This window comes from Anguilla rostrata, chromosome 11 (genome assembly GCF_018555375.3).
Source record: "Anguilla rostrata isolate EN2019 chromosome 11, ASM1855537v3, whole genome shotgun sequence".
NCBI classification, from domain to species: Eukaryota; Metazoa; Chordata; class Actinopteri; order Anguilliformes; family Anguillidae; genus Anguilla; species Anguilla rostrata.
In genome coordinates, this window is record NC_057943.1 from 4,863,538 (window position 1) to 5,007,716 (window position 144,179).

General features: G+C 44.1%; 3 protein-coding genes and 2 long non-coding RNA genes across 5 annotated transcripts in view; 3 read left to right on the top strand and 2 right to left on the bottom strand.

Moving 5' to 3' along the window:
- The first annotated feature begins 14,337 nt into the window (after positions 1 to 14,337).
- On the top strand, positions 14,338 to 94,198 carry kcnd1 (potassium voltage-gated channel, Shal-related subfamily, member 1). The gene is made up of 6 exons (XM_064300621.1): positions 14,338 to 15,635; positions 77,344 to 77,506; positions 78,498 to 78,581; positions 87,834 to 87,929; positions 88,503 to 88,741; positions 89,330 to 94,198. Exons 1-6 carry the CDS (start codon positions 14,521 to 14,523, stop codon positions 89,532 to 89,534), a joined length of 1,902 nt encoding a protein of 633 aa, XP_064156691.1. The 5' UTR covers positions 14,338 to 14,520; the 3' UTR covers positions 89,535 to 94,198.
- An 8,801-nt stretch (positions 94,199 to 102,999) lies between these two features.
- Positions 103,000 to 104,653, bottom strand: LOC135233926 (uncharacterized). The gene is made up of 2 exons (XR_010323991.1): positions 104,479 to 104,653; positions 103,000 to 103,081 (listed from the first exon to the last, which is right to left on the bottom strand). It is a non-coding gene; the product is annotated as an uncharacterized LOC135233926 (long non-coding RNA).
- Positions 104,654 to 115,576: 10,923 nt separating this feature from the next.
- LOC135235045 (antigen WC1.1) lies at positions 115,577 to 132,841 on the top strand. The gene is given in 16 exon segments (XM_064300244.1): positions 115,577 to 115,670; positions 120,321 to 120,635; positions 121,087 to 121,179; positions 122,099 to 122,302; positions 123,248 to 123,460; positions 124,534 to 124,851; positions 125,869 to 126,189; positions 126,566 to 126,868; positions 127,359 to 127,655; positions 127,934 to 128,230; positions 128,687 to 128,992; positions 129,626 to 129,910; positions 130,508 to 130,798; positions 131,258 to 131,362; positions 131,913 to 132,014; positions 132,819 to 132,841. Coding segments are annotated over 16 exon segments (3,567 nt in total).
- A 413-nt stretch (positions 132,842 to 133,254) lies between these two features.
- On the top strand, positions 133,255 to 135,391 carry LOC135235103 (uncharacterized). The gene is made up of 3 exons (XR_010324274.1): positions 133,255 to 133,453; positions 134,387 to 134,543; positions 134,720 to 135,391. It is a non-coding gene; the product is annotated as an uncharacterized LOC135235103 (long non-coding RNA).
- A 7,357-nt stretch (positions 135,392 to 142,748) lies between these two features.
- si:dkey-8e10.3 (serine/threonine-protein kinase SBK2) overlaps positions 142,749 to 144,179 on the bottom strand; it is a 9,956-nt gene continuing 8,525 nt past the window's right edge. Inside the window, 1 exon segment of the mRNA XM_064300622.1 lies at positions 142,749 to 144,179. This exon segment is cut by the window's right edge and continues 569 nt beyond it. Coding sequence (XP_064156692.1) covers positions 144,059 to 144,179 — 121 coding nt within the window. The 3' untranslated portion in view covers positions 142,749 to 144,058.

The following is a 144,179-nucleotide window of genomic DNA, read 5'->3' on the forward strand; positions in this document are numbered from 1 at the left end:
ACACACGCAGACACACACACGCACACGCACACCCACACACTCTCACACACCACACACACACACGCACACCCACACACTCTCACACACACACGCACACTCACACACACACACACACAGACACAGTGACCTGAATCCTGTAGGACCTTTAGCATCCTTCACGCTGTGCTGCCGCTCAGGGGGAAAGGCAGCCATTTTGAATAGATATTGACGTGACGAACGCAGACGCCGCCGTCCGCGGGATCCTCCCGCGGGTCCTGTGTGCGCGCAGGAGCGCTGAGTCTGCAGGGAGGGCCGCGCCGTCGTGGCGCCGCTTGACCTCGGGACCTCGGACGGAGTGTAGCACAGTGGGTAAGGAACTGCGCTTGTAACCGAAAGGTCGCAGGTTCGATTCCCGGGCAAGGACACTGCCGTTGCACCCTTGAGCAAGGTACTTAACCGGAATTGCTTCAGTATATATCCAGCTGTATAAATGGATACAATGTAAAATGCTGTGTAAAAGTTGTGTAAGTCGCTCTGGATAAGAGCGTCTGCCAAATGCCTGTAATGTAATGTAATGTAATGAATGTGATCAAAATAAGAAAGCAGCGGTTTTTTTTATTTATCATCGTCTGGTCTGCTCTCCGTGCCAGCCGTGGACAGATCCGTTGGCGCTGGACGATTACCGGTTTTCTAAGAAAAAAGTGATTTTTTTTTTTTCACTCCGCCCCCCCATTTTGAGTCACCAACTGACCCTTTGAAGTCAGTGCCGTGGTGGCTTGCATCTCCACAAAGCCCTGCAGCTGTGATGGAAAACTTCCACAAGCTGTGGGTTATTTTCACATTGCGGGCTACTGCGTACCGCAGAACTAGTGCTCATAAAAAAGAGGTGTGTTTCTCACTGATGTCAAAAGGCAGCGAACATAAACCAGACGTGTTGCTGCGAGAATCCAACACAGAGGTAACAGGGTTAGTTTCAGGTTAGTTTTTTATTTAAAAAAAAACAAAAAAAAAAACACCACTATATTGTATGAATTATGAACTGGCAGTAATTTCTAAAAAACTTTAGCGTTAGAGGCTACTTGCTTGTTAGCTAGCAACAAAGCTAATATTTAGCTGTGCTTCCTGTCTACCTACTGTAGCTGATGGGTCTATCTCAAGATTTTTTTTTTTTTAACCTTTTCTGATCCAGGGATCCTCACATCCAGGCTCAAAGGCATTCAGGGGACCCCACCCTAAGTTAAAAGGGGTTATATTTAAAGACAGGGTTTAATATTTTTAAATATTTCCCTATATATACACAGTATATATATGTAGCATAACAAGTCTTGATTAGGGATGCCTACAGTACCTTTACGGACCCCCAGGTGTCCACAGCCCCCCTGTTGTACTGCTATTCTTAAAAAATATTTGCTTGAGGTAAAAGTTTGAGTTTTTAAAAAAAAAAAGAGTACTCTCCATTGCGCGACTTTATCAGTGTCTTGATTGAACGTGTGATGAAAGGATAGAGTGTGTGTAATCTTTTGCAGACGCTGTTTAAAACGAGCCACTTCTTTTTTTGCCAGTGTCCCTCCCGGAGGACAGGCCGTGTTTGGGCAGTTGTGCGCTGAATGCCAAGTGTGTTGTCAGAGGCAGTTTAAAGCCGTTCTTTCCCATCCATATTAAAGGCTTTCTACTCGTGTTTGTTGATTAATTTCAAGAGCCTCACCTAGACCTTTTTATTATATCTATTTTAAATGCAGTTTTTTTTATTTCAAATATTGTCGAGCTTATATGCTGCGATAAATATTTCAGACTATCACTCAAAGGTAGGGAAGAAACAGGCCAGACAATTTTCGGTTTTCCTGTCAACAGACAACAAACGACAAACCCTGTTTCTGAAAGTATCATTTTTTTGTGAGGCAGTACTCACAGGACTATCATACATATGTTGTGCAAATTTGCATTTTTATGTGATTTATAGTAATGCAGGTGGCCAGTTGCACTGTGGAATCAATCATGCCGTTTTACTCTGACCTTAAGGTTTAACCTCATATGAGTGCTGAGAAATTTGGTATTATAATTCGGCCAAGTAAATGTGCGTTTTCCAGCTTGCGTTATTCATGCGATGCTGTTTGCTGTAGCAGAGAAATCCTGAAATCGATCAAGTGGCGACCTACAGAACAAAACATCTTGGCTTGGAGAGTACGTTTATGCGTTCACTGAAAAACCTCACTTTAACTTGAGCATGATCACCTTGCACTCTTTTATTCGTTTTTCAGCGTGGAATAAATATGCTAAACCGGTGCGAGGTTTGCACAGAGTATTTTCTGTTGAATCTTCTGAGAAATTTTAACGTCACGTGTTTGATGTTTGATTAGCCAGTGATTGAAATGCCTGTGAGAGAGCGGAATGCAAAGTATCCGATGTTTTCCACCAAAAACAGCACCGCCCTGATACACAGTAAAAGGTCCAGTGTTAATTCAACTCTAACAGATAACATTTGGTCCCATGATGCCTGTAAGAGTCAAATTAACGCTTGACATTTTACCCTGTACCCTGTGTACTGTGAAACATTACAGCGTAATGAATACGATAAAATCAAAGCCTGCCTGTTCATTCATTCATTCATTCATTCATTTATTATTTATATCTCGGAGATTCATTGAGGGAGAGAGAGCTTCATTTACAATGCCTGCCGAACAACATCAGCAGCAGAGCAACAGTCAGATAAAACAAGTACAAACAGGATGCATTTAAACTTAATATCAAGTTCTGGAAAATTGTTTTAGCTACGGCGACGAGTCCATCTTTTAGAGTACGTATTCATTGAGAATTGATGTCGTGTTGTTGTTGCGCTCTTATTGTGGTGCGGTCCCCTTCTTCATCAGAGAAGAAGGGCGACATAGCTCAGGAGACCAATTGTCTGGCAGTCGGAGGGTTGCCAGTTCAAACCCCAGCCCTGGGCGTGTCGAAGTGTCCTTGAGCAAGACACCTAACCCCTAACTGCTCTGGCGAATGAGAGGCGTCAGTTGTAAAGCGCTTTGGATAAAAGCGCTATATAAATGCAGCCCATTTACCATTTACCAGAAAACACGCAGGAGGTTCGTCAGGTTTCCTCGTAAAGGAAATGATGCACCGATCAGCGCGGTGGAACTACGGTTAACCATAATAATGCGCGCCAGCTGTTCTGGGGCTCGCCTGCGGTCTCCCGCTTTAAGGTTCGCTCTCGCCCCTCCGTCCCCGTTGGCAGGCTCCTCTTGAACGCTGCAGACCGACCTCCGTATCACTCCGCGCGTATCTACGGGTTTCGGCAATGATTTTATGTCCGTGATGCCCCCCAGTCTCAAGTCGTCGGAATGAGGAGCCCTGGAGCCAAAATAGTAAATGGTAAATGGACTGCATTTATATAGCCCTTTTATCCAAAGCGCTTTACAATTGATGCCTCTCGTTCACCCATACACACACACACTCACACACACCCTAACGGTGAAAGGCTGCCATGCAAGGTACCAATCAGCTCGTTGTGAGCAATTAGGGGTTAGGTGTCTTGCTCAGGGTACACTCCGACACGCCCAGGGCGGGGGGATCGAACCGGCAACCCTCCGACTGACTGCCAGACAGCCGCTCTTGCCTCCTGAGCTATGTCGCCCCGCCCAAAAAAAACACTGCGGTGTAATTTATTTATTTATTTTTTTACACACACTGCGGGCGGCGTAAATCATTCATGGAAAAGACGCAAATAAATGAAATATGTAACCCCAGACCCTCCTCCTTCGGGGGGCTGCCGGGGGCGAACACGTGAGCCGCTCGGGTTCGAGAGGCGGGCTGGAGTAAGCAAACCCGCGCTCACGACGAGAGGGGTGTGTTACTGGCGATGGGTAGGGTTACGAGGGGGGAGGACATCGCTGAGGAACGCGGCGGTAAAAAAAAAACAGCGTGTGCCGCGTGAGCTGCTCCGCGTGACCTTCGTTCATTCATAAATAATTTCAAAAGGCGCATGCCGTATTGTGGCCGGTCAGCTGAGGTTAGGAAGGAGATGGCCGTGGCTGGGGCTTCTGTGAGTAAATGTGTGTGTGCCTTACCGGGTGGACCGAGGCACAGCATGAGCAGCACCAGTTTTAAGTATAACATTCTGTAAATGGTAAATGGGCTGCATTTATGTAGCACTTTTATCCGAAGCACTTGACAATTGATGCCTCTCATTCACCTGAGCAGTTAGGGGTTTGGTGTCTTGCTCAGGGACACTTCGACACGCCCAGGGCAGGGGATCGAACCGGCAACCCTCCGACTGCCAGACAACCGCTCTTACCTCCTGAGCTACGTCGCCCCTGTAGATGTGGTAAAAATATACCACTGACTGCAGAATTATTCTGTGATCATTGTCATGACAATGAGAGCACTAGCTAGCATGGCTAATGGGTAAGACTACATGGAAAGTCATTGTGCAAAAATAGGACAGATTATATAGGGCCCTGCCATCGCTGTTGAATGGGGTGTGGCTTTGTTAGGGTCGTAATGAAAACCTACAGGACAGACCTGGGCTAAATACGTATTTGTTTTGGATTCAAATACTTTTCTGTGCTCTGCTGATCTTGCCTGGTGTAATTGAGCCTACCAATATGACCAGAAGGCGGGGTTTGCATTTTTTTTGAGAGTATTTCATTGGTTCCATTACACCAGACAAGATCAGTTAAAGCGTAGAAAAGTATTTGAATCGAAAACAAATACATGTTTGACCCAGGTCTGCTACAGGATGGTGGACCTCCAGGAACGGGGTTGTTCACCACTGGATTAGTGAGTAGTGGCAGACCGGTAGCACCAGTCTCCTGAGTCGCTTGTTTTTGGGGTCTTGCTTTCCGTCCTGTACACCCTAACTCTCTGCAGCAATGCAGATACGTAGACGTACGGTTGGAATGAACGTTCCCCTGGGAAAAGCAACCTATCAACATATCCTGGGATGACTTCATTACCTCGCTGTTCTCAGGCGGCCTCCAACCTGGCTCCTCGCAAACCTGCACAAGCCAATTATTTTATACCGCACAATATAAACGTGTCACGACAAATTAGATTGGCAGGAGTGGCGTGTGCCATTCAAGGCCGGTGTGCGAGATTGTCATCTGTTCTACAGTACTGAGAGACCCAGAGCTCCAGTCGCATACTGTAGTGCCATCTGTTCTCATTTAACATTTAAATACGGACTTCTTGGACACGGACTGGAACGTCTTTATTCTCTTCATCTCGTGTTGGTGTTTCTTGCCAATTACATCATTGCGAATCCTCCAGAACCTTTTAAGAGTAAATCCCCACTGGCCTTTCTTGTCCAGATATTTGGTCATAATTTGCTGGCCACAATGCAGGCAGGTGGGCCTTGTGCACGGATATATCTGTAATGAGAATTCATATGTGCAATGCAATCTGCGCCAGTAGAAAAAAAAAAAAAAAAAAGACAATGAGATGGCTGCCAGACTCTTGTCTGCATGAACGCTAGCTGGCTTGCTAATAATAACAAAAATAATATCATTTCATACATTTAATTTTATCTTTGGGTAACAATTCAACTCTTCTAAAGTAAACATCCTATCATTTCCCATTAAAAAACCCGGTATATAGTTGCATATTGATAACTGCCATCACTAAAAAAATGTAGACTGTTATGCCCCTGGTCTAATCTGGGCATTTCTGCAGACAGTGGGTCCACCTGGCATCTTGCATCCCAGCGGTACAGAAAAAAAAAAAGAGAAAAAAAAGCATCCTGGCCTCACTGCTGTTGACGCGGTACTCAGACTGATATCTAGGTTGGGCGCTGATCCTGTACAGGTATAAATGACCGTGTGAGTGTGAGGACAGAGAAGCGAAGCAAGAGCTGCTTCTTTCATGGTAAGCACTATCAAACTCGAGCCATTTATCTCGCGCGCAGAATCTCTTTATGACAAGTTTAGGGTATAGCCTATTATTAGAGGCAGCAATGCATATTTATTCAGTCTATTTTCAGCCAGCGTTTCGCTGTTTCCAAGCTTCTATTTCCATACCCTTGCTGTTTATTTTACCTGCTGCTGGTACAGTATGACCATTCATCTGTCCTGATCCTCCTAGACCTTTCTGCTGCCTTTGACACCGTCAACCACCCCATCCTCCTGTCCTCCCTGGCAGCTATGGGGATCTGTGGCACAGCACTAGACTGGATTGAGTCCTACCTCTCCGGTCGCTCCTTCCAAGTCGCCTGGGCTGGTGCAGTATCAGCACCTCGCCCCCTTGCCACAGGAGTTCCCCAGGGCTCTGTCCTTGGTCCCCTCCTATTCTCCCTGTACACCCAATCTCTTGGTCCTGTAATCTCTGCCCATGGGTTGTCCTATCATTGTTATGCCGATGACACCCAACTCTTTCTCTCCTTCCCGTCCTCTGACACTCAGGTCTCTGCTCGCATCTCTGCTTGCCTGAGGGACATCCAGAGCTGGATGGATAACCACCATCTTAAGCTGAACCCAGGCAAGATGGAGATGATCTTCATCCCTGCCCCATCCTCTAACCTTCTCGACTTTTCCATTTCCCTGGGGGACACTGTGGTGTCATCATCACCCACCGCAAAAAACCTTGGAGTGGTGATGGACAACAGACTGTCCCTCTTCCAGAACATCACGGCGGTGAGTCGAACGTGCAGGTTCTTCCTGTACAACATCCGGAGAATCCGCCCCTTCCTCACCACCTACGCAACCCAGCTCCTGGTTCAAGCGATGGTCCTGTCCCGCTTGGACTACTGCAACTCGCTACTGGCTGGTCTGCCAGCATCCGCCATCAGACCCCTGCAGCTCATCCAGAATGCTGCAGTGCGTCTGGTCTACAACCTCCCCAGACATTCCCATGTCAACCCCCTGCTCACTGACCTCCACTGGCTGCCTGTTATGGCTCGCATCAAATTTAAGACCTTGGTGCTTGCATACCAGGCAGCTAAGGGGTCAGCACCAGGATACATCCAGAGGATCATCAGACCCTACACACCAGCCAGACCTCTCCGTTCTGCCACCTCTGGACGCTTGGCACCTCCCCCTCTTCGCGTCTGCACTTCCCGCTCCCGTCTGCTGTCTGTCCTGGCCCCTCGCTGGTGGAATGACCTCCCCGTGACGGTCAGAACAGCAGAGAATCTCACCACTTTCAAACGCAGACTGAAGACTCATCTCTTCAGGCTGCACCTCTCCCCACCCCTCCCTAGCCTATAGTTCAGCTCGCTGTACCTAGCTAGGATAATTTGATTATGTTAGTGTATCTGGCAGGATTGTTTTTGTATGATTAGGTGTGATTCCAGTGCTAATTTGTACTTGGTAGGATTCTTGCTTGCTGAACAAGCTTACTCTACAGGGTTGGAGTCCTGATCGATGTGGTCACTTCTGGCACTACGATCCTTACTTCACTCTAGTGTTTCTTTTGCGCCTCTACATCATGAAACCTATGCACTTGTTGTACGTCGCTCTGGATAAGAGCGTCTGCTAAATGCCTATAATATAATGTAATGTAAAATGACCGCATTTTAAATAATGCTTTTGTGTAAATTTGAGAGAGCTGAACGAGGGTCGGACACACGTGCAGCAAATGGCCCGTGGTTTCTTAGCAAAGCGCAATCCCCCGATGATAACACTCATGTCTGAGTAGTAGCTTGGTCAGGCTCATGGTACTGTAAATCATGACCCCGACTTTTGAGGCTAACCCCCACCCAAGAGTAGCTTGCATTTATTTCCTGTAACTTGGCTTAGCTTGTGACCCGTTCGGTTTTTGTATGTGTGGTCGCTTCAACTTGATTTCACTTTGAGTCCCGATTCCCTAGTTTGAGTGCAGACAGACTTTCGAAAACGTTTATTTACAGATGCGTCAATAATATTTGTATTTGTGAACAATTCAGCTCTCAGATCTATATTCTGCAAACAGTTATGAAATTAGAATGAACTCCAAGACTTAAAGCCCCTAGTGTACCTGAAGTAAATAAAGTTTTAAGAGTTTTAAAAACACTTCTACTCTTCATAATTTTGGAAAATATCAAGTTATGGAAAGTCACATGATCAGACAAAGAGGAAATCGCTGAGTTTTAATATTGTGACATAAAAACCCAGCAAACCTGGCAGATTTAGGTTTGTCCAAAATGAATGAAGTACAATTTGAGCTTTTGAACAGTTTGCTTTTGAATAAAGTGTTCAGAGCAAAAAAACATCCAGTTATAGCATCTTAATCCCCCAACTCTTTACCACCATTTCTCCCCATTTTGGAATGTGCAGTCAGGGTTCCTTGCCTGTGTATTACATTACAGACATTTAGCAGACGCTCTTATCCAGAGCCACTTACACAACATTTCAGCATTTATACAGCAGGGTATATATTGAACCAATTCGGGTTGAGTACCTCGCTCAGGGGGGGCCCCTTCCCCTTATTTTATTTTTGGTGAACTTCCCCTTTAGTGGACATATGCCCAATTGGCCAGTGGGTGTTGCTAGTGCCGTCAGTGGGATTTTTATATACCATTTATATACCAGGAGTCCATACGATCCCTATTGATGAAAGACAAATAGTTTTTATTGTTGCGTAAGGCTATTTGTTGAGTCCCTGTGAAGTCAGGGGGTCACCAGTGGCTAATCAATGGAAATAAAACAGGACTGAAAAGAGTTTGGGGAACCCACACCGTTCGGTGTGCAAGCCAAGAGCCACCACCCTGGCAAAAGGGCGGCCATTTGCAAAACCAACACCAATGCGGAAAACGGCAGCACAATGGAGAGAGAGAGAGAGAGAGTCAGGCGGAATCTAGCCGCATTACCACTCCTTTTTTTCCCCCCCTCTCTCTCTCTCTCTTTCTTTTCACTCCACCGCCGCATTTTTCCATTCCGTTGCTTTCTGTCGGTGGAGGATCTTTTTAAAATCCGTAAATTATTGATAAACGCCGTGCGCACGGCGCAAAGGCAGGCTTTAAAATGCGCCTCACTCCACCGTTCTGCTCTGTTCTGTTCTTTTGTGAGCGGGCCGTCCTCCATTGTGTCCTGTGCACATGCTTTCTGTTCAAGGAGAATGGCTCGCCATATACTGTAATCAGAGCACCGCTAGTCACACGGTCGCTATGTGAATTATGTTGTAAAATTGATACGGTCCGGCCATGATATTTTGACCTGTAAAATTAATCTGATTTATTCAGCTGGTCTGTTGCGTAGTCATCGTTATACTGCACAGGCTAATTCTGTTGCCGCAAAAATGAAATAATTACAAATAATAATTATAATTACTGATAACTGATTTAGGGTAGTGGATCATATACATGCATGTTCTATGCTCCTTTTCTGTTATAAGTTTGATTTAGGTAGGCCGCAGTAACAATCTGCTTGACATGCATTTTTTAGAGTTACTCAGTTACAGACAGCGATTACGCAGAATTATCGATAAACCCGTGTGATTAGTTGGCAACGATAGGAAATAAGTTCAATAATCAAATATGAAATTGATGTTGTTGTTGTGTACCTTAGTTTTTCCAGCATTTCAATAATTTTTTTTTGAAATGGAAAACCTATTAACAGTGGTATTTTAATGTGACTTAAACTACGAATGTGTACATTATTAAGAAAGAGTCTATTGCAGTCAAGAAAATGAGCTTTTGATAATGAGCTGCAGATGCTTACACTGTGCGTTTACACAGCTGGATGGATGTATACTTAAGCAATGCAGGTTAAGCACATTGCTCAAGAGTGTACAGCATCACTGTTCTAGCTGGGAATCGAACCTGCATCCCTTGAGCCCAAGTCCAGCTTCCTTACCATTACACTACAATGGCGGCCATGTTTCACTGCTGAACGCCCCATTGAAATCAATGTTCGAGCATTAGTCCATTGATCTCACTCATCCATTTGAAATGCTTACCGTGTCAATAAAAGTCATGCTGCAGCAGATTTATCAATCAATGCCAAAAACGAATCAGCTTAAAAGTGATAATATTGCATATGGATTCCAAAATTGCTGGGTATCCACCTAAGGTAAATATAGCCTCCAAGAATTTTTTTTCTCTCAGCAGTGCCCCCCCCCCCCCCCACAACAGTATAAGGTCGATCATCGCAGGAGTGCAGAAATCAATTCAGCTGCCCTCCTCCCCCAGCCAACCTCCCCCCCCACTTGCCATCCCCCCTCCCTCCCACCCCACCCCACCCCCAACCCCGCCCCCCAAAACGCCGCCTTGGCATCTAACACTTACTCAACCTCCTCAGAGCTGGGATGAGTCTCAGCCGGCCCATGAAGGATCAATACTCGCTCCGGAGAGACAATCCACTGTGTTATTGTTGCGCCATTTCTCTTATCGCCAACAGTTTCCCGGACGGCCTGGGAAGGAATTTTTTGCTCATTTTGATGCAGCCAGATGCTATGCAACAGAGAGCAACACAGCACACTCAATGCAGAACTGCTTATGTGAGCACTTCAATAAAGTAGGAATTAAATGACACACACACACACACACATAAACATGGATCTACATATAAATGCAAATGTTATGGTGCGGAAACTCTGTCTGTCGAAGAGGCTTGTGTTGCAGGAAAATAAATCAATTTGAGATCCGACTGACAATCTGGCTGTTTCTATTTCAGGAGCATCGTTTTTTACGACACCAAGCGAAGTATTTTTGCAAACTGGAAATTCAAAGCCCAGGATATCAAAGGGTATCTTTTTTTTTTTTTTTTTTGTCTGTCTACACAGGTTCTTTTGATGATGGTGTCTGCGTTTTGTACTTTGGAACAGAGGAGACTGTAGCGGACTGGCAGACCAGACCGGCTCTGGGCTGGTTTCTGAGGTGCACAATCGTCTTGTCTCAGACGCCGAGCGGAAGTCCATCTGGGTATTCCTGCTGTCTCTGGCTACAGTTACACGTTTCCAGGGAGGGAGTAAGTGTCAGGCTCCTGAACGCCAGTTTTAGCCCGTATGAATAATTCAAACAGAGCGATAAATATCTCATCTGTTTTTGTCTTGTTTGTTTAGTTTTTTTTTTTTTTTTTTTTTACATCATAGACTTTTTCATTTTTCAAAAACAAAAACAGTTCAACTAATTAAGGTGTCATAATTCTGAAGGTGGGTTCCTGCTGCAACGCCTAGCCCTTTTTCTTTTGTGCTCTCAAACGATTGTGCAAATTTGACACCACTAGCCCAAAGTGCTCGGGGAATAGCAGGCCTGTTTTTTTTTTTTTTTTTTTTTTGTCTTCCGTGCCGGGTAATTAAAGCTTAAACACTCCTTAAAATACCGCCGCCCACTGCGATTCCTCTCCCACTCGCGATCCTTCCAGTTTCTCTCTCCTCATCAATAGCGTGCACCTACGGCTTTGGAGCTCTCGTGTGCATGTGCGTTTCTACAGAGCGCATCGCCAAAACTTGGAACTCGGCATTCCCTCTTTTACGCGGAATCAGTTTGCCTAACTGCCCCTGGATCTTTGGAAGTTTCCCCGAAAATCTGCTGTATCCCAGCGCTTCTCCGATCGTGTGGTGGGGTGGGGGGGGAGGATGCTGCCTCGCGCCGCGAAACTGTTTCAGCATTAAGAACGGAGTGAGAGCGAGAGAGCCGAGAGAGCCAAGAGATAGGGAGGAGGAGGGTGAGGGAGAGAGCGAGAGAGTAGAGTGCAGGAGGAGGGAGAGAGAGAGATGGAGGAAGAGAGGGAGGAGAGAGAGAGTGGAGGAGAGGGAGGGGGAGAGAGAGAGAGAGAGAGAGAGAGAGAGGAGGAGGAGGGAGGGAGGAGAGGAGAGAGGAGAGGGAGGGGAGAGAGAGAGAGAGAGAGGGAGAGAGTGAGGAGAGGGAGAGAGGGAGGGAGGGAGGGAGAGAGAGAGAGAGAGCAGAGAGAAGCTGGAGCACATCGTTAGAATCACTTGGGCACTTTCTATGTAGGATATGGTGGGACTGCAGCAGAGGGGCTGGTACTTGGCTGCTAAATTTATCCTTCCTTTTTTTTTTCTTTTTTTCACAAAACGGACCCTTTCAACAGCCTTCATCCTCAGCTTTAACTGAAGGTAGCTATGAATTTGCATTAGTCACAATACAACATGATGCATGAAACACACACACGCGGACACACACACACACACACATACACACCCACCCATGCACACACACACACACACACACATTTGTATTATATACACATACATTTTATGAATCCAAGACAGTATATATATGCTCATTCAGAAAAATGCTTATGGAGCAACACACACGCAAACACATGCTGGAGCGTGCATGGGGAATATATTCATCCGGGTTTGACAGCAAGTTAAAGCATGCTTTACAATGGATGGCACTGAATACGCTAGCAACAGCGCTAGTTTTTTTATTGGTAGTAATATTTTCACTGACTGTAGTAAGAGTTCCTTCTGTTGGGTATACACTACGGCCGGCTGTGGGGCTAAGAGGCTGGGGTGCATTTTTTTAAAGTACTCTAGCGCTTTTTTGAAAGCAAGTGGAAAAAGAAAAAGGGGGGTTGTGGGGGTGGGGGGTGGGGGGGTGGGGGGTGGAAATGTTGCTTCACTTGTAAAGCCGGCGTTTGAATCACAGTGATGCTGAGGGGGCCAGCTTGCCGCTTTCAATGCGCTCGGAAATCAAACCGAATCGCGCGGTTCGTCCGTGCGTTTCGCTGAAGTGGGAGTTGAGTTCACCGGTCGTGATTGTTTTGCGCGTTTTTCTTCTTTTTTTTTTCGCCGTTGAATTGCCGGACGCTGACAGGAACTCGACCACGCCGTGTGTCACCTGTAAAGGCTGAAAAGGACTATTTATGATGACGATATTTACTCTGCGCGTGCACATATGGGCGTGGATGTGGAGTGCATCTTATTGTTGCTGCTCGTCTGTGGTTTGACAATTTAGCTGCAGTGCTGTACGTTTTGTTTTTGAAGAAGCAACAGGAAGTGCTTGAAGGTTTCATTAAAATAACTCCACTAATTAAAAAAAAAAAAAAAAAAAAAAGACCACGTGTTTTGTTTGTTTTTATTATTTATATACTTTTTTTAAACAATGAATTGTTAACAGGACTGAAAGTTTTTTTTTTTTCTTACTTTGCATTTTTTTATTGCAAGGTAAGCTCTTTTAAACATTTTATTGTCTTTCCAAACATGTACCTATCCTGAAGCCCAATGAAAGTGATTAGCATAGTTAAGGTAGGTAAGGATATTAGGCAGTGTTTATTTTAGCAGGTTGTTCATTTCTTAATGTCTTTTGAGGCTGAATTATTATTGTCTTAAATTTTGCTTTTTTAAAAAATGATTTGTTTTGATTATTGTTTTGGAGTAGAAATCCTGTTCATTCTTTAAATAATAGAAGAAAAAAAAAAGTATATTAGCTGCACTGTATGTGCTGGTAAAGTACTGAATATGGATAATGTTTGTGGCTTGTTCGCTGGTGTATTCATTTAAACATTTAGCTTATATCTTCATCAGGGTATTGAATAATGCCTCACTTTAGCCCTTTATGATGCTTTCAAAGCATTTATTTTTAATCGACTCAATAGTTGATACATTTTAAACCTCGTTGAAAATGAACAGCGAACCGTGAGTTGAACCGAGTTAAGGAAGTCGATGAGGTCGGCTGTTTTAGATGTGAAAGAGGACCGTGTGTTTGTACAGGGCGGCCTGCCTTTTTAAACAGTCCTTAACAAGAACACAAAGACCAGCTCGCCCAGCTGGCACTGCACAGTATCTGAGTCGCATGCGTTGTGTGTCTTGACAGGTATATAGAAGGACAGCCATACAAGGATTAGGAACGCCAAAACAAGGCCCCTTTCAAACGGCGGATACTCTCACCGTGTTAAAAATACACCCCTTTGCTGGGTGGAAAGTTGAAGAGAGACACCCATATAATCAAAGCTGGAGAGCTATCCAGAGAGAGAGAGAGAGAGCGAGAGAGAGAGAGAGCAACAGAGGAAAAACTGTCTATCTTGCAACTTCGGAAGCCATCGTCACAGTTTAATGTGAATCTGAAACGCAGGGTTACTGCATCGGGTCCTTCTTCAGATGGGAGAGGCAGCGAGCGAAGCCCAGAGACCTTAACCATTCGCTTCCTGGAAAACCTTCACTGCACAATCTTACAAGCCATGTATTGTCAATAAAGAAGCACAGTTTTAATTTTTATTTTTTTTTGTGTTACGGAAAAAGACCTTCTTTTTTAAAAGTTCCTTCGCACCTTGTGCCCGATTTTCATCCAATAATTTCAATGGCCTGACTTTTTTTTGTTTGTTTGTTTAGTCCCCCCGGTTGACGTGCCGTTGCACCTTTTCTCAATCCCGGAACGATGAAGAAAGCACAAACCCCCAGCTGAGCTTTAAATTCTCCTCTCTTTGAGAAACAAACCTCCCCCACCCCCCACCCAGCCCCCCCCCCCCAGCCCCAGAAAAAAAAGCGGAAACCTCATCAGGCTGCAGTACCTCACAGTTCGAATGATCAGATTGCAGAGACCGGCCCTGTTCCTCTTGATTCGAAAAGGCCCCCTCCCGCGATAGCCGTTGCGCCCCCGCTGCCTCTCCCCTCCGCCTGCCGGCTGCCCCGTCTGATCCAGTAGCCGGAGCCGCGGCCGCCAGAGCCAAAATGGCCGCCGGAGTCGCTACGTGGCTGCCCTTTGCCCGGGCGGCGGCGGTGGGCTGGCTCCCGCTGGCCAAGAAGACCATGCCCAAGCCGCCGGTGGACAAGAAGAGCCGCAGCGACGAGATCCTCTTCGTCAACGTCAGCGGCCTGCGCTTCCAGACCTGGAAGAACACCCTGGACCGCTACCCGGACACCCTGCTGGGCAGCTCGGAGAAGGAGTTCTTCTACAACGAGGACACCCAGGAGTACTTCTTCGACCGGGACCCGGAGATGTTCCGGCACGTCCTCAACTTCTACCGGACGGGCAAGCTGCACTACCCGCGGCACGAGTGCATCCAGGCCTTCGACGAGGAGCTGGCCTTCTACGGCATCGTGCCGGAGATCATCGGCGACTGCTGCATGGAGGAGTACCGCGACCGCAAGAAGGAGAACCAGGAGCGGCTGGCGGAGGACACGGAGGCCGAGATGGCCACCGACACGCCGCTGCCGCCGGACAGCACCACGCGCGAGCGCCTGTGGCGCGCCTTCGAGAACCCGCACACCAGCACCATGGCGCTGGTCTTCTACTACGTCACCGGCTTCTTCATCGCCGTCTCCGTCATCGCCAACGTGGTGGAGACGGTGCCGTGCCGGCCCATCAAGGGCACGACGAAGGACCTGCCGTGCGGCGAGAAGTACTCGCTGGCCTTCTTCTGCATGGACACGGCCTGCGTGCTCATCTTCACCTTCGAGTACCTGATGCGGCTGTTCGCCGCGCCCAGCCGCTGCAAGTTCATGCGCTCGGTGATGAGCGTGATCGACGTGGTGGCCATCATGCCCTACTACATCGGCCTGGTCATGCCGGAGAACGAGGACGTGAGCGGCGCCTTCGTCACCCTGCGCGTCTTCCGCGTCTTCCGCATCTTCAAGTTCTCCCGCCACTCGCAGGGCCTGCGGATCCTGGGCTACACGCTGAAGAGCTGCGCCTCGGAGCTGGGCTTCCTGCTCTTCTCCCTCACCATGGCCATCATCATCTTCGCCACCGTCATGTTCTACGCCGAGAAGGGCACCAAGGGAACGAACTTCACCAGCATCCCCGCTTCCTTCTGGTACACCATCGTCACCATGACGACGCTGGGGTAAGTCTTCGTGCCCTCCCTCGCTGCTGGTGTTTTTTTTTTTTTTTTTTTTTAGAGCAACACCGCCCCGTGATTGATACTTCAGATCAAGCGAATGGCTTTGCAAACCCAAGCAATGTGAAACGCACCCTTGTTTTTCTCCGTTTGTCTTTGGCTGGTTGGTTTGGGTGTGAAAGAGAGGAAGGGAGAACTGATGACGTGCTTTCCAAACCACTTTTTTTTTTTTTCACTTCAATCGGATGTCCATAAACCGTGGATGGTTGGTTGGTGTGAGAGGAGGAGATGATGACGGCTACAACATTTTTTTTTTTGATTCAACGAGTGTTTGAGCCACGATGACCCAGGTGATTGGTTCACTGACCGGGTGATTCGCTCGGTTCCACTTCCACTCAGTTCAATGTAGCGTACGCTGTTCTAACTCTTTCCGGCACATTCCGTGACTGGAGTCGAGTGCGGTGAATATAAGCGTAGACTCTCGGAGGCCTATGATAAACAATGTAACGTGCGGATAACGACGTGTCATAACAGAAATGCATTTGTTTTTTTTTGTATGGGATAGAATGTATTCATAGCATAAAGCATATTGCTTCAGTACAAAAATACTCTGAGTAGTTCAGTTGTACCTCAGCTGGAAGTTGTACTAATGCTTTGTGGTATGTTCACAGCTTGCAGTGAGTACATTGACGATGATACTTGTTTTGTAAGTGATCGAATGTATTTAATAGCACACATGTTCATACTAAAGTATACATGTTCATACTAAGACACTTTGAATGAATAGTTCAATTCAACTTCAGCTCAAGTACTGCACACATGCTTTTCACGATGTTCAGAACACGTAGCCCCTCAGAGTCTGATAAACAAAGATTAACATGTTTGTAACAAGAAACAGTAGCGTATTTAAAATGTTGTCAATTAAAATATAAGCTGTCAATCAGCAATGATTCTGTTTAAATTTTCAAGATAGAAAGTTAGGCCTGTGTCTGATTGTTAGGGCATGGATGGGCCTGCGGAGCAGTGCTTCCCAACCCTGTTCCTGGAGATCTACTGCCCTGTAGGTTTTCACTCCAACCCTAACAAAGTGCTCCTCATTCAACCGCTAGAGCAGGGCTGCCCAACCCTGTTCCTGGAGATCTACCGTCCTGTACGTTTTCATTTCAACCCTAATTTGGCACACCTGATTCTACTAATTCACATCGCTGTTGAGCGAGGTGCTATTTGTTAGGGTTGGGCTGAAAACCTGCAGGATGCTAGATCTTCAGGAACAGGGCTGGGACCCACTGCTGTAAGGAGTGTCTAATGTCTACAGTAGGCATAGTTCACAATTCATCTGACTTGTTCTTTATACTGTGTACTGATTATGAGAAAAATTCTTCTGTTCATTTGACTATTGCATCACAGTTCACTATAGAGATATAGCGTGTCATCTCTATGTGCAGTGACTGTATTAGCATATTAGATTCTAATCAGTTGAATAATGGGAAGACAGCCTGCTTATTTTGGCCGTCTTTTTTTGTAGGTAGCATATGTTTTGCCAAGCAAGCAATTTGGAGTCTTGCACTGTCTACCCAGTAGCTCAAGGGAACAAGTAATTTAGGATCAGTGATTCAGTACATCTAGTTCTCTTGAAAGATGTGTTGAAAGACGGAGGATTTTGCCTCAGTCCTGGAGAAATACCTCATTCTGTTCAAGTGAGTCATTCAACAGCTACAGCCTTCTGTCTTACAGTGCTCTGAAGGCTAATGCTAACACCAGCTGCTCTGAAAGCTAAAGCTAACATACCGCACATACCTACACTGCTCTGAATGGTGATGCTAGCACATCTTCACTGCCCTGAAGGCTAATGCTAACACACCTACTCTGCTCTGATCGCTAACACACTTAAACTACTCTGAAGACTAATGATAGCACACCTAAACTGCTCTAAAGGCTAATGCTAACACACACCACACACACCTACACTGCTCTGAAGGCTAAGTAACACACTTAAACTGATGTAGTTGGGTCATTGTCACAGTTGGGTCATTGTTGCAGTTGTTGTTGTTGTTGGATCATTGTTGCAGTTGGGTCATTGTAGTAGTTTTTGTTTCTGGATCTTTGTTGTCGTTGGGTCATTGTTGTAGTTGGGTCATTGTTGCAGTTGGGTCATTGTTGTAGTTTTTGTTTCTGGATCTTTGTTGTCGTTGGGTCATTGTTGTAGTTTTTGTTTCTGGATCTTTGTTGTCGTTGGGTCATTGTTGTAGTTGGGTCATTGAGCGTACAAGCTATTGTAGAGCACAATACACGTTGCCATGTATTTTTTTACTAAAGTAGTCTGAGGATTTGGGCGTTAGTAACTGACAAGTTGAAGGCCATGGAACACGGGCAACCCCTCCATTTCTCAAGTCTCGTTCTCATTATAACTTTCGGAGTCATCTTTGTTTTTTTTGTTCTTTTTTAGGGGTGGCAATTCCACAGTCCATTAAACACAAATCAGTATGTGTCTGTACATTTAATGGGTTCAGGAATACGAGAATGTTTTTCATGCCAGTCCATATCCTTACAGTTAAGAGTTGGGTGGACCGAACGGTTTTCAACTTTGCACCAAAAGGAAAATGAACATTTAAGAGTGGGAGAGATATGTAGCACGAAGTCATTAAAAAAAATAAAAAACCTTTTAAATGTGCACGCTTCCCTTTGCATAATCTTGGATTGGTCTGGTGTGGTTCAGTTTTAGCATGTTACTGCTAATTCAAGTCCATGTAGGGTTTGACCACAGTAACTGCACTCCACAATATTTCATTGTAGGAAAATGGAAAGAAAATGCATATGTAGATATGTATTAAAACTGTGTGCGAGGTCCTAGGACAGTGACACATGGGGTCTGTTTAAATCAGTCAGGGTTTGCTTCTGCCGCCTCCCTCTGAATTGCACATTATCAAACGTGGGCTAGTTAGCACTTCAATAAATTTACAGTGTCTTCTAACTTGTGTCTATGGAGGTACGTGTATTGAAACCGGCTTCCATAGAATGAAAAATGGTGGTGTCAGATGGTCCCAGTTTTCTGTGCAGTACTTACACAGCATAATCTCCTCTTTTGATTGATGACAGCAGGGTGCGTTTCTGTGTCAGAGAGTGTACGGAAGACGGAAGAGCAGGTAGGAAAGGAAAGGGAATTAGCTTAGCAAGTTTTTTTTTTTTTTTTTTTTTGTAAACGATTTGTCACATTTAGGCGCGATGTCAGACGGCTTTATTCGGACCTTCCGGGACTTCCGTTTTGTCCGATCTGGAAGAGCCGCCGCTCGGGTGATGGATGTAGCGTCTGTCTTTAGCGAATCAATCGCCAGCGCTTTTTTTTTAAAAAAAAACAGCGCGGCGGATCAATTAGCGCTACTGCTCCGGTAGCGTAGCGAGCTCGCGCCAGGAATTTTTTTGAATTTCGCAGATCCGTGAACGTACTCGGTGCTCAAACAGTTTCGTGGAGCTGGAGAACTGTTGCCGGATTTTTCGCGTAGCCCTGACAGATGAGCGGAGGGCGCTAAGACGTCACGCTGTATGGTTTGAAGAGGGGCGTCTGCAGCAGAGCCTGCAGCCACTCGCTGGTTTACATACCTGTCAGCGCTGAAGGACTTTTCCCCCGGGGAGGTCCGCTCTAAAAATCACGAGCCTGACGCAAGACCTCCTCTCCACTCACCGGCACAACGTAAACCAAATTATACATCCTCCAACATTGTTTATTGTTGCTTAGTAACAGAGCATCGCCGTTTTATTTTTACACATAAATTCGAAATTCAGTTTAACTAATATATATTATTGTTCTGTTAAAAGCACGTACTCTGTTAAACTCAAACATTATGGCACTGTGCTGATCAGTAACCATGGATTAAAAGTGAAGGACAGTTTTGATTATTATAACATTATATGATTATATGTCAAGATCACAAAATAATTTGTGATCACAAGAAAGCAATTTGTGATATCGAGATAACAGGAGCAAAAAATAAAATAAATGCATGGTCTCTACAGTCTTTCATAGACATGCATTTTAAATGTATTTTTTTTACTAAAAAAATATTTTAAAATGTTAAAAATGACATCTGGAAAACTAATTTCAATTGCAAATGTGAGGACTCAAACTAAATACGTTCTTTTATCTAAAACACTGTTTTAGATAATAATTCACTTTTGAATTATTATCTCAGTATGCATTTTGACAATGCTACATTTGCATTCATACTTCATTCATCCATTGCTTCTGAGCAGTGATTTTATTCATTGATGCCGCCACACTCACACGCTGAAATGTGCATTTCGCAGTGATAAACCTCAGTTTTTTTTTCTTCTGGTCCCTCCTCTCTTCAGAAAACAGTTCATTAGTCACCCTCGATCTAAAGGCACCCAGCAGGGATACAGAGTAGATGCTTTCCAAAGTGTGCAACAGAAAAACAAAACGCAAATGTACAATCGCGCAGATTCATTACATTACATTACAGTCATTTGGCAGACGCTCTTATCCAGAGCGACTTACAACAAAGTGTAGTATATAAAGGCATAAAACAGAACACAGGCCGTACAGAGCAGGTGTGTTCTTCGGGAAAACTGTGACACACCCTCAGCACTGGGAATTATCCTTGCAGAAGTATAAATAGAGGGCATTGTTGGGCTGAATGTGGCCTGTTCTCATCATTATGTTATGTTACCACATTGAGTTCTCACCAATTTTTCTCCCTTTAGATATATGGCTTTTTGAGCAAATCTTGTATTTCAGTTTCTTCATATGAAACACTGTTTTCCCAAATTGTATTATTTAGAAGTAGTTGGATTTTCTTCAACAAAGCAAAAAAGGACTTTAGCAAGGTTTAGACTAATACTTGCCTTTTTGCATCGTAGCTTGATATTTATATGGTGTATTTATAGATGCGTATGCTATTTTGGGTTTCGTACTGTTTTCGATTGACAGTTGGTCCTTCAAAAAGTAGCTGATCTGATAGATCATGGATACTGAATTCTGGACCTGAATTCGAATCCAGCCCTGGTTTTCTTTTTCCCCAGGTAATTAACTGAACAATTAGTGCTACTGATTGGCCAGACTGTATTCACACCTGACTCCCAGGTAAAGGCAGGGTGGAAAACCAGCAGTTTTTGGACCTCAAGGGCTGTGATTTGAGCAACAGGGTTATAGATCAGACTGAAATCAACCCCCAACCCCTAACACTCACAGGTCACTTATTGTAACTACCAACTTTTGCAACTTTGCCTTAGATTTGCTACTGTCTCTGGTCACAGAAGCACTGAAAAAGATTGGACTTGCCTGTCATTCACCACCATCATGAATCAGCACAATTACACCATGACTGTAAAAACATGGCCCTTGATTTCACACTCACTTTAAGAGCATGTGACAATACACTGTTAGCCCATCAGCAGTGTACCAGGAGCTTCAGACTCAGATTAAAGCACTTAATTAAGCAGCAGGCATCATGTATAATATAGTGCCCTTCACACAAACACAAACACAAAAAAATTATTTCTGGCACCCAGGTTTAATATGATAAACTTTCTTTTTTTATTTACTTAAGCTGGACTCATGCTGGATGCTGCATTATAGCTGACATGTTTGGCTGAAAGGGGTTAGCAGTGCACTTAGCATCTCATCATTAGCTTGTGAATGGTTCCTGACCTTTTGGGCCGGTTGTGACAGATGTCACAGTCGCCGGTCGTAGGCAAGGTTACAGTGATATACCCGAGAGGGGGGGAGGGGGGGCGGAGGATGGACACCCTCCTTCGATTCAGAGTGTCCCAGGCTACAAATAGCACAAACAGAAGGATAAATGCGGGGAACGATAGAGGTCAACCTTCACAATTGTATGAATCGGATGGCTTTGGATCCCGGCCCAAAAACCCAAAAAACTCCCCCCTCCCCGGGGTTCTTCTCCGGCGGGTTTTACGTTACGTGACGCCCGGCAGGGCGGCGGTCCGCGGGACGCTCGTCTGCTCGTCTCTGGCGGGGTTTGAGCGCTAGGCCGTCAGGCCGCGGAGATTATACGGGGGGGGGGGGGGTACCTCCGCGTTAAGCCGGCCTCGGCGTGCGTAGCGTTTCGCCGATGATCGCTTTTCTCGGGCTTCGTTCGCTACGTGTGCGATTAGAATGTTAACTGAACATTCTAACACTGACGTAACAATCACTGCTGGAAAACTGAGAACAATGGGGTTCTAGAACACTGGCTTAGAATTTAGAAAAAAAAAAAAAAGCTAGCTCGTCAAAGGGTTAACGGCGGTGGTGTGCGGAGATGGTGTGGTGATCCGAGAGAGGTGGGGGGTGAGGCGGGCTCTTCTGAGACACCGCTCACTGACTGCAGGTTTCTATTTGCAATCACTTGACCCCGTCTCTGGCGGCAGCTGACTTGATTTCTCATTAATGGAACTTAATCTCCCTTTTTTTTTCCCTTCTTCCTCCGGTGACCTTGGGCCTATTTCCAGACCCGGGCCAATGCTTTTTGTTTTTTTTTCTCTCTCTCGCAGGGAAGCCATTCAAGTTAGCGCAGAACTGTGACACATTAAAGTGAGTCATCCAATGTGCACGTGCACATGTAACTTCCAGGAGCTGAGTCAAAAAAGATAATCAATGTGGTGTAAAAATAGCTAGCGCACTGTGGGTGCTCCAAATTCTTTTATTATGTACTTATTCCATACTACTGAGTACAACGTTTTGAGCCCTTGCAGGCTCATTGTTAGGTTTACAAAAGGACGTCATTTTTATGCATTGAAGTGAGTAATATGCGATTTCAATGTTCTTAACTGAATGTTCTAATGCTACACTTACAACACCTGATAACTGTAATCAATGGAGTTCTAGAACACATACTAGAACTCCATTGATTACATAGAACATTCCAAAAAACCTTCTCTTCAAGGGGTTAAAGGATCAGGGGTATTAACCTGCTTTCGACCCCGCCCTGCGTATGCTGCACATACTCATTTCAAATCATCTTACCATAAGAAACCTAAAATTAGACAAATGGGCATGTCTTAGCACTATTGCAAAGGATACAGTTTGGAAAAAATGAAGTGTTTGAATTGAATAATTGAGTTGCAGTGGAATACGAGAAGCACTCAAAAAAGCTGCATGTCTTAACACTATCGCTAAAGGAAACAGTATGGAAAAGGGAAGTGACTGAATTAAGGAATTGAGTTAAAGTGCAATACAAGATGCACTCAAAATAGCCATAGCAGTATTCAAAAAATGAAAAACACTCCATCATTGCAAAAAAAACTATTTATTAGCAGAACCCACCTAGAGTAGACATGCTCAAATGTCTGCAACAGAAGCAAACACAGAAATAAATAATTACCCAGATGCTTATCAACAGATAAAACAAAGTAGAGAAAATGCATTTTGCCTTTTGGGTCTTTTGCAATTGGAGTTTCTGGCTAGGAGGATGGGTTGTCTGAGGAAAACTTGTAAAGGTAAAATTAAAGCAGTAAAAATGGATTTCCTCTATTCTATTCTGCTTTATGTATTTATTATATACATCTCTGCTTTATTTGTGCTTTTTGTTTACAAACATCTGTGCATGCCACCAGGTAGACTGTGCATCTAACTAGGTAGACTAGCTTAAAATGAGCACTACTAATGAAGTCTGTGCTACTTCCTGATGTAAAGAAAACCCTGAATAAAATCAGTCAGCTAGCAAAGTAAACCACAGATAGCTAGCCACTGAAAAGGAATATGTGCAGGAAATATATTGTAGAAACATTTATTATTACAGTTTTGATTATTTGTTCATTTAAGCAAATGACTGTTTACTACAAAAAAATCAGTTACCAATTTAAAAATAAGGTAACAATAACGTAAGTGACAATTACATTTGTTGCAGTAGTTAGCATGCATGTAGTTAGCATGCATGTGTTGCAGTAGTTAACATGCATGTAGTTAGCATGCATGTGTTGCAGTAGTTAGCATGCATGTAGTTAGCATGCATGTGTTGCAGTAGTTAGTACGCTGGACTGAGTAACGAGAGGTTGTGCCTGTAAGTGCCAGGATGCTTCTGGTGTACACTCTCAGAAGAAAGGGTGTGTCTCTGTGTTTCAGGCACTTCTATAGCAGAACCCTATAGTAGAACCCTATCTAAGTCATGGGTTCTTTGCTGGGCAAAATGGTTCAATCTGGGATCATTCACACTGTTCACACCCACTATACATGGGTCCATACAGAACTCAAAAAGGGGTTCTACTGTGAAGGCAAGTCAAAAAAAAAGTGTAGCTTTGATCAAGGCCCGTTATCACCTGCTACTCCTGTGGAAAATTCAGCCGGGAGAGCTGGTTAGCCGAAATCTGTAAGAGGCTCGCTGGATGAGGAACGTCTGATAAGCAAGTGATTAATGATTTTACCGCATCAAGCATTCTTCTTCTTTTTTTGGGTTATTTTGTAAGTGAACGCTGATATATGAGTGCAGTGAAGAAATGTAATTTGTCCCGTTCTGAAGCCTGCTGAGAGAGAGAGAGAGAGAGAGAGCGCAGGGAGAGAGAGTGAGAGAGAGCAGGGAGATCAGGGAGAGCAGGAGCGAAGGACACACAAGGAGGAGAGCAGGGCTGGACTCATACTTTCCTTTCTTCGGCGAAGAGGGAGAGAGATGTGGAGAGGGAGAGAGACAGAGCGAGAGAGGGATACAGAGATGTGGAGAGTGAGAGAGAGAGAGCAAGAGAGAGGTAGAGAGACATGGAGAGAGAGAGATATGGAGAGGAAGAAAGAAAGATGTGGAGAGAGAGAGCAAGAGAGAGGCAGAGAGAGATATGGAGAGAGCGAGAGATGTGGAGAGGGAGAGAGAGAGATGTGGAGAGAAAGAGAGAGAGAGAGAGAGAGAGAGAGAGGTAGAGAGAAATATGGAGAGAGAGAGAGAGAGTTCCCCCGCTCTCTCATTCTCTCCTCTCAGGCACATCCTCTGATCTCTGAGTCTCATCCGCAGACAAAAAGCCCTTTTAAAAGGGCCCTCATTAAAACCCAGGTCATGTGACGCTGAAGCCGCCCAGACCCCCTGGCTTCAGCTCTGAGGCAGGGCGGCGGGATTGAATTGAATTCGCCCCGGGCAACGGATAAACTGATATGATTGTGTGTCTGTGTGTCTGTATATCTGTGTGTGTGTGTGTGTGGGGTGTGTAAGTGTGTGTGTGTGTGTGTGTGAGAGCATGTGTGTGTGTGCGTTTGGTGTCTGTGTACATGCATGAGTGTGGGACTAACCTGTAATATGTACATTTGCCAACGGCCTTAAAATTTATGACAGTTACAAAAGAAAAGTTAAACCAGTTTCCAGTGATTGTGGTCTCACCGGACCATAGTACCCAGTTCCATTCAAAGTTTAACATTGGAATTTCTCATTGGTTATGGTTTATGAGTCCAGAATTGAGCTTATTGGACGCCAGTGGTGAGTTTGGCTTCGGAAGGACGCTCGCATTAAAAAGGATATAAAATATGGCAGTGGATTTGTGATGCCCGGGTCTCTGGATTTGGCCAATAGAATCATGAACTCCAGCAAGCGTGGCGGCATTTTGCCCAAAAAACCTGGTCCCTCACCCCCGAATCTCAAACTTGGCTGCAGAGCCTTCCTCAAAATCAATCATGAAGCGCTTACTGTACGGGGAAGAAAGATGAAGGCTTTGTAATGGCTCTCACTGTCCCCAGACTTCACCTCAAACATGCAGTCCCGCGCAAGAACGCCTGAACATTTCTGAGCTGGGCGAGTTTCGCGAAGAATAATGGGGAGGTAAAAAAAAAATTCAGAAGCAAGAATAGAAAGACTTTGTTGGCGACAGGAGATGTTTGGAGGCTGTTATAGATCTGCTTAAGGAGGTGTTACTAATTACTAACTGACAGGGTGCCCGAAACCATGTGCCATTTTCTCTTCATCGAGTTATTTAGAATCTATGAATAAATGCATATAAAAAGCAGTCGTGCGTTAAGGAGGAATTTGCAGGAGGAGATCAGGCAAGCCTCCATTCACTGTAATGAGCACCGGGCTTCCTAGACGAACGCAGACTTTATATGTTGCTTCTGCAGTCTTTGGTTTAGGGAGTCCCTCTTCTTAGCCCCCCCCCTCCCGCCATCCCCCATCTGCCATCCCCCCGCCCATGTCGTCTTGAAGATTTAGTACATTCAACTTTTTTACCGTTTGTACAGGGTTGGCAGCATGATTTGAGTTGGTTTTTTTTAACTTTGAATGGTTTAAATTGTGCATGGACTGGTGCATAGTTTTTTTTTTAAGGTGCTAGAACTGTCAGGGGGTATTGGGAATAATATGAAGGAAAAATTAATTGTTATCAGGACTGCAGGAATTTATATGCTGTCAACTTGTACGAGCTAATTCGTAGATTTCAGATTTTTTTGGTTTGTTGTTGGCTGTGAGCGGTACGGATTTTCTTGCATGCCGCACATCAGACATAAGCACGTTTACCGAAGCTTTGCCATCAATCATGTGTGCGGCTTGGCGGGAATTCCAGCCTGCGGAACGGGTGGAGTGGTGTTTTCCGAGTATTCCGATCCCAGCCGGGCGGGTTGAAGGCAGCGATCAGCTCCTTCCCCCCCGGACCTTACGATCCGTACACACACGCGCGCAGCAAAACGCCCGCTGGCTCCAGCCCCCTGCTCAGACCGTTCCTGTGGGGGATTCTGGGTAATGCAACAGCAGCCCCCCGAATTTAGTCATACACGACCCTTTATCCCCCCGTCCTTCTGTCTCTGAGCCTCCCGCTCCTCATATTCCCCTGGGTGTGGAAGCGAAGCAGATGGGGGGGTAGTGTGGAGGGGGGTTGTTGATCTATGCGATTTCTATATTTCACATTTTGGCGCTGGGCGACACTTTCGACAGGCGCATTTTTGGCCTCGTTTCTCAGGAGCGGTGTTTTGAAGGCCTTGGGGTTGTATACGGCTGCTGTTTATTTATGCTCCCGCGCAGTCACTGTGACAGCGACTACAGCAGCTGGGCTGGGAGAGGCCGCGTAATCTTTCTGAATAGACGCGGACAAGTGGATTTGCCACAGAAAAGTGGATTTGTGTACCCGTACGGGTCTGTAAAAGAGAGCCTCTGCGTTGAGTGGATTAGCGTCACGTAGCAACCAGACATCCCTGTTCTGACCCCTAACATTCATTTTAGCATTATTATTAGCAGTAGTAGAATTACAAACCTGGTCATTTTAAAAAGCACTGCTTTGTGAGAATAGTGAGAGTGTAAAAGAGATCATGGAGTACTTACTTACAGCCTTTTACTTTTAAGATGAAATAACCAATAATATCCAAAGCCTGTAAAGGAGCAAGAAATTGTGACACACCTTTACAAATAGACATGGATCAAGCACACTACGTCAACTGGCAAACAAGCCAGAGTACTTGAAATGCAGTTTAAAGACTAGTCGATATGAACTGTTTTAAAGAACTGATAGAGTACGGAGCAGCAGTGGGACATTTTTATGCTAGCTACACGATGACCAGCTGAGATGACCTGGCGATTACTTGTGTATGCTTTTTATTTATTTATTCCCCCCCCCCCTAATTCCATGATAACAGAGACACAAATGGTCATGGGTTCAGAATGAGCAAATTATGGTCTGATTTAACCTTTCCTTTTAAAAAAGAAAGAATAGCTTAGGGAGTACAGCAAGAAAGATGTGTGTGTGGAGAGGGGATGCAAGGATATAGCAGTAAGCTTCATGGTAGGCAAAAAAAAAAGAGCCACTCACTTTATTATAGAGACCACAGGCTAGAAGAGGTTTATATTCGTCTTACTGAGCTCATGAGAAGGGGAAACATCTAAACTTCACCAGAATAGAAATGATAAAAGAATAGGAGTTGGCCCCAAACCTGGCCCCAGGGGAACACCTATTCTCCTTATATGCGTCATGCCACAGAGACTCAATAATCCCTTTGCAGACAGCTTCTGAGGAGTGCTATATATCTTGCAGTCTTCACAGAAATGTACAAAAATATTAGTTTCTATAGCCTACGGTCCGCTTTTAATCCTTCAATAATCACTTTATTTTAAAAATCTTCCTCTTGTGTTTTAACTCTTTCTGGATCGAAATAAGAATGAATGAACATTTAACATGGTAAATTAATTGCGTATTCAACCTCATTAAGGTTCTCTCTAAATCCTGTAAATTAATCTCTATATTATCTGCTCTATATTTTCTAGCTGTTGTGATTTATAGAAGCTAATGTTAATGTAAAGATTTTTGTTCCTTGTGCTGTGTACATAATTGTACAGAAATGAATTCATGTAGTACCTCTTAATGAAATGCATTGCTATAAGAATTGAGCCAAAAATCCAAAGATACTGACTCAGCCAGAATGTACTCACTGTTTTTGAGATTGCGGTGAATTGTTAAATACTAAAACAACTCTAACAGCGCTTATACAAGTTCAATAGAGACAATCAGAGTACTCTATCAGAGTTAAAATTAGTATTATATCATAGTTGATTTCACACAAAGCATGTGCAGATTTTGTGCTATCCATGCATAATTATGTTCCATGTACAGGAGTATAGGTTCCGAGCTATCCGTACATAATTATGTTCCATGTACAGGAGTATAGGTTCCGAGCTATCCATACATAATTATGTTCCATGCACAGGAGTAGAGGTTCCCTGCTATCCATACATAATTATGTTCCATGTACAGGAGTATAGGTTCTGTGCTATCCATACATAATTATGTTCCATGTACAGGAGTAGAGGTTCCGTGCTATCCATACATAATTATGTTCCATGTACAGGAGTAGAGGTTCCGTGCTATCCATACATAATTATGTTCCATGTACAGGAGTATAGGTTCCGTGCTATCCATACATAATTATGTTCCATGTACAGGAGTATAGGTTCCGTGCTATCCATACATAATTATGTTCCATGTACAGGAGTAGAGGTTCCGTGCTATCCATACATAATTATGTTCCATGTACAGGAGTAGAGGTTCTGTGCTATCCATACATAATTATGTTCCATGTACAGGAGTATAGGTTCCGTGCTATCCATACATAATTATGTTCCATGTACAGGAGTATAGGTTCCGAGCTATCCATACATAATTATGTTCCATGTACAGGAGTAGAGGTTCCGTGCTATGCATACATAATTATGTTCCATGTACAGGAGTATAGGTTCCGTGCTATCCATACATAATTATGTTCCATGTACAGGAGAGGCTTAAGTACATCAGTGGGCCACAATTTAAAGAAACAAAATAAGGCATTAAAAACCGTTCGTACGGACTCTGCTTCTAAATGTTCATTGACATTGCTTTATTCGATTAAATCAGCCCACAGACGTTTCTGAGGACCGGATAAGCGTTTCAGGAATAAAACCACTTCCTCTTTATCGCTCAGCGATCTCAGCAACGTCTGAGCAGCGTATTTATTTCCGCTAAAAATAATTGGGCCGCTCTCTCGGTCGGGCGGCCGCTTGCCGGGGCCCTTCTGTGTTCTCGAGCTGACCCATTTACTGCCTGCGTAGAAATGTGAGCGAGCTGATGCTCGTTGTCCTCGCAAGTTAAGGTCTGCCTCTGTTGTGTCCACAACTTGCCCCACGGGGGTTCCTGGGTAGAGTTCCTGCAGCTGCCCCCCGTGTGCACTGCGTGTGTGTGTTTCCGTGTAGAAATCGCACCCCAACTGGCCCCAAGAAACAATCATTTGAAAGCAAGGCGTGTGTAAAATCTTTAGTGCTGTTCCACACTTCCCGTTTGAGCAGAACATAAATTATATACTGTTCCGTTCGCTTTTAAAGTCCAAGCGAGTGGTTCCTACCAGCCCAGCAACTACTTCGATTCTGGTGTTTGGTATAAATTATTTAACATTTCATTGACATTATTTATGTATTGGCTAGTTAATACTTAGGATCATTTAGGTCTGTGGTTCTTTATGGACTGGTGTGCAAACTTCTGTCAGGGGAGAAAACAGACATATGCATCGGATTTTAAAATCCTCTATAGGGGCCACACCCCTGGCCTTTATAAGGGCTGCGGCCCAAATCTCTATAGGGGCCGCAGCCCAGTCCTTTATTAGGGCTGCGGCCCAAATCTCTATAGGGGCCACAGCCCAATACTGATTCCGCCTAGAGAAGGGTTCACTGAAGGATGGGGTTGTAGGAATCTATAGGAACTAAAAGTTATTTCCACATTACCCCCATCAACATACCCAATCGAGTGTAGTCTAACAGTAATCAAGAGCTGATTGTTTTCTCCATTTGAACAAAACAGTCATTTCATTTAAAAAAATGGCAGGTCAGTTTTACAAGATATTCTTTTTTTTTCTCTAGCCATGCACAGCTGTTTAATATACAGTTTCTTAATTGCTGCTATCAAATCCTTCATTTTGAAATCTCTCATCATCGTATTAACTTTCAATCAGTCTAGACATGTTTGGGTGTTGCCTAAATGACCTTTTTGTTGAGTCAATGAGGAGATCTTGCTTTGATTTACAAACAATGAGACAATTAGTGATTATGCAGGGTCAGAGACAGGAATTTGCTTGTTCTACAAAAAGGTTCAATCAATTAATGACACCCTCTGAGGACAGGCAGTGCTGTTAATTCTCATTCTGTAGTCAGGGAGGATAATAACCCGGAATTATGCAAGTCCTGGAGGTATGCTCACGAGGTACCCAGATTTATTCTTATAAAACAAACAATGAGAAGGCGCTCGGCTCGATATTTGAAAGTCTGGTTGTGAAGTGACTCTCCGTGCTGCAGCTCTGGAGGTATTTATAATTAGTTGCTCCGTGGAGAATATGAGCGAGGTTTCTCATTGTAATTATCTCTAAGGTATGCTAGCCGGTTTTTAATAAGCACAGTCAGACCCTATTATCACAGCGCTTGATACGAGCAATAATATTATTACCAAAGCACTTTTTTTAAGTACGTTTTTTTATGTATTATAATTGTTATAAGATAAGATGACCTTTATTGCCCCCCATGTGGAAATTTGCTTTGGACATACATAGAAAGCAGCTGTTTACAATAACTACAAGGCTACTGGGGGAATATAGTACACAACGAAACAAACAAATGCGCAATGAATGGTAAAAGATGGTTGAAGTGATTCAGATTGCACCTGGGGAATCTGTAGCATCTTCCTGATTTCATTCATTGGAATTTGGAATAGAGTGCATGAGTATGATCAGGGGTATCATGTAGTGCTTATCTCATCATGGTTTGTGCATTCTGCATTGCTTCACTGTATATCCAGCTGTATAAACGGATGCAGTGTATATGCGATGTAGAGTCTTGAGTAAGTCGCTCTGTATAACAGCTTCTGCTAAATGCCTGTAATGTAATCTGTGTAAATCCTCAAGTACTTAAACCATAACTATTTCCGCGGCCTCAGCGTGGATTATCGTGTGGTGTCTTGATTTCGAGAACGCCATCTCCTGATAGAGTTTTTCTCAGACTCTGAGCTGCAGGTAGCCCTCCCCGCACCACTGAAATGTCTGAATCTCTGAAACGCAGGCTGTGATATTCGAGGCCTTGTCACTGAGGAGGCCTGTGATCGCTGTGCCTTCTGAGATTTCTGTGATGTGACAGTTGGGGGGGGGGGGAGACTGCAGTTGTACTCATTAGTGTAGAGTGTGAGAAGGACAGGTGAGCTTACGCAGCCTGGGGGGGGTACGCCAGCACTGAGAGCTCAGAGAGTCTGTGATTGGCTCTCACAAACCGGACTCTCGGATAGATGGGGAACGACTAGCGCCGCTTGATAACGAACGGGTTTTTATTTTACGCTGAGCTGATGATTTCGCTTGCCTGACAGGACATGCGGTGGGATCGTGTCGAATGCCGAACTAAAATCCTCAGATAACATACGAACATGTGCCCTCAGGCTCTCAAGGTGTTTCATGGTTAAGTGGACCCAGGTGGCAACGGCGGCGTCCGTACCGGGGCCATCGTCTGGACACAAACCGGTATAGAAATCAAGGGAATCTTTGACCTCCTCGCATAATCTACTGATGATGATTTTTTTTCCAGACCATTCATTAGAACTCATGTTTGTGCCACCAGATGGTAATTGTTGTCGACGTTAGGTCAGGGTATTGGTACCTGGATGATTATGGCTTTTTTCCACAGGAAGAGTATGGTGTGGCTAGCAGTTAATTTCTGGAAAAGTGGGCACAGGACAGTGGTGACACTTCTACTTTGAAGGTTTTTAAGAGGAATGTGGCTACACTTCTGAAAGAATACCGTTTCTCTGTTCAGTTAATTTGCAGATATTAGGACGACAGCGAAGCCTATGAACTATCACATATGTGATAGTTCATAGACATATGTTACCTGATAGTGTAATTACAATATACTGTAAAGTACTACTGTAACTATACTAGCGACACTAGTTAGATTAATTTGGCAAATAGAATGACTTTATTCAGGTAATCCAAGGAAAGGAGATGCTAAGAGATACTAAGCCACATAATTCATCCTGTTACTTTGTGAGGGATTCAATGTGATTCCATGTATTTCCGGACCGTACTTCTTAATTCCTCCTGACATAGTCTTTCAGGTACTCCTAAAACCCGCGACGCTGTAAAATAACGTGGTGCTCAAACCTCGCTGCCACCGTCTCCCCTCTTTGGCGAAGATCTGAGGAGGGCCGCGATAAGACAGCTGGCGCGCGACATCCCCGAACTCTCGACAGGGGCCTGTGGACGCGTGGCGTGTCCCTGCCCTGCGTCAGACACACACACAGCTCAGCCTACCCGGCATCCCTCCTTCTCCCTCAGTCAGCAAAGCCGCGGCGGCGGAGGTGTACACACAGTGGCCACCTGCTATCGAGCGCTGCTCTCCGGCCCGCGACGGGGGGGATCGATGGCGATTGATGTTTCCCTTCTGGGCACGGCGAGCTCAGGCTGACCGGGACTTAACTGCTTTTCATAATTGCCATTAGACAATCTGGAGTTTTTAAGTACTTGCGCTGTATTTACAGGCAGGGGCATAACTCAGCAATTTTTTTTTGCGTCCGAGTTGTGGAGAACCACGGCCTGCGCGGCCTGCTGAGTGTTTATCACTGCGTTTGGAAACGGCTCTGCCGTTTTCATGGAACGGATCTTCTAGGAATGCCTGCTTCTGTGTTTTCCGAAGTAAGAAATTTCCCTGATGGCACGGAATTCAATTCAAGTAATGTCCATGCGGTATTTGATGAGTTCAATTTTAATGGTCATTATGGTAAATGGACTGCATTTATATAGCGCTTTTATCCAAAGCGCTTTACAATTGATGCCTCGCATTCACCAGAGCAATTTGGGGTTAGGTGTCTTGCTCAGGGACATTTCGACACGCCCAGGGCGGGGATCGAACCGGCAACCCTCCGACTGCCAGACAACAGCTCTTACCTCCTGAGCTATGTCGCCCCATTAACAGCAGTCTGTTTTTTTTTTCTTGTTGCTGTCATCTGTATTCTTGTTTTATTCTTTATTGTTGAGATCTGTCATTGTAGCCGCTGCAGAACACTGATGAGAGTTATGAAGGATCATTTCACTTAGAGCAATGGTAATGCCATTTACATTGGCTGCAGCGTACCTGATGTTTATATGTAACACTAAATAGTATAATAAATATTTATGTTGGGATTGCTATAAATCAAGGAGGCATGAAGAAATGATTTACTGTGAATCTTGGCTGCTTTTGGATATGTACATTCATATTCAGGTCGATGCATATTGAGCAGGTAGCTAGCTCGAAAGTCATGTTTTTACAAGATAACTGCGAAGTAGAATCAAGATGCCATGGTCTGCATTTTGATATGAAGCTCAGTGCTGTAAATATTTATCCTTAAAACAAAAGTGTTTGTTTTTCCTTTACAAACACAGTCATGCAAGGTATTGTGAGAAAGAAGTGCTTACATTGAAAAAAACAAAACAAAACAAAACAAAAAAGAACCAAACAAACAAAAGATCAAAAGGCAGATGTTGAATCCAAGCCTTAATCTTTGTGTAAAGGGCAATTTAAAATGCTTTGTTACCTGGAAGTCATTCACAGGGCACAGAGGCTGTTTTACAGTTGAGAGATGTTTGGTATCCTTATGGAGCTAAGGGTGTAACAGGGAAAGCTTCCCCAGGCACTAGGAGGTCCAGGGCGGTCCCTACAGGTGGGGTGTGTACCTGTGTATATCTGTGTGGGGCGACATAGCTCAGGAGGTAAGAGCGGTTGTCTGACAGGCGGAGGGTTGCCGGTTCGATCCCCCGCCCTGGGCGTGTCGAAGTGTCCCTGAGCAAGACACCTAACCCCTAATTGCTCCCAACGAGCTGATTGGTACCTAGCATGGCAGCATTTCACTGTTGGTGTGTGTGTGAGTGTGTGTGTGAGTGTGTGTGTGAATGGGTGAATGAGAGGCATCAATTGTACAGCACTTTGGATAAAAGCGCCATATAAATGCAGTCCATTTACCATTTACCATGGGTGTGCTTGTGTGTGTGCGTAATTTTTTTCCCCTGCGCAAATAATTTCTAATTCCGACCCTACTCAGAGTACGGCATCGCTATCTCCACACACAAACTGCTGCTGGTGTTAATGAGTTTTCAGTCAGCGGGGGCCGCCGCGTTCAGGAGGAGTCCTCCAATGCTCTCTGAACGCAGGGGGACTCTGGTTATGTTCAGCATACGGGTCTGGAGGAGTGGAGGAGGCTCAGGCTGAGGGACTCACGCGCTCACGCACTGCCGCTAATGGAAATGCAATTTAAGATTTAAGTCCAATTTGCTTCCATGACCAGTGGGGCTAAAATGAAATGAGAGAGAATGGAAGCCCCCCCCCCTCCCCCCCTCCCCCCCTTTACCTGGGTAAGAAGTCCTCACGCAAACGCACTGGCGCTGAAGCCTTTGATGTGAACAAAAGGAACATGGGCGGGGCAGGATTACGTACAGAAGCAGCGATGAGATCGACCGACTCGCCGTCCTGTTGAGTGTTTCGGTCAGGTTCGTTCCTCTCCTGCCGTTTTTGGGAACGGTTTTTGCGAAGGTCGTCGTTTAACGTTACCCAAGTTCTCCCCCCGTGCCTCTCGTCCCTTTCTCTCTTTCCCTGGGGGGAACGCGAAGGGTTAACGGCGTACCGTTCCGCCTGAGAGGCGACGGCGGCTGACTCAGGCTCAGCGCTAACGGCACTCTCTCTCTCCCACACGCAGAGCCGCTGAAACGCATTAGCGGGAAAGCCGCCGCCGCCGCCGCCGCCGCCGCGGTGCTCTCAGAAGTGCTGCATGCTGGGGGAAAATGGATCGCCTCGCCGTTTCCTCCGCACGCACTCCGCCCCGCACGCCGCGCTTACACGCGCGCAGGAGCACGAAACGGGCATGCGCACACACACACACACACATGCGTATAGACTGCATAGACACACATTAACTTGCGTGTGCAGATACGTTACATTTTAAACTCAGGATCGTTTGAGAGTGTAGATGAGCGCATTGTTAGATGATGATAAAATGTGTACCCAAGTGTTTGACGTGATCGTTACCCTTTCATACATCACTTGTGAGGAGCGAATCCACTGACGGAGGTCATTTTTCGATATTTGTCATGTAATATTTCATATGATCCATCAACTGCATACAACATAAAGTCAATATACTATGACTAAAATGCTATTTAATTGGGTATCTATTTTACAAATTTTGTTAAATTATTTATTCAATAAAATGAGACAACCCAATTGCAATGAAAATGTGTGTGTGTGTGTGTTTATGTGTGCGTGTGTGTGTTTGTGTGTGTTTGTGTGTGTGAGCCTGCATATGCATGTTTGTGTATGTGTGCATGCTTGTGTGTGTGTGTTTGCATGTGCATTTGTGTGTGCGTCTCTGTGTGTGTGTGTGCATTTGTATGTATGTGCGCTTGTTTGAATGTGTGTGTACATGTGTGCATATATATGTGTGTTTGTGTGTATGTGTGCATATATATGTGTGTTTGTGTGTATCTGTGCATATTTCTCGAGTGTGTTTGTGTGTATGTGTGCATATTTCTCGAGTGTGTTTGTGTGTATGTGTGCATATTTCTCGAGTGTGTTCGTGTGTTTGTGTGTATGTGTGCGTGTTTGTGCGAGTGCGTTTATGTGTATGTGTGCGTGTTTGAGTGATGAATCTCTGCTAGCGGGGCATGCTAACAGCTCAGCGTATCTCCATGCAGCCTTTACTCTTCCGCTGTGTGATGTCACGCATTATCCCCACATCGCCAGCACGTGTCACAGTTCTACCGGTATCCGAGCTGTCCAGGAGCCGTCGCCATGGTGATTTATCGGCCCCGCCCGTCCTGCCGCCTCGCACGGCCCTTTCTCGGGTCCTCTCTCACTTTCGACTCCTGATCACCCCCACAACCGCACCCCCTCCATCTCCCTTTCGACTCCTGATCACCCCACAACCGCACCCCCCTCCATCTCCCTTTCGACTCCTGATCACCCCCACAACCGCACCCCTCCATTCTCACTTTCGACTCCTGATCACCCCCACAACCGCACCCCTCCATCTCCCTTTCGACTCCTGATCACCCCACACAACCGCACCCCCCTCCATCTGATTCACAGCCCCACACACACGTAAACTTTTCCCGCCGAAATACAGTCTCAGTGGCACTTCACGATAAGAGGATGAAAAAGAAACGCACAAATTATGTTTTCCATAATCGTTCAACGGCATGTTGCACTGCAATTATAAGTAAGGAAATAACCATAAGTGTGAAGTAAACTCTTATAGACTTCTTACCAGGGATTTGTGGGCTGTGCTCACTTTGATTAAAACTGATTTAAATGACAGGCTGGGTGTTATCACCTGTAAACTTCTTATCACTCAAAACTCACATAAACATTTGGTTGCAACGATAGTTAAACAGTTAAACAGTATTCGTGGATGGAGGCAAACTTCAGTAAATATGCAACTCATTTTGAAACAAGCCTGGATGAAAGAGAAATGTTCTTTTTTTAATTCAAAGTGTTGAAGAGGCCCATTTGCACACAGCGGGACTAATGTACTAAAAACAAAGCTGGACACGCGTTGTGGAAATGTACAAGCTGCAAAATTGGCCGTTGTGTTTCACTTATACTTTTTAATTAAGGAGCGCACTACCCTTGTTCAGAATACAGCGGCAGCATTAACTGCTGGGGTAAACAGTGGTCCCAGGCCATTAACACCTCTCTGTGCACTTAGCCACGGGAGATTGTTGGGATATATCAGCATAATTTCTCTCAATTATAAAATGAGAACCAGGGAGACTATAGTAGTGTATTCAGTACTAGCACAAATTTATGAACTCTGTTCATTAATGCAATGTCTCCATAATTTGTGCCAGTAATACTTATAATATATAGCAACCCCCCCCCTTTGGTAATAGGACTGTTTTAAAGAACTTGACCCCCCCCCCCCCCCAGCTTTGATTCTGCTTTTTATTCATTGACCTTTTGGTTTCTAATGGGTTTTTTTTACCCCTTCAATCCTCACCAAATACCCCCTCCCCCCTTCTCTCTCCCCCTGTTGTCTCTCTATCAGTATGGATTTGATGCTCATTTGTTGTAATTATTTCTTGTTTCATTTACAGAAGTCTGTGTATCATTAATGCAAGATTCAGGATAATTGCCTTCAGGCATGCGAATCTGTGATAAAATGATCAAGTACAGTAATATACAGCGATATTCTAAATGGAAATCAAATAGGTCATTTTAATGCTCTTATAAAATGCTCAGTAATTTGGTTTGTGTGCGTATGTGTGTGTGTTTCTACATGTGCACGTGTGTGTTTGTGTGTGTATGTATGTGTACACGTGTGCGTGCATTTATTTGTGTGTGTGTGTGTGTGTGTGCGTGCACTTGTGTGTGTACGTTTGTGTGTATACATGTGCAAGTTTGTGTGTGTGTTTGTGTGTGCATATGTGTGTGCACATGTGTGCATGCATGTGTATGCATGTGCGTGTGTGTGTGTGTGTTTGCGTGTGTGTTCACGTGTGTGTGAATATGTGTGTGTGACAGTGCTGGCCCTAGCCTTGAGGGGCCCTTTGCAGGATTATCACATATATACTGTATACATAATATTCAGTATATATGTGACTCTGAAAAAGACGGCTTCTGCCACAAACGTGCTAGAAAAGAATACAAGGCCTGCACACTGCACCCCTGAGCTTTCCCACGAGCCGTAGAACCCGAGCACGTTCCTGGAGGAATAAAACTGCTGCTAGACCTTCTGTCGCTCTGCCCCATCCCGCTCACTGGACCTTTATTTGTTAAAAGCTTTCCGATCAATTTTTATCCCTCCGTGCAAAAAACTTGAGGAAGCGAGAGGTGTCAGCTCCTCTTCCTGTCACGTGACTGTGTGACCGCACTGCACTGCATGCTGGGAGAGGTGTCAGCTCTTCTTCCTGTCACGTGACTGTGTGACCGCTCTGCACTGCATGCTGGGAGAGGTGTCAGCTTTCCTGTACGTGACGGTGCCGCACTGCACTGCATGCTGGGAGAGGTGTCAGCTCTTCTTCCTGTCACGTGACTGTGTGACTGCACTGCACTGCATGCTGGGAGAGGCGTCAGCTCTTCTTCCTGTCACGTGACTGCGTGACCGCACTGCACTGCATGCTGTGAGAGGTGTTGTTAGGCGTTGGATAGCCAATTGTAAACAAACCCTGATAGTTGCTGATGCAGAAGCATCAAAATATTGTTTGCTTTGAGAATGCGGTGGCCAAGACCACTTTTTTTTTTAGCCTCCTTAAAGTTATTCTGTCAGGAGATACCGAAGCCCCACGGGTTGTAAATCTTAGGACATTAATTTTAGAGCCCATTTAACCCCATATTTCAAGTCCATATTTCCTGTTTCCTCCATGATCTACAATATTTATGGTTCATTTCATATAGTCTCTTATTAAAAAACCTTTGCACCACAATATAGGAGATGGAAAATCATTTACATCAAATGTAGTCTAATGCTATTCATGGGCTGGTACAAGCACGTACACTCACAGTATCTATTCTCTAAATATGTTCTGCAGTCGTTTAATCCTCCCTACAGAGGTGGATCCTTTTCTTTTTTTTTTACACAAAAATACAGCCCTCGCTCTCCGAAATTCAGTGAGCCAGTGTCTTTCGTGGCCCGGCCCTAAAAAAAAGGTGTGGGTTTGCCGGACCTGCAGTTCGCGGCGGTACGGGCGAGTTAGCTAGCGGCCTCCTCGTATCGTAGCGGTAACCTGCGCCGCGCTGAGGCCTGAGAGTCGGTTAGAACAGAGGAGCGATCGCAGAGCACCACAGCTGTGCACACAGCGCGCCGGAGGCCTCCTTTGTGTGCCGCTCCCTTTGTGTCCCTTTCCCCCTTTTATTTACCTGTTTATTTGGCGAGAGAGCGGGAGGCTAAGCCTAGGCGGGAGGAGGAGAGCAAACAAAACCGAGCGTCAGAGGCACCGCAGAGGAACACGGAAACCGTAGGCCGCTCCCTCCTGCAATTTTTATACGGTTTTCATCAATAAATAATTACAAAAAAAATTTTACGCTCCCCTTGATGGAATACATGAAGTGGAGAAGTAAGGGTAGGACTCCAGAAAGCCGGTCTATGAGGGACGTGAATCAAAAAAGAAAAGAAAAAAACAACGGCAAGTAGCTGCACTGTGATGTTGTAGTCAGTGCCAAAAAAACAATTTACAACTGTTATCAGAGCTTGCACATGTAGAAAGTCAATTAAAATTTTGTTCACAAAATTGCAAACTTGCAATTGCAGGGCCTGGTTTAGACCATTAGCACAAACCATCCGCCCATTATCTATACCCAATTCTTCCTGGTCAGGGTCATGGGGGGATGCTGGAACATATCCCAGCAATGCATGCTGGGATATGTTCGGCAATCAATCGCAGGGCACACACACCATTGGTGAGTTATTGCTTTTACATGTGCTGAAAGGTTTTGCACCTGCTAAAGGTCCTAGGAAATCAGGCCCTTTGTTTTGTTGATCACTAGGAACAGATTAAAATACTGAAAACGATGATTGTATTGTGGTATATTCTTAAGCTAGCATCGCTGATGCAGCAGAGAGTAGTGTATAGCTTAACGCAGCATTATTTTCTTGACATATTTACCAGTGGCTAAATAATGCTAAAGGCAATTATTGTTTGTGCCTAATCGTTTTCATCAGTTACCAATATCGGCACTGTATCTTGCTTTCAGGTAGACGCATCAACGAGAAAGTAAAACGTTCACCTCATTAATAAGATGAGAGACAATAAAGATGTATGGCTTGGCAGGCATTACATATATTCCGTACAGTGGTAAGCACTGGAGTATGCATAACTGATTAAGGACTATATGTCTGAGTACTGGTGCTGGATATTAAATGCATCTTATAGGCCCTTGGTTTTCAACAGGGGGTCCACAATTCCGTGGGGGCCCTTGAGGGTACTGTAGGGGGCCCTTGGTTAGATTTAATATGCAATGGCTTATGGAGTGGTGTACCCTGGATGCCTTTGAACCTGGGTTGGGGGGTCCCTGCATCAGAATATATATGTATGTATGTTTATATAATAGGTTGTATACAATATAATATGTAATCTTTGTAGGATAATTACTTATGACATAATAGTTACTGTATAATTTAATTTAGTAATATTTTTCCAATACAAATCATGTCGGATGCTGAGTTCCCATAACAAGTGTGTGGGCGATTCATTCATATCCCGTTGTTTGACACCACCAAGAAAACTCCCCCCCCCCCCAATTAATGGTGACCCTCCTGCTTTTCCGATCAATAACTTTCTGTAGCTCGGACGTGCCTATATTTAGACCGTTAAATGGGTTCCTGAGCAGGGAAACGAGAGCCCATCTGTGGCGGCCCGATGTGCATTCCTGCTCCACGACGTGTGTGTGTGTGTGTGTGTGTGTGTGTGTGTGTGTGTGAGGTGTGTGTGGGGTGGTGTGTGGGGATGTGTGTGTTGTGTTTTGTGTAGTGTGTGTGTGTGTGTGTGTGTGTGTGTGTGTGTGTGTGTTTGCAATGCACGTGTGCTTTGTCAAGGTCCACCGAGATTTCTTCCCCAGCTCATGCAGACTGCTGCAGCGGGACGGTCCGGATTGGGGGGGGGGGTTTGGTTCTCGGGCCCCCGAGACTGCGCTCGCTCACCCGTTTGTGTGTTCTGGGCTGTGGGAACGAGGCGCGTTGTCGCCGTTGTCTAGAGGTGCGAGACGCGCGTCGCTCACAGAGGGCGACGAGAGGCTGACGCAGAGGCCTCCCTTCAGGAGTAATCTCCTCTACGGGACGGTTGCTTTTTTTTTGAGAAGCGGCGTGAAAGAGTCTGAGAAGAGCGCCCGAAGAAACCCCCCGTCCGCGCACGCAATGAATCCGCCAAGCACCGGCCCCTCATTACGAACGCCATCTTTCTGGCTGCCGTACACTCACACTTGCAATAATCTGACTTCCATTTTGCATTCTTTGCAATGTAAATAGATTTAAACCAGGCTCTGGGCTGTGTGTTTCATTTTCAAGTCTACTGGCTATTCAGCAGCTTCTCTTACTGCTTGAGCCACATGCGGTACACTGAAGGTATTACCATGAAGCGGTAGCTAAAAAACATAGCTGGAGGTTAACCTTACATAATAAAGAAAAATCATCAAAACAGTCCCTCATATCAGTACACGAGACACACCGGTGGATAAGGAAACAGATAAAGGGTTTACCGTTTCCACAGTAACAATCTACGCACAAAGCATGTAAAAACTCCCCATTAGTTATACACAGGATTATACAAAACGATTTCATGTGGTATGTAAAATAATGTTGCACTTTTATAGTCACTCAAAGAGACCGATCTCATTGTTCTCTAAATAGTTTATGAACGTACCTACGGTAATTATGAGCACCGATAAGCTGCTTTTAATTGCCGGTAATATCATAACGACCTTGTTCTTACATCAACAGGGCACAGTGTGATGTCGAGGAGAGTGTCTGAAGACTCATTTTTATTCTCCTGCTCGAGCTTGAGCTCTTGTCTACGTGATGTTATTTAGCAAGGTTAAGTACATGATGTTATTTAGCGAGGTTAAGTACATGATGTTGTTTAGCGAGGTTTTGTACATACATTATGTTTTTTACAAAGTTAAGAACTTGGTAACCCTGAAAGGTGCCATATAAATACAGAATTTCCTATTGTGTATCTGTCAAAATGGTAACATATATGTGATACATTTCCATATTAGGTCATGCACATATCATTTGAATGTGTGAAGTTGACGTTTTAAGCATGTAAATAGTCAACTAAATAGAAAATGGCACTATTTTACACACCTCTCTTGTGGCAGCTTTTCTTACCAACCCCTGCACCATTACACAGATGATGCAGTGTACAGTAAAGCCCCTGCCTCTCTTCTTCATGTGACTATGACATTTCCCTCAGGATTCGACCAAAATAAATCTGAACAAAAAAAAGTGAATGATCATCTTTGAAAAGATTTAACAACTTATTTTTGTCACCTGGCATGGTTCATTGAGGCAGAGGTTGGCCTTTCATAACCTGGATAGAAAATGCGTACGTGCCTGTTCAGCGCTGCATAACCTTGTTATCTTCGCAAGACATACACACACACACACACATGCACACACACACACACACATGCACATGCACATACACACACATGCAGACGCACACACACGCACACACACACACACGCACGCATGCACACACACACACACACACACACACACACACACAAGCACATATCATGCCTTTGCTAACTACCTTTACCGCTCACCATAGACCAAGGTGAGCAGTAGAAGGTGATATAGAATAGAAAAGTCTTTATTCCTCGCGCTCTCTACTCTTCTGTTGCATCGATAGTCAGGAAAATAAGGAAAACCATAGAGCGTTGTGTGACAGCGGATGCTCTTCAATGGCATTCTGTTTTATTTTTATTTGTAAGCCACAGGATTCTACGTTTGATGATTTCCAGGAGACTTACAAAATCAAATCGTTGTGAGCGAAACAATGTATGAATGATTGAAATAACAACAAAACAGAACAGTAGCCCTTTGGAAAATGTGTGTGTGTGTCTGTGCGTGTGTGTGTGCCTGTGTAAGATTTAAGAAACAAAACAGAAACACAATTCAGTAATGCAGTTTTGAAACAGTGTTCTTTATTGTTACGTTATAAGCTGAATGTTGCAGTTAAATTCAATCTGGGCATTTACCATCCATCTCTTAAATAAATGATTAAGGCTACAGGTAGAGTTGGGCCAGTACCCAGAAATACCCTGGGGGTATATAAAATAGAGGATATTATTTTCAATACTGTCCAGGCTGCCATTTTTATAGTGTATGCATTTTTATGTATTCCTTTAAGCAGCATATTTTCACACAGTGCTTCCACTGTTTACAAAAGCATGCCATTGGTAGTGTTCTGCAGATTCTCAATTTACCACTTAGCCCATGCTGGAATTTTTCGTACATACAAATGCATGTCGGATATTATATTCCAATAATAATAATAATAGAGGATCTTTGTTTCCATGTTCAGTGACAATTTTGGTATTTCCCATGCACAATGTAGATGGAATCCATTTGGAGTAACGGTTTGCTAAATATTTTCTTATCAGTAAAGCACTGTTCAGCAGAGAAATAAGTCAGAAAAAAAGAAGAATATTTTACCCTTAACTGATGGACATTTCTCAGGGGGAGAAAATTACCATCACATAAATTCAGAATATATGCTTGTTTTAAACTTTTAGCCAATTTGGTGAATACATCCATCCATTCATTATCTATACCCGCTTATCCTGGGCAGGGTCGCGGGGGGGTGCTAGAGCTGCATTTATTTTTTAATATAAGTTGTTATTTTTAGGTTGTGTCAGGAATTTTTTTCACGTACACAATCATCTGTAAATGATCTATAGTAAAGTTGAATGTTCATGCACGCAAATGTGTGGGATTCCATGTGATTTCGCTTGGACGCCATCGCGCTTGTACTGCTCTGTTTCGCGCGTACTGTACTACACATACTGCCTTCTGAACACCGAGGTCCTCGGGTTCTGCCTGAGTGCGAGAAGAGCTCATTAATCTCTGATGCCTGTGGCCATCAGTCTCTAATCAGTCCAGCGGGCCTCACCCCTTTCCTCTCTTTCCCTTTACCTCTCTCACATGTCTGCACTTTCCCTTCCCTTTGTTCTGCCCTTGCCACCCCCTCCTTTTACTCCTTTTACTCCTGGTTAGCTGACAGTCCGGTTGGCACCTTGTAATCTAAACTCTCTCTCTCTCTCTCTCTCTCTCCCTTTATTTCTGTCCCTCCATTATGGGGGTATCCGTTTCTCTCCTTCAGTCCTTCAGACGTCTCTCTCCTCTCTTTCCCTCTTCTCTTTCTAGCCCTCCGGCTCCCTCTTTTTTCTTTGCCCTCTCTCTTTCTCCTTCTCTCCCGCTTCGTATCACTGTCTTCATTTTTCTCCCTCTAACTTCTCTCTCCCTCCTTTGCTTCTCTGCCTCTTTCTGTTCTGCTTTTCTCTTCCTGCTTTCTGTCTGGCTCTCTCTATCCCTTTCTCTCTCTCTCTCTCTCTTCTGCTCCCCTCCTCTCTGGGCGCAGCAGATGATGTGATGTTCCCCCGGCTCGATAGCACGCTCACTTAATGACTCCGGTCTCCATTCACATCCTGCTGTTTAGTCGTCTTCCATCAACAGGCTGAAGCCGGAGGGAGAGCAGCGGGACAGGGGAACCCGAGATGTCAGTCAGGCTGGGAGGCGGAGCCTGGAATCCAGGCAAGGGGACTGTCAGTCAGGCTGGGAGGCGGAGCCTGGAATCCAGGGAAGGGGACTGTCAGTCAGGCAGGAGGCGGAGCCTGGAATCCAGGCAAGGGGACTGTCAGTCAGACAGGGAGGTGGAGCCTGGAATCCAGGCAAGGGGACTGTCAGTCAGACAGGGAGGTGGAGCCTGGAATCCAGGGAAGGGGACTGTCAGTCAGGCAGGGATGCGGAGCCTGGGATACAAGGCAGGGGACTGTCAGCAGGCAGGGGGGCGGAGCCTGGAATCTAAGGCAGGGGAGCTGTCAATCAGACAGGGAGGCGGAGCCTGGGATACAAGGCAGGGGGCTGTCAGCAGGCAGGGGGGCGGAGCCTGGAATCCAAGGCAAAGGACTGTCAGTCAGTCAGGCAGGGAGGCGGAGCCTTGGATCCAAGGCAGGGGACTGTCAATGAGACAGGGAGGCGGGGCCTGGAATCCAAGGCAGGGGGGCTGTCAATCAGGCAGGGAGGCGGAGCCTGGGATCCAAGGCAGGGGACTGTCAATGAGACAGGGAGGCGGAGCCTGGAATCCAAGGCAGGGGGGCTGTCAATCAGGCAGGGAGGCGGAGCCTAGAATCCAAGACAGGGGACTGTCTTTAGGCAGGGCTGACAGGTAGGAGAGCAGAACTAACAGCACCAAAGTGCCAGGATTTGCTGAGAGTCTTGTCTTCCTTGATAACCAGGTGTGATGGTGAGATTTTTGCTTTTACCGGAAAAAAAATGCTGTGAGGTGAAAATCTCTCGGATGGCAGATCAGAGGGGTATTCTGTCATAGAAATGTGGCATAAACATGCTGCAGTCCTCAGTGTAGTTTTTCAGCATCTGGAGGCCTTTTCTATTTATAGGACCCACAACACAGCTAGAACCATTCTAGCTCACAAAATTAACACTGCTGTGATAAAGGAGAGGTTGTTATCCAACCTTACATTAACTGAATTTTATCTTGGTCGCACCACAGTTTATGAGCAAATCGCAAATTTTCCTCCCAGAAATTGGTGGCAACGCCTGTATTAATGGCTACAGGACCATGTCCAATGCCTTGGAAGTGCAGGAGGTGTTGACGTCACTGATACCTGTGGCTTCTGATAATAGCAGTTTGTGGAAATTGTCCTTCCATGACAGTACAGGCATTTAGCAGATGCTCTTATCCAAAGCAGCTTACACAACTTTTAATTTTTCTTAGACATACAATCCATTCATACAGCTAGAAACTAGCTGAAGCAGCATAAGTGAAGCACCTTGCTCAAGGGGTACGAACGGCAGTGTCCTACCTGGGAATCGAACCTGCAACCTTTAGGTCACAAGCCCAGTCACCCCCCCCCCCCCACACCCATTATACTCGTCTGCTTTTGGGCTCCAGCTGGTTGCTGGTCTGTCCCGATGAAGGGAAGGTCCTACCATTCTGCTGTGTCCCCCCCCCCCCCCCCCAGGCCTGCCGCCAAACAGGCACAGTCAGCGTCGATGCGCTTTCCCGATGCGGGGGGAGGGGGGGGGGGGTGAGGGGGTTCCTTGAAGGGCAAGGCTAAAAGCCGCTGAAATGTGGCGCTGCCTCCTGTATTATGCCTTGAATAATTTACGGCCCGAGCTCTCACGGTGAAAAAGGAGCTCTTAACGAGGCTGGTCCTCTCATTCAGGAGAACTTCTCAGGCAGATATCGAAGTTGACGTAGCGGGCTATTTGAAATTAATGCGCTGCGAATTCGCGTTCACGTGTGCTTTTTTTTTTTTGTTTATGGACCTGGCGGGTGTGTGAGCTGCAGAGGACGTAAAGCGGTAAGAGATAGGCCTGGCTATTTAAGGTTCGATTGATTCCCTTTTCCGATGTGTACCGTATCAATGAATTGCTGTGGGGGTGTTGCGGTGTGTGTGCTTGTTCCAGCCGATTGGTCAGGGAGCCCCTAGGAGTGTCAGGGCTGGTGCGCTATGCCTCTGGGGCGACGGGAGCAGAGGCAAGTGCAGTCAGTCTGCAGTCTCGCCGTGAAAACGGAAGGAAGTTGTCAGGGCTCCCAGGCGCCAGTGTCCCCCTAAAGTGAGCGTGTAACCTGGCAGCCCATAATGCTCCCAAGGCACATATTCCCCCAATAGGATCCCTATTGTATGACTCAGAAGCTGGTATTGATTAAAGCTATTTTAATTGTGAGCTACTGCAAAGCTTGAATGTGACAAAAGGCTCATACAAATGTGAAAGGGTGGTGCTCCGTGGACCGATGTACAATTATGCATGCTGTCAATCGCCAGTTTGCACAAAGCCTTTGCTCCATGCAGAAAAACGATTGGTTCATATCAGTGAGTCATATCATGTGGCTCCGCCCATTTATGGGGTCGCAATCTCTCTCCAGTCAATACCTGTAAATAAAACGGACAAAAAATGCCTGTTTTATATAAACATGATTTTTCTCCTCCTCTTGTCTATTTACCTATTTGTCTCAACATGATATGCATGCAGTCTAAATGTTTGGGACTGATAGATTCATGAGCTATTCAGGAGGGACACACGGCTATTTTAAATTCATCTGTATATATTTGTTATGTTATTGGCTTGATCTAGTGCCTAACAGGAACATGTGTGATAAAGGCTAAATTAACATGGAAATTTATGTTCAGAATCGACTTGAAATGCACAGCCAAAATGGTGTCTTTGGCACTAGACAGCACCTGAAATGAAAGGGCCAGCATTGTTTGCGTGTGCTTGTGAGTGTGTCATGTCAATATTGAATATTTTCTTTTTTGAAAAATCACCATGTGAAAGCAATACCATCTGCTGTGTTTGTCTCTGTGTTGTACAATCTTTCATAGAATATGTTGTAACAAATATAATACCCAATCTTGTTGGTGTGTGTGTGTGTTTGTTTGTTTATTTGTGTGTTTGTTTAAAAGTTTAGGCAAACATTCTTAACTGTAAACGACTTCCACATCTCTCAGTATTAACAAACCTTAAAGCTAAAATTTAATATGCATACAGTATCTAATAGGAACTTCAATTTTTCTGAAAAAAAAAGTGTTTGAACATGAACCCTAGAGAAAGTAATTTGTTGACTGTACTAATTACACGTAGAAAAGGCCCTTTCAAAGCATATTTACAAATGTTCAGCATATACAATATTATCTAAGGCAGTTCCTGGGTTTTATTATTATTATTATTTATTTTTACAAATCCCTATTTTCAGAAGACTACCTATTAGCAGTTTGTCTATAAAAAGCACCGAACAGATGTTTTTAACGCAACAAAAGTAAAAATGATAGACTACAGTTTTCCCCAAGGATATAATTATATTAATCTTAGGCTGTGCATATATTAAGAAACTTCATTCAGAGCTTTGAAATCTTGTTAAAAAAAAAAAACAGTTCAATGTTTTTTTGCCACTCAATGCACATCCTTTACAAATATGTGATATTTTTTTCTAGGCTTAAATTCAATAGTCTGAAAGCTGAAGTGTCCGTGGCACTTTGACCCAAATCCCAGCGGCCATTTTGCTCTTGTTGGCTTCCAGTTCAGTACAATGGAACTCTTCAGCACTAGGCCGAATGGGTGTTTTTCAAAATGGAGTCATGTTCAATTCTGATTTTAATTGACTGATAGAATAAAGGCAGCTGCAGGTGCAGGAGATTCTTTAAATCACTGCAGTCTCCTCACTGTAGTTAAGAAAATCATACTGTAGTGTAGTTCTTGTTGTACTGGAAGACACTGACCAAAAATGCCTGTGTATTGTTAGGTGTCATTATTATTATTCTTTTTGGACTAAATTCTGACTCCATGTACTACAAAGGTCTCATAATAACTCAATAGGTCTTTAAAGGTGTTATGGTGAATGAAAGAGGAACCGCTTTTACGTACAAAGATTTACATGACACCGACGATACCTATCTTTGCTATTAATGTATTCTGAAATAAGAAAAAGAAAATACATTAAATACTGTGCACAGCCAGTAAAGAGTAAAAAGAAGTCTATGTGATTAAAAGCTAGTGGTGCAGTAAGAGAGTCTGCTACTCGGACTAGATCAGTACGCTGAGGGACTATTAGGGGAGGGAAGGGGAGTTAGGGAGCGGGTGACATTGTCATGAGTATTTTCGGTAGAGGGTGACACTGCAGTCCGGCGAATTTGAGACGAGGGGTTCCGCTGTGCCCTTTGGGAATGGCGGGGCGGGGGGGCGGGGGGTGGGGGGGAGGTCACAACCGTCCGTTTGGTGGCATTAAATTCCGCCACTTCAGGTGAGACTGTGCAGCAGGGATCGGGGGTGCAGGTGAGGTCACTGCGGGTGGTGACATCACTCCCAGGAGTCAGGGGAAAGACACTTATTGGTTCTCTGTGCTGAGGATCTAGGCTTTTTAGCTCAGTACGCTATCACTGTCGCATGTGCTGTACTGTAAGTGTGCACAAGCATACAGCTTTGAGTCACTGTCCAGGCCACAGGAGGAATAGCTAACAGACAGGGTGGGTGGCGAGGCATGCACATAGATATTACAATCTGGCTACAGTCAGTTCACACCAGTATATTCACTACAGTGATATTGCGTGATGATAATCGAGTTTCGGACGTTGCAAAGTAGCCTCACCAGCAAAATGTTTGCTAACTTACCAAGGATCTCAGGGCACTGTTACCCTTTTTTTGGTACCCATAGTTACGCGTAATCCACACATCACATAGGATCATTTTGTGACTTTTGTATAAAGTAATCACCACTACACTAGGAGTTAAAAGGACCTGTTACAGTTCCTACAGTAGGGTGTATGTTGAGATTTAGCCTTTGTGAAGACTGTTGAAGCTGTCAGCAGTACCTCCTTTTTTATGCAGCATAATGTGCTCCATTTTAACAGCATTTGGTTTTTTTAAAAATGAGACACAGATTGAGTTGCAGAGGTTAACAGCTGAGGTTGTCAGGTGTCTTCGGTTTAAAGATTACAACATTTTTTTTTGGAGGTTTGTGGCCCCGTTTACTTCAATTTTATTTCCTCCGTTGTTCACCGAGTCCCCATGCAGGTTCAATAGCATCCAGGGGACCCTCCATCATGAGTATGAAAGCGTAATATTTTTTGAAAAAGGGTTTGTATCGATCGTGGCCCAGCGAAGTGGGGGTGGGGGTGGGGGTGAGGGGGTTGGGGGTTTATGTGTATCTGTACATGAGCCAGCTGGCCAGGGACTACCTCCGGTACCTTCAAAGACCCCCGCTTGTTGAAAACAAGCCCCTCTGGCAGTTCCTGATTCCTGGGTCAATCACTGTTATGGGGTAGGCCGGTTAGGAGAATCGCCAGGGTACAGGGCATCAGGTTTATGCATGAGTGGTCCCATGCTTGCTTTATACTGGGCCTAGTTGCGTAACGTTCTCCAAAGTAGCCACATTGCATTTGGATATGTGGCTTCGGGCTTTAGGGAGGAGATATGGGTGAACATAAGAATGTCTATTAAGCTTTATTTATACAGGGTAGGTTGACTGAGCATGCATGCTCTTTTACAGCAACACCCTGCTTAATGCCCCTCCAAGAAGCCTAGCCTAACCTTCCTGTTTTTGGCTGTGGGAGGAAGCCAACATACTCCACACAGAAAGGCCCCAGCCATGATTCAAACCCGAGACCTTCTTACTGTGAGGCCACAGTGCTGTCCAACGCTTGATAGTCTCGTCATTTTACCTAGACTCTCGACCAGAGTTAAACCAGAAAGGAAAATTGAATCTGTTATCAAGCGTTTTGATCAAACCACCATGTATTTATACTTGACAGTATATAACCCTTTATAGCTTATAAACCGCCTATAAACAGTTTATAACGGTAAATAACGGTTATAATTAAGCCGAAGGTGCGGACGCAGCACAGTGGACGACGGTTCGCTGTCCAACCGAAGGGGCAGGGAGCGTGAAAAGATCCTTAACAAAGGTAAAAGGGAGAGAGCTTAAGAGGAGAGGCTGGCTCATAGCGCATAGTTACATAAATTATGGCGCTGACGTTTCTCATCCCGGTCTAATGAAGAGGAGCGTGGAGCCGGCTCTTTCTGCGCCGGGTCACCGGGGGGGGGGGGGGGGGCTTCTGTTGGCACGGAAACGGTTTCGGCACTTCGGCCATCCCTCTCGAAATTTCCATTAGCGGCCCTTGTTTTTAAAAGATGGGCCTAAAGAGGCCCCGCTCCTGCTCCCGCTCCCACAGGGGAGCCTATCAGAGAAGAGCTTTTTTTTTTCTTCTTCTTCGCGAAGACGTTTTCGTCTCGTAGCGATGCTTCATATATCGTACGAAGCCGAAGCTCTAATTGAAAATTTGACTCTCGGAGCACTTACAACACGCCATTAAGAGTTTCGCTTTTTCCCACAAGTGATCGGTGATGGAGGTCCACTCTCGGTAATAAGTTAATGAGAAGAACGGGGCATCGGGGCGAGCGAAAGTAATGGGACGGCAAAGCTGCTTTCTGAAACTGATATCAAAAGCAGTTTGATAGTTTAGCGACGAAGAGGGTTCATTTCTGACATCGTTTTTTTTTTTTTTTCATGATTCATTGATTTAATCAATAATTAAAAAGGTAATTTTAGTTCTGCAAAGCAAACGAAATCCCAAGCGCAGGCATTAACCATTACGGTACGGTACGTTACGGTCGTCTGGAGTGCGGGACGAGATTAAGATTCCAACATGGCAAAGCTCGCACCGTATAAATTAGCGAGCCGTTATCTGTTTTCAGTGCGGCGGCTAAAATATACAGAGACCACAATTACGGCTTACGTTGTAAAATCAAATGAACGAACTGGGGGACCGCCATGTTGTTTTTTGATCGATTTTCTCGTTCGCTTCATTTTTATAAGCCTACAAAACAGAACCCTTTCTTTTCAGCCCTGGGCTATTTTGCGCTTGGATTAGGAGGGTATTTTTAGCCGATTTGTCAGTGACACGTCTCCTCCTTTTGTGGGGGCGGGAGCGCTATGTGAATGACCCCTGAGCAGAATGCTTTGTTGATCGAACGCTCTGTCCGGACACAGATAGGCTACAGTGATTTTCCTGTATATCGCATCAAAGCACGTGCTACGGTCACACTAGAGGTCTTAAGGTTATTTACCCACGGTTTATGGTGTCAGGCAGCCTGTACGTCTGTGCTGGGAGGAAAGGTAGCAGGTCATATCTTTTTCCTTGTTTTGCTATGAAGGTTGAATACTGTGGCGTTTGATGACTTAATACTTTTTTTTGTTTCTTAATTAGAACGTTTCGACAGACGGAGTCATCTGTATGTACAACACAATGCGATCGAAGTGAAGCGGAAACGCCGGAGGATTGCGAGTTCACGTCCGTCTCGCTGGTGATGCCTTTAGCTTCCGCTGTAAGGCTCTTTATTCGAACAAGATTCAGTGGATAAACTAATCCCCCCGCTCGTTCAGCTCATGAATATTTAAAGCCACATTCCCTCTTCTCGTAGATTCATCATCTGTCTCTGGCTGGGAGTCTTTTTGGTTTGACTCATCTCCTGCAAAGCGAAATGAGGATTTCGGTTTTCATCTGAGTCGGCACACAGGCACTTATTGCGCACACTTGGACGTCCCTCTTGTTTAATCGTCGTTCCTATAACTAGCAGCCGAGCATCCCTTCTCACCCCCTCCCCCCCTAACCCCCGCCCTCGGGCAGTTTGTCCTTTGCGCTCAGGTTTCTCAGCAGGCTCACTCCCCCCCCCCAACCCCACTGCCCCCCTCCCTTCCCCACCCCCCTCTTCCTGACCCATCGGCTTTCCGATTTCTCAGGTTTAAGTAATGCCCTCTGACTTTGGCTGTGGGTTTGGCGACTGGGTCGTTGCATTTGTGTGCATAGTCATTGCCGTTGTTTTATTTTTTATTTTTTTACGTTGTTGCTTTTGCTGCATCCCTGCTGGAGTTAACACCTCTGCTTTACCAGCGCTGCTCATATTTGTGTGAAATTCAGTTTTGTGGAAGAACTCATACCCTGAAATATATATATTTTTTAAAAACCTCACAGGGAGATGACATCGAAATAGTAAGAGCACATGATTGGTTGGATGATGTAATTTTTTTTTGCCATTTTTCTCCCATTTTCTCCCCAATTTAGTTATTATATCAATTCCCTGTGTATCACACAGTCCTGGTCGATGCGCTATCCTCTGTCGGTCTGGGGTGGGTGTAGACTACCACATGCCTCCTCCGATACATGTGTAGTCGCCAGCCGCTTCTTTTCACCTAACAGCGAGGAGTTTCACTGGGAGAGCGTAACGCGTGCGGAGGTTCACGCTATCTCCCCCTGATCCCCTCGCTGCTGAACAGGCGCCCCGACCAAACCAGTAGGAGTCTCTAATGCAACGATCAGGACTCATACCCTCACCGGCTTCTCACCCGCGAACACTGCCAACTGTGTCCGTAGGAACGTCTGACCGAGCCGGAAGTACCGCTGCCGGGGGGATGGTTGGGTTTTAATGCTGAAGATAAGCTGCAGTGGTGGTCAGTAGGAACTCTGCATCAGTGAGCTTTAACGCAGAGTGAGTGGTAATAAAATGCAGATGTGCAGACAGCCATTAACACCACCCCTGGCGAGCCACGGTATATTTTTATTTAAAAAAACCCCAAAAAAAATAAACATTGCGACCGCGTTTTTATTATCGCCTGAACAAAATCACAACCTTTACTGCAACATCGTCGCAGGCAGAACGCGAGAACGTTTAACGGGGAATACATTTGACTCGGGTAATTTAAAAAAATAATAAATTTCAGCGTTCTCTCCAGAGCCAAATAACCTTTGAGAAAAGAGAATAACAGGTTTTTCCCGAGTATTTAGCGGGTGGGCAGAAATGGCATGTGTTGTGATGATTGTAGATTCACACAGTTTACGGGATATTTAAATGCCAAACTGAGTAAATCAGTGCAGCAGTAGAATGGTAATAGTCCAGAGAGGCATCATTTCAGGCTCCAGGCTTGACTGTTGGGTAAATGTAGCTCTCGGTACAGCAATAATGACCTTTGACCCGGAACTCCTTGCACATCCTGCATCACAATATAATTCTACACCAGTGTGAGACTGAATGATGCCGGTGGCCATATGCACAAGGGAACACAAAATGTAAACCCGAGAAAGAGTGGGGGGGGGGGGGGGGGAAACAAACAAAGAAATCATAAATTATACTTTCTTTGGGCAATTTGTTTAAGTCACACATGATTGGTCCAACAAAGGGCTGGATTTTCTCCACTGAGGAAAAACACTGAGATTTAGACCGCAAAGCAATCATTCACTTTAAGGAACACTGACACAGTAAATTAATTATCATGTTTTCTACTGGAAATGTTGTAACACTTTTTTTTTAAAATTTCCCTTCAACAGCTGAGTTTTCATAACGTGGTGCAAGGACTACTGCAGAACCTGCAGGGCATTTATGTTTGTTTAGATAAGTGTGTGATTCTTTGTGTGTGTGTGTGTGTTTATGTGATGATTCATGTGTGTGCGTGATGGTTCATTGTGTGTGTGTGGGTGTGTGTGTGCCTCCACAGCCACATGAAGTGGCACCAGTGTCGCTGAACCCCCCCCCCCCCCTGTCTGAGTGTGTGATGGCTTGTGTGTGTATACCTGTGTGTGTGTATACCTTTGTGTTTGTGTGTATGTGTGTGTGATGGTTTGTGCATGTGTGTGTGATGGTTCATGTGTGTGTATGTACCTGTGTGTGTGTGATGGTTCATGTGTGTGTGTGCATGTGTATACCTGTTTGTGTGTGTGTGTGCATGTGTATACCTGTTTGTGTGTGTTTGTATATAGCTTTTTATTTTCAACATCAGCACTTCTCTTTTTCTTTTATAAATTTGGCACCCAGTGTAAGGCTGAGCGTGTCCAGTCCCCACCCTAATGTGGAATGGCCGACTCTGCAGCCGCAGACACGTGCATGCGCCAGCCCCGCTGCCGATTCGAGAGAGTGTAGAGAACCGCAGACAACCGCGGTTCTCCCCCGAAACACTCGGTATCACCAGTCTGCTTCCTTTCACGCCACAGACTACGGCTTGTATAGACTGGAGTCGGAGGAAGACCTTTCACACTCGGCTTTAGCGTGCGGTCCACGATGTGATCGACCAGCAGGGGTCGCTAGAAAACTGGATCCCTAACTGACTGAACTCTGTAATGCTCTGGGCAATGCAAACAGCAATTTGGGCATAGCCCCTATGGAGCTACCTATACAGTTGTCACTGGCATGGCCCAAATTCAGTCCAGGACTGTGAGGCTCATCCATACCCCACACCAGGGTGCCTTAACTGAACCACCCAGCAACCCCTCAAACTCTCAAACTTCTTCATAGCTCTCATTCTCTAGTTTCACTGGTTTCAATTATACAGTATTTTAGGAAAACAGGTAGTGTCGCATGAATCACCCAATTATGGGAGACGAGATAAAACGAACAGACCTGAACTTTTTCGAAAGCAGTTTTCTGTGTCCGCTGTGGCTGTAAACAAAAGTAAGCCAAAATAAAGCCAGCCTGTACGTGCTTTCAGCATAATGAACCCAGTGGAACTTTTGTAACTTTTTTTTTGGAATATACCGTAGGCTTTCAGGTGAAAACCTGGCTACGTTTGGTTGAAAAGTTACCATTTTCTAGCCGACTAGGAAATAGACAAGTGTAAATCCACGTTCAGAAAGTGGAAGTCCTCCCCGGTATTTGGTTGCAATCACCTGGATTTGCTAATTGGCACAATTCTTCAGCCAGGAGGATAGAACTAATTAGTGAAATCAGCTGGTTGAGTTGACGGGTGGATTGAAGAAACACATGGCAGAACTCTTACTTTCTGACCCCTGGACTTTCCACCTCTGTCCATGGCACCAGGCTCCTTGCTGCCAACTGCAGTGAAGGCATAACATTTCCATGAGCTGAGATACGAGATGGTTAAGTGGCCATAACGAAGACTAAAGCTGTAATTTATGCAGGATTTCTTCTTCCCTTCATTTTCTTTATGCTCGTGTGAGTCGTCACGGTGACAGTTATCTCAGAGGTAGGCCAGACATCAGGTGGGACAAGCAGTCTGCGTTTAATATCATGAGCGCTATGAAATGATACTAATTGGGAGGGAAATCGCACCACGGGATAACCTTTTCAAACGCAGAGACAGTGTGGTGCCATTTAGTCCAGAATTCTTTCCTCTCACTTAGAAAGTGTGATCACTGTACATTTGTCGCGAAAGAGCGCACACTAATGTTTAATTTAATTTAAATGTTGCCTTCATCCAAGCCTCTGCCAGTCGCATATTCCTAACATGTACATGTGGCATCTGCGACAAATTAAGAACGAAACGTACCGTGTTTCTCCACTGAAGTGCGGGAGAAGTCCGGGAGTGGGGGTGGGGGGGGGGGGGGTGAAGCAGTTTATTACTCGTTCCATCATAAGTATGGTGTGCGTGTGTGTGTGTGTGTGTGTGTGCGCATGTGCGTGTGTGCGTGTGTGTGTGTGTGTTTGATAGCGTTCCCTTGTGAGTTGGGCTGATGTCAGAATAACATGTGCTGATAATGCGGATGGCTGCGGGAAGGCGTAGCATCAGATACGGGAAGCCTTGTAGTGCCATATTCCTCGGTGGCTAAAACATATTCAGCGCAATCTCTCAAATATGTTTCTGTTCATGAAACTGCCTGTGTCCACAGCTGTTTACAAAAGTGTTTGATATGTCGTACCGCTGCTGTGTTTTGCAGTATGATGTCACTGTCACTGTATTATAGCAGTACATTCCCGGAATTAGAATGTGATGGAAGTTAAATCCGAACAAGTTTGGCAGTGTTTTCAGCAGGATGAACCTATTCTGGGCATTATTAAAAAAAATAAATAAATGAAAATTAGTCAGAGATACTTACGTGAGTCAATGAAGTCCGTTGGACTAAAATTATAGCATACAGTATGTAGAGAACAGAAATATTTTTAAAAGGAGCACATTGAAGATGCAGCATTATCTTGGTAAAGTTTATGGAAACATGGGAACTGGCCGTAGGCAGTATCGTTCTGTGTTACTTCAAATCGTCTCTTTCTTCGACAAATCTCTCTCTCTTTCTGACAGCCCTGTAACAAGATGACCTTAAGAAGTTATCAGAGCGAACAAAGACGCTGTGCAGTAAGATAACAGCCCTCCCATGACTGCGATGCATCTGTTTACCAGCCTTTGGCCGTTATGTGAATGCAGTTTGTCGTAAATTCACCCGGCGAATTCACCTTCTTCTCCGTCCCTCAGGACCCAACCGACACACACACACACACACACATCTGATCAAAAAAGACAACGATCGTCTTTCAAAACGATTTAACAACTCGCTTTTGTCACTTTTCTCTCGCCTGGCTTCATTCATCGCAAGGTCAGAGGTGGGCCTTTCATAACCAGAACAGGAAACGCGTATGTGCCTGTTTGACAGTGAGCACTAAATAACCTGGTTATCTTCAGAAGACACACACATGTGCACACACACACACACATGCACATGCGCGCACACACACACACACACAAATATGTCCTCTCAAACACACACACACACACACACGTGCACACACACACACACGTGCGCACAGACACTCTCTCTCTCACACACACACACACACACACACATATATGTCCTCTCAAACACACACACACACACACACACAGATATGTCCTCTCAAACACGCATCCCTCAGCAGTAAACTGTAATTTCTCCTCCAAGGCTGTGGCAGTACATATTGCTAACCTATTGATTGAATGCCACTGGAACAAGAATTATTCCCAGCCTTACATTGAATGCTCCGTGCCTACCATGGTTTTTTTCTCTTTTTTTCTTTTTCCGTTCACTTATTATTTTATTTAAATAATTATAAATAAATAAAAATTTGAAGAAAAAAAAAAGCAGATCCTTCCCTGATTGTAAAAAAATGAACAGCTACACCATCGGTTAGACTTTGACTCTGGCGTTGCATTATTCATTTTCTGAGCTAACACCACCATTTAACAAACCTCATTTAAATAAACGCATTTAGCAAAGCTTTCTGTACCCGTCAACCAGCCAGCTTACTCTGTGGCACACTTTGCAAAAGGCCAACCAAAATACCTGCTTTCCTATTCCTATTGCACATTCAGAACATGCACAGCGTGTGCGTGTAACAACTGCTATTGATCGCTCGCTTCATAATAATTTTGATGTCCCGGAGACACACAATTACTGAAAGTGCTGGGAAATATCACGTCAAAAACAAAAAATGATTTATCAACATCATTAGTGTGGTGGAACATGTATTTATTGATGAATTGAATTTAGCCAAAAAACACTTTTATTACGGGAATGTTATATTTTTATCTTACTGCTGTCTTTATTATCTGTCGTTTGCATGATTACGGTTTAACTCTTTGTATGAGTATTGCTATGTGTACATAAACTGATATTTGAACATGTAAAAGTATTAGGGGGTTAATAACTCATTTTACTGTACTATACCCTTTATACCTCACTATTGCTCACACATAGGTATACCTACATCCTACAATGAGTTTACTAATAGACCATTATTCATTGGGTACCAGGAAGCATGCAGACATTTAGAGTGTGACCTGTTAGATGGCAGCGATCCATTCGAGGTGTTCAGTTACCATTTAAAAAAAAAAAGTATTTTGCCATTTCAGTTTTCTATGTTATTCTTAGCATCTATTGTCCATAATGTCTGATACACGTTTTCATTGCTCACTGTACATCAAATGTTCTGCACGTGAAAAAAAGAAATTGCGAGGGGATTATCATGTTTCAGGCTTCCTGTTGGCAGTGAAGCATCATGGGTCGATGGCGGATGTTTGCCTTCTAACATTGCAACGCGGAAATGTGGTGTCAGGTGGCTCTGTTTAAACACAGCCCATGTGCGTGTATGTGTCATGCAGGTGTATATTTACACGTTGTTATACAGATCTATATATACCCCAGCATACTACTGGAGCAACTGACAAAAACTGACTTGCCCTAAAATGCTGACATGTCATTGAATATGGGTTAAAAAAAGATATATTACCTAAAATAAAATAAAGGAATGGTGTGTATTTGATTTGCTATAGCAAACAAATGTCATTTTAGTGCAAAAAAAAAAGAAAAAAATGTACAAATACGTGTTTTACTCGATCACTTACTCTATCAGAATACTAGACTTAGCTGTTAAATGTATTTTTTGTGCAATTTTTTCAGTTAAAAGAATAAACACAGTGGCTATTATTCAGACAAAATGAAAATATTAGGCTATATAGTATGCTGGCGGGCGTCAATCCCCAAACTCTTAAGGAAAAGAGAGAAGATGGCACTGTACTGTCTAACAAGGGCTACAAAATAGTTTATAACGTCTGGAGCCTCTACGTGTTTTGTTGCATTTTTTTCCAAGTCGAAAACTGCATTGCATTTCCACTCCAGTGTGTCACAGAATGAGGAAATATAAAAAATATTTCTTTTAAGCAGAGTGGAGGATGAGGTTCAAGACTTAATTGTTTTTTTTTTTTTTGCTGTGTGGCATGCAGAAGAAAAATACTCGACTCATCAGTAAAGCAGACATTCCCCTCTGTTTTTGGCCTAATGCTTTATTGATACTGTACTTTACGCTCAGTGTAAATGGCTTGGGTCTGGACATTGACAAATACAATAAGAGCATGTTAATTATGCCCTTATGGCAACAGCAGTAGGTACATAGATTTATAATTGCAAAACTACAAGTTCTAATAGAGGTGCAAGTGAAATATTATAAGTCAGACATGCTGCAGTGGAAAGATGGTTGAAGAAATTAGTTGTGTCAGTTCACAGTTACTGAGATATAAATGTGTGATATTAATCAGCGAGAAATGCTGGTTAAAGCTTTCTTCTTTTTTTTACATCTTCATAAGAACATCGAACGTTCATGGCACGGTTGAGCTCGCCCATGTGCAGTTGCTCTTTTGCTCTTGCTCTGGAATGTTCCGCGTGCTTGATTTAGAATCGCCATGGTAATACAACTTGGGTTATTCTATTCTCGGAGTCTGTGGGAGTGGAATAAATACAATATGTTCAATATTTCATGATGCGCCCTGTGCCATGTGACCACGCTGGAAATGAAACACTGCACGCTTCGTTAACAGTTCACTTCGCTGTTATGTTTCTCATCCCAGATACCGGTTAACGGGAACGTGACATAACCTTCGATAACTCAGATGGAGCCCCGATTGAGTGCGGACTTCAGCACATTCTATGCACTTAACGCTCAACATCCTGTCCTGATTCAGATTTATGCGCGGCTTAAGTCTGACACGCCCCCTGAATAGCAACTGAATATTCAGTGTTGATGGCATATTGATGGCCTCAAAGATGAAACACCTGCTTGGGTTAGGCTGTGCTTTGTCGTATATTACTGTGCATGTGATTGTTTTATTCCGACCATAGCAATGGGAGAGTACCTGTCAATCATTATCACTGAACTAAAAGTAAAATCGAATATATTTGCGTAAGTTTTCCTAGTGTCATTTAAAAAAATTGCTGTAGAGTTCACGAGTGGGAGGGTTATGCTTTTGAGGTTATTAATAAAACTTTGATGAGTTGGCTTGGATGGCAGTTTGATGAGTTGGCTTGGATGCCAGTTCGTTGGTTAGGTAGCTAGCTATCTAGCTATCTACAGTACGCAAAAAACATGTTCCTGGTCTGAGCTAACAAATCCCAAATTATATTTTGGGATGGAATGATACTGTAGCATCAATGTAATTATCATTATATAAATATAAATAAATACACAATATTAGTGAAATTGTCATGTTGTCAATTGCAATATGAGCTTCGTATCGAAATATATCTGTATATTGAAACCCGATCTGCGAGCACAACTGAGGGCTTATGAATTATGTATATTGCTGCATTACTTAAGTCTTTGTTTCTATATGTGTGGGGCGGAGTTAATGCGGCAGCACGTGGGGAATCCCTTGTATGGGGAATCCCTGGCACCACCTGGCGCACGTCTGGAGGGCGGAGTTAATGCAACAGCACATGGGGAATCCCTGGTGTGGGGAATCCCTGGCACCACCTGGCGCACGTGTGGAGGGCAGAGTTAATGCAACAGCACATGGGGAATCCCTGGTTTCACCTGGCACACATGTGGGAGGCGGAGTTAAATCAGCAGGTGGGGAATCCTTGATGTGGGGAATCCCTGGTGCCACCTGGCGGACTATAGGGGGGCGGAGTTAATGCAGCGGCATGTGGGGAATCCCTGGCTCAGCTGGACTCTCTCTCTCCTCCTCCGGTGGAGCACAGCCAAGCTTGTCCAGCACTGGGACTCTCAGTTGTAGTTGGCTAAGGACACAGGAAGGGCTTTAATCCCTTGTGTTGGCTACAGATTTTGCATGCATCCCTTGTCAAAAAAATGACTCACCTTCACCCTGTACTAAAGCCTCATAGTTGAATTTTAAACCCTTCCTGTAACAGGCTGTCACTCCTCAGTGAGTTGGTGAATAACTTTTTTCTGTTTACTGTTTACTAAAAAATATATAATAGATTTCTTTGCTGTAATAGACGTGTGGGGATTATTTTAATTTATGACTTCTGATTTCATAACTGCAGGGTTAAAAGACTTACGTATTGCCACTTTTGCAAAACTACAAAAATGGGCAATTTAACTTGGTGGGGTCACTCCAGGAAAAGTCATTTCACGCAGTCAAATTTCACGCAGAAATTACATTTCAGGGGTTTTTATTGCTGTTAAACTCAGGACGGGGTCATTTCACACCCTGAGGACCAGAGGAGGGCCAACCTGCGATATTTGGGATTATGGGGCACTTGCCTGTGGTTGTGACTTTTGTAAACTCGTGAGCTTTCATAGTACAATTTCTGAAAATATAAATCATATTATGTGTGAATATAATTTATGCCATCTCTGCAATAACAAATATGAACTGTGTAATCCTGGGACATTCAAATCAGCTTTTCTGCATGGGCTTTTACATTAAGATGTGTCATGCATGCCAGCGTGAAAGCATATTGTAATACCATTACATATTATTAGCATCCAAAAACAAGTGCATAAGAGATTGAGTTCTAGCCGGTGGATGCTGAAAATCTTGCCAGTTTGCATAAATTTTTACTGTCGTCCCCATTGGTGCTGTTGCCAATGATTCTGTCGATCATGTGTCTAGTGGTAGTACAGACGGAGGGCAGGAAACACGGTGTTTAGTTGCCTTGGCGAGCTTTGGCGTGACAGCTCGGTCCATCAGACGGGCTCCTCTGCCACTCTTGACAGAGTGGCGCAGACGCGAGTGCCACTCCTGACTGCCACCAGGGACGGAGTGTGGCACAGTGGGTAAGGAACTGGGCTTGTAACCGAAAGGTCGCAGGTTCGATTCCCGGGTAAGGACACTGCCGTTGTACCCTTGAGCAAGGTACTTAACCTGCATTGCTTCAGTATATATCCAGCTGTATAAATGGATACAATGTAAAATGCTGTGTAAAAAGTTGTGTAAGTCGCTCTGGATAAGAGCGTCTGCTAAATGCCTGTAATGTAATGTAATGTAATGCCACCCACAACAAAAAAAAAAAAACTGAAGTTGAGCTGGTAGGCCTAACTTTTACTGTTCACCTTCTCAGTGAGTTAGTTCGCTGTCTTGCTGTTCGCTACTTCTGTGCCTATAGGAGAGTGCCTACGGTATAAATCTACAGGAGCCTGCTGGTAATGGTGCTTTCCTTTTTCTCTCAAGAGTAAATCGCGCAATGCATTTGATCATTGGTTTTACCTGCCTGGTCGATAGTGTTGTCTCAAAGGGTGTCATAAAGGTAATACAGTGGTGTTTGAACACTATACGCTTTTCCAACGTGATTTGAACACTCAGCTATACGCGGTTTGTATTTTGCTGTGAAGTGATAAAAACATTATAGGGATATATTTCATTTTAGAACAATATTTCCAACTGGAAAAGAATCTATAAAAATAGAAAATATTGAAATTGATGAGATATGGTATTACGTACTGTTATCTGGCTTATTATTGTATTATTATATCATAATAAATGGTTACTTCTCAGTATAATTGATCAATTGACAATGACATGTTAGTTAATTATTAAACGTGGTTTGTATACGCTCATAAGGTAGCCGGGCAACCTGTCTGAACATTCAATACTTTCAAAATGTAATTTTGTATGCGTAAGACTTCCTGATGTGAGTGAATGGTGAGTGAATGGTGTGTGTGCCCTGTGATAGATTGGCAGCCTGTCCAGGGTGTGTTCCTGCCTCTCGCCCCAATGCATGCTGGGATAGGCTCCGGCACCCCCCCCCCCCGCAAACCCCTGCCCAGGATGAGCAGGTATAGATAATGGATGGATGGAAGACTTGCAGAAATTTAACCAATTGAACACTCTGGTGATCACATGGCAAATGAGTAACTAATACTTTGAAATGGAAAAAAAAGGGGGGAGGTGAGTCTGTACCTAAGATGCTAGCTCTGTGCTGTAAGCCTGTGTGTAAGGAGGAAGACCACAGAGCAGGACGCTGAGCTTATGTTATGTACAGAGAAAACAGTCACTTGATTGATGGATAGTGAAATTCCCATCAGTCTCCACTCTCTGAAACGGCGGCAGTGAGAGAAATCCATGAAGCAGCGTTTCTGCTCTGTAATTTCCTCTGGCCTTCTCCCCCTTCGCAGATGGAGGGTACTAATGGGCACATGACTCTAAGCCCCCCCACCCCCAACTCCAGGTTCGGTAGGCCGCTTTTTTCACAACACCCTTTTACAACTATTTTTTTGTTCGCGCAGAAATGGCTGATAATACGCTGGAATTGTACTCAACTGGACATTGCACTTGTTTAGGTGTCAATAATTAGATCATATTGCGGTCAGATATTTTTAAAATTTGAATGATAAGGTTAAAGGTGGTGATGGTTATGATGATGATGATGATTTATGATTATGATTATTATGATTATGATTATTATTCCTTGAATCACTTTAGTGTTACCTAAGCTGCACTGTGCTTTTATATATTTATAATATTCAGTGCAGAGGTTCAGAGGAAGGCGTCATTTCCATTTGATGGGTGATTCAAATGAACATCAAACCACCAAAAATAGCTGACCATTAAGAATTCAAGGCTGGAGTGACAGTTTAAGCTTAGATGGAAGAAAATGTCTGTCACAAGTTAAAACATTTTTTACAGAGAAGAAGCCCCAGGAGGGAGGAAATGCTCACATTCGTGCTTTATATGTAGACAGGAAGCTCAATCTGCGAAGCTTTTTGTGGAATTTATGTGCGACAAAACTTTTCCTTTGATAGCAATGAGAGAAATAATGAGAAGGCGTCTTAAAAAAAACAACAACGTTTTATTTATAGGACGCTTTCCAGACGACGTCACAAAACTTTGCCACTGAAGGCGACCTATTTAAAGTTCGGGAGACTGGGAGAAAACTTTATGCTAGCACAGGAGGAACTGGGTGCAAGTGGAGGCATCTTTGATGTGATTGTAAAAAAAAACAAAAAAAAACATGGATGTTATACTATGCAGGCAACATACAGTAAGATCTGTGCTAGGTGGAAATCAATTAATTTAAATGTAGTTTTGTTGTTGATTTTTGTTTTTGTTTTTTGTTCCCCCTTCAGGGCATTTAGCTCACCTTCTTCCAGTCAGCCCCCCCCCCCCTCCCTACCTCCCTGCCTCCCTACCTGAGCTGCTGCCAGGTATCTTTGACCCCTTTTCTGGCCCAGCATCTAGGCCATCCTCCCTCCCCATTTGTCCCCTGGGGACTTTCTATTATAGGCAAATTAAAGCCATGCCTTACACTGCAGGACACTGTCGTGAAATTTTTCACAACAACAAAAAAAAAAAAAGATGTCGCAACCAAAATATGTAGAGATTTATATATGCGTTCAGGTCTGTGAGGTTAGTCAGTTAGGCCGTTAGCCAGTTAGTCCATTCTCGCGACCGTCGCCTGGAGGCTGTCACGTTCGATGCTAACGGCGGACTCTGCTGTCGCGTATCTCGCGCCCTGAACCCTGTTTAATTTAGCTTCATTGCAGCGCTGCCTAATCGAGGGGCCTGTGGGCCGGGCTGCAGCTGATTGACACGCGGAGGGAGATGAGCGCTGTGGGCGTCCGTTTAGCATAATCGAGCCTGTCGGACGAAGAGAACTGAGCCGTTGCTTTGTGAGAGAGGGTGTAGGTAAGCAACCTTTCGTAAAAATAACGGCGGAAAGCTTTCCGTGAGCGTCGGAACGCACGCCGAGCGATATTTATCTGCTGCGCTGTGCTGTGAGAACTGGGAGAGCGCGGGACGCGTTGCTAAACGATTTGAAGCCGCCGCGATAGCGCCGCGTTCGCTCGCAGGTGATGTGGCTCCTCCTGCTGAGGTCACATGGTGTGTGATGTCACTGCACGGACGAGCACTGAAGCCTGTACGCCACTGAGATGACGAAGCAAGTTATGTTCACTTGCGGCACATGTGGCTAGCACTAGCGTTAGTGCAGTCTGTGCATTGGGCCTCTCATAGAAGCCTGCCGGTTTAGGTTCCTCACTCAAAATCAATTGCTGGACTGGAGTCTTCTTCCTCTGTTATTTCATTTTAGGGATACATTATCCATGTTGTTGTCCCTGAGCTTGCAGGCCAGTGCTTACCGGCGATCAGAGGTGGAAAATTCAGGTTGAAATTGTGATCAGGCTCAGAGAGTATAAGTATTTTGTTCCAGCCTACCTTGATTTGCTAATTAGGGCAATTCTTCAGCCAGGACGTGGAACTGATGAGTGAAATCAGCCAGCTGAGGTCATGGGTGGAAGAAACAGATGGCAGGACTTTTACTTTCTGACCCCCTGGACTTTCCACCTCTGCCTGTGATAGACAGCAGGTCTCACTACAAGAATGAGGCCAGTGTCAAAGAATCTGTTCTGAGCTCAAACACAGGAGAGCAAGACAGCGGGAATCAGGAAGTTAGAACACGTGTGCCGGGGCCTATCTATGGATGTACTGGAAAGCACCAAAACTTAATGTGAAATGCCACTGAATTTACTCCCGCTGCAGAATGTCCCGCTGTGGTGGCTGTGAGGGTGATTGTGTGTGCCCTTTATGTACTGCTGCCGAATAACATCGACTGCTCACTGAACGTTGTGATTGGTTGTGAGTCCTCCTTTCTGGGGTGATGCGGTGTCTGATGTCCATATTCTTGAAGCAGAACTTGCTATGGAGAGCCAGACGTGGGTAATAAACTCGACTCCCACCTCTTCTGCAAGTGACTGAGAATAGAACGGAGAAACAGCTCTTTTCCATAAACGAGGAACACAGTGACACTGTGAAGACAGTGAGGTTAATCAGATGCAGTTAGCGTGGCGTATGCTACTGAACAGACACTCATAAAAGGCCCATAATAATGTTTGTGGTTCTATAACTGTAGCTCTGCTCTGAAGCATGTACTTTGAGCTGCGAGCCCTCTGCAAACATCGCCTCGGTGTTTTGCGAATCGGACGACTTTGAGTTTCTGGGCGAGATCAGAAGTTCAGGTAGATGCCGTCTGGTTTTTGGGAAATGGACGCTCCTCAGGGGGGCTGTTGAAGTAAAGCCAGGGAAGGAGGTCTGGCGATTAAAGCAGGGGGATGAGTCGGCAGGAGAACTGCTCCAGATTAAAAAGCAGGAGAGCTCGGGCTCAGCCTTTAATGGCTCAGAGTGTCTTTTAATGTGAGAGACTTAACTTCCTGCTGATTCATTATCAGAACTCACGCATGTGATCTACAGCAGGAAATGGTTCTGCAGAAGGGAGCGGCAGGATGCAGTATGCAGTGGGGCTGGGCGTTAAGCCATATTGAGGATTATCGAATGTTAAAACGTTTCTTCTTCTTTAAAAGCGTACTAACAATCGCTGCCGTGCGGCCCAGCTTTCTTTGGTCTTTTTTTCTTCAATCACGCCTGACTCGGTAGTAAACATCCAAACCTCAGAAGCCTTGTGAAATTCTGCTGGGGAGAAAAAAAACCCATCACCTCTAATATCTTTGCGGTGTTGATTAGACAGCCAATCAGCAGCAAGGTCATCCAGAGTCTATGTTATTTGACAAAAACACATCAAATGAGCACACGGAAGCCGTACGACCTTGCAGCTGATTGGCTGAATTATTGAAACCCGGCAGATATCAGTTCTTCCAGCAGAAACATTTCCTGGGGCCTCTGAAGTTTGGAAGTTTATTATTTAATACGTTTATTATTATAGCGCATCAAGTATGATTAAAGAAAAAAGGAGCAAAAGAAAGGCAGGACACCACACGGTGGGGATGATCGTTATTGCGCTCAAAAATATTCCGTAATTACCGTTGCACTATATCACTCAGCCCCAATATGCAGTGCATTAAAAGGGATATGAAAGTCTTACGCGAATCTTTTATCTGATTTCCACAACCCTGCCATTAATAATTAAACTGCCATTTTAATTCTGAAAAACTATTCCAGTATCAAAAGTGAGCAGTTAGCATTTATCTCCACAAAGACCTAAGATCTTACTTAAATGTCAGTGTCATACCAGAAGGCATCCACCTCAGTATCACTGATGGTTATTTAAGAGCACATTTAAGAACGTAGCCGATTTAGCGTAGTAATTTTGTTTCCATTCATCATAGCCCCATATCAAAAAAGGCTTTCATAAAACTATGCAATATTGGAGCTAACAGGTTTTTTTTTTTATAACTGCATATTAGTACAATGTGCAATAAGAAAGGCAGCCCCTGCTTTTGTTGGGAGCGAACATTGGCCACTGAATTTTGATCCAGTAAAGAGGTGTTTAAAAATAACCTTTTTTTTCAATCCCCTCCCCACCCCCCCCACCCCACCCCACCGCACCACACCCCCCCTTCCCTGAAGTTCTCTGTAAAAGGAACAATTGAAAGCAAACCCCTCCCTTGGGGGCCCGGAGCTTCCCCCTCGCTTGCCCTGTTGGCTACAGCGAGGGGAAGCCATTGATCATCTGAGAGACAATTAGTGTTGCTTTAAGAAGCATCAACAGTGATAGGTCAGCTCTTTAGCCAATTACAAGCCTTTAGGAGGCCTATTACTTCCTCCCTGCAGTCTGAAAGAAAAAAACTTTATGCGCCTGATAAGTGTTTCACAGGCGGGGGCCATGAGGAAATCAGCACTCGAATCATCTGTTTTTTTTTTCCTTCTCTTTACAACTAATCATAAAGCAGGCAATAGAGTTAAGCTACCATTTCCATAATGACTTTTTTTTTTTGGAAATAATAAGGGTTATTTGCCACTGAATATGAATATGCAACATTTACTGAGGCATGCAACAGATCAGGCCAGAAACCCATGAGCTGAGCATTTCAGTTACCAAGAATTCTGTGTTCTATTATGCTGGTGATGATGTCCTGATATATGCAAAGCATATCACACAGTGCAATGCGCAAGTATTTGGACAGTGGCACAATTTGTGTTGTTCTGGCTCTGTACACCAGCAGATTGGATCTGAAAGTGAAAATGAATATGAGGTTAATTGTGTCACGGTCCCAACACTTTAGCATTCATATATTATATATATGCATATATATATTTGTGTATGTGAGTAGGAGAGCAGATCATGAAAATTGCCATTTTGATCATGATCCTTTTAATAACCACATTCTCAAAACTCTGACCCTACCCCACACGTCCCCTAACCCCACCCCAACCCCCCTCCCCTTCCTAACACCCCCCCCCCCCCCCCAGCATTTCCTGGGTCCTTTCTCCTCTCCTGTCCTTCAGAAACATTTGCTTTCTCATCATGTTGCGACCCCCCCCCCCCCGCCCCCAATCCTGTACTGTGGCCACGTGTGGATTTTAAATCCTGCGTTTTACTCCCCCCCCCCTACACCCCCCCCTCGGCTGAAGCGTTTTTCATGTGGAGCTAATGAGAGGTTCCCGGCTAAGTCGTTTGTTTCAGAATCGCCCGCTGCACCTTCACCCCGTCGCCAAAAACAATCTGGCGCCCTTTCACAGGTCCGAGACCAGCAATGGTGGCTTTAAACAATGTGCTGGACCAGCAGGAAACGAGTGGAAGGAGTCGCATGGCGTTCCGTGCGACAGGTTGATTGATGTGTTGTATTCAAAAAGCATTTGAAATGCTTGAAACGTGCTTTTTTTTTAAACCAAAGGTGATAAAAAAAAATTTGTAGTACACAATTCTGTGGTTAGGCAGCAGTGTCACACTAATGATCGGCACCAAAAAAAATGCATTTTAAAAGGCCAGATGTATAGAAATGCATAGAGACTATGCAATATATTTTTGGTCCTGTTATCTTGTGAATGTGGCTTAGCTTGTGATATAGACATAAGAAAATTTGTTTTCCCGTGATCACAACTTATGTTCCTTGTGATCATGACATTAAAAAAAAAATGATTAAGAGAGGCTGTGATTACAGGATGTGTGTGGTGGACTAGGGATAACATAAGCCACTGTTAAGACCTGGTCTATGGTCAGACCGTAACAGGATGTAGGATAAGGGAAATGAGTGGGGAATGGGTAAGAAAAATGGTACTGCAGACCATTGAATACGTCCAGTCCATATTTACCTATCCAGGATTACCTAAAACCTGGCTAGTCTTCAAAGGGTTACTGGGCACGGGTTAGGGTTTGAATGCTGAACTTCGGGACAATTAGTCAGTAGTCTGAGAACCAACCAATAGTCTGAATAGCGTGCCCCCAGCGGAGATTTAAAATTCTACCCAGAGTACCTTCAAAAATAATAATGGAAAAATAATTAAGCAAAATAACAAAATAGTGTCCTGATGGAAGGATTTTTAGTCCAGCAGGAAACACTCGAGTCACTATAGCTACGGCGAGCAGAGGGCAGTACGAGAGTTGAGGTGGAGAACGAGGAAATGGTCAAACACAAGATCTAATCAGCAAACAAACTAGAAGGTCTAAGGCAAGAATCTGAGTCCAAGGGAAAGAGTCGATAGTCAAACACAAGAACACAGCAAACAAACCAGAAGGACAAAATGGAAATCGGGAATAAAGAAAAATGGGGTCAAATACGCAAAGTGAAATGAAGCAGTCACTATCCACAGAACACCAAGCACGAGTTTGAAGCGCTTGTCTTCACTGGGAAATGGTGGCTTTTTTTAAACAGAGTAGCCGGAGACGGCAACGTCAATCTGATGATGATCCGGACAAACGAAGCACACCCACAACAGAGACAAACGCACAGCTGAACGCATTCGATTTTTACTTTGATCAAGGACTGACTCAGGTAGAAATCACTTTGAGTTTATTAGCAATGGTCAACATAAACTTTAAAGTTGTCCATTATTATTATTATGGCGATGCATTATGCTGATAGATTTGCTCATGCACAGCTAAGCACAGCATTACTCAATGTATCTATTGATTTGAAAAGTTATTTATTACATTTACCTGTCTCAGATACTGTCGAAATCTTTTCAATGGTTCGAGGCTTGATTGATCCTGCCTGGAGTGCCAGATGGGCGGGGCTTGTGCTTCTGCAATCAGACCCATTTCATCGTACCAGGCAAGCTCAATCAAGAACAGCCACCATTAAAGCCTTTTAAACTATGTCAGTGCATAATTGGTCCAGATTGGATCTATACTTCATTAAATATCAATTTCCCAACGAATCAATAATCTTTTGCCGTTGTTGTCTTCAACTTAATGGCTTTTTGACCAAGTCACTTTGATTTACAGACAAGCAGAAATATAATTGCAGCGATTGTGTGTGATGGACTGGGGATAGCATACGCTACGCCGCCCTATCACGGATGAGCGCATTTGGTTATTACTGTGGTCAGAGACCGACTCGGGTAGAAACCGAGGACTGACTTTCAGGTAGACACATAACGTTGTCTGTTATTGATGCTATCCCCAGTCTGTTACAGGTAAGTCACTGTGCATTGACATGGTTAGAGGTTATCTCCTGATCACAAATAAACTTCTTTTGTTGAGGTCATAAGGTTTTGTGATCACAAGAAACCTTGTTTTGTTACTGTATGTTGCGATCGCAGGATAAATAAGTTGTGATCACATGAAACAACTTCTGTTATGTCAAGATCAGAAGATAGTATGTCTTGGTCAAGAGATAATAGGACCGAAAAATAAGTTGTGTGGCCTTTTTAAAATGTTTAATTTCGATGATGATTTGAAAGCAGATCTTTAAAATGATAAGATTAATGTGTGCTTTATTTAATTTGTTTGGTATCAGCATTTCTTGACTGGTTACACATCTATAGAATTAACAGTTAATTTGGTGACTAGTTTTAGAACAGCACCACCAAATCTGAAACACATCAGCAAAAGCTTCCAACTCCTTTGGTCAAAGACCAAAGCTAAAGATTTCTCTAACGGGAAATAATAAGTCTGTCATCCAGGTGCTACGAATACCGTTTACCTCGATAACGACAGACAGACCTGCCACATAAACAACGGAACTTCTGCTGTCACAAGCCAGTGGTGTCTTCTGTTTCCCATGAGATCAAAGATGGCTCCTTTCAGGGGAGAAGATCGGTGGGCGAGAAGAGAAACTGCCACTCTTCTCCCAGAACGTTGGAGAATGAGCTCATGGTTCTTCAAGTTTGAGTTTAGTATTACCCACATGGCAGAGGTACACTGAATTGCATGGGCATTACAATAATAAAAAGAAATCAAGCAACGAAAGCATCTTAAAAGTCTAAATATATAAACGAAAGAAATAAATAAATAACAGTCAAAGAATTCCTAATTTTAAGACACTGTATCAATAGTTAAAAGGAGTTTTAAAACTGTTTAAAAGAGGAGCCTGCAGTGCATCGGTCCATTTTCACTCGCAATCGTTGAGGAGGGACGTGAGGAAAGGGATCGGGGACCTTTCGTGTCGTTCAGTTCATGCTGATGGGATTAAAAGATCTTCTGGGGCAGGGAGGGTGGGGTGGGGTGGGGTGGGCGGGTATGGATCGCGTTGCAAATTAGCCGTCCGGTTTTTGCTGCTTAGCCAGGTGTGGCCGCGGTGGGTCCGGTTGAAGTCGGAGAGATCGATGGCCATCGATTGTCCACCACACACTCTTCAGGCAGGCGAGCTGGGTCATTACACGGACATGGCAAATGTGAAGGTGATTGTTTAATTACCCGCTCGCTTGCTTTAACTCACGGCTAGATGCACTTCACTTAGCCCGATTTACAGCCACAAGTCCATTCACACAGTCTGTTGTTTGCGATGCTGTGAAAGTAGTAATTATTATTATAAGATGTTACTGTAGGTATTGAGTGAACTGCAGTATGCATGTCATTCTACGTACATAATGGATTGTTTTAGATGATGTCTTCAATTTTCCATACACTTTACACGAGAACCGAATATTGCCTTATTTGCTAATCGGATGCACAGTTACCTCTACGGACGCACATACATTTATGCTCAGATCAAAACCTATTTTCATATCTTTAAAAAAAAAAGATTGATTTCAAATGTTTTGCTTTCTTCAGACACCTACGGACACATTTGCTGGCGAGCTGTGTTCAATGAGTCATGCAGCTCGCTTGAATCCTAACAGATTGTTTATTATTAGGCCTATGAGCCAAATCTACTCCCATGCCCTACAGGGGAAGCTCTTAAAAATACATTTTCAAAATTATCAAATCGCGCAAGCCTTTAGACAAAAGTGATTTTTAAAATGACCGTATTAATACGCTCTCTCTCTCTCTCTCTCATCGGATAAGTGGATCTGGATAATCTGGTGTCAGTTTTTATACGTACTGTTCAGTGTTCTGCGGGGGCTGGAACTAAAAATGGCTGCAGAACTTTGCCCAGAATTACGAGCAGGTGTATGCTGTTGCAGATCTGCACGTCAAAACTAAGACGCTCTGTTTCTAAGCACAGACCCTTAGCTCATACAGCACGCCGGTGCAATGTTTGGGAAAGGTGTTGAATAAAATGCTATCAGTCTTGGAAAAGGTCCATCATTGGCTTTTTTTACTGCCTGTACAGAAGTATCCCCCAACAGGCAGCTGCAGTCGACTGCTTAGCCTTTCGTATTCGCTCAGAATGGGTTTCAGAAAATTGTACTTTGAATTTGACGCTTAGGTATTTATGTGAAATATGTTGTGTTGTGTATGTTGTCATATGTTGTGACTACAGTGTGTCTGGCTGCTGACTTGGCCAGGTCTCCGTTGATAAAAGGGATTTCTCTCTCAGTGGGACCTCCTGGTTAAATAAAGGGTTAATTAATAATCAGACATCCTGCTCGAAGGTCTAGTTGCCACATGCAGGTGTCGTCAAACGATTATGAATTGTATGTCAATTGTATTGCCTTCTTATAACCTGGGATTTGTGAAACTGTTGCTTGGCTAGTGCCCGTCGCACGCATCAATGAAGCTCCTGTGGGAGAGCATCAGTCTGGGCGTCGACCGCGTCTGTGCAGGTACCTGTGATGTGCAGGTGATATGCAGAGAAAAGTGACAGGTAGTACCGACGCCGGACCGTACAAAGATGGCCGCCAAGGCAGGTTCGTGTAATTAAAATGTGTCCTTAATAGAGGGCAATATTTAACTGGTGATAAATACTCCTCCAATTGGACCAAACTGACCGTGTTGCCCAGTGCCTTGTGGGAAATAAATGCAGTCAAGTCAGGGGGGCTCGTAAGATTTAAGAGTCCTTATTGGACGATGCAGACTCAGTGTAACATTGTCTCTTGACCTCTGACCGGGTGTGTTTAAACAGACTGCCTGTGCCGTACGGTAGGTAGATGATAAAGGTCCATGCTGCGCTTGGTTATTACAGGCGTTTAGCAGACGCTCTTATCCAGAGCGACTTACACAACTTTTACATAGCATTTTACATTGTATCCATTTATACAGCTGGATATATACTGAAGCAATTTCGGTTAAGTACCTTGCTCAAGGGTACCACGGCAGTGCCCTACCCAGGAATCGAACCTACGACCTTTCGGTTACCAGCCCAGTTCCTTACCCACTGTGCTACACTCCGGTTATAGGTGATTTGAAGCTCAGGCAATCAGCAGGTGGTGATGGCGGTGCTTAGATGCAACACGATGAATTCCCTGCCTGAGCCAGCGCCTCGTTACTTTGTATTGACAGCAGTCTCCTGTTTTTTTTTTGGGTGGGGTGGGGGGGAGGGGAGGGGGGGGGGTTACAGCAGAGGTGAATGAGACGGGCTCGTTTGGATTCCTCGCGGGCTGTGTCGTGCTGGCATCTGTCAGGGAGATGTGCATCTGCATTGCCTCCATCGGCGCGGGTACTTAAGGGAGGAAGGAGAAGTTCTGCCAACGCTGATCACAGCAAACAACCCAGAGGCGCTGTAGACAGATGTGATATGTGGGCTAGTGCTTCTTCTTTGTTTTTTTCTTTCTGAGAACCACAGCCTGTGAGTGCAGTCACGGTCCAAGCAGCCTCTGCGCTCTCTCTCCCTCTCTCTCTCTCTCTCTCTCTCTCTCTCTCTCTCTCTCTCTCTCTCTCTCTCTCTCTCTCTCTCTCTCTCTCTCTCTCTCTCTCTCTCTCAGGGCAAATGCCAGAATTCGCTGTGATGTCACGCGTTATGACTTTTTTTGAGTGATGAGATTGGGGGGGGGGGGGGGGATTCTGCAAAGGGTTTGCCAGATTTAAGACAGTTTTTGCACCAGTTGGACCAAGGAAGAAGAACAGTGCGGTGCCTGAGCTTTAATATTTTTACTCTTCAACCAAAGAAAAATAAATAAATATCCAACAAAATTTTTTCCTGCCTCGTCTTATACATCTTATTGTACGGTATAGAGGGTGTTCGTGTTAAACAATGTGAATATTAGAGAAAATGGGATTGTTGTGCAGGATTCTGTGAGAGGAAGCTGGCCTTTTAGCGTATAACAGCTTCTCATTTCCAGAAACCGCATTATATCCAAGCGAGGGGCCCATAATTTTCAAGCTCCTTGGCAGATTTAATTTTCTCCGGTCCCGTTTATGTTGTATTGTAAACTGAACAGATGTGTTGGGAACAGTGAATCCTTCCAAGCAAGCCCATACAACTTCTAATGACTAGCTTCTCAATGCTCTCGGTATTTTTTTATCTCCCATGCAGAGGGCAGCCATGAAGTAAATTCTTCAGTCCGCAATTTAAAGTATGATTTTAATAACAGTAACGCTGTCATGTTTATTGACAGGAATGGGCCTTTTGTCAGAAGGGCAGTCGAACGTCATATTGGCAATAGCATCCCGTAGTTTCAGAGTAAATTTTATACGGCAAAAGGAAACTGTCCAGAACGACATTCAGGCAACGACATTCAGGCAACTTTTGGCTTATTGTTGGACGGTTCTAATTAACCGCCAGCCCTGATTTGACCCCGTCGTACGCTGGCTACAGTTGGCTCAGGATGTTAACCCCTTAGAGATGAACCTTCAGGATGACATCACTGGCCGCATACTAATGAGTAGGGTATCAGCCTGTGTTGATTTACTCATTACTGGTTTTTTTGTGGTGTCATGGCCTTATAAACCCACTGAAAAGAATGCATGCATTCCTTTCTCTGATGAAGATTTCTTATAAATAACCTACTTCTGCCATGTTTTATATGTAATAACATTGTTATAACAATGTTATGGCATACATGTTGTGTAAGTTCAACTGTTCTGTTCTGTTCTGTTCAACTGTTCGTAGTACATTTGTTTTTTTGTATATGGAGTTCTTAGTAGTGTTATGACCTACTGTAGTTATTAGCTATTGTTCACATGACTGCATATTTTCTATGGATTTGTGTATGGGTTCAGCAATGATCAGAATATCTATATGTTGCAAGTTAAAATAAATTACTAATGAATCTTGTGGAAATCACTATGCTCTCTCACAACGCAAGCATGGTGTGAACACTTGGCTGTTTGTGTGTAGCTACTAGCTGCAGTAAATGTTTTAGCAGGTAGATGTATGACGATGTCAATCATCCTAAAAACAAATAATCTCATGCGTGAAGTTAGTTCAGAATGCAGATAGGGACACAAGTTATCCTGCAAAGTAGCCACTGCATCTTCCACATGACTAATGTCTGTTAAATAATCAAAAACACACCAATGTAGCGTTAGAGCACAATCCATTTTTCTCCTTATTTTACTTGGGTTGCTGTGGCTATTTCTGTTACTGATGACACCGTAAAATAAAAAATAAACAAAAACACCCATCTGGATGTTTACAGAAATGGTGATGAAGGGTGCTGTGTTGAAAACAGCAGCAGTGGTTGTGGGTGTTTTTCACCCTCGCCAAAGGGAAAGGTGTGAAACGCATGTGCCTCACAGGTGTGTCCTAGAGCACCTGGAACCTCTTTCAGCACTCCGCCCAGCACACAGGCCTGGGCCAGGGTGAGGGCTAGCCCGGGGACAAAGCCCTCCTTCACCTGGCTGCGCCTCCGTTAACACAGCGAGATAACCGACAAACATTCTGCAGGTGGGCTAAACTGGAAACAATGGGAGATGGGTCCGTGTAGGAGAACGGTGCGATTTTAACTGCTCTGAAACAACTGAGAAACGAGCAGAGTTCACCTGAGGTTCAGCGATAGCGCGAGCGTGTTTCGCGCTATTGTTTCACACGTTTAGGCAAGTATCGACTCCTTTCCTCTTGAACGGCACCTGTTTAATAAGTTCGGATTCATCACACTGATGACAATTTGGAAAAAAAAAGAAAAAAATATACTAGGTACAAAAAAAACCCAAAAACATACAGCTATTGTGATTGGGCCTTGGAAAGGATTTGTAGCCGAGGATGTTTGGAGAAATGCATGTCGTGTTTTATCTTTGAAAAAAGCGCTACCTCTCTTTTTCTGAAGTTTCGAGGGAAAAACCTCGTTTTGCTGAACATTATTCTGTTGTTGCACCTCTTGTAGTTTCGCTGAATATTGACATATCAATCGAGAAATTGCCCTCGGGTGGTACACGCACCACATCGGGCCTGGACTTATCCGTAATTGCTGTTGTCTGCTCATCTCACCTGCTTTGACACTTACAATACAAGGTTTTTGCTGCCAGGTGCATATGGCTCTTCTTTTAGATTCATTATTTTAGTTATTTCCCAGATAGAGATTGGATAAGTGTTATTGTGAGTGTGTTTTTTTTGTTGTTGTTTTGGCTGGTCCTGCTTCACCCCCATGTCCCAGGTCCCTGCTCAGTCAGAGTTTGGGGTTTTTAGGGCTGCATGGGGACGTCTGCTACCCAGCGAGTGGGTACCTGTGTGCTACCTGCGTCAGGTGATAAATGTGAGCTGCTAATTAACGGGCAGGTGCTCTGTGCACTACCTGTGTCAGGTGATCGATGTGGGAAGCTGTGCTTCTGCTACACCGGCCTGTCTTCACTCTACCCCCCCGAACCCCCCCCCGCCCCACCCCCTTCTCTGACTACGTTTCATCCCCCCACTCCCTCTGCGGTGAATTATGGGCCTAACTCAGCCAACAGGAGAGGAACCTGTGTGTGTGTGTGTGTGTATGTGGGTGTGACTGAGCGAGCGCGCGTGTGTGGGCATGTGTGTGTGTGAGTGTGTTTTTGAGGTTTTATGCCAGTTGAATATGTCAAGAGAAGGATGAATGGCTGCTGTTTGGAATCATTTCTGTATCTGGAAGCTGTGTTTGGAAGCCAGTGGTGGGCGTGGCCTAAGACCTGGGCCAATGAAAATACTATGCACAAGTTTATGTACAAATTTGGACTATGAGCAATGAGTACGTACATAGACTATGGAGTACAGCCACAAACACTGAGTGCCTGAGGGCCATTACTGTAATGCTAGGCTAGTTTTATGTAGCTTTAGGCAAAGTACATTTAGCTCGTGTCTGAAAAATTTGAGCTATGCTTGTGTAACATTTACCTTTTTGGAACCAAATATGTGCTGTCAGTGTAATCAAACACACACACACACACACGCACAAACTCAGTGAACTCAGTGATCACTTTGTGTGTGCGGAAAAAAAAAAACATTCGTGTTTATTTGTAAGTCAAATTTAAGGACAAATTTGATCAAATCTAGGGCAGAAGTCTCCATAATGTTTCAATGCTAATGCCTTTCCATACATTAATGCCTTAATGCATTTGCGCCAGACTACAGCAGCAGTTTGCCTCGTATATAATTGAATGAGCCGTGCTTTTTCCAGCCTGGGGGTTAATGGCGGCTTTGTGTTTCTGTCCCCCCCCGGCAGATATGGCGATATGGTGCCCAACACCATCGCGGGGAAGATCTTCGGCTCGATCTGCTCCCTGAGCGGGGTGCTGGTGATCGCCCTGCCCGTGCCCGTCATCGTGTCCAACTTCAGCCGCATCTACCACCAGAACCAGCGGGCCGACAAGATGAGAGCGCAGCAGGTACGGGGGGGGGGGGGGGAGGCCGGGGGAGGGAGCGGACACGCCCGTTTAGGGGCGGGGGACTGAAGAACGGACACGCCCATTTAGAGACAGGAGACTGGGGAACCGACACGCCCATTTAGGGGTGGGAGACTGAGGAGCGGACACGCCCATTTAGGGGCGGGGGACTGGGGAACCAACACGCCCATTTAGAAGTGGGTTACTGGGGAGGCAACACGCCCATTTAAAGGCGGGAGACTGGGGAGCGAATGAACACGCCCGTTTAGAGGTGGGTTACTGGTGAACGGACACGCTCGTTTAGGGACAGGGGGCAGAAGAATTCCTTGGGAGCCCGAGAAGCAGAAATGTCCTCTCTTTGACACTTGAAATTAAAAGCAGACTCTGCTGCATGAAACTCTGCTAAAACTCCACTAATGAAACCCTATTCATTTGCTAGACATGGTCTTCAACTCATTCCTGACTTTTTAAATGCAGGGTATTATGGCTTTTGCAAGGACACTGATTCTATAAGGGATAAGGGTTGAGCACTGCAGATTTTATACTCAGAGGCATAATAACGTTAGAGCGGGTGCGGAGATGGAGCTGTTTCTCACGGCTGTTTTTAGTATCGTAAAATGATACTGCACAGTCAGTGTGCTTTGAAGTGTTGCCTAGGCAAATGACGGTGCACAATCAGCACCGGGACACTGGGATGATGATGATGATGATGATGATTTGCGGGTGTTACACGTGTGGAAAGAAAAAAACGATGGGGCTGGCAGTTTGATGTTAACAAGCACATGATATTCCGTCCTCTGTTCATTTCATTTTGTGTGTTTTTTTTTGGGTCGCATTTACGATTTCCAGCGGAGAAAATTCGCTTTGAGCGTGAGAGGACTGGAACAGAGCCTTCCTGTTCATTTCTGTTCCAGCGCACAGGCCTCTCTGACTGGGACTAAGTGCTGACGCGCAGGGGGGGGGCTTTCAATTCATCCCCACTTATGTCTTTCAGAAAGTCAGGCTCGCAAGGATCCGATTGGCTAAGAAGGGAACCACCAACGCCTTCCTGCAGTACAAAGAGGACGGGGGACTGCAGGTGAGTCTGTCGCAGACCGGGGGGCCCGTGCGAACGACGAGGGGGGGGGGTCACAAAACGCCACGCATTTACGCTATAGATTAATACCGATTCATAACCATTCGGTCGCTATTTTATGGACGTAACATTTATTCAAAGCTGAATTTAATCTCACAGTTAAGATGCAATCCGCGCTGGATTCGACCGTAGCTTTGCTCCTCAGCCATTGGCTAAGGGGCGGGATGATGGGCTTTCCGTGGAAGCTCCGATTGGCTCATTCATCATGTGAATCCGTATTGATCTGCAGAACTTTACATTCATGCTGAGGTGCACACGCTGCTGAAATGAAAGGCGTTTCGATTGGCCGGTAAATAAATAAATATATATATAAAGAAATGGGGGCGTAATCAGATGTAGTACACAGAACAGATTTGTTACGGGTGTTTAAAGATCATTCTATGGAGAGTAATGGCGGGACATTAGCAGGTAGCATTTTTTATTTTGTCTTCTCTTATCGGACGACGCTAGTGGAGCATGAATAATTCATTCGTTCGTTCCGCTCTCGGACGAAAGCACAAGTGTCGTTAATTCGTTTTGTTCACGGCACTGCTTATTTATGACGGTAAATGGACGACTCTATTGATGAGCACATATAAAATTAATTGACAACTGCATTCTCTTTATGGAAAACAAGTGTAGGACGCGCAGTGAAAGCGGCGATGCAGGACTAATCCCACAGTGCTCAGTTCCTCCTGAGAGACTGGAATACAAAGGCTTTTTCAACAGCACAGAAGCCTCTGAAATATTCTTCTCCGAGTAACTTGCTGGTGGCTACTGTAAAAAAACAGGAAATCGTTTAGCATACAGTAGCATCCATTTAACCCTTTTGAGGTGACAGATCGGAAATAATGCGGGTAGAATGTTTTTTTTTTTCACTGAGCATTCTAATGCTGATGTCACAGTCACTGCTGGTAACTGAAAGCAGTGGAGTTCTAGAACACTGACTTAAAATTTGGTGGGGAAAAAAACATTCCAAAAAAATCTACTCTTCAAAGGGTTAAACTTATGGATATGCACGGATGGAATTGTGATTATGTGCATTGCTCTGCAATGCCATGCCCAGTTCCCCAACTGTTACACTGTACTGCTGCCTAGAATAGGCTTAGTCCTATTCTAGATCTTATTTGTCCCCTCTTGAACTCCACCACGTCCCAATCAGATGAAAGTGTATCACGTTCAGTTGCACCCTGCTACTTAACTACTACCCAAGCTGCCAAGATCAATATCCAATCCAATTATAAGAATTGACTATAGCCCTTAAGGAATAACAGTTAAAGTTAAACCCGATGGTGAACCTGACTTGATGTTTTCGCAACTCACTTTTATGGGGAGAGGGCCTATCCCTGCATCTCCACAGGCTGAAGTGTAGGCTGGAGCACCACAGGACCAGCATGCAGTGGGGCGTCACCGACTCGGGCCTCAGTCTGCTCAGTCATGTGATTATTCTGGAAAGGTTGTATGGAAAACAGGATATGGACTCACCAAAACATTACATTACAGGCATTTAGCAGATGCTGTTATCCAGAACAACTTGCACAACTTTTTACATTGCATCCATTTATACAGCTGGATATATATACTGAAGAACTGCAGGTTAAGTACCTTCCATAAAGGGTACAATGGCAGTGTCCTACCTGGGAATCGAACCTGTGACCTTCAGGTGACAAGACCAGCTCCTTACCCATTATACTATACTGCCACCCAAGCCTATGTCACAAGGAATGTTTGGAATAAGGTTCATGTTTGGCCAGTCACTACTATTGAGTCTGTTTTTGAGAAGTAGGTTTTTAAAAATCACTTAACATTTTTAAAATAAGAAATCATCCTAGAACTGGCCCAATTAAAGCAATGTAGCGTTGAATCACACACCCAGGGGAGTCACTTAAAAAGACTTATTCTGGGACACGATTGGCCGCCCCCTTGGCATTTAGTGCCACCCCAGGCTGTAGATTCACACACAAGCCATTCAGATCCTTTTGGCCTTTCAGCACCCTTAAATGAGGTTTCTGACTCGTTCTGAGGTTAAAGAGAGAGAGACAGAGAGAGAGATGATGAGGTGGAGAGAGAGAGAGAGCGAGAGAGAGAGATGGACCACATGAACATTATTATAAGAAGGATTTTGGTTATCACATTACCGGGGCAGCACAGAAGTATCTGCATCCCGCTAAGTGACTGTAATGGAATCCTTAATACCAGGGGCGTTCCGTCTGGTGTGAGAAGTGCTGCGTCTGAGGGAGGCGCGCCCTGAGAGCTGGCATCTCAGGCTCAAATCCGGGAAGGGCCGCTGCGTCTGCAGGTCTGCGATGTGTTCCTGCGTACGTACACACAGCGCTTCATTTAGGTCAGTGATTGGCTAATGAGTCCTGCATGCCTCCAAGTTTCCAAGGATGAACCCTTTGAAGAGTAGGATTTTTTTTTCTTTGGAATTCTTTTTAAAAAGAATTCTGTCGCTATCAGTTACCAGCGGTGATTGTGACATCAGCATTTAGAAGGTTCAGATAAAAACATTCTGATCACATATCTGTAATCTTGTGCCGTAAGGGGTTATATGCGCTGCAGATCAAAAGGAAATGTAAAAAAAACAGCAGAAACTTTGGGCCTCCTGGACCGGAGTCTGAGACCCCTGCCTGGAAAGATCTTCTTTTCTCTGAGAGGGAGAAGTTGTGAAGCAAAGCAAAGCTGCAAGCTAGCAGCACCCTGTTAATTATTAATCTTTTATAACCTTGGTTTTGAACGGGGGGGGGTCCAAGGACCCCTGGGGGACCCTGGCCAGACTTCATATGCAGTGATTATATATTGATTTGGGGAAATATTTCAAAGTAGAAAACTTTTATATATTTTTTTTAAAACCCTTTTTAACTTATGATGGGGGATCCCTGGATGCCTTTGCGTCAGAGAAGTTTGAAAACCTCCGTTTCTGGATGGCAGTCAAACTGACCGTGCACTCAGACAGCGGGAATCCAGCGTGTTTCATTCTGCCGTAGCCGATATGTGTCGATTCAGAACCTATCCGTAAATGTGCAGTTGTCGGCATTGAGAAGATCTGTTTAAATGAGGCAGGGGACGATCATTCGTTTCCCTTGGCAACCGAACGAACACGACAGACCGAACCAAACAAGCCGTCTCCTCGACGCCGCGTCCGTGACCCCGTCGCGTGTGCCCGTGCTCTGAGAGGAGAGTAACGAGGGGTCAGGAAGCCCCCCCCGGTCCTCAGACAGAAGCCAGATGTTTTGCGGACAGGTGGGGGAGGCCCAGCCTGGTGTGGGAGGGGGGGCACGGGGACGGATAACGATATTAGCCACGTGGAGCCGTAACAGGGAGAAAAGACATAATTACCCGTCGGCTGCTTTCCTGCTAGCATCTGCCCCCGTGCAGGGGTCAAATCATTTTTAATTTGTTTTCGCTCTCAGATGTCAGACTGTCAGCTGCTGGTTATCCCCCTTGAATATTTTTAAATGAAATGAAAATATATGGAAGAACAGATTATATATATATATATATATATTACTGTACTTATCTTCAACCATAGGTGTGCAGAAGATTTACATGCATGCATAAAGAGACAGATTCCTTTGTTTAACGATGTACGGATGTGTCTAATGGTGTGTGGAGACTGTTGGGGGGCGCATCCAGCTAATGCATTGTTACTGAATGTAGTGATGTATCCAGTGATCCTGAATAATGTCCTGACTATACCAGTGCCAGCTGTGGTTGGGAATTTCATGGGGGGTGATGCACGATTAGCAGGTGGCACGGTGGTGCAGTGGGTGGCACTGTCACCTCACTGTGAGACATGGCCTGGGTCCTTGTGCCTGTGTGGGTTTCCTCCGGGTTCCCTCCTACAGTCCAAAGACATGCAGGTTAGGTTAATTGGAGACTCTGAATTGCCCATAGGCATGAGTGTGTGAGTGAATGGTGTGTGCATGTGCCCTGCGATAAGGCATGCTGGGATGGGCTCCAGCCCACCCGCGACCCTGACCAGGAATAAGCGGGTTAGACAGTGGATGGATGGATGGATTGACTGGTGCACGATTAGCAATAGCATCACCCACAGAGAGCATGTTTCATTCACAGCTCAGTACAGTTTCAGTTGTAGCTCAGTTAGCGCAGTTTCAGTTGTAGCTCAGTAATGCAGTTCAGTTGTGCAGTGGAGTTGCGGCTCAGTTGCTAAGCTACAGAAAAGAAACGGTGGCAGTCTGCATGCATTTTATGGGGACATGCAGAGTGCAGACTAGTCTACGACCTCATTTTTGTCAGTGACGTCCTCTAAGTACACCAAGACCAGCACCTGCTCTGCCAGTTCACTCGACTCTCTCTGAGACAAGCCCGGAGAATTATTTTTATGCATCAGTCATTTTTAATGTAACATCTCCAGTAACTAAACCGTGTAGCTCCAGGTTCCGAGTCAGACCTATTTAATTCGCTTGAAATCCATCGAGTGTCCCCTGCATTTACTTTGGTGCAGTGTCTGTTCAAATAATGTCAATTTTGATTTTTGGCTGGACCGCAACAGCGGGGCCAGCCCTACAAACGCAAATGTCTGTGACTGACTGAGTGAGTAACCGAGTGAGTGATGAAGTCACACCATTGGTCGGCCGGATCACGTGTGTTAGGTCCAGCCCTATACTAGGTTTTAACCTGGTCTTGTTTTTTTTTACTCTTTTCTTTACCTCCAAATTTTATCATTGCTATTGTCTGAATTATTCTCTCTATGCATACGATGACCACAGAAGACCACAGTTCTTCTGTTTGCTTTTTTTGTTCATTTTTACTTTCAGTTGACATCTCTTATTGATGTCCAAAGCCATGGGTGTAAACGTATGGAGAGAGATGGAAGGGAATGATGGACTTCTCTTAGTTCAGACACGGTTGGTTCTCACTGCTTTACTGCAGGGGTAACACAACAGTGTCTTGGATATTGATTGCTCATTTTCCTCCTGCAGTGAGCTGAGGTAAGACTGAAGCAATCAAGTCCAGAGAGTGGTAAGACTGAAGCAATCAAGTCCCGATGGTGTTCCCCACTAACGACGATGCCGTTTTAACCACCTGGTTTGATCACAGCGTTCACACCAGTTCCCTCCGATAACACGAGCGAATCGTCTGATTTAGGGGTCTCCCTGTGATCCGTTGGAACCTGCTGACGCGCAAAACAAACCAATTTTGTTGGAACTAATCTGTTGGAAATAATTGGTAACCTGTAATTTACTTTAGCCATTAAATGCATATTTATCATATTACTGATTTACTGTTGAAGAAAAATACTGACGGGTGGTTAATTTTTTTGTGGGAAATTCATTGGGACAACTACAAAACACAGGTCCCGTAAGGTAAAATGCTCGTGTTGTACAGTTATTCATAGCTATGAACACATATACAGTTGTACATTTGTCAATTCCGAGGCATGATTGCTGCTCTGGGTGAAATTAGGGATTCCGCGTACCCCGCAGCGCAATGTTTCAGCAAGTGTCTGTGATGCAGCAGGAGTGGCTGCCTGTTACGCCGTGTGTGTGTGTGTGTGAGATAAACACACCTGAGAGGTTTAAGGATCACACTCACACACATATTTTCGGCTATGCTAATCTTCACGCCGGAGGAGGAGAGAGCGAAGAGGTGTAAACCATCTTTTCCTCCGAGCGGTTTTTTTAAACACTCCAAACAGGAGGACTGGAGGGGGCGAGAGATGGAGAGGAGGATTGGATTCCCATCTCCACTAATGCACCCAGGTTAAGTTCTGACTGAGTAATCTTTATTCTGTTTCTTTTCTGCGGCTGAAAGCCACTATAATCCAATATTTACAATCCCAGAGTGCGGGGGTATTTTTTTTTTTTTTTTTTTTTTTCCGCTCGGATCTATAAACCCATTACTAACAGTGCTGCAGAGCTATTTATAAACCTTGATGCTTTCTCTCAGGTCTTTCAGGGTTTTATGGTGCCCCCCCCCCCCGCCCTTGCTCTTTCTCTTTTGTCTTAACCTATTTTCTCTCTCAGACGTGGTTTTTCGACATGAGCTAAGACCACTGACCTAACCCTGGAAGCCCAATGCTCTGTCCATGTTTGAACAGATTGATCCTACCTTTGTTTTAGTTCTGGTTTGTTTGTTTGTCCCCCCCCCCCCCCCCCCCCCCGAAAGCAATCTGTATGAGATCTGATATTGTGTACAAAGACTCATGTACACTGACATGCAGATTAAGACCAGCTTCACAAGCTTCTGGAATATATCCATTTGTGTTTTTTGGGGGTTTTGTGCATGGAATTCGGTCCCTGAGCCAAACTTCCCCCTTTCCGTGGTGGAATATAAATATGGAATCTACTAGATCCATTTTCCTAAGGAAGAGAGGATCTGGTCCTGGCAACACTGAGCTCTGATATAGGCATTGGATCTTCTGGATAAGGGGCAGCATTTACAGGTTCAATAACAGAGAAAAATAGATTTTTCTGTTAAATCAATTTTTATTTTATTACAGCTGCAACTTGCTAAAAAAAAGGCTGTTTCTTCACACATCAGCAATGAGTTTTTGGACATTATGACAAAAATATATTTATTTATATATATATTTTACAGCTTAACATATACTCATGATAACTGTGGGAATTTGTTGCCAGTGTATATTGGCCCCGAGTATATTTTACTTGCACAACTGAATATTGAAAACAGGAGCAAAATCTCAGCGATGTCCCCGAAATACAGGCTGCTTCCACCTGTATGAGAATGTCAGTGTGGCCCCTATTTACCTGTGATCTGAGCAGTCCCCTCCCTAGCCTCCTGCGCAGGTCACCGTCTGATGGACTCGTTTGCGCTCTCCTGACGATGGCGGCTGCTGCTGCTGCGTGTGTGTCCTTCTCCGTCACACGGTTCCATCCGAGAGGGGGTGGGGGGGGTGGGGGTGCAGACTCTGACATTGTCGTGACGCCCTGGGGGCGCCACGTTATGAATCGATGGCCACATCATTTGAACCCTCCCGCCTCGCCTGCGAGAGAGAGAGAACAAAAGAAAAAGCGGTGACTTTCAACGATCCTGGTTTGTTTTTATTTTTAATTATTGACGCGCTTATCGGGAAAATCTGTATCGATCCCAGCGGCACCCCCCCACCCCCCGCTCCCCCCCCCCCTTGCTGCCCTCCGGGTTGCTGATACAGCCGTTTTTAAGAGCCCGGTCTGTACGCGTCTAACAGAGCTGTTTTTTCCCCATCCTTGACCGTCAGACCCCTTCAGCCTGAGAGATAGGATCGGCTGAATTTAAATTACATCGACAGGCTGCTCCCCGTCTGTAGCAATGACTGTGATAAACCTCCTCAACCTGGAAACGTCAAGCCAGGGGATCCAGATTTTTATCTCTGGGACCACGGAGGAGCACTTACTTGGTTCTGGTTAATGTTTGATGTTAACCTTGTCTCCTAGCGTACGGAACCTGGCAGGTAATCATTTTAAGAGAAGAGGTTTTGACCGAAATAGGACTGAGGGCCTTAAGTACATCATCTCTTTATGATATTCGACAAGCTTATTGATTCTGAAATGATAACAGCTGATACCTGCAACTAATCATACTCTGTAAAACATGCCATGGACTCCATCTGGTTTTCCTGCCTTAAATGAAAATCAATATTTGTTCTTTTTCTTTATGTTTTAATAATGTGGTGACTAAATGTAGAAAACATGAACTGTGCACAGTTTTGTTAAAAAAAAGGTATAGAGACATAAATATAGAGACATATAGAGACAACTTTTCAGTCAAATGATTTCTTCAAAATCAAAATGAAAATTCAGGGCAATTTACTGGGTTGAACCTGGCTACTGGGCTAAATCTGGTTACTGGGTTGAACCTGGTTAATGTGTTGAAGCTGGCTACTGTATTGAGCTTGGTTACTGGGTTTATCCTGGCTACTGGGTTGAGCCTGGTTAATGTGTTGAAGCTGGTTACTAGATTGAGCCTGGTTACTGGGTTGAACCTGATTACTGTATTGAGCTTAATTACTGGGTTGGGCCTGGTTAATGTGTTGAATCTGGTTACTGTATTGAGCTCAGTTACTGGGTTGGGCCTGGTTAATGTGTTGAAGCTGGCTACTGGATTGAGCCTGGTTACTGGGTTGAACCTGATTACTGTATTGAGCTTAGTTACTGGGTTGGGCCTGGTTAATGTGTTGAAGCTGGCTACTGGATTGAGCCTGGTTACTGGGTTGAGCCTGGTTGATGTGTTGAAGCTGGCTACTGGATTGAGCCTGGTTACTGGATTGAGCCTGGTTACTGGGTTGAGCCTGGTTACTGGGTTGAGCCTGGTTGATGTTACTGTATTGAGTCTAGAACTGAATCTGTAGTCTCTGTTACTTTCTCAGGGCCCCGATCACTGCTCAGCAAAGCCTCTTTGCTCTGGATGCTGGCCTTTAGAAGGCATAACAGGCCTTATAATGTAGGAAGGAAGTGTGCGCTGTCAGGGATAATCTTAGAGGAGACGACTGAGGCAGGTTTGAAGTGTGCTGACAGAATCCATTGGTTTTACCAACATTTATATGTCTGCTTGTCATCAGAGCAATACAAAAAAAAAACAGAGGGAAAAAACACAGAATTTGTTGGGATTTGTCATTTAACAGGTCGTCTGTTGGTTATGTATAGAAAAGTGCTCCAAAGAGAAGGAAGTCCCTGCATTCTGCTGATTTTTTCCTGTAAAAGCTCTGAAGACATATCATTCCACACCAGACTCCCCCTTGTCATTCTCAGCACAAACATATAATTTCCTCATCCAACCGGATTATGCTAAGCCCTCCTTAGACACACCAGCCCTGATAATAAGGATTGCGCAATAGTCATACAGCTTTGGGGCTGCAATGTATTAAGGGCTCGAATATATTTCCATAATTCCACAAGCTGTGTAATTCAAGAAAAAAATATTCAGGTGGCAGAAAAAAAAGCATTCAACCCAAAATTCCCTGATTTCTGTTTTTGTAGAAATGGTGTGCATCTACAGGACGTACTGCTGAATAATGAACACATTTCCAATTTTATTTCGATTCAGTTTTAGGTAAAATGCTTTTTGCAGTCGTACTTTAAATCAATGTATGATTAGTTTGGGACTGCTTGCGTTCCCAAATTTTATATGTACTGCACACAGAAGGAGATAAATAATTTAGAAGGTCGATTACATAATGTTGACTTGATTAATTGACTGAAGTGTCACCTAAGTCTTGACTTTCTCTGTCTCCTTATCCCCCCCCCCCCCCAGGATAATGACAGTGCCAGCACTGCTCTTTGTGTGAAGAACAGGTCCTCCTTCGAGCACCAACACCACCACCTCCTACACTGCCTGGAGAAGACGACCGTGAGTGTCCCCGGTGCCGTCGTCTTCCTCATTTTCTGGGCCTTCTGGGAAATTCCATCCGTCAGTCACACGGTTGCCGCGGGTTGCGTTTTTTTTTTTATCCGTGTCAGCAACCGCTCTCTCCCCGCAGCTCGCGAGGGGTCAGGGGTCACGGGATGGAATTGTTTGTTGCGCCAATTTTCCGTCGCTGACGTATGTGTTCTGTTATTGGAGGCGACTGGATGGCGGGCGGGCGGTTCGGGGAGTTGACGCCATTGTAAGTTACGAGAAATTGCGGGCCGTCGGTCCTCGACGGGTTTTTGAAATGATTTATACATCTGTGGTCCCGCCCGGACAGTGTGAAGTCCAGTCTGAGTAATCGTTTGAAGAAATCTGCCGGTAATTTGTAATTAATTCAAATGGTGCCCTAGTCCAACGGAAACCCCCTCCATGCTCCAACATCGGTTTTGAGGAGCCCCCCCCCCAGCCCCCCATTATGCTTACAGTCCTGCATGTCGATGTCGTCCATTTTTGAGAAATGCCGAATCTGTCGACCCCTCACGAGAGATTCTCGCGTGTCGCGCGTCGTTTCAGAACCACGAGTTCACGGACGAGCTGACCTACAGCGAGATGTGCATGACGGAGTCGGTGGGCTACCGCACCAGCCGCAGCACTTCCCTCTCCAGCCAGCAGGGGCTCTCCACCTCCTGCTGCCCCCGGCGGGCCAAGAGGAGAGCCATCCGCCTGGCCAACTCCACCGTGTCCGTCAGCCGAGGCAGCGTGCAGGAGCTGGACACTTTGCAGATCCAGAAGTCCTCCGGCAGTGCACAGAGGTCAGGATGCGCCCGTGTCTTCTTCTGTGGTGCCCGCCTGTCACTCTGCTCCCCGTGTCTTCTTCTGTGGTTTACTGCAGTGGGAGCCCAACCCTGCTCGCTTTGCATTTTTACTTTAATCAGGGACTGACTGAGGTAGGAACCAGGGACTGACTTCCAGGTAGAAACTTCGACGTTGTATATTATTATTATTATTGACTAACATACCACGATCTCTGCCTGAGTCTGTCCTACGTGATGCAAAAACAACTTTTGTTATACCGATATCGCGAGTTAAGTCTAGTCATGATCTCGAGATAACAACTTATTTTATGTCTAGATCATGTGCTGATCTTGCTATATGCTGATTTTGTATTGTACTGAAGTGACTAAAAACACTATGCGCTCTTTGTGTGTGTGTGTGTGTGTGTGTGTCTGTGTGTGCATGTGTATTTGTATGTGTACATTCATGTGTGTGCACATGTTTGTGCGTGTGTGTATGCACGTGTGTTTGTGTGTGTATGTGTGTGTGCGTACATGCGTATGTGTGTACATGCATGTGTGTACGTACGCATGTGTGTGTGTGTGTGTGTGTGTGTGTGTGTGCAGCCGCTCCAGTCTAAACGCCAGGACCGAGGACCTGAAGTTCAACTGTGACGACAGGGACTTCACCGCCGCCATTATCAGCATCCCCACCCCTCCGGCGAACACCCCCGACGAGAGCCTGCCGCCCTCTCCGGCGATCCCGGGGATCCTGCGCAACTCCCGCTCTGGCGCCTACACCCACGAGACCGTCAAGATCTCCTCCTTATAACCCCCTCCCGAGTCCCTGGAGCGCCCCCTACTGGCACGGAGGAGACGGGACGGGACGCTACGAAGCGCCGCTGAACCTAAAGGATTAGCTTTTCCGTTGCTCTGGTAACTGCTTCTCCCCCCCCCCCCCCCCCCAAAAAAAAAAAAAAAAAACTATACTAAACAAACAAACAAACAAAAAAAAACGAAACAAACAAAAAAAAGCAACGTGTACTGAATTATATCGCTACCACTGAGGATAAGCTAATCGTGAACTGAAGAGAAAGAAATGACTCTTACGCAGTTCGCATTTTCTCAAAGGTAAAAACGTATCCTGGGAGAAGAAATCGTTGGGAGTGGAGTTGTCAATAAGTAAAGACGAAACACTATTACAGAAGGACAATGAGGAGGCGTACAGTTTCCTTTGGCTGGGGTAAGAATGGCACAAAAAAGGATATAAAAAGGACGTGATATGAATCCACAGACCACGTTTTGGACCTGGGCTACAGACGTATGGTTCCAAGATGGTCAGCAAGACCACGTTATTTTTTCTTTCAAACAAAAAAAAAAAAAAATTCTTGATATCCAAGACCTATCACTTTTCAAGATATGCAAATTTAGAACACAAGCAGGAAACAGTAAAATATATATGTGTGTCTGTGTATATGCGCATATACATATATACATACAAAATTTACAGGGAGTGAAAACACAGACATGTTATAAATATAATTACTATGTTAATACATAACACACAGATTTACCAAGAAAAATATGACTGCTGTATTCTGCAATAGATTTAGTCACTCTAAGGATTTAATAAAAAATGAGGGAAAACTAGTCGGAGGTACATATGTAACATATTAAAATGAGGGGACACTGGTCTGAGGTACATATGTAACATATTAAAATGAGGGGACACTGGTCTGAGGTACATATGTAACATATTATAATGAGGGAACACTGGTTTGAGGTACATATGTAACATATTATAATGAGGGAACACTAGTTGGAGGTACATATGTAATATATTTTGTATCATACTTCTCTGAATCACATGCATCTTCCGACCTTACCAAAAAAAAAAAAAAAGAAGCTTGTCAGTGTCCTGACTGGCCGACTACGAACAGTGCATGTTACTGTACAGTAGCAGGGGGGTCAAGATAAACTGCTGAATGTCTATCTTCACCTCCTTTTGCATGGTACCCTATTCTTTTTCTTCTTGGTTTTGTTTGTTTTCTTTCCTCCCAATATCAGCGATGACAACGTTTAAAAAAAAATTAAATAAAAAAAGAAAAAAGGAAAAATTTTAAAAAAGAGTGATTCACCGGACATGTACGTTAGGAGAAAAATATAGGTGAATGAATTAATTTTAAAAAAGAAACTTCCCTTCCGGGCATGTTCCTCGCAAGAATGCAAACTGGATGAGTGAGAGACTGTGTGTGTGTGTGTGTGTGTCTGGTTGGGAGGAATTGCGTTACTTGATCACAAATATGCATGGATACCGTTGTAGGTATTTTACCTGTTTTTCTCCTTGTTAGAATATAAAATGTGGGAGGGATCTAGCGGCGATGGACATCATGAGAGACAGAGGGCCCATGGCCTAGCACACAGTAAACATGAGAGTGCACTGACGATGATTTTGCAAACTTTGAAACACTGTGTTGGGTTTCGCAGTGGAGGCTGTTGAATGAACCAATCATCCGACTCGGAATCCTTTTGCGTTTGACAGTGTTCTGATGTCATGTTTCAAGCTGAGCACTGGCCAGACTGACGTTAGGCTGTATGACACCTTTTCCATAATACTTCAACTTGAGGATGATGCATTAAACATAATAACATAATGATGTCGCCTCCCAATTTGACTATTTTTTTTCAGCTTTCATTACATGAACATAATGTGTTGTTCTGCTTGATTTATTCATTTTATTTCATTTTTTGTGCAAATGTTTTTATATGCATTTGCAGCAACCAAGGTTGACTATGAAAAGTCAAATCATTCATCTACTAAAAACTCATCCTTAATTTCAGTTGCTTTACTGAAATTATTTACGCTATTCATTGTTTATGCACATTATTTTTACTATCTGTGAGCAGTTAGAGAAATTTTGCCTTTTCAAAGCCCTTGTTTATCCACCCAGTAAACGTAAAGGCCGCAGTGTGATCACTGAACTGATTTGCAGACAGGTGGCGCCATTGCTCAACTTCATTGCTCAAGAGATCTGATGAGGATTGAGAGGTAGGGACATGACCCAAAAGCACAGCAGCTATGCACTCAGTTCCATAAATAAAGCTAACAGGATTCAGAGGACAATGTTGTGGACTTCCTGTTACCAACAGGATGGCTAGCACAGCTTCGGGTACAGCTGTCATGTAGACCAGGTTCATTAGCTTGTTTGCGGGCCCACAGTGAAAGGCAGGTGATTGTACTCAAGTCGGCCCGCAGTGCCTGGAAGAAGAGATTATGTCACAGCGAGCATCGCACGGACTGAAATAATCAGACCGAGCTGACCGGTCTTAGGAGTGCACAACTCTGTTCTAGAGCTTGGCTCACTCTCGCAGAGCACACAGCCAATCGTCTCAGTGTCCTCGAGACCACACCTCTTTACCCCCCTGCGGGGTCACTCACAGATGAAGACAGCATGGCAGCGGTTAGCCCTTTAAGGTGTCAGATCACAAAACGTGCGGTTAGAATGTTCTGAACTGGACAGTCCAATGCTGATGTCACAATCGCTGCTGGTGACTGAATGCAATGGAGTGCTAGAATTTTGAAAAATGTACTCTTCGAAGGGTCAAACCAATAATAGTCATAGAAATAAGGCAGAATTGCGTCGAGAAGCAAAACAATGCAGTCGATTTGTTGAAAACTAATGGATTTAGGGTGTACTTTGGAGTATATTTTCAATTTGGCTCGCCATATCTCTATACCCAAATTGCATTTCATAAGTTGATGCACCTGTTTTAATCATGCTTTGCATATTTATTCAATGGTGAATGTTAAAATTAGAACACTATCAGAAGAAAGGAGAACGCTAGAACACTAACTTAGACTTTTGGAAAAAAAAAAAAAAAACATTCCAAAAAAATATCTACCCTTGGCAGGAGTTTGATCTGGAATGAGTCAGAAGCCTGACCGCCCTTGCTTCCTCTACTTTCTCTCTCCAAAGTTACCTTCCGACTCATTGATCCAGGGAAGCTTGTCTCGGGAGGGGGCGCCGCCAGCTCGAATGCCTTTTTTGTACTTTCTGACAGAGAGGACCTTGGGAACGGCGAACGCCAATACGTTCACCCTGTCGCTGAGTGAACTGAAATACGCTCTGCCTCTCCCGTAAATCCTCACACAATCGTGCCGTTTCAGAGGGTCCGAAGATATGCAGCGTACTATATTTACCGTTTCAGAACAGTCATCCCTTCTCTTACTCCCACCAGGACGATAAGTGCATAATGTATGAATTTTGGCCCCTGAATCACAAGATTTGATGCATAATAAAGCGTTGGAATCTGTCAAGCTATTTCAGGGCAACTACTGATAAACCGTCCCACGACAAGATATAAATAAGCACAGCTCGTGAAGCACTGAAGGATAATATGCAAACAGTGTTCATTTCAATGGCAAAGCAACTGTGCTATCCACTGCCTGAACTGGCCAATCATAGAACATTTCTATACCCCCCCAGAGACCCAACAGATACGTAAGAAGTTTTAGTATTTAAACTTATTATGTATCATAATGCAAGTGCGTTGGGTGAGGAAAAACATGTTGCAGTAAAAATATTTTCCGAAATGTTCATTTTTTATTGAATGTCCCTGGTAGTGTGGGTTTCACTGTGGTACAATGTGTTCATGAGATTAAGACTCATGTCCCCTACAGGGGCAACAATTAATTGCCCGGTCTGTGGTGGGTATGCAAATGCTGAGCTAAGCACACGTGGCAGTAGAACCATCGAGGCTGCCGTAGAAGCCCCTAACTCATTGGTTTGTTTATTTTTTGATAATTAGTAACTGGGGGCAACAGAAGTTGGGATTCATTCGATCCAAAAATGAAACAACTCTCAAGTACTGTATAAAGACCTGAGCAACAAATATATCCCACTGTGAGTATCCCACATTGATTTCACTTCACCATTTCTGAGGCTACTAATGAAAAACTTGGGCTAGTATAATCATTTTGAGTGGCTCTCTGGTGACTCAGTATCGTGAGACCATTTTCTTTCCCAGGAGAGCAGACTCACAATGAGCAACATTGCCTTCGAATGAACGCTTTCACTGTTTTCTCCAAATGTAATAATGTCAGGTATGCCTGGGGCTGTTATGTTTTTCTATGTTTGCCAGCTGGCCCATATATAAGGTGCATCTTATGACATCAGCGAGGTTTTTATTTATTCTTTGCTTTCCTCTTTACTCTTTTGCAATTTCATCATCCGTCCATCCATCCAGTTGTTTTTTTGTCAATGAGAATTTCAATTCGCCATTTAGTTGTCATCATTTACCTGAGTAAAAAACCCCTTTCTTATAACAGTTATTTCTCTTTTGGACTACCAAAATACTACAGACCGCCACAGTGCTACTTACGTTATGCCAATGCAGTTTCTGCCTAAGAATACCAAGATTATTCTATAATTTCAGAAAATACCGCTGTAATTATAGAGGGTTCAGTAGAGTTAACGATAAAAGAAAGTAATTAAAGCAATACGACCGATAATTGTGTAGTTATTTCGTTTTACAATTTTCTGTTTAAAATGCTGTTTAAAATGGGCTAAACCCAAGTTTCATGGTCTGCTGTCATTTTGGGATTGCCATTTCCGCATACTGGACATCATTCCCCATCGAGTGAAAGGTACATTGACCACATATACTGCACAGGATAAGGAGACCGCTGGTCAGAATTCAAGTATTGGGGTTCATTTGTTGAATTTAGTTCCAACGCTCCTTTTATAACATGCTCTGGAATCTTAAGAAACCGATGTTTTTATTATTGTGTTTACGGCTGCACAGCACCTTCAGGATAAATTGTCGCTTCATGGCCAGACAACTTTTTTTGTTTATCGTTTTACGCCTCAGTGTGTTACATCTGAGCGAGAGCGCTGGAGATGCCGTTAACAGTAACAGTTACTCAGAGGCTACGTTCTTGAAAAAAATAAAATAAAATAAACTTTGGTTTTAAAAATACTGTAAATGTGTTTTCCTGCTATATCCACTCGTCAGTCTGCTCATGATAAGCCAAATGACATTAATCACCACTTTGTGTTATTCACAAAACTCAGATAACGTATAGGATAACCATCAAATACATGAATTTGGCTCCTTTTTCAAACTGATTTTATCCTTTATGGCTCTGTCTTTGAAAATAGAATCTTAGAAAAATGATTCTCTTGTCTTCACTGCATTATTCTAGTGCCAGTGCCATTATTCTATTCTCCTTTCTCTCTTGTTTCAGAAAGGAGAATAAAAAAAAAATAATAATATACTCATTTGAAAATAATTGGCAATGTATCATTTTTGGCAATGTGGCCATTTTTTAAAGAAAGTTATGATGCAGGCTGTATGGCCCTATAAATCAAATCTAATTGTTACTTGTTTTCATTGATAAATTGAATATTACAGTAGTATCACCCTCAAGTTACTTACGTGGTTCATGGAAGCTACAGCATTGAAGTAAACATGCACATAGAGTAACCTCAAGAAGTTGCGATCATGCGAAAACAACTTTTGCTATGCCCAGATCATGCCCAGAATATTATTATAATATTTTTTTTTATGATCATGAGATAATTTGTGATCTGGGGATAACGGGACTTTTTTTAATAGCCTCTGAGTGCAATAGCAATGTAAACACTTCATTTCTGTGCAAACACGTTGTCCATGAATTTCGGTGACCACTGAACTGTGATTATAAAGAAAAAAAAACATTTGCAATTAACACTGAGTCAAGGTTAAGTATAAATGTTCAGGCATACATTATTGTAATACATATCTTAATAGCTACTTTGCCCTCATTTTAATTCTGTTTACTATTTAGTTATGTTTTTTAAACTATGTTGAGTGTGTATCTAGTGTTTATTGGTACAGTTTATTTCTTGAAGTCACTCAGGTACAGGTAGTTACACTCTGTGTAGGTACAGGTAGTTACACTCTGTGTAGGTACAGGTAGTTACACTCTGTGTAGGTACAGGTAGTTACACTCTGTGTAGGTACAGGTAGTTACCTCTGTGTAGATACAGGCAGTTACACTCCGTGTAGGTACAGGTAGTTACACTGTGTAGGTACAGGTAGTTACTCTGTAGGTACAGGTAGTTACTCTGTGTAGGTACAGGTAGTTACGCTCTGTGTCGGTACAGGTAGTTACGCTTTGTGTAGGTACAGGTAGTTACACTCTGTGTAGGTACAGGCAGTTACACTCTTTGTAGGTACAGGTAGTTACACTCTGTGTAGGTACAGGTAGTTACTCTGTGTAGGTACAGGTAGTTACACTCTGTGTCGGTACAGGTTGTTACTCTGTGTAGGTACAGGTAGTTACACTCTGTGTCGGTACAGGTTGTTACTCTGTGTAGGTACAGGTAGTTACACTCTGTGTCGGTACAGGTTGTTTCCCTCTATGCTGTAGCTAGAACCATGAAAGTGACTCGAGACTGATACTACTGAGCACAGTTTCTACCTGCGTAAGTCTCTGGTAAAGGTAGAAGTCAAATGCACTCGTTTATCATAGGACAGCATAGCATAGGCTAGCCCCAGTACATCTCACACAATCACTGTGCATTCAGATCCGATGATCTGAGAAAACATTTAAAAAAAAATTTTTTATCTCAAGATCACAAGACAAGTCATCATCACGAGAAAACAAATTTCATTTTCTTATGATCCCAAGATAAGTGAGCCGTGATCTCAAGGTTAAGGGACCAAAAAAATCTGTAAGTTGAGGACAAATGTTAATGAATCCAGGTTATCCAAGATCAGAAAAAAACATAGGATAGAGATAATAAACAGTAAATAATAATGATAAATAGTACATCAACAGGAATAAAACAGGTTTTATTAACATTGAAAGTGTGTGCAGAGAAACTCATTTATCTCGTTGGCCATAAAAAATGTATACATGTTACTTACATGGATGTTGCTCAAACAGGAGTAGCTATCTGGTGAACAGAAATGCTTCTTCCTATACAATTTTAATGACTGATAAATTCAAAACTAGAGCTCTTATTCTACATGTAGTGATAGCAGCTTTCTGTTTGTTTCCTTTACAACCGGGTGAGAAACTGAAAATATTTCATTACTCAGGGAAAAGAGGAAAAAAAGCCAGATCTCGAAACGACTGTACTGTATGGAGATGTGCCCTTATTATACGAAGATCTTTAAACATTTCATTTATTTTATTATTATTATTACATTACATTACAGACATTTAGCTGATGCTTTTACCCAGAGCGACTTACACAATTTTTTTTACATAAAATTTACATTGCATCCATTTATACAGCTGGATATATACTGAAGCAATGCAGGTTAAGCACCTTGCTCAAGGGCACAACGGTAGTGTCCTATCTGGGAAATGAAACTGGGATGTAACCTTTAAGTCATTATCATTATTATTATAATTTTATTTAATTTTTTGTGCCCAACATGAGGCTCTGTATATCCAATTCCCTCCCTAATTTGGCATGTGTATTTATCCTCAGGCACATTAATGTGCGAACCCCTTTGCCAATTAGGGAGAGTGCAGGTACTCCCATGAAACACATGGTGTCGCCAGCTGCTTCTTCTCACACCACAGGTTACAGCTGCACTCGCACAGAGTGGAGTCAGAGGAAGACCACAAACAGGCAGTCTATGGTCAAAAGCTGTTGCTGTATATTTGAACTCAGATGTCAGTTATCATACAGCATATACAGTGTGTTCAAAAGGGTTTGGTTTCAGTCCATTAAATCTTCCAGCATAACATACAGTCAGTCAGATTTGGTGCACATGTCAGTAATAATTATACTAATTATTATTTGAATATAACAAGGCCGACAACACAGACGTGGTATTGAGAAGCACACAAAGAAGGCCTTTACATAGATGCTCAGTTGATTTGGTTAAAACGTCCATGTTTTATTCAATAACATGTACAGTATCGTGGTGAAATGTGCGATTAATTGGGTGGGTGAAAGTTTTTAGTTTTTTTAGAGGTCTCTCTCTCTTGACAATAAGCTGGATGATTGTCTATGCATGCATGCTGAAGCAATAACATACTGAGTGATAAAGAATAAGAGCGAATGGTAAAAAAAGGGGAAATTAAAACACTCATTACATACTCAGTGTTTAAACATATCAGACATTCAAGCGAGCAATTCCATGTTTATTTCGCAGCAACATTATAGCCTTCCTTTGGAAAAAATGAAGACAAATGAAAAACCAATGCTACTGGCCTTACAGACGAATGAAGACGCACCAAGAAATTAAGCAAGCAGTAAGGAAAGCATTTAGCAGTGTATGTCAACTACCTGAATAGACAAGTCTTGACTTTATTTTGCAAGCAATGGGCAAGAAGAACTTTGTTTCATGCATACACATTTATACTTGTAGAGATGTATGTTTAAACTTTTATCCACCCAGCACACATGCTACAAAGATCGTGTACAACAGTGCACAAAAATGTCTGCTGTCAGGAATAATTAAATTGATAAATGCACGTGACAATGAACTCGGGGTTTATTTCTTTATGTATTCATTTATTTTTATAAGTACGTGGGTCAAAGTTTTGAAGTGGAGGCCAGAAGTGCTGTTTGCAGATCCAGTAGACAGACAGTCAATGTGTGGTCTGCCTGACTTTAAATTAAAATCATTAAATAAAGTCTTAAAATGAGAAACAAAAAGTTTGCATGTCATTTTATTTAGTGTTTAACTGATTTTTACTTTATGTTTTAAACTTGAAGATGGTGAATGAAGCAGATTTTTTTCAGATGGTGTCAGGCATATACAAAATGACTGTACAGTAGTCTTAACAGTGTTCACTCATATTCCCATTAATTTCAAATTCCACATTGAAAATACAACATGAGTAACTTTAGACATAGGAAACTGCAAAGGTTACTTAAAAGCTCCCATTAAAATGTGCTCTTATTATTGACTTACTTTCGTTACTTAATAACAACATACCATATGCTGTGTTATAGCCATTTTTCTAAACAGCATTGCTACATGCTTGTACTTTAATTTAATTAAATGTATTTTTTTTCTTATAAAACATGCATTTTACACACAACTGCTTGATATTTTTGCAAAGCACACACGTCAGTTGATAAGACGGTATTCGCATCCCTAGCTTCCCATTAAAAAAACAGAATTATATCAACAACAACAAAAAAACTTCCAGTTTATGACCCGTAATGTTTATTACAGCTACTGATTTCGCTAAATCAGCAATGAATCTCTCGTGCGTATTTTCACAGAAGAAAAATGAGCTTATTACAAGTAATCTGAGGGCATTGTAATAGTAGTGATGTATAGTGCACATTTCACATGCTGTACAAATGAGTGTAATCTTTAAAACAAGCAAAGAAAGGATAACAGTACGTGTCATAAATAATTGGATTGCTTACAAAATGAACATTCAAAGACAATGTTTCATAACTTCTGCAAGGAGTGTGAACTTTCGTTTTGGTCGGCGATGCAGTGGCCGGAGGTATATGCCCTCACTACGCTCCAGCAGAACATCACTGCGGGCTGCAGAGAGAAAGTGGAGAAAATCCCGATCCTCTGATGATCTGACCGCATACCATACCCTGCTGGCGACTTTTACATCTGCCCTCACGTCTGCAAAAGCCTCTTTTTTCCAATCCAAGATCAGCGCATGTGTCTCTAATCCACGTAAACTATTCTCCACCTTCTCTTCCCTCCTCATTCCTCCTCCACCCCCACCTCCCTCTTCCCTCTCCGCAGATGACTTTCTGGCCGCCTTTGAAGGAAAGGTGGCTACAATCCGGAACTCCTTCACCCATCCAGTGAGCCCCCCAACCCCCCAGGACAACCCCACAGCCACACTGACCTCCTTTGAAATGCTGGAGGACTCTGATGTATTACAACTCATCACCTCTCATCGCGCAACCACCTGCCCACTTGACCCCATCCCATCAAAAGTTCTCCAATCTATCTCCAGCGAGCTCCTTCCCTATCTGTCTTCCATTGTTAATTCCTCTCTCTCCTCTGGTCATGTTCCCTCTGTTTTTAAGACGGCTCGTGTTACCCCACTACTCAAAAAACCCACCTTAGACCCTCCGATGTAACAAATTATCGACCCGTATCCCTTCTACCCTTTCTGTCCAAAACCCTCGAACGAGCAGTTCTTAAACAATTAACCTCTTTTCTCCATCAGAACAACCTGCTAGACCTCACCAGTCTGGCTTCCGATCCGGGCACTCAACAGAGACTGCACTACTAGCTGTGACGGAGGCACTTGCCACTGCAAGAGCCTCACGCCTCTCCTCTGTCCTGATCCTTCTTGACCTGTCTGCAGCTTTTGACACGGTCAACCATAAAATACTCCTCTCCACCTTGGCTGGGATGGGAATTACCGGGACTGCCCTGTCCTGGTTCTCTTCCTATCTTGCAGATAGGACCTACCAGGTCACCTGGAAGGGGTCTGCCTCTGCCTCTCATCCACTTGTCACGGGAGTGCCGCAGGGATCTGTACTGGGTCCTCTGTTGTTCTCCTTATACACCAGATCTCTTGGTTCAGTCATTAATTCACATGGTTTTTCCTATCATTGTTATGCAGATGACACACAACTCTACTTTTCTTTCCCCCCCTCAGCCACACAGATCAATGATAAGATCTCTTCCTGCCTGGCTGACATCTCCACTTGGATGGCCAGCCACCATCTGAAGCTCAACCTCAACAAAACTGAGCTGCTCTTCTTCCCGTACAAGACCTCCTTGCTTCGTGAACTCTCAATCACGGTTGATGGCACCACAGTGACTGCCTCTCACTCTGCAAAGAGCCTGGGGTGGTCCTGGATGACCAGCTGGACCTCAAGGAGCACATCAAGGCAACATCACGGTCCTGCAGATTCCTCCTATACAACATCAGGAGGATTCGACCATACCTGACGACGCACTCCACCCAGCTGCTCGTCCAGGCTACGGTGACCTCTCGCCTTGATTATTGCAACTCTCTCCTTGCAAACCTGCCAGCTTGTGCCATACAGCCACTACAGATGATTCAGAATGCCGCTGCCCGACTCATCTACAACCTCCCCAAATTCTCCCACGTCACTCCCCTGCTGCGATCACTTCACTGGCTACCGGTCGCTGCCAGGATCCGATTCAAAGCCCTGACCCTTGCCTACACTGCCGCCAACAGGACAGCCCCTATCTACTTGCAGGACATGACTCAATTCTATGTGCCTGCTCGACCACTCCGCTCTGCGGCAGCAGGGCGTCTTGCAACCCCTCCCACCCGCCCAAAGGGATCACAGAGCTTCTCCACCCTAGCTCCCCAGTGGTGGAACCAACTCCCCGTCCCTCTCCGAACCTCCCCCTCACTATCCATCTTCCGCCGTGGCCTGAAGACTCATCTCTTCAGACTATACCTAGAATAACCACCACCACGCTGTGTATATATATATATATATATTAAAAAAAAAAAAAAAAAAAAAAAAAAAAAAAACCCTTTTTCCTGTCACTTGTTACATGTTGCCCCATCCCTGCACTTCTTGGTAAATTGTATTTGTCCTAATACTCTAGCTTATTCTTCTGCCTAGTTTGGCTTTGCAGATGTTAGACCAGGATAGTGTTCTTTGTTCTCGGCTAGAAATAGCTTTACAAAATAAGTAATTGTACCTTACTGAACCCGTGTTCAGCAGTTGTCTACGATCATGAAAATGCACTTTTGTACGTCGCTTTGGATAAAAGCGTCTGCTAAATGAATGAATGTAATGTAATGTAATGTATAGATAGATATTCCTGGCTATAGCTTCATGGTTTTAGGAGCCATGGGTGTTTAAATGTGAGTAGCTTTATGTTTATTTTTTGGGCAAGGTCAAAATCAGGTGGATCAAGCAAATATGTACATGTACACTAGTCATACTGCAACGGACAACAATAAAAGTAAATGTTTTTTTTTTTTTTTTTTTAACAACCCTAACAAGTTTTTCCCTCCACAGTTTGTGACATCAGTGGCATTTTCCACTTGGTTTAACATGGATTTGGAAAATAACAGGCAATGGAAAAATGGCCCTAGGCAGCCCCTTTCAGTTCCTCAAACATCATTCACTGCTGCAGGAAGAAGAATGAACTCAAAATATGTTGTGCACATCTGAGGAAAGTCAGTGTTCTTTGCTTGCTTTGGTAGTTGAACTCTTTTTAAGTGATGCTTACCTGTCGTGCCCCCCCCCACAAAAATCAATACTCTGACTTTCACGACAATAGGGTTGTTTCCACTCCGCTTGAAGTCCATCGCACAGATTTTTAAAAAAAAGTTATTTATGATCAGAAGGATATCCTGCTCATTAGGTTATCTGAAGATTTTTCTGGAGAGCTTTCTGGTTTCAGAAGTTGTGAATCATTTTATTTTGAGTGGGTTTACTTTCCCTGTTCAGTTGAATTAGGATCCATCCTTTAAAGGCATGAACAGCCATCGTATGGAGCCACAGCCACCACTGGGCAATACTATTCAATTGTGTGATTTTTGAGGCCAAAACAACATTGTTATTAAGAGTCAGAAAAACCCTAGGGCCAGCTCTGCATCCCAGTAATGGCCACACTGACTACCATGCCCCCCCCCCTTAAAAAAAAAAAAAATATAGAGGCTAAAAACTGGGATGGGGATGTAAGAACATGTCACCTGATCACCTTTTGAACGCAAACTATATACAGTATATACAGTGCTCTCCATAAAATATTTGGGACCAAGATATATTTCTTTCTTGATTTGGCTCTGTACTCCACAATTTTTAGATTTGTAATCAAAACAATTTGCCAGTGGCTAAAGTGCAGATACTCCGCTTTCATTAAAGGGTATTTTTTTTAAAAATACATTTTGGTTTCACCAAAAATAATAACAGCACTTTTCCCATATATTAAAACTGTGATGGATCCTGAGCCAGTATACTGAGTTGTACGTCTTTGTTGTTGCTTTACTGGAGGCCTTTTCCAGACGGTTGACTTCCCTGGCTCTCTCTGCAGTCCCCCCCCCCTCGAGAGTCTCAGTTTGACGGTTCCCGTCACAACAGGCCGGCTCACCTGGCACCCCCCAGCCACCTTGCGCCTCGTATTTTCGGCTAAAAAAAAACACACCTGTCTGACAGAGAGAGACGAGAAGGAGCCCTTAACAGATGGAGCTGGGCTCTGGGAGCTGAATCTCACTGCCAGACTGCAGGACAGGAAGACTTGCATCGCAATTTGACTGGGAATAGGTAGAATACACATACATTATTTTTTCCCCTTTTACTTCTCAGGGATGTTTTTTTGGTGAGATAATCTGCGGCGTGTATCTACTGTACGCTGCCACATTACATTACATTACATTTATTTAGCAGACGCTTTTATCCAAAGCGACGTACAAAAGTGCATATCATGGTCATTGGACAACTACAAAACACAGGTTCAATAAGGTGCAATACTCATTTCTTACAGCTATTTATAGCCAAGAACACAGTTCAGTTCACACAGTGAACACTATTCTGACCTAACTTATGCCAAGCCAAACTAGTGAGAAGAACAAGCTACAATATAAGGACAAATATAAATTACCACGTGTTGAAATATGACAAATGTACAGAATTCCCTGGTCGAGTGTGTGCAATTGCACCTCACGGAACAATGCTTTACTCATTCGCTTAACGCAAATAAACGAAATGGCGCAGGCTTCATTTATTATAAGGACTAGCAGGGGTGTGACAGGGCTCAATATTTGGCCCTTTTCCACACATATTTTTTCCACATCAAACCACTTTAAAACTGCTTTGCAGTTTTCCCCTATGATAGCTGGGCCCAACACTTTGATGTGTGTTTGTCCAGCTGAGCAACCCAGTCATCAGATTTCGGCAGCTCAAATGGAGAATACGCTCGTTTTATCTTTATTTGTACCGATTTTAAGTAACACAGTAAACTCAAATGAAAGCCAGTTTCCTGCTTGCCAGCTAGTTAGGCTTTCTTTCTTGCTGACTGTATATCTAGCAAACTGATAGTATGCCACGCTGGATTTACTTTTTTTTTTCAGCCGCTTTTTAAAACTCACGTACGCATCTCACCGTCCTTTTGCATTAGAATCCCACTAAAGCAAAATTGTGGAAGGCTTTTTCTGAGTCGACAAAAATCACCGTTGCCATGGGCTTTATTTGCTTCATTCATTTAAGCTTGGTAATGTAAAAGTACAATGTGTACAAGCTTGCTTGCTTGCTTGCTTGTTGGTGGTAAGGTTCATTCCCGTACACCTCCCAAAAGAGGTGGGCAACAAGACCTTGAGTTCAGACCAAAACGGCTTCAACAGCTGCCCCCCTCCCCCCCTCCCCCACCCCGCCCTGACCTGTCCTGACCGTTAATTTGTCTTCTCCTGTTTTCTGTCATCCTTCCAGGGTTTCTCTAACACCTCATCTGTCTCTTCCTCCGTCTCTTCTGTCCTGTCCACTCCACTCCTCTTCTCAAGAACTCATTTTTTTTTTTTTTGCCAGCCCCTATTCAATAGCATAATTTACAGGGGGGGGGCAGACGATGGGGGGTTACAAGTCTTTCGATTAGACAAGACCAAGTTGCTTTTTGACCTTAAACACCCGCCAGCAGTGGCTTACGTGTTGTATAAAATATGTAATGCCAACAATGAAATGGCTGAACAGCTGCTAATGAAACTGTACGGGTGACATGGCAATGGCTGTCTAACGGTAGAAACGCAGAGACGGAATACCGATTAGACATTACATTACATTTATTTGGCAAACGCTTTTATCCAAAGCGACGTACAAAAAGTGCATTTCATGGTCATAGACAACTGCTAAACACAGGTTCAGTAAGGTATAATACTTATTTTGTACAGCTATTTATAGCCAAGAACACAGTTTAGTTCACACAGTCAACACTATTTGGACCTAACCTCTGCAAAGCCAACTAGGCAGAAGAATAAGCTACAGTATTAGGACAAATACAAATTACCAAGAAGTGCTGGGATGGGGCAACATGTAGCAAGTGGGGGGGGGGGGGAGATTTGGAGTGAAATATACACCGTGGTGGTGGTTAGTCTAGGTATAGTCTGAAGAGGTGAGTCTTCAGGCCACGGCGGAAGATGGGTAGTGAGGGGGAGGTTCGGAGAAGGACGGGAAGTTCGTTCCACCGCTGGGGAGCTAGGGTGGAGAAGCTCTGTGATCCCTTTGGGCGGGTGGGAGGGGATTAGCCTGCTGCTAGGCCGGAAACACGCCCTACGTAAAGTACGCAAATGCAAATGGCACCGCCAAGCCGGCACACTGCGAACGCACGTCCTGGTTGTACACACACTCGACATGTGTCCTTTCGTTCCTTGTGGGCGTGGTGGTGCCCTCAAGGAGGGTGATCCAGGACATTTGTGAAATGACTGAGCGCAAGGAAGCAGAAATGGAAGAAGACAGCTGCATACTGTTGTTGCCTGCTATATAGCGCCCCCTTGCTGTGACACTCGACACTGCAGCTCACGTTTGCGTTTCGTTAAGAATTTCAGGTGACACATTTTAGAACACAATAATGCACAAAATCGACTTTGCATAGCGCAAAGCCTCCGCGTTCGCACACATACGTACGGTATGTTTCCGCGGCTACGTTCATGAGGCTAATTCCATATCCCCTTGAGTATAACCAATCAGCTCTCTGGCTGATCCAAGCCCGGGTTTTTGAGGATAAAGGCTCCTCCTCCCTGGCGGCCTCTGGGTCATTGATCCACAGAAGTCACAACAGATTGGACGTCAATCTCTTCGCGGGTCCGTGCCCAGGGGATGTATAAAGCAAACAAACGAAACAAACAACAGAAAAAAGCAGCAATGAGTCCCTTTTTCACAAGGGGCTGTATCAGTCCACTGGAACTCCTCAATTCAGCCTGTCACTCGCAGGCTAATTCTGGCTGTCTTGAGTGATCAGTTAGGAAGGCTAGGGAGCGAGAGTCCATGATAAGCCTTACATGCCTCTGGGGATGTGTCTGTTGCAATTATAGACAAAGTCAGAGCAAAGGGGTGAAAGTTTTTATAGTGGCTAAACATTAAACAATGCCCAAAAAAAAACCCTATTTGGGAATCAAGACTGTAATAGCTTTAGTTTTTAATTACTTTTGTATTATAGTTTCAATTCTGCTGTCTAATTTAGTTTAGATTTAGTTAGTTTTGCATCGTATTTAGTTTTATTTTAATGTGCATTATTTTTCTCCTCCATTTGCAAGGCACATTCCCCCACAGCCTACAGCTATGCATTTGGATTTGTCAACCAATGCATTATATTTAAAGTACACCCAATGCTAACCATAATGCTGGTGGTTAACATCCTTACTGGTGCGCTAAGCACAAGCTCATGGCTTCAATGTCCTCACTTAACCCTGGGGTTCAGCTTTCAGTGAGCTGATGCTCTGTTGTGTCACTTAGGAAACCCATGTCCATTTTCACTGGAGAGGGGTGTCTTTCCCCTTGTTCCACGTGAAAAGTGTCTTTTTTTTTCTCCTTTTCTTTCTCTCTCTTCCCCATCCCCCCCACCCTCCAAAAAACATGTGGAAAGCCTCTTGAACACTGTACTCTGTGCAGCACACCTCTTTGATGACGCACATTAGCATATTCGGTGCTTAATTCACTCAAAAAGAAACGGTTGGAACTGGCAATGACTCAATACCATTGTTCAGCTTTTCTTTTTAAAATATTTTTTTTTTTGAAAATGAACCATTTTAGGTGCCGCCGCTCACATCGTGCGATCCATCTTCAGTCCCACCCCACACAAGCCCCTCCCCCCACCTCTCGATGTGGAATGCTATAACATGCTGTCAGTGACTCGAGACTGTTCTCCTGTTACCATTTTTCTCTTCTCAGAGGAAACGAACCTGGGTTTTTACTACGTATACACTGGCAGGTGCACCATCTGTTGTCGGTCCCACCCGTTTCCATAACGACTCCGTTTGGTTCATGCGTTGCTCAATATGTTCTGTACTGTGGTGGCCCCCACACACCGCATTCATCTCCACATGCTCTTAAGACGCAAAAACTCAGTGCACTCCATTCACAAATGGAGCATCGCGTAGTTCTGGCAGGCCACGAGAGTCAAGCGCTCCGGCTGAATCAGCTGATGGCTCAGCTGAGTGATGTTCGCCTATCACAGTACATTCACTAACAGGGCGGTCTACTTAAACAGCCTCCCTCTACTCATTTGGCTGCTCCTCCTGCATGCAAGCTGCTGCACGTTGCTTCGTAAATCCCCTCCACCACCCCAGCTCCATCCCTATGCGTCAAGAATTTGCATTTCTCCATTCCTATGTGTTAAGAATTTGTATTGCTCCATCCCTATGTGTTAAGAAATGATGCTCCATCCCTATGTGTTAAGAACTTGCTTTGCTGCTGGATCTGTTCTGTGTGTACCCCTCTAGGGGGTTTGGCTGTTGGCCTCCTGGCCTTATCCACGCGGGCTGCGTGGTTGGCGGGAGAGCTCCAGAACAGAGCCATACCGCCAAACATAACTGTATAAATTATATTGTTTCTATGACATCCTATTTTGGGACATCCTATTTTGGGAGGCTTGTCATTTTTGTAACAGACAGGCATGTGTTTGGTCAGTACATGCTATGTCACAGACAGGGAGGATGGACATATTTTAGAATAGGGCTCGACACTGACACTTTGGTCAGTGTAAAAGTGCTGCAGCGTTTTTAAAAATGTATTTGTTCCTCTTTCTGTCAGCTTGGTTGTTTGATCCGGTCCCTGGCGCTTCTGTTTTGTCTCTTTTTGATTTGTGGCAATGCAAATTTCACTCTCTCATCACTGCTGGCCTGTCCTCACACAAAAGACCAAGAGCCTCTATTCTTTTTTTCTTTTACACTTTGAAATTTTCGGTACCTCCTATCCAACTCCTACCCTTTCTTCAATGTCTTTTCCTTTGTGATTTTTCTCATGAATTAGCATTTTCTACTAATCGCATAGACGTCTGGGAAAATATCACCAGTACCATTTTCTGTTATGTACTCAGTACTGCCTGGGGAGGATCTACAGTATTTTAAACTCAAAGTTGCCGAATTGTTCAGTGGGAGCGGGATGGAGGCCAGAGAGGTACCCAATACTCTGACCTGGGACCTTGCAATTGAATTTAAGGCCACGTTAAGTCACATTAACCCCTCTAACTGACGTTTGTTACCGTTTAAACAATGAAATTAGCCACCGATTTTTAAAGACAATACTGTTTTGAGTTGTGTCATTCACCTTGATTGAATTATTGCAACTGCAATATTTACTCAATGTAATTTTCATCTTCCAGGGAGGTGCGTATGAATATTTAGTCACTGATTTTTCTAGTATCGACTCCATACACAAAATCTCTGAAAGAACCTGGAAAGTTTTTTTATGTTTTAGCCATCCTCTAATCTGATTGGTGGCAGAAAAATTCTGATAATGGATTTGATTGGCTGATTAGTTTTTCATTTCATCACCCACCCACAAGACACTGTGCCCACCCCTCTTCAATGTGGGTGGCAAACTTTGACTTTGCTCATATGGAAATTTTAAAAGATGCTTTCAAGTTTTAACATTCAGTTGCTTCCCTGCTATGAGGTCACTGCAGCATTCATTTTATTGTTTTATTCATCATTTTGAGTCAAGATGTTCTTGTCCGCCTGCCAAAAGGACATAGAAAGTGTAATCTAACAGGCCTGGGCTGTGGTACATGATACTCTGTGATTAACTATATCTGTACACCTCATCCATGTTTAATGTGATTTAATATTGACCTAACTTTTATACTTGAGACCAATGGCCTGGCCCATTAGCAATTAACACAAGACAACTTGCATGCAGTGTGTACGGCATGTGATTTTGAATACAGTGAAAGTATTTATTGTTACCTTTGTATATGTTATATGTGTTTCTATCCATCCATCTATCCATTATCTGTACCCACTTATTCCTGGTCAGGGTCCTGGCCAGCCTATCTCAGCATGCACTGGGCAATAGGCAGGAATTCACTCACCATTCACTCGCACACTCATATTCTCTGACGATTTAGTCAGTCAGTTAAGACTAACCTGCATGTCTTTGGACTGTGGGAGGAAGCCGCAGTACCCGGACTCTGGGAGAACTCCGCACGGAAAGGCCCCGGCCGGGATCCAAACCAACGACCTTCTGGCTGTGAGGCGACAGCGCTAGCCACTGTGCCGCCCTGTGTGTTTCTGAACTACAATTTCCCCCCTTTTAAGGATTCGACAAGCACTCTACACCGTGCAGCGGGACTGTTCATGTTTTTTGCACTTCTGCAGTCTGTCCTCACCATCAACACATTGTTGTTGTTTTAATTCGGGTTCAGCTCTACGTCCACACACGCTTTCCCCACAATTCAACATTCCCTCCACGTAGTTAGTTTGAATTTAATGGAGGTGGGGGGGTGGGGGGGTGAGGGGTTAAGCTCCTGTAGAGCACACGCGCACGATTGGCTGTTTCTGAGTGTCCTCACGACCCGGCCTGGTGGCATCTGGCAGGGGGGAACACCGGGTCCCTGCAGCGTTCGTTCTGCCAGAACCCGGGACTTAGCCCCCGTATTAATCACAGCCGTCCCAACTGCCTGGCAAGGCACGGGCGCTAAGCGGGGGGCCTTAATGCCATTACCTCCTGAGAGAAAACTGGACATCTGTGTAGAGGGGGGGGAGAAATATTTACCTTTCCCCTTTACACTCTCATACCCCCCCCCCCCCAAAGGAGTGCAGGCTCTTCACGTTCATTTGTTCTTTTCTCTTTGGTATCCTGCACTGCAGGGGCATTGTATATGTGTTAGGGTACGGTAGGGTAGGGTAGGGTAGGGTAGGTTTGGGTGGGGTGGAGTGGGTGGGGTTTTTTTCATGGCCCCTGACTGACAGCACTGGGCAGCAGCATTGTGGTTGTGCTGCTGATCTTAGGAAGGAGGTGCTGTGCATTCCACTCTGCCCTTTAAGACCTCTAGTTTGGGGGACGGACCCTTTAAGACCTCTAGTTTGGGGGACGGACCCTTTAAGACCTCTAGTTTGGGGGGGCACCTTTAGACCTCTAGTTTGGGGGGGGACCTTAAGACCTCTAGTTTGGGGGGGACCTTAAGACCTCTAGTTTGGGGGGGGACCCTTTTAGACCTCTAGTTTGGGGGGCCCTTTAAGGCCTCTAGTTTGGGGGGGACCCTTTTAGACCCTAGTTTGGGGGGACCCTTTAAGACCTCTAGTTTGGGGGGTGGGACCCTTTTAGACCTCTAGTTTGGGGGGCGGACCCTTTAAGACCTCTAGTTTGGGGGGGGGGCCCTTTAAGACCTCTAGTTTGGGGGGGGGGACCCTTTTAGACCTCTAGTTTGGCCTCAGAATTCTTCTGGGTTGCATTTGATCAAATGACATGCCTGGGAAACCTGAATATGTTTAGTAAGAGATGAGGAGGAAGAGCAATGCAGAAAGGACTTGCAGCATAAACTTATCTAATATCATTCTATTTGGGATGTTTGAAAACACATAGTGACAACGGCTAGTTGTACCTGCATCTATAGCTATACTGACTTTTCTGTAATTGCACATAAGAAATGGTTAATGCGAATCACAATTTGTCATTCGATTTAATCGCTTGTTACATGAACACCAACAAGACAGAGACATTGAGCTGTAAACTCCTCTGAAATTAATCAAGAAATGATCTGAAATTCATCTACAAATGATCTGAAAATGAAAAGGTTGTGTGTAAATTTGTACTGTGCTCGATTAAAGTTAAAATTATCTTGACGGCCCTTGCAAAAAAAAAAAAAAAAAAAAAAAAAGAATGTTTTGTTGTGGTCAAAAACAGCCGAGAGGAAAAATAACATTTGGATCCGAGCTATGGGGATGACACTATAATAACATTTTTAGCAAGTTAAAAAAACTAGTCGCTGCCTATTTTTATTCCGATCACAGGTCCTCCCAGCCCGCTCTTCCCGCAGTCACTGGCAGTGCTGTGAGCCTACGCTACGCCTACTCCTGCTGATTGGCTTGGCAGGCATCTCAGCGCCTTAAACTTTTTTGATCACGGTACTTTTGTGACTGAAAGTCTGAACTCCGGTGATTTTATAACCTTCAGCCTCGTCTGTCGAGATCTGGGGTTTCTCAAACTACGCCCCAGGGGCAAACCCGTGGCCCTTCAATGTTTTTGGGGAAAAGCCCCTTACGTGCTATAAATATAATCTTTAAGCGATATGAATGAGAAAGATCACTCAAATTAGGCTGAATCAACACGTAGTCTTATGTTTTTCATAATCAAGGGATGTGTATATACACAACGCTGGCACAAACTGCGGAAACACTGTGCTTAAAGAAGTTTAGTGCTCTTAAAAACTTTATTTATTTATTCTGTTGTTTCTCAGAGCCATTTTTGTACGCAAAGTGTATTCAACACTGTTATCATCATGACCACGAGTGGTAATGACGTTGTGACCATCAGTAATGAAGTATTACTGTATACTGTACGTATAAGCCAAAAAAAAGAATGGTTTTCCTTGCGTGAATATTATCATTTTAAGTATAAAAATACTGGACAAAAATACACATTTAAGCTGAATATGAAATATGTTATATATAATGTGTGTCCAACAGGGCTGAAAGACTACAAACAGGGGATTTTCTGTGTATCCTGCAAGTCATGATTGATTATAGCAGCTGCATGAAAATCTTAATTTTAATTACAGCAGCTATGCTTCACAGTTAACTGCCTGAAATCGTGTGGATATTGAATGTTTTTGACAACGTATACGCGACCAACACAGAGGATTTGAGAGCTAAATCTGAGGCTTTTGGCTGCGAGGATGAACTAGGACAGGAAGGATACACTTGAACTAGATTTCAAACTGTCAGTTGAAAGTGTGATAAATGGGGGAGATGGCCTTCGGTGATATATAGACAGAGAGGGAGCGCTGTTTGGGGCCTGGAAAATCTTTTAAGGAACTTGAGCAAAGGCACTGTCGAATGCACTATCGACTTCCATAACAAACCGGTGCCTGGCCATGGCAGATGGGTTCCCCCTCTGAGTCCGGTTCTGCTCAAGGTTTCTTCCTGCTATCAGTCAGGGAGTTTTTCCTTGCCGCTGTTGCTCTAGGCTTACTCTTTGGGGGCCGGTTCTCTGTAAAGCTGCTTTGTGACAAAGCTCCTTTGTTAAAAGCGCTATACAAATAAAAATTGATTGATTGATTGATTGATTGATTGATTGATTGAATGCTTCATGGGGGAGAGATGAGCAATGGGAAAAGGAAATGTCCAATTTTTTAAAAAGCTATATATCCCAGCATTCCTGCTCTGGTCAGGTGTCCTGAGTTTTACGACACTCATCTCATCTGTTTCGAGATGTTTACCGGTGTCCATATTTATGTGGTCTGATTGATCGCTTTGTGCAATCTAATTAGGGAATATTACAAGGAGGGGGTACATCAATTCCACTCGTGAATCAGTAAATCTTTTATGATACGATGGCCCCGTTCATGAAACGAGGTGCTCGTTCGCCCCAGTTTGAATCATTAGGGTTATAGGGTGATTCACGACTGTACATGCCGCGCAGATGAAAGCAAAACTGTCTGGGGAAATGACTATTAATTTAGTAACGTTTATGTATCTAACATCTGTCAATACTTTTTTGAGTGTAAATAGGTCTCCAATGGAAAAAGGTGCATAGAATTCTTATTTTATTTTATCCCGTCAGTGACTATCTCTCAACAAAGGCTGTCTTTATTACACACTGAGCTCAAAACACAAATAAACTTGAGAATAGTGTGGCAACTTCTGTTTTTTCCCCCCACATTTTTTTATGTTAAACCGAGGTTGGACCAATCCCCTTTAACAGCTTGGTATTACTCCAGCATTTGTTGCTTGATTTACTTCCTGTAATTGGGTTGAATTTTTTAATTTTTTTTGGCTCCACTACTTTTAATAGTTTCAGTAGTGAAGATGTTTCCAGCTGTTTTGTCCATTTAAATGGTCTCTTCCTGCACCAGAGAGGAAAAGTGAGTCTGTCTGATTGGGTTGTAGCTATACAGAGTGATAATGCATGTATATTTATAGGTTTTTAAGAGCACTACAAAATGGTGGCAGGGAGAAGGGCCTTTTCAGTTATTGTTTGCACCGATAGCTCTCCAAACTCTCCAAAAATGGAAATTATATTTAACATTATGAAATACATCAACTTGTGAAGGTTGCTAATGACAAACCAGGCTTAGGATATTTTTTTTTGCGGTTTTGAGTTCTCATTTGCTAATGGTGGATTTTACGAGTCAATTGTAAGCCTCTTCAAAAGATGAACTACCTACATGTATACAGGTGTAGAAAGGTTTAATCGGGTAGGTGTAGGCCCAATATAAATTGTGACTTTCACTCAAATGCTAAGCATTAAGATGAATACCAGAAATTAACTTGTCATAGAAATTGTCTAGTTATACATAATGATAAAGTTTTGCTGATTGGTTTTAATTTGAGTGCTAATTAAACCACATATCAATCATTCGCAGATAATATTTTCTGTGTGACTAGTTGTTTTCATCAGACTGAAATGAAGATCATTTTTCAAATTAGTTTTTAAGAGTAGGACTAATGACTGTCATGAGATTAGACCAGAATTATGCATCCAAAAAATACACCTGAAATGTTAAACAAACGATCAAATGTTTTACTTTATACCATCTTCATTCCTTCAGTGCATCATTTTTTAAGTTCATTAATAAAATTTTGCCTGTGGTGAATAAGCTCCCCTCCTTTCCTTTATGTGTGATAGCTTTTTTCTTATTCCAATTCAAATATGTATTTTGGCAAGCTCTGCGGGTCCAGTAATTTCTTTTTACTACCCTGACAGTAATGGTGACCTTATTTGATATCTTTAATCTGTGCAAAATGACTTCCCTTAATCTACTTTCTATTATAATTCTTGCCTGTTCTTACTGATGATGTCAGAGAGGTGATGGCTGTATTCATAAGGGTGTGAGAACTTTTTCCACAAAATATGTCAATGTTATTGTACTCCTTATTCCGCTTACTCAAATCTTTTAATCAGGAACACATGCCAGTTTAAATACTGATGACCCATACATTTTATGGCCAATGTCATAACACTGGCATAATATGTTATAAAACATTTTGTTACAATGCATATTCCAAACAATTGATTCAATATATCTGTTGCATATGTTATAACAGGTATTATCACATGGGTCTTAAGACTCATCACAAGTGAAAGTCATTCCTTTAACCCACCCCAAGCACCCTAGCTGGACCTGTTTTTTTTTTTTTTAACCCTTTTTAACCCCTCTATGGCAGGTCAGACCATTTTGCCTGACTAAAGAACCCTTGATGTAGACAGACTTCCTCCATGGAGACACAGAGGAGCCTTCTGGAACCCTTCTGATAGCGTGTGTCCTGTTGATTTAACGCTGAGCAACCCCATTCAAGCTTTTTGGATGGGAACTCAGGCACCCAGGGTGTCAACATGACAGGATGACAGGTAAAAAAAAATATTAAAAAAATAAAAAACATATGACACTGGCCATTCATGTCAAAGATGTGGAGTGAACCTCACAGGGACTTGGAATTATGTTTTTTGTTTCCTACTCTCAGTCCTCCTATTACCCCACCCAGACGGTCAAAGCAAACCTTACCTGCTACCCTTTTGCTCTGTGACTACAATATGAAGATAAATGAGTGCCTAATAAGACTATTATTAACACATGGCTATTAGTTGGAACATGGAATACCATCTGGTAGGCCACACGATTCACACAATTGTTGGCTGTATTCCAAGACAAGGTAATTATTTCCCCTGAATACAGGATCAGCTACACGAGGAAGGTGAAAAATGGAGATTCTAACATCTTAATTGCAGTATTTCATGAAGAACAAGGTGCTGAATGATTCATACACTTATTATACTGCTTGCTGTAGTTTTAAAATGGACGTTTAAGAGAGTACCAATTTCCATGCGTAGATTCATCCTATTCAAGTTTAAACCATATCTAGCCATTAGCCTTGATCACATGGGGAAATGGTCAAACAGATTTCTGTGGGGTTTTTTTTTATTTTCAAACATAATACAATATAATTAGCAATGAAAACCAGTAAAAAATGTATTTTAAGATGCATGTGTTTCTTGGAAAAAGAAGAAATGTGACAGGGCTGTAGTTTTGATCAGAGATCAAAGAGGTGTGTGTGTGTGTGTGTGTGTGTGTGTGTGTGTAAAAAGCAGAAACACTAGCCAGAGGTAAAGGACGTACTAAAGGAGATGAAGGTAAGCACATCAAAAGTGAAGGGGGGGTGGGGGGGCGGAAACAGCTCAGAGAGGATGAGGTCCATTTGAGAAGGTAGAAGCAGAAAGGAGGAGGAGGAAGAGGAGAGCTGGGTGAAGGTGACTGTGAAAGTTGGGCTCTCAGACTGCGGGGGGCTCTTAAACTTTAAAAGAGAAAAAGAGAAAAAAGTCCTTCAACTATATTATATAACCGTATAGAGGGTATTACATTTTATATATATCAGGCCTAAATGAAACCTAATATATTAAATGTAATACAGTCTATCTCAGTGGTCCCTCCCAACCAGGCAATCATAGAGGCTTATTATGAACATAGTAGATTGACTGACCGAGCCCACATGCACATTAACTGCACTACCCTGTTATGAGGGCACGGGGCATTCTGAATCCCCGTTTCTAACGGTCAATCTGGTGCCCCTCGTGCGTTCACCCAGTGCGCCTGTCCTCCAGAATACTACAGTACAGTAAGCAGGTACATGCACAGATACACGTCAATACCAACATATGCTAGAGCATATGCCCCCTGAGCGATTTTAAATTTTTACACGACATTTATTATTTATTTTTTAAAACTTTTGCTATCATAATATACCCCCCCCCCCTTCCAACCCGGGTCCACAACTGTAAACAGGAAGACAGGATGTTTCCCCAGTACCACAGAGCGGTCAGCATGGGCCTCTGGCTCCTGAAGAGGACTGCTGCAGCAAAGAGCAGCTCTGACTGCTGTGAGATGCGTAAGATAACCGAAGCCGTGTCTCACTGCGAGCGTTGCAGACCACAAAACCACGGGCACGGCCTACTAACTCATATCTCCTGAGCTGCCAGATCGTCTTGCCTGAGTTTTTATCGCCTCCAACCACGGAGAGGCTGTTCTCTGGGAGCTTTCTAAACGCTGTGCAAGACTGACACCTGGCTGCAGGTTTGGTTCAATGGCAGCTGACTGTAGGAGTAAGGGTTTGGAATAGGCGCCAGAACAAACTCTTATAAATTTTATCAGCCACTTAATGGTGTAAAATGCTTTATGTTTATGTTTATATTCAGAAAAGTAGTTTATAATGCTCACTATTTCCCCCCCACTGGAACAGCCAGTGGTAAATGATGACAACATTTCCAATTAAAAAACCCAAGAATAAACATTTTGTTAAAATTAAACTTAACATTGTCTTTCACAGGTTTCTGTTTCATTAACCTCATCATTGTATATTGGACCAGCAGTCCACTCTCAAGAGTTCTATTAGGATACATTTTAAAGCTTATGTGTTATAAAGTACATTGATCACATACTAAATAGTGTCATAAGAGGTATATTTTTAGTTAAATATATCATCACACCTGGTTCACTGTTGGATTGATATTTTACAGAACAACTGTTTGTAGTTAAATTATTTGTAATTATGTTCAGAAAAAGAACAGTACATAATTGAATACAGAAGCAAGGGTAGAATGCTTAATTATTTCATTGATACTCATTTTATTTACATTTGTTTTTAAATTACTATTACTTACACATATGGGATTAGAATGTTCTTTGCTGAACATTCTAATGCTGATGTAACAATCACTGCTGGTAATTCAAAGCAATGGAGTTCTAGAACACTGACCTTTGAGAATTTTGAGTACCTTTGACAAAAAAAACATTACCACCGTGTATGTGTGCGTGTGTGTGTGTGTGTGTGTATGTGTGTGTAAGTGAAGTCGCACTGTAAAAGCATTGATGGTGATGGGTGGGAAAAGAAAAAGAGTGGCAAAGAGCCAGATTTGAACAAAATGCTACCTATGATAAGCGTGTACTCGGATGCTTTCCTGTGTGCTATGGCTGGACAAACAGGTTGCTGCGTCTCCTACTGCAGTGACACTCTGGAGTTTTTCCTTCAGCGTCAGTCTAGCTCTTTGCATCGCTTCATCTGGCCTCTCTCTCACAAATATGCAGATCTTGCTACTGCTCTTGCATGTATGGTCCATACATGGTAAGTTTATTTGTATTCATTTTAAAGGTCTTTACTGTTTTGTTACAGAGGATTTTTAAAAAAAACTTTGTGGAACCAAGCTTTTGTTCCGAGTTTTGTCATTTTTAATTAACTTTTTAATTAAATTAACTTTAATTTAATTGATACTCAAACATTCAATTAACTTTAATTGCATTATGATTTGACTTAAGGTTTTTTTTTATATATATAAATTGCATCCATAAAGACTTGTCATGATTTGATGTGGTGGTGATTTATGCAAGAAAACATTAACAGAAGTATTTTATGATGAAAAATATTGATGGAAACTGGAACCAAAAAATCACTCTGGAGAAAAAGGGAATACATCCAAATTTGTCACCGGAGCAGAAAAAGGCGGCAAAACTTTCTGTTGCCAAAATAGCGCACTGATTAAATATTGATTTTTCACACAGTACTCAGTCGGTATGGAACACAACCACGTAATAGGGGTAGAGGTTTGTGCTTTGGAGAGAAAAAAAAAAATACAAATTTAAAAAGAACATGCAATTTATTGAGTTTAAAATGTATTGACTGGAATGGATTGTCAAATCTTCTAAAAACCTGGGTACACATAACTCCCACAGTAGCCAGCAATCAGATTTGTATTCCAGTGGCATGTGCATTGAATATAAAGATTTGATTAAATTCAATGTACAATTCAATAACAGCAGGACCAGCCACTGGCATAAACACAACTAGCATAAAGCAGTTGTTTAGGGCCACAACCATCCCTGGGCCAGACAATTATTTTCTTCTTCTTCTTATTATTATTATTATTATTATTATTATTATTTTTGGGACACTTTGGAGCATGAATGAAAGTTTCCAAAATCGTTCAAACATGCAAATGAGAGGGGACACACCCAAAAGCAAAAATCCATCGAAGATCAACCATCAACTCAACGGATATTATGGAAGGACTTTTATTATATAAAGCTAATAAACTCTGACCAACGTAACCACTTAACAAACAATCACATAAAACTGTTTTATTTATTACCCATATTACCTATGGAGTGAACAAGGTTAAGTGGTATAACATTCGGAACTAAGAACATTCTAAGAACATTGGAAGAAAACTTTGAAGTTAATTCTCAATGGAGCTGTAAGTTACGTTACATTGAATTTATTTGGCAGATGCTTGTATCCAAAGCGACGTACAATGTCATTGGAACAAATACAAGACACAGGTTCGATAAGGTACAATACCCATTTTGTAGCAGTTATTCATAGACATGAGCACATTAAGCCCAGTTAGCATGGCAGTATTATATCATGTTTTTGACCTTGTGTTTGATGGCATCTGAACTCCCAAATACTTCAAATAAGATGTGGGTAGCATTAAAATATGCGTCTGAAGACAAGAAATTGTGAAATTAAAATTAGAAAAGAAAATTTAATCAAGATTAAGAACAACTAGCAACAGTGCTATCCGTAAGCACACTAACAAATAAATCTTTTTCAAAAGTGTCCAAAAAGGTTTCCTTTGAAGGCTTTTTTCATTTCCATTAAACATGATAAATAAATAAATGATTAATAAATTAATGTAAATATAATTTCAATATTTAGCAAAATAGGTAATAGCTATGAATTATTCTTTTTTCTTTTTTAATCCGGTGATAATATGTCTCATAATAAAAGTAATAATAGCTTTATTCTATATAGTGCTGTTCGTACATTAAAATGCTGCTCAAAGTGCTTATCCAGCATAATGAAATAAAATAAAATAAAACCTGATAAAATGGAGTAAACATAGTGACAAACTAAAATGTATATGAACATGTGAAAATAAAAGCATATAATAAAAGCCTATATCATTATAACAGTAAAACTGAAGAGTAAAAACTAAATAATAAAATAAAATAACGATTAAAAGAAAGCTAGTTGAATACAAGTTTTTAAAGAATGGTGCAAAGTTCAAAGTAGAAAATTGTGACGATATAATTGATTTATAACACATCAAATTTGAAGTTCAATACGGTTTTGTTTTGATAGTGTAGAAAAACAGAGAGGAGCGCGTCTTTTGGAAGTGAGTAAAATCCAGCAAGGTGCTCTTTGGTACAAGGGCGATGAAGTTGATGAAAAAAGATAGCGACGGTTAAAAACACGCACCTACGCGTTGCGGCACACTGGCCTTCACAACCCTGATGAAGGCCAGTGTGACACGCAACGCTTAGGTGCGTGTTTTTAACCTTTGCTATGCATTAGCCATGCAATAAAGGCTTTTTACTTTTTCACAGCAAGAGTGCCTTGGTCGCTATCTTTTTTCATCAACTATTTTGATACTACTGGCAATTAAAAACAGAGCTCTATTAAAATCAGAATGAACAACTGAAAATCTCAGGATGTAGTTTACAGTATTGCGAAAAGCAAAAATGGAAATGAGACTAAAGTAGTTTGCTCATAATTCTTCAACTCAAACTGTTTATTTATTTATTTTTAAGTATTATTTCCATAAATAATTAATGTGCTTATATGGGGGGGGGGGGGGGGGGGGTGTTGGCGGGTGGTATAACGTTGTCAGCGTTTGTGTGGCAGAACTGAGTCAGTCTTATCTTGTTGTCAGCATCTCTAGGCAGTCATGAGGAAGCATCATAAGTCAACCGGTGCATCGGTGATAAGCGATGCACATTTCAGCAGAATTTTCCCCCTGCAAAAGATATTTTTTGAGATTACGCCCGAGTTCCATTGGCCCGCATTTAAAGCAGGCCATCGCCTGTTTTCTGTGCGCGTGAACGCGTGCCTGGTAACGGTGTAAAGAAAGTGTCGTGTTTGTTGTTGCTACGATACATAAACAATAACGATTTAATGACGGAGGGCTGTGACAGCTGTCCGTCACTCAGGCTGCAGCAGTAATGGCGACGATGTGGTCCTGCACCAGAAGCGTGTCATCTGTGGATACTCTCACTGATACGCATCTCACGCATATGTGACCACATCATCACATCGCCATATCTTCCATTTTGTGTGTGTGTGTGTGCATGTGTGCGTGTTTTACCAGTTCACTGCTGCTTTCGCTACCGTGTTCATCGATCCGATGCAGCTATTCACACCACTTTTATCAATTCAACGGCAGTTATGCAGATTTACCAAGTGTCAATCAAAATTATACCACCCGCTGACGTAGCCCACGTCGCCTACGCACTCCATGATTGACAGCTCTTGCCGACGATCGACAGCTCTATCCAGACGTGAGGTCGAGTGTGTGTGTGTGTGTGTGTGCACCCTTGTGTGCATTCTGAAATATAAGCCACTGAATTTGTATGCCACCTAACACTTGCAAATTCAACTAGTTCTTACAAAAATGTATTTTTATTTATTTATTTATTTTTTGCTGAAGTTTCCAAAAATAAAAGTGAACTCTCCCTTCTCTCCCCTCCATCTTATTTGGGGCAGGGTGGAACAGGCTCCGGCTGCAGGGAGGGGAGGGCCCATGCGCGGGGCGGGTGGAGGTCTTCCACGACAACGCCTGGGGGGTGGTCTGCAACCACAAGTGGCAGAAGGCCAACGACGAGGTGGTCTGCAGGAGCCTGGGATGTGGAGTTCCCAGGGGCTCCAGCACGGACTACACCATCCCCGACGTCCCCAAACTGGCCTGGATGAACGAGGTCAGCTGTACTGGGACGGAGTCCAGCCTGTGGGACTGCACGTTCCCCGGCTGGGGCGTTAACGGATGCCCCACGGAGCAACACATCAACATCGAATGTTCAGGTGAGAGGATGAGGCTCCAGGTATTTGATGTGCCCTGGATCCACTCGTTTACATTACAGTCGTTTTCTTTTTCTTGGTGCAACAGCATGGCCTTCCCATAAATTAAAATTTTCTGTTTGAATGTGTGGAGTCATTTTCATAAATTAGAATACAATCAAAAACATTTTTATATTTGTATATATTGCTATTTTTTACATGTAAGTACAAATGGCACCCTGGAAGTACATATCATTAAATAAACATTTCCATTTATTTTTAAAATGTAAAATCATTAATCTGTAAATTCATCAAAACACATGAAAAAATTTAGCATGTGCTGTCCTGTACACCACCGCCTGCTTCTTCAGTCACACAGTAGAATGTCCAGTGTTAATTCCGCTCTAACAGAGTCCAGCTGTAATAGTTGATTTTTTTTACTGTGTAATACGCGCCTGTTCTTTCCTTTTTCCAGAAAATGTTTCTTTGACTCTGGAGTTCGGCTGTGCCGGTGCTGTGCAGTACACAACTTCCAAAGGGAAGGGTGTCGTGTGCCATGAAAACTGGGGTAAACGTTGATGCCTAATTCATGTAATTCCAGCAGAGACTAAACCAGTTCCTCTTAACTACAGATCCTTAGTTTGTATATCCTTTCAGCGGTATCTCACAAGCTAAACATTGATTTCATTAAGAGAAGTATTTCTGCTTTTGATAATTTAGATGTTTGCACCCTTTATCTTGACATAGCTTAACAGAAAAAAATATTGGTAAGCCTATTCATGATTATAAATGTATGTGCATGGTACCAGGGAATTTTAAGTTTAAAGGTCTTTCAGTGGGAGAATAACCTTTTTAAATCAGTATTAATCATTATAAACAGAACAAAAATGAGTTTAGAAGCAAAAAACAACTTTGCAGGCTTGCCATAGAGGGTCCCATTAAGATCTAAAAAGGGGTTCCCCTACGAAGGCAAGCCAAAACACCTTGTGGACCTGACTTGCAACTCACTCACTCACGTTTAGCATACTGAAGATTCTCCACAAGGGGGAGCTATTAGCAGATAAAGTACCAGGGGTGCCAAGTAAGAGCGACACTTCGCATCAATGACACCAGGGCCGCTCTATGCGGTTGTTTAGGGCCACAACCGCTAGTGGGGGGGCCACACAATCCAGTATTTATCTGAGGTAAATAACGTTATTTTCGTAATTACGTTATTCATCCCCTATCGCAGAACTAGCGGTATTAATTCAAAAAGGAATGGCAACAGAGCATTGCCTAACAATGTAATGTAAGAAGGATGAATTAATGAATGACAACGTATAATAGCTGAGTAACCCCCCCACCCTCGCTCGACAGACTCCAAAACCCCCCCCCCCCCCCACCCCGCTCGTTGTTTAGGACCACCAAAATCCTAGAGCCGGCCCTGAATGACACCGTGTCCTTGTTCTGAGGGCGTTAACGCAAACGCTGTGTGTCTGGGGTTCCAGGGAAAAAGGAGGCGGACATCGTGTGCAGAGAGCTGAACTGCGGCGTGAGCGCGTACGTGCCCCTGGCAGGAACCTATCGAGCTCAGGGTCCCGCGCTGATCGGCTCCCTGAACTGCACCGGGGACGAGACGTTCCTCTGGCAGTGCGTCACCAGGTTTGGGGCAGGAGAGGCGTGCGCTGACCCTGTGGGTGTTATGTGCTCAGGTAAGCCCTTCCTGTCCTGCTCTGGCACATCATGGCCATTAAAAAAAATTTTCTTTGACCCTCGTTGATTTAACTTTTTTTTTTTACTTTCAAATGACACACATCATTGATGTCAAAAGGACATATGTAAAATATATTTCATCCTCTTTCAGTTGTTCATATTTGTCCATTTGTATTATTAAGTTTGTGTACTAAGACCACTATTTAACTGAGCTCATGGCATTACAAGTGACGGTTGGATGTAAAGATTCAGCGTCAATAAAAAAAACGATACCCGTTCTTTCTGCTTTACTATGGCTCTCACTTAACCCTGATTATAGCCCAAGGTACATGGCATTACATCACATTGCAATCATTGGACAGACGCTCTTGCGCAGCGACAAAGACTTAGCGGAGATTGTCGGCGTTAAACTCAAGATACTACACCCTCAGAAAAAGGGTACCAAACGGCTCTATAGAGCAGCCCTGCCTAGTTCTAGTTAGTTCTTTGTCAGGCTTCAATCTGGGAGCTCTCACACTTACTTTTCCCCACTTACCATGGAGGGTTCAGTAATAACTAAAAAGAGGTTCCCCTGTGAAGAAAAGCCAAAGATCACCCCCCCTCCCCCCCCGGCCACGCCCTCACCCCTAAGCGTGTATGTAGCAGTAATTTCAGTCTCATATTGACGTTGTGCTTTTTTTTGCAAGATCCGGGAAAAAAAACGGAAAACAAAAAAGAAACGGCAGACTGTTCCTTCAGGGGCTCCACTGGACGTGTGCACTGCTCAGCACTGATTGTGCGTTGTTAGAAGAGCGCATTCTCACGGTCCATACCACGGCCTTCAGCCGATGACAACAGCCATTGGCTGATCCATACCACGGCCTTCAGCCGATGACAACTGCCATTGGCTGATCAACGCCACGGCCGTCAGCCGAAGACTGATCAGGAACCCTTTCTATCCGCAGAGCACAGGCCGCTGCGTCTGATTGGAGGCTCGCACAGCTGCTCCGGGAAGCTGGAGGTCAGGGAGTCCGGCGCCTGGCAACCGATCTGCCGGACCGACTACCGGCGTCTGCCGAGCGCCGGGGAGCTGTGCTCGCGTCTGCGATGCGGAGAGAGCGGCCGCCTCGAACCCGGGCCGTGCAACGGGACGGAGCAGGTTAACCTCACCTGCTCAGGTACGGTGCTGCGGGCCTTCGGGTCTCATACAGAAAAGAAAAAAAGAACTCTCTCATGCCCCCTGCTGGTCATATGCAATCGTACAGGGCTGCATGCACTCTTGATAAGGATGTGTTCATATCCAATACGTCCAGTATACTACATATCCAATACACGTTCTGCGTTACTTTCAATGCATTCTGGGTCAGTCACTGCTTTTGTGTTACGAAAATTCAACGTATGCGTTACAAAGGGAGACATTTTAACACACACTGTAGTGTTGAAAGTAACGCAAAATGTGTTGTCCTTGAGTAGACATGGAAGTGTTGTGTTATTATTTTTTTTTGAGTGTGTGTGTTTACGACTTGCAAAAAACACTGTTTGCACCCATTCGAGCTATTTGTGTTTTACCAGATTTTAAAAGGTTAAATTCCACATCAGGGGGAGGGGGGGCAACCCTGTTCCTGAATAGATCTTCCTGGTTTTTTCGCTCCATCCAACTACATGACTGGAATAATTATAATTGCTTGGCTTAATGAACACAGGTGACCCTGCACTAGAGGAACTCAGTGTAACACCACTCAGGCAGTAAAAAATCAAACAACCGAACAAAATGGACTGCATTTGGACTGCATTTTTTTAATAGCGCTTTTATCCAAAGCGCTTTACAGTTGATGCCTCTCATTCACCCATTCACACACCAACGATGAAAGGATGCCATGCAAGGTATCAATCAGCTTGTTGGGAGCAATTAGGGGTTAGGTGTCTTGCTCAGGGGACACTTCGACACGCCCAGGGTGGGGGATCAAACCGGCAACCCTCCGACTGCCAGACAACCGCTCTTACCTCCTGAGCTATGTCGCCCCTAAATAATCCAAAATAGAACAAAAAAACCCTGAAACATCACGGGCATCTCCAGGACCCAGGGTTGTCCATCCTTATCCGTTGTTATACATTTTAAAAATTAAAACAAGCGCAAATCAGAGTACCACCCTCTCTGAGCAGGAAGATCAGAGGAAAAAGAAATAATATAATAATAACCGGATATAGCGCAGAGTGTTTTTTGTTTTTTGTCTCGTTCTTTTCTGCGCAGACGCCGTTAGGATCGTGCTCCTGGACGGCGGCGGGAAGGAGAGCCGGTGCTTCGGGGCCGTGCATGTGGACAGGAACGGCACGCGCGAGGCGGTGTGCGGCGACGGGTGGACGGAGGCGCAGAGCGGCGTGGTGTGCAGGGAGCTGGGCTGCGGGGGGGCTCTGACCCGCGGCCGGCGCGCCCGCGACGGGGGGAGGGCGGCGAGCGGGCGGCTGAGCCGGGTGCAGTGCCCGAACGCGGAGGCCAGCCTGTGGCACTGCCTCGCCCGAACCGCTGACAGAGCCCAGCGGTGCCAGGGAGCCTACGTGGTCTGCGAAGGTGATCTATTTATTTATTTATTTATTTATTTATTTAGTTATTTATTTTAGTTGTTTAGCTGTTTGGTAATTTGGTTTTAATGATTTGCTTGTCGAGTCTTTTTCTTATGGAGCGCTCCATATTACCTGAGGCACAAACAAACAAACACACACACACACACAAAAAACACACACACACACATGCATAAAACAACCACACCAAGTGCATGCACAATCAAATGTGTGTAGTTGTCATTATTTCATCTCCATGTGCAAATTTTGTCAAAATGTCAAATGTAGAAAACTATATGGTATTATTCCAGGAAGTTTATATGATTCGGATTCAACAAGTGCTCAGTCAAAATGGATCAAGATGCACTGTTTTTCTTTTTTTGGGGGGGGGGGGGGGTGATTGTGAAAAACATACAGTATGTGCTTGCATTCCCTGCTAAATGATTACACATAATACGTTCTTGCATTGCGTGCTACATGCTTACGTTCTACACATAATACACGCTTGCATTATGTGCTACAAGCTTACGTTCTACACATTAGTGTTGTGTTGTTTGCGAACGATTCGCTCAAAAGAACGAATCTTTTGGGTGAACGAACTGAACTGAACTGAATCACTTCCTTAAACGATCCGTTCATTTCTCAGTCAGTTCAGTTGACCTCTCAGTCAGTTGCGAGCAAACTTTCACTGACGACCCCCCCCCCCCCCCGGGTCAACCGCACTGGGCGACCAACCGTAGTGACACCACTGTTTGACCGTGTTCTAGTCCAGTGAGTCGGACTACGCAGTCTGAGCTCCGGTCAAGCACTGAACGAATCTTTTGAACGAATCTTTTGAACGAATATTTTGAACGAATCTTTTGAACGAATCTTGTGAACGAATCTTTTGAACTAACCGATTCTAATGATTCAGCACACTGAAAAAACCTGCTCAGCCCATCGCTACCACACTATAACACGCACTCGCATCGCGTGCTACATGACTGCGTTCCACGCGTAACGCGCGCCCCGCTGTGTGTGACCGCAGGCAGCATGGACGTGCGGCTCGTTGACGGCCTGGGGAGATGCTCGGGCAGAGTGGAGGTTTTGTACGAGGGCTCGTGGAAGAGCACGGTCGTGAGCGGGGGGACCAACAAACTGACAACCGACGCCTTGGAAGCCCTGTGCGGAAAGCTGAACTGCGGCAGAATGCACCGGCACAGCGGCGATCTCTTCAGCCACGGGGACACGGCGCCCTGGCATCTCACCTTTTCGTGCCCGGAGGTTTTTTCACCTCGCGACTGCTTCAAGTTCGAACCGTACCGGCCGCTTCAGAAGAGACGGGACAGCACGAAAGTGATCTGCACAGGTACGTCGTTTCGCTACTGTTTTCGTTCGTCTTTCTTTAGCACATTTCTCTGCACGTTGGCAACGTGGATTTACTTGTCCAATGGTAGTGTAATTATCAAATGTATGAGTTAATTGCATCAGGCAATGACCTGATTGAAATTTGAGAGAAGTTGGTAATTTCACGGAAATGTAGTCGTCGAGCTGTGCGGGCCCACTCCGGCCAGTCTTAAGCGCCGGGGTTTCAGCCAATCGGCTTGCGCCGTCATTCCCACCCGCGAAAAATTCCGATTTAGCAGTGGCGAGCGGCCGTCGACAGGCTGACGCTGCAAATCGAGGACGACGAACCGACGAAAAAGGTCTTTCCTCCTCCTCCTCTCTCTCTCTTCCTTGCGCAGAGGACAAAATGCTGTACCTCCTGGGAGAGACTCCCTGTTCTGGGAAAGTCGGGATCCAGACCGTGGGGAACTACTGGCTGGCGGGATCGCCGGGGGCCTGGGGGATGGGCACGGCCGCGGCGGTGTGTCGACAGACGCAGTGCGGGAACGCGCTCTCCTTTAAAACCGTCGCCAGGGACGACGGCGACTCCCAGGGAGCGTGGAAGAGCACGTACAGCTGTTCCTCAAATGAGACCTCGCCTTTCGACTGCACCCCCAGGGCGAATAAAAACGACAGCGAGGTAGCGTTCGTTCACTGTTCAGGTAAAGTCACTTTGACTGTTTCGAAAGAATGAACACTATCTATCTATGCTCCTTGTCGTCATCTCACTGTATGGTTTTATACCTGTATTGATTTTGCTCGTTTTCCCTGTGTAATGTGTGTAGAAAATGACCGATCACATTATTCCTTAAAATTGGGGAAATGTACAAAAAGGTTCTGGCCAGAAGCAATAAATACCCTGAACTGTTTTATTTAAAATGCGAAATTAAAGTCATGTTCAAACTGACAGATGTTGACAGTCTGGAAAACAAACAAACAAACAAAAAAAGAATTTGAATTCCAATCAAAACAACAGTAATAATTTGATTAATGGACCAATGCACTGCTAGGCTATGTGTAAGCAGAACTGGATCTAGATCAGTAACTAGCAGTGACAGTATTGTCATGGCAATCAAAATGGCCGACGATAGTGAAATTGGAATTGCGAGGTTTCGTTTTGGTTTTCGTTTTTTTTTGTTTCGGGCCGCCCAGGGTCCAAATCGGCACGCCTGGAGGAAGGGTGCTGGGGAAAGCTTCGCGTCTGCGTGGGCGCGTCCTGCGGAGGCGTCTGCGCAGACGCGTGGACGCAGGAGAACTCAGACATGGTCTGCCGGGAGCTGGGCTGCGGGAGGGCTCTGCTCGCGGGCCCGGGGGGCCCGAAGGCGGCGGGGACGCTGTTCCTGAGCGCGCACTGCGCCAGGCCGGTCCGGAACCTGACCCAGTGCACCTTCGTACCCGCACGCGACCACACGCACTGCCAGCAGAACCCGGTCTACGTCACATGTTCAGGTAACGCCAATACACGTAAGACGTAATTTTATTTACCGTACCGTCTTTACGCAAAGGACTTTTTTTTTCCTGTGTTTTCCTGATCTATGTAGTCACTTCTGGCACTACGATCTTTACTTCACTCTAGTGTGTTTCTTTTGCGCCTCTGCACCTTGAACTGATGCACTTTGTTGTACGTCGCTCTGGATAAGAGCGTCTGCTAAATGCCTGTAATGTAATGTAATGTAAAAGGGAAGTTTTTTTTGGGGGGGGTTTTTTTTTGGGGTTGTAACTTGCAGGCAGCCTTCGGGCGAAGCTCGTGGACCCGCAGGACCGGTGCGCGGGGAACGTGGAGATGTTTCTTTCCGGGTCCTGGTACCCCGTTTGCAAGGAGGCCCTGGGAGAGGCCCACGTTCGAGGGGCGGTCTGCGAAGAGGCGGGCTGCGGCTGGAACTCGACCTTCGGCGACTCCCTGTACAGACCCGCTGTCGCGAGGGGAATATCCGCCATCGAGTGCACGGGAAATAACACTTTAAAGGAGTGTCTGATTACCGCCGGGCCTGAAGACTGCGTCCTTGGGCGTCTGCAGTGTTCCGGTACGGTGGTTCTGTACGATCATTTCTGAACGGTGCTGTCCTTCCCTTAAGCTCTGAATCTAAATTCAAACTGTGATTCCCACTGGCAAGATTATCAAAGGTGTATTTGAACATGAGAGTCAAGATGGAAATAACAGTGTTAGCTTCAGACTTGTTTTAGAGAGGTCTTGCACCTTTCCGCCATTACATTACACTACAGGCATTTAGCAGACACTCTTATCCAGAGCGACTTACACAACTTTTTACACAGCATTTACATTGCATCCATTTATGCAGCTGGATGTACACTGAAGCAATGCAAGTACTTTGCTCAAGGGTACAATGGCAGTGTTCTACCCAAGGAATCGAACCTGCAACCTTTAGGTTACAAGGACCAGCTCCTTACCCGTTATACTACGTTGCCGCCATCACTTAAGGCTCCTCCTAGACGGGTGACCTTCCCTGTCCTTTCTTCAGGGCGGGTGAGCATGTTGCTAGGCGACGGCGGTGCGTGCAAGGGGAGAGTGTTCGTCCTGGCGGAGGGCGGCGACCAGTACCCAGTGGCCGCGGAGGGCTGGGGCGTCCCGGAGGGCCAGGTGCTGTGCCGGTACCTGCGGTGCGGGGACTTCGTCCGCCAATCGGGGGAACGGAGCCTGCTGCGGGACTGGTGGGCGGTGAGGTCCCGTTGCCTCGGCAACGAAACCAGCATCTGGGACTGCGTCACGGCGGCGAGGGCGCCCGTGACGCCCGCCAAGAGCCGGCAGCTCCGCGTCGAGTGCTCAGGTAACGGCGACGGGGTGGAGAAGGGCACCTGGTGTAAATTTCGGCAGCCGGCCTGAGATGGAATCTAGCTGGGACCAGCTTCTGCCCCAGCTGGATGCCATCTGGAATTTGTTGGTTACATTATGTTACGTTACAGGCATTTAGCAGACGCTCTTATCCAGAGCGACTTACACAACTTTTTACACACCATTTACATTGCATCCATCTGCACAGCTGGATATATACTGAAGCGATGCAGATGGAGTACCTTTGCTCAAGGGTACAACGGCAGTGTTCTTCCCAGGAATCAAACCTGTGACCTTTAGGTTACGAGACCAGTTCCTCACCCATTATACTACACTGCCGCCCCTATGGTGGTCTGCTGTCTGTGCCAAGCCGGCCCACCAGCTGGACATGGTCTTTCCAGCACGGTTGTTATCTCAACCATCTTATTGGCAGCTTGACCAGACCAAAACCCTCTCCAAACCAGCGGGACCAGCTTAAAATCAGACTGGAACCAGGCTAGAATTTCCACCTGAGCGTGTGCTCACCCCTGTGTGTTTTTAGCATGTACGGTCATACTTTCCAACTACGGTCCCATTGCGGTCCCATTATCTTACCTTTTATAAAAAGTGTGCTACCTCTACTTCACAGACACCCCCGTTTTAAGCCTATCGGGCAAACACCAATGCTCCGGACGAGTGGAGATAGACGTTGGAGGACAAAGAGGGGGTGTCTGTGGACAACACTGGGGAGAGAAGGAGTCCAGAGTCGTTTGCCAGGAGCTGAACTGCAGCCACGCGATCTCTCACGAAATCGAGCGAGGGGTTCGACGGGAAGCCAACTACGTGTCCTGCAGCGGCAAGGAGTCCAAACTCTGGCAGTGCGGGACGAGGAGCGACGCCTGCGAGTCGGGACTGGTCTCCGTCACCTGCGCAGGTGAGGCGAAAAGACGGAACCCTCTAAAAACACGTCTGTAACCGTGAGCGCCGCAGAGGTGCCCATTAACATTGAAATAACTTTTTTTTTAAATGGTAAATTGTCTGTAATAGTTTCCATTGACATTCACGCAAACTAACTAAACATTGTGCTAGTCAACAGGTACTGTACCTGTTAGTTTACTTTCTGTTGTTTCTTATATGTTAAAGATGTGTTGCTTCCATATATTAAGATTAAGGCTAGAGGGTGTTACACTAGATATTCTCAATCATTAAATGGGTCTTAGTTTTAGAAGGTTTTAGAACCTCTGTTAATATGCAATTGAGTAAGTGTCAGAGGAAGCAAGCAGGCAGTTGATATAAATCGATATGAAACCCTGTCCTGCCAACATACAGTATATCTATAGGCTCATGAATCATTGCACTATAGGTTTATCTTCCATAGTTATATACACGACACGGAGACAAACTATAAGGAGATAAAACTGACCAAGGCTACCATCTTTATTAATGTGCAGAAGTCCACCAGCAGTTCTGCATGGGACAGGTTTTTGTCCTTTGTTTAACCATATTGTGCTTTTTTTTTGTTCTGTTTCAGATGATGTCCAGTTTAGCCTGACTGGAAAATGTGGGGGCGAAGTTAAAATGTATTATTGGGGTCAGTGGGAGAGCGTGTGCCCTCTGCCGTCCCCCACGTCCAAGGAGGCGCAGCTGATCTGCGCACATCTGGGATGCGGAGACGCCGTCCGCGGCGAAGAGTCGACGCGAGAGGCCGAGCGTAAAAACATGCGGGCCTCCATTTTGTGCGCGGGCTCGGAGAAATTCGTCCGGCACTGTGTCAGGCCTGTGTCTTGTACCGCGCAGACACCCGCCTTTGTCTACTGTCAGGGTAAGCACGTACGTAAATATTCTTAGTCCAGCCACATTAAAACAATACGGGGATTACCCAAAAACATAACATTTGTGGCGGTTTTCTTTTTCCTTGCGCTATGTTAAAAGAATAGTTTGAGGGATGCAATCTCTGTGTATCAAGGGGCAGACCTCAAGTTTTTCAGGACATCTGGGACTATTTTTTGAGGTAAATGTGTGTGAAAATAGGATTGTGGACCTTGGACAATCCTGTTCCAGACAGCTAAGCTCAGTGATAAGTGTCACTGAATTACTTTAACATGAGAAGGGCGAGTATCAACGTCACGTTAAAGCGCGTTTTATTTCAGATTAGACCTTTAGATTGTGGACCTTGGACAATCCTGTTCCAGACAGCTAAGCTCAGTGATAAGTGTCACTGAATTACTTTAACATGAGAAGGGCGAGTATCAACGTCACGTTAAAGCGCGTTTTATTTCAGATTACGTCAGCCCAAAATTCCCTGTGAACCCAGCTGTGGTCATTCTACTGCTCACCATCCTGGTCCTGGCGGCTGCACTGGGCATTTGGCTATGGTTATACAGAGGTAAATGTAAAAAGATTAAGGTGCAAAATAAATTATTTGCATTTTTTCCCCCCCAAATTGTCTACATAATATATTAAACGAATATCAGCGGTTTGCAAAAAAATTTCCTTTGGATAAACAAATATATTAAGCTGTGACCTAATGATTAAATGAAATGGTATATTACTGACCATGATACAAAACCTCACCATGGAATATTTTTTACTACCAGCAGAGGGCACCCTGTGAATAGTCTATACAGCAGGACACAGGCAATGGTTTGCTTTAGTGGTTTCTTTATAAACCATGGACATGTATAACACGTCTGATTTAATTGATCAAAATAATGAGTACCAGTCAATTAATTAAAAGAAAATGCCATGGTAACTCATTTCGGAATATTATTCGAAGAGGACCCTTATGTGAAGGCCATTATGCAATCATATAATGCCTTGTTAAATATACTAAATACTGTGTGTAATAATTTTTTTTTACTGAAAATAGGATAGAATCAAGCTAAAAAATGTTATTCACACAATTTTCTCTCTCTCTCTCTCTCTCTCTCTTTCAGTAAGGAATTTAAAGACAGGTATGTCTGCATTTGAGACTGGTGATTATGAAAATGTTCTGTCAGATGACAATTAAATGTCAAATATAGGTATGAGAAACAAAGGTATGCATGAGTTGCATTTATAAAATGTTCCCTCCTCGCTGTTCAGGTTACTAATTTTAGGAGATTGCTGGGTCAGGATTGCTTTTTTTTTATTGCATTAGTGTATTAGTGGGCTTAAATAAATATTGTGTGTAATGACCTCTTTGTGCTGCATATTCACCAAAAAAACGATTGTGCATTCAAGTCTTTACTTACCAAAAGACATTTATTCTGAAAGGCAATACCATAAAAAGACATGTAGCTACTTGATTTATTGTGGTTTTGCTTTGCTGTTACTTTTGTTGGTCTGGTTTTTATTTTCTTCCTGTTAGGAGCTATGTCCGCAGAAGTTCTTGAGCTGACCGCTCGTGTCCTACCAAAAGGCAAGTTGTATCTTGTTCATGGGTTCTTGCCGTTTAGAAATCAGAAACTTCTCAAATCAGAGTGAGTCACTCAGCAAGGTAGCCTCACCTGTTGTAGGTTCCATGATACCTCTCTCACAGGGATATGTGTCAGCTTAGTGGTCCATAAATACAATAAGATAAAATCATTTTTGTTTTAATACAATCATTAAATGCACACCGGTCACCATCATAAGAAATAAACAGGGATAACAGTCATTTGTGCACATTTTAGGTGATCAGTATTAATGGGGACGAAAGAGAACTGTTATTTTGAACATGATTTCAGGTATCCTGAATGGATGTGCTCTCGGACTTAGTGTACATGTGTTGTTTGCAACTATCAAGAATTATACTGGTGTTCCATACAGCTTGTTTCCTAAAAATGTTTAAGGTGTAACCATTGTGCACCAATAACCTTCAGACAGTTCAGGCTCCTCCCTATAATGCCTAGGCTATTGGGTCTGGCCTATGCAAGTGGGGTGTGTAAGTCAATAGGAAATGAACATCAAGTAAAATAAAACAATGACAAGAACCGGCCATTCAATCCAACAATGGTCGCCATTTTCCTAACTAAATTGTACCTAGTGCTCTGATTACCTACAGACTAGGTAGTATCTAACACTGTCTGGTCTTGAAGCCTGGTCTTGACAATCCCCAGAGTTTCTGCCTCTACTACGTGAACTGGCAGGCTATTCCATGCATTGACTACTACTCCGCGTGGAAAAAAAATTCTTCCTCATGCCTGTACGGAATTTCAGAACCCCCATGTCTGAACTTAAAATCAGTTTTTTTTTTCACAAATAATCGTTTTAAGGTACCCACGTAAATCATAATTTCCTGCCGCCTCATTGGTCGCTTGTTCGTCCTCGTCAGTGCCGGAGAGCGCCGTGGAAGTGGACCTTGAGGCGAGCCGCGGGGCTTCCTCTTCCTCCGAATACGACGACATCGAGGACGAAGCCGCCGACGCCGCCGACGCCGCCGTCGTCGCTGCTCGACTCCTGGGAGAGGAGCTGGCGACCCACGGACAGAGGGAAACCCTGGGGAACGTGGCCTGTGGTAAAGATGACATGGACAATTTACACAGTCTAAATTGGTCTAAATCGATGGTAATCAACCCTGTTCCTGGAGGATATGCCATCCTGTATGGTTTTCACTCCAACCCTAACAAAGCCACAACTCATTCACATAGAGAGGGCTGCAACTGTCCTGAGCCACTCATCACAGCTAGAGCAGGGCTGCCCAACTCTGTTCCTGGAGGTCTACCATCCTGTAGGTTTACACTCCAACCTTAACAAAGCCACACCTCATTCAACAGCTAGAGCAGGGCTGCCCAACCCTGTCCCTGGAGCCACACCTCATTCAACAGCTAGAGCAGGGCTGCCCAACTCTGTTCCTGGAGGTCTACCGTCCTGTAGGTTTACACTCCAACCTTAACAAAGCCACACCTCATTCAACACATTCACATTCTAGTGTTGAGCTGCTACAGTAATTAGTAGAGTCAGGTGGCCAATTTTGATCCTGGAGATCTAACGTCCTGTCGATTTTCACTGCCACTACTAAAAGCAATCTTAACAGCTAGAGCTACAACCCTGTCCTGACACCTCATAACAGGTAGACAGCTGCTCACACCTGATTTACCTATATATGAAGAGAAAAATTTGAAGTCAGGAACATATTGAGAGTTTATGAGCTTCAATTAGAAAACTTGTAGGCTGTACCTCTGAATAATCAGGATACGGACTGCAGCTATATGTTCCTCACACCTAGGCACTTTTTTTTACACTTTATGCTAGCTTGGCTTTTTAAACCTTTTTCTAACTGACTTATTTTGATTTACAGCAGTATAAGTTTCCCATCTGATGCTCTGATACTACTTGCGCTTGAAACTAATGCTACCACGTTGACCTTTGGAAACATTAATCTGGAATATTGAGAGAGTAAATGACTTATCACATTTTGACTGTTTTGACTGATTCTCTGTGAATTCAGCCACTGGAAGAGAGGCGGAGTCTCAGGAGGACTATGATGATGTCATAGAGCTTCCATTGGTCAGGGAGCCACAGTGTCTCCGTAACTATGAGAACACCTCAGAGAGGAAACTGAGTAACACGGACAGCGATGACTTCCTGCAGCCAATCCAACACGGGTGAGAAGCGCTTTCATCAGAATTTTCAAGTACAATTTAATCACCAGAAGACTTCTTTGAAATATTTTTTTTTCTTCTAATATTACTGTTCCCTGTGTTTAACCTCTTTTAACCTGCTTTTAAAAAAACAAAACATTTTTTTTTTTTTAAATGATCATGATCTTTCTCTTCTACAGCTCTCCAGTGGAGGAGTGAGCAGTTAGCCAACGTAAGGATGGCTCACTCTCTAACCAGATTTAGTTCAATGCTTCAATCCGGGCCTTAGAGCTAGTAGAGTTTTAAAAATTAAAGGTGTATACTGTTTATTATTAGGCGCGTACAGAAGTATGAAAGGTTTGTGAAGGACAAAGTATATCATTTTCTTTTGGCACGGAATTGAACTGTAAAAACAATGAGAATTTTAGTGCTTTTTAATCCATGCAGTTACATTAAATTATGGAGGGTGTTATGGTCCATATGAAGATATACACTAGCTAGTAAAGGGAATTACAATAATAAAACTAACCATTAAAATGTTGTACCTCAAGGACAGTGAACGCTCATCCACATTTATAATTAAAAACAGAACCTTGAGACAGTTTAGAAATGTAAATTATATTAGCATTGCATTAGCTATTATTCAATATTGATATAGCTAGTGAATAAATAGTATTGTTTATCTAGAAGGATTTTTATCTCCCTGTGCTTATGAGAATACACTTTTAGTCATTGTCTGACTCGATGTATCCTTAGTGTTTGTAGTTTTTGCCATTCATGGAGTATATGTCCTGCAAACACTTGCTTATGCATGTGTGTACATGCTTATGTATGCTGCAATAGCGTCATTTAGCTTGATTTGTAAAATGCCACAGAATTCCTCACGTAATTCTAATGTTGATAACCATAGAAAAAATCAAGGGGAAATAAATATTACTATACTCTGTTATCGTACACTCTGAGTTTACTTATCACTGAATGCTTTACTGTGCACATCAACAGAGAGAGACGCATTTCACTCATTGGAATATAAGTGGAGTGTTGACCTCTTGTGTTCCAAAGCGTGTGCCGATACAACCACTGGCTTCTGGGATTTTGAGTTTCTGAGTGCACCCTGAGTTTCTCCCCTGCTAGGAGATTGCTTTGATGTTGTGCATCAAACTGTATGTTATATACATGTCTATAGTTTGATCTACAGCACAAGAAGCCATTTCCCACAATGCTGTTTTAACATTCAAAACACAAATATTCAATTGGATAAATGTAATAAATATATAAAATATAAAACTAATTATAAAGGCAAATTTTGTGAGAAATGCTTTCTTGCAAATCTTAACTAAATTTCATTTGGAGATCTCCATTCACCCTGCACTATGTGTCTTCCTTTTGTTTTGGAAATAAGCAATTGGAGGCATAAATCAAATAAATTGATGAAAAGTGTTATATTAGGCCATCTATAAAATTCTGGAATTGAAAACTCACAACATCAATGGAAAATTGGGAATTTAAATTTTATTTTATTTTTTATACAGGGTACAGACATAGCCATTACAAAAAGCATGGGTGTTTATATAAAACTAAATGCTTTACCTACAGTATCTGCAGTCTGTGGTTGTTACTTTTTTAGAATTTTTTTTTTTTACATAGTTTTCTGAATTAACAGCAGCCTTTTCAGCCTGGATTCCAAATGGCCACAAAAGTAATAAGCAAATAATCTGCTTGCTGAAATTTAGGGACGGCTATACAAGACGAAACAAGAAAGGGGGCAAACCTGTGTCCCACCCAATCAAAAAAAGAAGAAAAAAAAAGAAAAAAAAAATTCTTGAAATCAGTATAAAATGTATCATGTTCACCATTAATTTTGGTTACAGACAGCCGGCGTGGATGTAATAAGCAGTCATTCCCTTTGCTGCAAAAAAAAAAAAAAAATAATAATAATACATTTTTATCACACTTCAAAAACAAGCGCTTGGCGTCCTGTAAAGTCCGCGACCCCTGCAGCTATCCCGCGCGGTCCCGCTTGCGACGAATGACCGAAAATGGGCACGTACAAGGTAGCGAAACGTTTTCTGAAGCAGGGTCTGGACACGGACGACACACGTGGAGTGTTTTGACAGCCGTTGCTCAGCGCCGCTTAAAGAGCACGGCTCTCTCGGGGATATGCCCCAGCGGGACTAATTTGCTAGTGAGCGCTCCCGGGTTTATTATGTAAACACAAAAAGACCCCCCAACAGCAGCAGCGGCGGCGGCGGGTTTCGCTGGAGGGACGACGCTTTAGAGAAGCGATGGAAGCTTAAGAGAGTGTGTGTGAGAGAGAGAGAGAGGAGGCCGGGAGCAGAAATAACCTGGATGTACATTCCACAGCTGAAGCGAAGGCATGGCTTTTTAATTCTTCCTTCCCTTGGCCTCGTACTCCCAGAAAGCATCACTGCTGCTGCAGACGAATTCTCCTTAGGATGGAGTGTAGCACAGTGGGTAAGGAACTGGGCTTGTAACCGAAAGGTCACAGGTTCGATTCCTGGGTAGGACACTGCTGTTGTACCCTTGAGCAAGGTACTTAACCTGCATTGCTTCAGTATATATCCAGCTGTATAAATGGATACAATGTAAAATGCTATGTAAAAGTTGTGTAAGTCGCTCTGGATAAGAGCGTCTGCTAAATGCCTGTAATGTAATCCTTACAACATGCATAGCATTGTAGCCGCATGCTTTACCTCCTAGTCTCTTGCCACGTGATACTTCATTTTGGATGTCACTGACACGATATTTCCATCGTAGAATAAAAAGTATGTGTAGTATACTTACATTTTGCGGAAAAACGAAACCTAAACAAACATTACTTGGCCCTGCAGTGTTTGTTGTAGTTATCCTGGATCGTATTGGGATGGGGACCCATACCCACAAAAATTTCCAGTCGAGACAGCTAGTAAGTTTGTGGCTCACTGGTAATGTCGCGGCCTACAGACCGCTGAGCCATAGGATCGAATCCCACCTCACGCAAATTCTTCCATTTCCTATGCATGCTTATTTGTGGTTACTGAGTAGCCATTCACCACGAATGGTTATAGTGAGCATTGATGAGTAAATAACAGCTGTGATGGAGGTGTTGTTGTTACTCTGAGTAGTCATTCACTACGAGCGGTAATAGTGATCATTGATGAATAACTAACAGCTGTGAGGGAGGTGCTGTTGTGTGTTGTGGTTACTCTGAGTAGCTATTCACTACGAGCGGCAATAGTGATCGTTGATGAGTAAATAACAGCTGGTGTTGAGGGAGGTGTTGAACGTAGGTTGGGCTCACGCCTGGCGAGCCGCTCAGTGTGTATCACTCCAGGGACAAGGCAGCAGCGGTGAAAGACGAGAGACAAACTAGGCGAGACACTGTGAGATGGGCTGTCTGTCTGGCCCGTCCGCTGTTGAGCCATTGGGCCACAGTCCACTCAGTCCACAATCACAACCGCCCCCCCCTCCCCCCCCACACACATACCACACAACATTTTTATTTTATGTAATGGGATTTCCAACCTCATACAGAATTTGTAAGAAACCTACATATAAAACTTTCCTTCAAGTTTCTGTGGTAAACATCTTGTAACTAGTAGCAACCAGCGAAATCTTTGCTGAAGCACAGATGAACGAGTGAATCAAAGCAGCCGTGGCTGTCCTTTCTCCACAATGGAACCTATTAGCTTTATGCTCCAGCATACTTCAGACTAACGGTTTCCTTTATTTGTATCCAGCGATTGTCAGTGCTTGCTATGACCTCACCAGATGTGAATGCTTTTAAACAACAGCCATTATTTAAACACCAAAAAAAGAACATAATAGCTGACAGACAGTGCGAACTGCTCAAGTGACACCTGTTACATAACCTCATGCCACTGACACTCAAACCGATGTTCTCAAATCCCCGATGCACTTGTGCCGTTGTATAAAGACCTACTGCTGTTGGGCTTTGGTTCAGGCCTTTAGGGAGGCAGGGGGGCGGGGGGGGCACGGGGGGGGTTCTTGTGCCAAGGCAAAAAAAATCTCAGAATTTCCTAACATCACCGCAAACCTTTCCGGTGGTGTAATGGGGAGCGCTCGGCCGGGTGAAGACGGCTCAGCTGTGGAGATTTTCCATTGCAGTGGAAGCCGTATTAATAGGGCCCGGGGTCCCAGGGTAGATGGGCTTTTCTTCGAATGAGAGAGAGAGAGAGAGGGAGAGGGAGAGACAGAGAGAGAGAGAGAGAGGGAGAGAGAGGGAGAGAGAGGGAGATAGAGAGAGAGAGAGAGAGGAAGACAGAGAGAAAGAGAGAGAGAGAGAGGTAGGGAGAGGAAGACAGAGAGAGAGAGAGTGAGGTAGGGAGAGGGAGACAGAGGGAGAGAGAGAGAGTGAGACAGAGAGAGCTGTCTTTCCTCTGGCCTCCTGTTGGACCTGTAGCTGGAGCTGCCCGGTGGCGCATCTGTTTGTCCAGGAATCACACTGCGGACTCTAAGAGCAGTGGTTCTCAAACTCGGTCCGGGGGGGCCGCTGAGTATGCTAGTGAGTCTTTGCTAAGCGACTTGATTCTTAGAATCAGGTGTGTGAGCCCACACTGGCCCTTTCTGTGTACGACTGGGGGCCCCAGCTCTAAAACATGAAAGGCACCTCATTAAGAGAAATTAGCAGCTTGTTAAAATTCTGGGATTGCAGTCGAGGTTGGAATGAAAACAAGCATACGCAGTGGTCGCCCTCCCCCCCCCCCCCCAGGACGGAGTTTGAGAACCACTGCTTTAGAGGATGATGTCATGCAACGAAGGCCCCGGAGGATGATGTAATGCAGACGGAGGGCAACGAATGACAGCTTCATCCGTGCGCCCTTTCGTTTAAAACGCCTGGCGAGCTGGCAAATGGTGGCACAACAGGCTCCCTGTTTTTCTCGTTCCAGGTCACTCAAATTCTTTCATCTGAGCTTTGTGTTCTCGTGCCTTTCCTGGGTTCCGTTTGGCAGCTACCTGGATCTACCTGCAGGTGTGCCCACGAGCCCAGAGTTATTCTCACTGAAATGGTTTTTTCCCCCTGAAATTTTAGACTCAGATTTCAGGATGAAGACTAAACTGTGGTTTAATGTAGTGGTATGTGTCATATGTGGCACAGTGCCACTCAAGAACTCAATCAATCAATTAATTAACCCTGTTCAGTGATGATGTTTGTCACTTGAGCTGTAACTGGTTGTGTGCTCAGCCCAACTACGATGCCGACATCAAGTTCAGAAACATAACTTATAATATAGGATACTAAAATAGCGCAACACATATAAAATCAAGACCCGTGGTCAAGGAAGGAGAAAACCCATCTCCTGAGAAGGATCAGGCTTTAAAGCACCCAGTGCTACAACGTTAAAGACGCGTCAACGGCCCCCCTTGAGCGTACAGTGCTCATAAGCAATCAGACTCCATAAAATAAGCAGAGGCATAACGATGGATCGCACTGGGGCCCCGCATGGCCTCTTCCTTGGGGGTGTTTATGAGAGGTTCTGCCCAAAAGCACAGATGCCACAACTCTTTAAGTGGTTTTGGTGATTTTGAGCCTGTGGAAGGTTGAGGGGATTATATTCTTTTTAAAGACAGGTTTTTGTGTGCTGTGAAAGGATATTTTAGGACTAAGGTTTCTCAATACAGGCTTAAGGAGGGTTGCACGAATACGCTTCAGTAATCAAAGCGCAATACAGCAGAGCTCGATTTGTGCAAATTCCCTGATTTAGAAAATATATAAATTATTTTTTTTAATAGTTTAATCTTATTTTCAGTTGAAACTTTTTCCCAAGGCTCATGCAACCTGAGGGTGCTGTACTCATGGAAAGCAGCACTGACATGATTTAAAAAAAAAAAAAACCAGATGCATATGGTTATAGTCAAGCATAAAATGTCAGATTGCCTCTGTTTTGTGAGAGAAAATGGGAAAGTAAGTCATACCTTTACTGTGAAAATGAAGGAATTATCCCACTATAATAATAATAAATGATTTTATATAGCGCCTAGTCTCAAGTGAGACATGATCACAGCATGTGATCAGGCATAACCCTTTTGAAGAGTAGGTTTTTGTACAAATGTTTATTAATAGCTGGTGTTCTAGAACTCCACTGCTTTCAGTCACCAGCAGTGATTGTTACATCGGCATCAGAACGTTCAGTTTAGAACACTCTAATCACGCAGTATTTGTGACCTTGCGCCCTGAAGGGTTAAGGAATCGTGTTTTTCTGCGTGTGCAAAGGGTGACAGTTTGATCTACTCCTGCAGAGTCAGGCCGTGGCAGAGGGAAGGAAGTAGAGAGCAGGGTGTTGGCTTTCGTTGATGCAATCATTGATCCTGTTTGTCAGTCGTGTGATGCAAGGTGATACGCCTTGCCTAACGGGCGAAGAATGTGCTGAAGGGCTACTTTGGTGGGAATACCACGTGTTGAATTGGCTATTTATGTGCGTGACCGCATTGATCATTTGCCGCAAAATGCATTAACCCTCCATTGAAAAAGCTATGCGATGTAAAAAAATTTTAAAAATTTAATTTATTTGAACAAATTAACACGTAGAAAGGTCCAGGGATTCTCTATCCTTGTCGTACTCATTATTCAGTAATAATTAGCGGTGCATATTTTAGTGATACCACAAGGATTGCTTACCCACCTTTCTCCAACAGGATAAAGCTGAATAAAAGCTTATAAAAATGGCGAGCATTGTTGAGCCGAATGGTCTGGTCTCGTCATGTTATGTTTATGTGATGTTACATTACATTACATTATATTTATGTTATGATTGCACCTTTGCTGCAGCTTGGCCATTTAGTCATGCAGACATCTCTGGCAACTGCAATCATCACGATGAGAACCTAAATCGGGAATTTGATATTGGCAATTATGCAACTACTTTTCTGACCTGTTCCAACTAGTCTTTCTGTGTGCTCCCTCTCATTGTGGCAGAAGTAACGCCTGCCACACTTGTGTATTTTGATCTTTTTCCGTGTTTCCGTGGTTTGCTTGTGTTTACAGTTGTATTTATTTATGGTTATTTTACTGTATTTTTCTTTGTTGCTTTGCTTTGAGTGTAGGAAAATGGGAAAAAATATAAAACATATTATTATCGTTTTTATTATTATATGCACAGTGGTGGAGGGTCGATTGTTGGCAGGGTACGGTGGCTACACTGACTCTTCCAGCGCAGTTCCCAGTAAAAGCTAACAGCTCAGATCCACCTGTCTGAGTGTTGACTGAGAACAGTGCAGTCAAATAAACTGATCACGGAGATGAAAGAGGTGTTGGACGTTTTTCCACCTTTGCAGAGTGCTGAATGTCGTAACGAGCAGAATGATGTACGGTATTCGTCCGCTGGGACCTGTAAGTGAAATTACCAGCTGATGTTTTGGGAAGTGGAAAGGACTATCAGGGCTATGTTCTGAAGGGCATGTAATCCAAGGGCAATGCCAGGTGGAGCGTGACTCTTTAATGATGCCCATTGGTGGCGGTTACGACAGGACGTCTGGGCGCAGCCTCTGAAGTCCCGTTGGACGATCCCAGCTCCCGGGTCTGCTGACAGGTGACCCGGGATAGTGTGACGGCTTGAACGATGTGTACACACCAGGGCAAGTAAGTTCAGACCCCGCGCCATAAAACCCCCACAGTTTGCCCTACCTCCTGCCCCCCCCCCCACCCCCCACCCCCAAAGTCCCCAAACCCTAAACCCGCTTTACCGAGCACAGCTCTCGAACCGGAGACAGCCGCTGTGATTTGTTTCTGGAAGAAAAAAAAAAAAAAAAAAACCTAGAGAGTGGAATCCATCAGTGCCGAGCCAGCTGCAGCAGATGCCAGCGGACGGTTTGAAGGGGGGGGGTGGGGGGGGTTGGGGGGTGGAGTGGTAAAAGAGTGCGCTCAGTAAGGGGGTGGTAAGAGGGTATGAATCACAGTGTAGGAAGCTTAAGATGGACAATCGCTTCCCCAGGGGTATTCGAAGGTAAGGGGGGTTTGAAGAGCAATGAGCACGGCTCGTTTTTCATTTTCTTTTCCTTTTTTGGTGGGCCTGCATGGCTGCTGCTTCTGTTAGTTCGACTTCTTTCCCAGGGACCGTTAGACCCAGGGCTGCGTGAGCTTTCATATCTGTGTAATCGACTTAATCCATCGATTAAGTGCCAAGTAACAACAAAAACCAGCCGGGCCTACCAGGACCAGGAATGAAGATCGCCGAGCTACACTTTATAATAAAAAAAGTCAACATCGAGGCAGTGAAAGCAGTTTCTTTATGTAACGAGCACCATTGTACCCAGCACTGTGTGTCTTACTGCAGAGCCAGTGGGCTCTTGAAATCCTCATCAACCTTGAGAACCATTTTGCCGCTTCACATTTTTGCTAAACTGAGATTACTGCCAAGGGTGTGCAGCTGTGGGGCGACAGATCAGGAGGTAAGACCAATTGTCTGGCAGTCGGCGGGTTGCCGGTTCAAACCCCGCCCTGGGCGTGTCGAAGTGTCCTTGAGCAAGACACCTAACCCCTAACCCCTAACTGCTCTGGCGAATGAGAGGCATCAATTGTAAAGCGCTTTGGATAAAAGTACTATATAAATGCAGTCCATTTACCAGTCCATCTGTAACCAGGCACATGAAAACTTTTTGTTTCTTTATTGTCGGTTATTAGAGTCTGTGATTTATCGTGCATTCACACAGCCTTAACCTATAGTGTTAGCAGATAATTCACTAGATCGCTGTGAGGACAAGAGTGTGCACTGTAATTCAAAAGCAACCCAGTCTGCACACATGCAGTGCGTGGAAGAATAACATCATTTACAAAAGAACAGATGCAAAAAATAATAACAATAAAAAATCTGAGAATATACACGTGCGCATCTACAATGCACCCACACCGCAAACGTAATCGTCAACATCTGTCCATCCGTCAGATTTCCAGATGGATTTCTAACGGCTACCTGAACTCTTCTGACTGATCCCTGCGATCTCCCGTGGCCTGTTCCCCGCTGAATTTCATGGTGTTTTGACGGCCTTTGTGCTATTAATACTCACCTAGCATCGAGAGCCCGTATTTACAGGGCTCTAAATTTAACTGTATACGAATGTTACATAAGCTAACGCTATTATATCACGCTGAGAGGACAGCACCGGCTTGACACTTTGATAGACTTGTCAAACGGCTCCTACGGCAGCGTACCGCAGGAGCACGGCTGGAGAACTCTCTGCTGTGACCGCTGCCCTTGAGGACGTGGCGGTCAGGGGTAATGTGCTCACAGCTAACCTTTAGGTACCCTAGCCGCGCGCGGTCTTTGGTTTCTGTTTTTGGGTTGGACGGCGCGTCCAGATCAGATCAGGTGACTCCCTGTTTTTCAGTTTCCCCCTCGACTTCTCTGTGAAGGGAGAGAGAGAGAAGCAAGCTCTCTCCTGATAAGTTTTAGAGTAACCCTCTCTATTGTTTACAAAATAAACCAGTATGAGAGCCTGGGAAGGCGGGTATTAGCTGCCTAATACTGAAATTCCCCCGGGTTTTGGGGGGGGGGGTGGGGGGTGGGGAGAGGGGGGGGGTTTCAGTCCGCCATTTTAACCGAGCCGCTCCGGCGCACGCTGAGCGTGGCGCTGGCGCCGGCGGCGGCGACCGTCCCGTTCTCTCCCGCCGGTTCGCCGGCGTCCGTCGCCCGCGCCACCCAG

Bases quoted from the DNA above. Each gene is read 5' to 3' on its own strand.
- kcnd1 (XM_064300621.1), top strand. From the start codon at position 14,521: ATGGCCGCCGGAGTCGCTACGTGGCTGCCCTTTGCCCGGGCGGCGGCG. The intron at 15,636-77,343 runs GTAAGTCTTCGT...CCCCCCCGGCAG, and splicing joins GTCACCATGACGACGCTGGG to ATATGGCGATATGGTGCCCA. The intron at 87,930-88,502 runs GTGAGTGTCCCC...GCGTCGTTTCAG, and splicing joins ACTGCCTGGAGAAGACGACC to AACCACGAGTTCACGGACGA.